Source organism: Perca fluviatilis, chromosome 1, assembly GCF_010015445.1.
Source record: "Perca fluviatilis chromosome 1, GENO_Pfluv_1.0, whole genome shotgun sequence".
In the NCBI taxonomy this organism is placed as follows: domain Eukaryota; kingdom Metazoa; phylum Chordata; class Actinopteri; order Perciformes; family Percidae; genus Perca; species Perca fluviatilis.
The window spans coordinates 15,795,540-15,939,718 of record NC_053112.1 but is presented as its reverse complement, the minus strand read 5'-3'; the positions used below and the strand labels follow the sequence as shown (position 1 = coordinate 15,939,718).

At 41.8% G+C, this 144,179-nt stretch overlaps 1 protein-coding gene across 1 annotated transcript; it reads left to right on the top strand.

Annotated features, from left to right (window-relative positions):
- Positions 1–40,317: 40,317 nt before the first annotated feature.
- LOC120561525 (xylosyltransferase 1-like) lies at positions 40,318–123,381 on the top strand. The gene is made up of 11 exons (XM_039804658.1): positions 40,318–40,711; positions 82,297–82,888; positions 93,171–93,343; positions 93,532–93,734; positions 98,101–98,181; positions 100,094–100,310; positions 100,755–100,931; positions 105,090–105,355; positions 110,178–110,376; positions 116,971–117,304; positions 121,739–123,381. Exons 1-11 carry the CDS (start codon positions 40,430–40,432, stop codon positions 122,059–122,061), a joined length of 2,847 nt encoding a protein of 948 aa, XP_039660592.1. The 5' UTR covers positions 40,318–40,429; the 3' UTR covers positions 122,062–123,381.
- Positions 123,382–144,179: the final 20,798 nt, after the last annotated feature.

The window sequence follows — 144,179 nt, the reverse complement described above, 5'->3', positions numbered from 1 at the left end:
TGGTTCCAGTAATCCTACTGCTAATAAGTGACAAAATAACGCCAACATGTTCCTATTTACATGTTGTGATTTGTAGAGTCACAGCGTGTACAAAAAACAACGTAACATGAGAAGCCATCTTCTAACCGTAAACAAACCGGGAACTATATTCTTAGGGGGAAGAATATAGTACTTGGGCGGAGTGATATGCTTGCAGCAAGCTTGTCTGAGAATATAGTTCCCGGTTTGTTTACGGTCACAACATGTAAATAGGAACATGTTGGCGTTATTTTGTCACTTTTGTCACAATTCGGAGCAGTAGGCTAGTTGGAACCAGTTACCTGCAGGATCTGTGATGGGCTAAGCTAATGCTGGAGCTGTCAGACAGCGTTACAGCACGCACGGAGATGAGAAGGGTATGTATCGACTTGTCTTACTCTGGGGGTTACGGTGAATAAGCTAAATTCCCAATAAGTCGGCGTGTTCCTTTAAGGCCAAAACATTGGCAACCAGCACCTGTAAAGCTCACTTATTTACCTGGCTATCTTGTTCTGCTTCAGCATCTTGATGCTATGCTATGCTAAGCTAAGCTAAGCGTAAAGTGTGGTAAGTTAGCTACTGTGTGTGTTAAAAGTATTCCATCTGAGCAAAAAAAATGCAGTTAACTCTAAATTGGAGAGAAAATGAAACAAGTTCCTGTAAGTTTTGATCAGAGTTTTACCACAAACACACCCACATGCACTCTCTGCGCATGCACATCAATGCGTACTTTGCTAGCTAGCTGAGACTGACTGAAAAAATACTCAGCAGTCAAACTGAGCTAACGCAAGAAGGCATTCAATCAATCAGTGATATCAAACTAACATTTAAATATTAATTTGATACAGTAACTCATGAATTAAATTAAATTTAGATACATTTTTATGTAGTATTTCACACTTTGACTTAGCATCGCGTTTCTCTATCTTAGTGCAATGATTTTGACAGATATCCTATAATTTTGATTTAATATTAAAAAAAAGTGAAACACTTAAGCGTTTGAGGAACATTTTATTGGATTTCTGAAGCAATTTAGTGGCCTTTTCATTGTAATGGAAACCACTGAAATGTGTGTGTAAAGATGTGTTTATTGTAATATGTGTAAAGACATTCACAAGCCTAAGGATATGTTAAATTCTAATTATTGAATGAAGAAAACCAACAATTGAATGGGTCTTGGGATGACAGACTACAATATATTTCTAATGTAAATCCAGGGCTAAAAAAAAAAAAAGAGACATTAGATCACACTCCATTTTTATGTCCATGGTGTCTCCTCAGTTTCCATTGAAGTGAGCAGCATTAGTTCAGGTGATACCGTCATAGAGACATGGCGCTGTATGCCCTGACACATTGATGAACAGCTGTACAGGTCTGAACTTCGCTCATCGCTCTGTGCTCACTCCAACTAAATCGATGAGGTAACCAGTCAATGCTTGCCCACACTCAAGCTATTGCCAAGCCCTTATCTGGCCCCGGCAGTTTAACACTGACCCCCGCACAGGTAGCAGGAGACACACTAATCCATCTCTCCTAGCCCAGACAGACTCATCTCATCCCAGCTATCCCCCCCTATCTCTCCCAGGCTCACCCATTCACTTACTCAAACACCTTTCTCTCTTTCAGTTTTTCCCTTTATGTCTTGAACAGTTCCATTTCCCCTGTATCTATGTGCTCATCCATTTCCAGCTGCTGCATTTTTCTCTGTATCCTTCCACTCCCCCTCCTGCCTTCCACACCTTGTCCAAAACTCTATCCCCGTCCTCCCCACTCTTACTGTGGGTGCCTCCCGGTCTGGCCACGGGAGATGGAGATCTGCTCAAATTGACACACACATCATTACCTATCAATATCTACTCACAATAAAGGCTGAAATGATTGGGAATCTGAGCTGTTTTGATTCGCCTCCCCCTCCTTCTGCCTCGGGCCCCAGCGTTTGATTACAAAGGGCTTCAGATGAGCTGCACAAGAATGTCTGAAAATATCTTAGTATCCATAATAGCCATATGGAAGGGAAGTCATTTGATGCAACACACCTCTCAGATTATTGCAGAGGAACAAGTGTTGCTAGCAGATTGCAGACATCATTTTTTATCACAGTGAATGTTGGAAACAGCTATTACCTATGCAGTTTCTCTTGTGGAAACAATAAACCGATGTTGTAAAAGCAACAGACTTAAACAGCATGTTTATATGGTGAATCTGTGAAAAATACAGCCCAGTGATGCTTTATGCAGTTAAAGTTGCCGTAGGTAGGATTGCGAAGATCCAGGACTTAGCCAAAAAATTTGAACATCAACAACTTCTCAGTCCCTCCCCCCTTTCCCGCTGAAGCCCAAAATGGTCTCCTAAGCCCCTCCCCCCACAAGGGAGAATGAATGTGTGTGCATGAGCAGTGATTGACACGCAGTTAGACCCCCTTTTTTAAATTACCTGCTTCATGTAGTTCTACTGGAACATAGGGTCAGTTTCAGCAAATATGACAGAAAGTTAGTTTTATAAGTCTTACCTACTGCATCTTTAATGTGAATACAAACTCCTCCAGTGGAGACAAATCTTGATCAGCTCTGTGAGGGACAGTGTGAAAACCTTTAGGGTGGGGAAGATGGCGGAATTGTATATTTTAATATATACAAAAGCGAGACCCTATGCATCCTTATTTATTGAGTTAATTGCTATATATATATATATATATATATATATATATATATATATCTAAGCAATAGTTACTACCATTGGTAAATTAAAATCCAGTGCTGATGTGCGGAAGAGAAAGAAAGTGCAGCAAGCTCTTTTACGCACAGCTGAGTTGGCTTTTACGCACAGTGACAGTTGTTACCACAAAGCTGAATAGGCAAAATAGGCACAGACAGACTCCATTCAGGATTCCAAATAAAAAAAATAAAAAAATAAAATAAATATGAATTACATCAGATTGTATTGTATCCTGTATGAGATATATCTGAATGTCATAAACCAATTACATGATGCCTGAATTGCAGAAGCAGTCGCGTTGTGGACAATGTTGGAGAAAATGAAATAGGGCGCAGTTATATCAAGAGGAAATTTAAATGTGATTTCATTTCCCCTTTGTCATAACACACACATTGTCAGTGTCTATTAGTCCTATTGGCAGTCAGGCGCTAATTCAAAGCAGCAACAAGTTGGCAACCGACCTAAAAAAAAAAACGGCACACTATTCAAGGAGTCCATCGCAAAGCTTCCTTGAAGAACACTGATGTTTAAAACGACTATTCTTGAAAGCCATCAAGACTGCATCTCTTCCCAGGATAGTGCTGTCAGACATCTCCTGCACCTCGGACAGTGATCATGATGCACATTGTGCAGAATGGTATGAAAGATCCACCTGTAAAGCAGCAGACTGCTAGGCTGAACTTTGTTTGACATCAGAGTTTTCAGTTCATCTGCTAGCTTCGTGATCCAGAAAAGAGTTATAAGTGTATTCAGAGTTTTTTTTTAGTTTGCTGTTATACAGGATGTCTGGCGATAGGGTCATGATACGCTGAATTGAACATGAATTAAAGGGAGAGAGACAGAAATTGGGAGCAGGGAGAAGCGGGGCGAAGATGTGAACAAGAGCAAACAAAGAAATGGACAGGCAGGAAGGAAGAGTGAAGGAGTGAAGGCCGTATCACCAGTAGGCATTGGCATTTAAGATTCATTATAGGCAACCTTGCCTGTTTCAACAGGGAGAAACTCAGCCGTCACCCTGATATATGATAGCAGTGTTTCCCCCTAAATTTCTGACGGCCCATGGTAATTTGGTATTTAGTAAGTTATGTTTATCTGTCCTCCTTCTTGTGCTCCCTTCCACTCTCTGTAAGAGCTGCACAATGACATTCTGCTTTAAGGAGCTACTGTGAATAAGCAAAATTAAGTCTCTGTGGATGTATTTGTATTTGAGAGAGATTGCTTGCCACAGCCTCTCTCTTGTTTGGTCTGAAACACATCAGGTCCTGACGTCAAGAGCGTTAGACAATGGCTTCCAGGGATTCAAGAAAACATCTACGACAGAATGGACAATCGTTCTGTGGCATGATCATCTATGTAGCTGGAGCTACTCCGGTGTGTAGAATGTCTCACAGAGGGAAGTTTCTAGTTCAGACAGATCTGTGAGCTTTGAGGACCAATTGTAGCTGTCAGTGTAAGACTCAAATGTTTTCTATATGCCTCCATTTAGACTATTGGATGGATTTTTGTGAAAATTTGTACAGACATTCGTGTTCCATAGAGGATAAATCCTAATGACTTTTATAATTCCCTGACATTTCATCTTGTGCCATAAGAAGGGCCAACATTTTTGTTTTAGTTGAAATGTCACAAGTATTGGATATACATTTGCTACAGACATTCATAGTGCCCAGATAATACATTGCAATAACTTTGGTGATTCCCCAACCTTTTTAATTGATTGTCATCACCAGTGACATCACCTGTCCAATACGGACTTCCACCCGGATGCAGCAACGGTGCCCTTGCAAAATAGATAGCAGGGATAGCGGAAGGGAAGGGACATTTGGCGCGTCTGTCAGGCTTTATCCCAGCACTGTACATCCGGTGAGGCAGACTACATTGATAGTGAACCCAAGAGCGAGATAAGTGATGGCCGCAACTGTTCTTTCAAAACAACAATGGCGGACGTGATGGTTCACCCAATCACCTGCCAGGTAATTTTTGGAAGTGCCTGCCCTTTCCCAAACAGTTTCCAATGACGGCTTCTCAGGTGGTTCTGTGTTAACAAACCATCTGGCACGTCAGGTTATGACAATCATGCATCTTGAGGTATTTGCCTTTGTAACCTTTTCTCATACTCTGAATGCCTGCCATGCTCGCAGGGGCCTTTTTATAGCCTAGCTGGCACACCACAACCTGTGCCTGTTCTTGGCCTGCCAGTGTTTGTTTTGTGATAATGTTAGCATGAATAAATCTTACAATTGTGCACATGTGCATGTGTGCCTGTGCAGCTGAGGTTTTAATACATATATTCACTTGCATGCATGTGCGTAACACAAAGAGTCTCTGTTTGTGCCTGCAAAGCCATATTAGCTATTTCAGCCGTGTGTCTTGAGCATACATTAGATTCATCTGGGGAGACATTTTCCCAAAAGATCTTTGTACCAGTGAAGCAAAAAGGCCTCAAATCAGACCAGCTGCATCCTTTGCTTTGGGCTATGTGGCATAGATATGAAGGCAACTGCAGTCTGCCGCCATGCAGGATGTTTTCATTCACCCCCAAGCAGAGCCACGTACAGCCCAGCATGGAAAATCTCTGCTGGTTGCCTCGCGCTTTCTCATCATCATTCCTCACCTGGGGAGCTGGATCCAGCCGTGGATGCATATGTGACGAGAGACTAAGAGAGATAGAGAGGACAAGACAGAAAGAGGGAGATGAAACTTTCATGAGGCGCAGGGTTGGTGTGGGCAACCACAATGAAAATGCAAAGATTGAACTTTTCTCCAGCACTGAGGGTGGAGTGATGAGAGTAAAGACAGCCTGGAGGTGATTGGGTGAGGAGAGGGGAGGCAGGTGAGGGGCTGGGGGAGTCAGGGAGTGAAGATAGCCCCTGGATGTGAGTAGGGAAGAAGAAGAAAGGGTTTATGGCTGGAATTCTAATCCCACTGTTCCTCTCCTATTCCCACCCTGCTGCATTGTTTACCCCTTTAATCTCCGCCTGTCTTCATTCCCCATGGGCTTCATTTTTCATGCATTTCTTCCACTATCTCATTTGAACCTCCCACTGTATTATTTTCCATTTCCACCAATGCTGCACCATCCCTCCCGGATGTGGTGTGAGCAGGAACGAGAACTCTGACCACAGGCTGGAAGAAGCATCAGGAGACCGGGATGGGAGGTGGCAGATGTCTGGGTGGTACCTCGGAGGATGTCTATGTCTCCAGAATGTCTTCCAGCCCTCTTTTGTATCTGCACACACACACACACACACACACACACACACACACACACACACACACACAAACAAACGCACAAGTGCACCGGCTCCACCGTTCTCCCTCGCCGCATCATCTTGTCTCCCTCTTCCAGGAAATGTGCGGTGCCGTGTTATGATCGATGGGTTGGGTTCAGAGACGGAGCAGCCCCCACTGTTTGTTTGTCTCTGCTACACATGGCTGCAGAATGACAGCTGGGACCAGTGCATGGTTTTGAGTCTGTCTGGCAAAGAAAGTTGGGCTCCTTTGGTATAACTCGTCTTTTGTTTCAAAGACGAAAGTAAAAGAGAGTTTCAAACGACTCAGATATGAATGCCCTTTTTTAAACCATATTCACTCTGGGCACTTGAGAAATTTGTGACCTGCTGCTGCTAGAATTTATGTTGCCCAAACTTGATTATGCAGCATAGCAATTTTAGCTTTGCAAAGTGTGTGTTATTTAGGATGTTTGTCATAAGATGAAGCATGTTTGAGGAAGGAAAATAAAGAAGGGCATGGATGTATGTTTGGCTTGTGTGTAAGGAAATGAACAAATTAATATATTATTGCTCATCGTTGTGTTTTATCATGTCCTGTGTAAATAGTACATACTTTTCCATGCTGTGTGTGTGTGTGTGTGTGTGTGTGTGTGTGTGTGTGTGTGTGTGTGTGTGTGTGTGTGTGTGTGTGTGTGTGTGTGTGCGTGTGTGCGTGCATGCGTGTGTGTGTGTGTGCTGCTATAGCATAAAAAATGAGTATTCAGCAAAACATAAGGAGATGTTTTTTCGATCTGGAAGTCAAAGTCAGGAAATGAGAGGAGTTCATCTGATAATAAATTCCACTTTTATGGCCCAAAAATGAAATTCAAGCATTTCCTGATCATGACTGATGATGATTCACTGATTCACTAATTACCATTATTTTGGCATGGTGCATTGGAAGTGATCCAAAACTACTCTGATAAAATGCACACACTGTACTACAACTAATCTTATAATAACATTTCCTGTGCAATCTAGTTCCAGAGGCAGTTGTGTCTGCCCAATTTGTGAGGCAGTGATCCAAACAGACCTTTATATCTGCTTTGATAGTTATCGATAAACAAGAAAATAGAATAGCAAGGGATGATAAGCTCTAGATTTTCAAGTTGCTGTTTTGAGGTGTGCTACTTAAAACAGATTTCTATGCTTTTTTGTCACCGCAACATCCTTTGAAAAGGATGATACCAATTAGACCAATTCTTATCACAGGGTTTAGTTTATTTATTTTTTGCTTTGATAAACTTCTCCAAACTTAGTTTAAGTGGTACAATCTCTTGATGAAAGGATCAAATCTGTTACTTTGCATGTCAGCTGAATTCTTCCGATATCACGCAAGAATCGCAGGATCGTATAACATGAAAATCCATCTTGTCAGGCTTCAAGTAATGCATTTGTAACAAACCATGTGGCGCGTCAGGTTAGCAAATCTGACCTACTAGAATCTACCTTAAAGCTGCATTATTGATTGTGGCCACTAGGGGCAGAAGAACTTTGGCAAACACTACCCCAATATACAATTTTTAATACGCAGTTACATAGTTCATACTGATTTCACCTGGGTTTAATGTCCCCTTACACAAACGTTTTAGTGTGTTCTGCTTTAAGATGACTTTGCTACCGCAATTTTCTATAGAAGACGTCATTTTGCAGCTTTAACAACTTTATATGCTGCTGGGAAATGAAATGCAGAATCTGAATTTTGAGTGAAGTAGGTTACAAGAAATTTGCCTTGGTGTTTGCAAGTAATAAACATATTAAGAGGAAATGAAAATAAAAGCAGAGTAACAGTCAAGAACATAATAGAAAAATTACAATAAAAATATAAAAAAGATTTAAAAACACTATAACAAATTTGAACAATATAGCTGTTTTAGAATGAGAAAGCTGTACAGTTCACATTTAGGGAACCTCATTATGCTAACGTTAAGGTGTGGTGATATTATGAGCCTTTTTAGTGGTATTAAATAACGATTTAATTTGAGTGTCACCATGCCCCAAATACTAGCATTGTAAGCTAACCAGCGGTCCGCGGTAGCCTCCTCAAAGCTCCAAACTCATTCGATTAGCATGAAAACATGTTCCAGAGAGCGACAGAGTAGGTACTTATCAGTTTTGCGCCGGAATTGTCCTTTAAGTCAGATCATACCATATTTTTAAACCACGAAACCAACACTGATAATATTAAACCCCTAAACAGCAATGGTGCTCCCACAGGTGTTTCCACTTTTGGCTAATGAATCCTGTGTGTGAGGGAAACTAATTGATAGCCCCTTCACTGTCCTGTTTCTTAAACCTGTTAAAAGGCCAGCTGTAGATGGGAAGAAGCTGAATGCAAATCAGCTGCCAATTACTCATAGGAATCCCACTTTAACCCTATTTTCAAATTGAATTTTGAAAATAGAGACCTAGGGCCCTATTTTAACGATCTGAAACGTAAGTATGAAACGCCAAACGCAAGTAGCTTTGTGGGCGGATCTCTGGCGCTGTTGCTATTATAACGGCGGGATAAATGACTCTTGCGCCCGACGCAAATCTTAAATGGGTTGGTCTGAAGTAGCTAGGTGTGGTTTGGGCTTAACGTGAAAATAACCAATCAAAGCGTCATTTCTCATTCCCTTTAAGAGCAGGCGCGCTTGTTCCATGGCGGATTGCTATTATGCGCCCGGTATTTGCCTGGCCGCACGGCCGGAGCTGTCCGGGAACGCAAAGTAACAAATGCCCGTCTTAGCCGGGTGGCGATGTTGCTGCGGCCTGTATCTCCTCAAGTCTGGAGAGGATTCTGCAGCCATGGAGCGTGGGCCTCCAAACGCACCACCTGCTCCTGCCCGCTCCTCCTCCCCCCACTCCGCATTACTCGCGCATTACTCCCGGACCAGATTCCGCCGGAGTGTCCAATCCCACCGTAGTTCAACCTCTCCTTAAGTCCTTTAATATTTCCTCATTTATGTCATCAACACATCCATGATTCATGGAAATGTTGTGTAAAACACAACAAGCCACAAATAATGCTGCGACTTTTTGAGGACTGTACTGTAAAGTCCCTCCTGATCTATCCAAACACATGAAGCGCATTTTTATGGGATTAGTTTGTTGACTTTAATTCCAAGCAAAACTTCTGAAGTATCAAAGAAAAAACACCAACTCAAGCAAAAAAATTGTCACCTTAAAGGTAAAACTTAAAACTTGCAAACAAAACATTTGTGTAGTTGTAAACTATTGGTCTTTTATTTGTTTGATATTATGTCATTTTGTTTACAGTTCCCTCTGCTTCTTTCTCAATGATCGTCTTTTGCTCTCTCCATCACGTTTTCAGTCATGCTCCCAGCTTTCTCCTTTGAGCTCCCTGAGTTTTTGCTTGCAATTCTGACACAAAATCTTGCATGGGCGGGTCTTACAGTGGTGCGTCCCCATTGGCTAATGAGTGTTAAGGGAAAGTTTGAGTGACAGCTCAGCCTCAGTGCAGGTAAACTAACGTTATAGACTCAGAGTCTGGTCTGGAGGACACACAAGCCACTCCACAGCGGATTACTACAAGATTAATAAAGTGTAAGTATTGATCATATATATATTATCTGTGATCTACGTTGCAAGTATGGTTACTAGACATTTGTTGTTTCATTGTGTTAAGTTACTAGCTAGCTAGTAAAGCTGTTTAAGTTAGCATTTAACGTTAGCTATACTGCTAACGTTATCTAAAACTTGTAGCCACCGGCTACCTTACTGAGCTAATTTACCATGGGAATCATGTATTCTTCGTGAGGCCTTACTCAATGGAGCTTCTCTCTGTAGAGACCAGGACCCGAGCAGAGCTATGATGCTTAGTAACGTAGCTATATTATGGTCTATTAGGAAAGATTATTATCCAGCTAACTACTAATTGTTGTGGTTGCTATTGGCCTGATAATACACAATGCTAGGGTATTGGTTAAGTTGTACAATGTAGAAGCTGTGAATATAATGTATTATATCTAGAGGTCGACACATACTGTACAGTAAAAATGCAGTGTTAGCACTGCTTAACTGGTTCATCTTTATAGTTTTGTGCAGTGTTCGAACTATACCGTGGCCTTCGGGGGAGCCCACTTTTTTTCCACGCGGGAGGGGGGTGGGGGTGGGGGTCGAGCGCTTGCAACTTACAATGACTTACAAAGATACATAACAGCTACAAGTGTATGCACTACAGAATTTACCCTATCATACTTTATCGACAGGAATAGATAGGGCAAACAGCCACCCACAAATATATAAACAATAAGAAGAATACCAGAATTCCTCCGTTCAATTAGACCATAGCGACGCACCCCAAGCTCCCATCCTTAACAAACAGCCATGTATATGGGCTCTTCCAGTCTCTCCACTGCTGGCTGTTCCAATTTAACGGGAGAGAGGAGCGAGAGGGGTTAGGATCATCTTCAGCCAGAGAGGACATTATTTCTTCAGCTTCTTCTTGCGTTGTCACCCCGGTGGGAGGTGTGCTAACAGGGCTTGCAGCAGGTGAATTAGTCGTGCTATTAACGTCATCGCTACACAGTTTCTTAGTAAAACCAAAATTAATTAAAAAGCCTTGCCTTGTTACTTTTTTTTTGCCATGGCTATATGATGCTTACTGCAGAATGGATTTCAAGGACTTTGCGCACCGATTAATGGCCTCCAATGTTTATATTTTTTCTACGAATCTTTGAGTTAACATGTAGCCTACTAAACATGAGTTGAATTTGCACCGCAGCGCCGCCACGCCTTGATGCTCATAACAAGAACAGCATGTATAGTTATCTTTATTGAAGTGAATTAGGTTTAAATCACCATCACTATTTTTAGAGACCCCCCAAAATTTCACAAATCACGTTTTCAGGGGAGCCCATGTCTTATTAAGGGGAGCCGAGCTCCCCCTAGCTCCCCCGTAGTTCGCACCCTGGTTTTGTGCTCATCTGTACTTTCCTAGTTATTACAAAGACTGCTATCCTAACTCTAATTACATGTCTTCTGTTGCATTTGCAAGCAGGTCAGCAGAAGGAAAGTGTTCATTGTGTTTTTAAAGCCTACACATTTGCTAATGGCTACTTAAAAGCAAGTTATTTTAATTGTAAATCACACAACCTTGGAAGCCTCAGTTATCAGTAAGAACTTTGTTACCATTTGATTTGTGTAAGAAACTTTGTTATAATTTTCTATCACAGCTCACATCGGGCAGCAGGCAGACCAACCAGGAGGACGTGGAGCAGCAGAGGGAGAGGAGCCTTCAATCTCTCTGTGGAGGAAACACTGTGTGCGAAGGCTTCAAACAGCCAGGGTATAGACCAATAGCGTATGTATTGATCATATTTTGCTCAGATACTCAATTAACACTTACAATAACCTTTTTCTTAAGTTTTCATTGGTGTACTTGTAGTTTCTTAGTCCATTGTATGTCAATATATCCTACTACAGTATACTGTCCTGTAATTTAATTTGTGTTTACATTGTCTTACTGTAATTATATTTTAAAATGCACATAATATATTAAAACATTTTTTTACATTCACTCTTGTCTGTTTGGTTCATTATATAAAACAAGAAATAAGGTTGAGACTATTATAATGCTTTATTTTTAGTCCAATATAAAACTTCACATACATAATGGATATTTGAACATATTTTGCTGGGGCCCCAGTGGTAGAAGAAGCTGGAACTCATTATTTGCAGTACATCACAGGTCAGGGTCAGTTTTTCATCACCAACAATACACAAACATACTGAGTAATTGGGTTATGTATATATTTCACATATTCAGTTTCACCTAAGGCAAGCTGTATTTCTCTGCTGACTTGTGTCTGCAACAACACTTCTGAGGGTGGTGCAGGAATATCACACACAACTCCTGGACGCCTGGGATCATCTGGTCTCCTGAGCTCACTGATGGCCCACTGCTCCAGTCTGGATGACTTTTCTGCAGGACAGTTCTCTGAAGGGCTGGGATGTGGCTGTAGTCCTTCACTTCCTTGACTTCTTATTGTAAAGCTTGAAGTACCTTATTGGATGATAAAAAGTGTTTGAAATTAGCTCAATAATAAATAATTGTAATAAAGCTTGCACTCTAGAAACATTTTTCTAGCTTTTCTGAACACTACTGGAACACTTATTTCTGGAATATTATTGATCACACTTTCTAGATTCCTACCTCCACGTTGACTACATGTGTAAAGTAAGATATGGCCAGCCACCAGGACACATGCACATCACATCAAACCATAAGGATCACTAAGCAAAGTATTTGTCAAAGGCCTGGTGTGTTAGTTAAAGTACATAGTTTGGACAGTAGTAACAATATGCATTAATTCTAAATATTGTTGACATTTACAGCGCTAAAAAATACAAAAAATACGTCCGTTATCTGCCATTTTAAGGTAGTGCAAAGAAAGAAGAAACAGTGTGTACAGATGGAACATTATCTAATGTATGTGTCAAACTCTATATATAATATATTACATTCACAGCTTCTACATTGTACAACTTAACCAATACCCTAGCATTGTGTATTATCAGGCCAATAGCAACCACAACAATTAGTAGTTAGCTGGATAATAATCTTTCCTAATAGACCATAATATAGCTACGTTACTAACCTAAGGTTACCTGGGAGAGCATCGTAGCTCTGCTCGGGTCCTGGTCTCTACAGAGAGAAGACGATAATTAATACAGCTCCAGTGAGTAAGGCCTCACGAAGAATACATGATTCCCATGGTAAATTAGCTCAGTAAGGTAGCCGGTGGCTACAAGTTTTAGATAACGTTAGCAGTATAGCTAACGTTAAATGCTAACTTAAAAAAGCATTTCTGAACACTACTGGAACACTTAACACAACACTTAACACTTAACACAACGAAACAACAAATGTCTAGTAACCATGCTTGCAACGTAGATCACAGATAATATATATATGATCAATACTTACACTTCCATTAATCTTGTAGTAATCCCCTGTGGAGTGGCTTGTGTGTCCTCCAGACCAGACTCTGAGTCTCTAACGTTAGTTTACCTGCACTGAGGCTGAGCTGTCACTCAAACTTTCCCTAACTTTCCCTTAACACTCATTAGCCAATGGGGACGCACCCCTGTAAGACCCGCCTACGCGAGATGTTTGTGTCAGAATTGCAAGCAAAAACTCAGGGAGCGCAAAGGAGAAAGCTGGGAGCATGACTGCAAACGTGATGGAGAGAGCAAATGACTGATCATTGAGAAAGAAGCAGAGGGAACTGTAAACAAAAGGACATAATATCAAACAAATAAAAGACCAATAGTTTACAACTACACAAATGTTTTGTTTGCAAGTTTTAAGTTCTTTTTCTAACTTCGTTCGGTGTTTCACTATGGGAATCGCCTCGGCGTGACCAACTAAGGAAGCTCCAATGACACCACGTCTGTCCATGACAGACAGGTCGAACTGTGCTAGGGCCACGCCCCCTCATATAATCACAGTTGACCGGCTCCTTGCAAATCATTCTCGCTTTCTTCCCGTGAAGAAAACTATAAGCTCCCTCAGCTTCTGGGCTAGCTTGGTTGGTTATCTGCTAACAGTTCACAGACGGACCGTTAAGACTACGTCGCAAACGCAGTTCCGACCCAGTCTGGATTCGCTGAGTAAGTACTTCGCAAGAAGTTTTACCTTGTGGTTAACACTTGAAGCAGTGTCCGTCAAGGCGAACTGCTTCTTCTTTCGCTAGTCGGTATTTGTTTCCCGCTAGCTAGAGGTGTAACTCATTTACCCTCTGGCTAACGCGTTACGGCCGAGCCTCCTGGGTTCTTTGTTAGCATTTGTTTGTTAGCAACCGGTACGGGAGTGAGCTAGCTAACGTTATCGCGAAGAGCTAACTCTACCGTACACCGATAACGTTGGCTCGGGCTAAACCCTGTGCTAATCTTGTCGACCGGCTAGCGTGTTACGGACGCCTGCTAAGGTTGTTTATTTCGCCGATCTTCTTCCTTTCCAGTACCATGTCTTCAGCGGCCCCGCCAAAGGGCCGGAGCCGAAGGCTATTGAGGCTGTATCCGCCTGTGCCCCGCGTCATGCGGGCATCCATCTCGGGCAGGGACCCTCACCCGATGTGCATAGCCTGCATGAGCATTAAACACAGCTCAGGCAGCTGGCTGACCCCAGTCGGCGCCCACTGCGTCAATGACGGAGAAGATACTGGAAAAGGCGGCTGAGAGTGGCCGTGGCCAACAGTCATGACCCATGTCTGTGGGAACCACCCCAAAGCCACAAGCAGTACCCATCAGCGCGCGAGCTACACCTAGCTGGGCGGACATGATGGCGCGAGGGAGTCCTCTGCCATGCCTCCACTTTTCAGGACCTCCTCGGGGAAGTGGAACCGGGCGGCGAGGGCGCGAGAGGGTGATGCCATCTCTGATATCCTCGACATGGATGGGATGGAGGACGAGGAGGAGGACTCCACATTCCCCATTCCACAGTCAAGGCCTCCTAGTGCAACCGACACTGCTCCCCCAGTGGACAGCAGCTTGTACGAGGTCTGTAGCCGGGCCGCCAAATTGGGAATACAATGGCGGCAGCTCAGGACCCCGAGGGGAGGAGAGAGACCTATACTGCGACGAAGAGGCTCCCCACCTGCCCAGCCGCCTCCGAAACAGCTTCTGCGGCGGTGCCTGCCTGCATGAAGGAAATGAGCGGTGCTGGTCCAGCCCATTTAAGAGTAGGCTCCCGACTAAGGGCTGCTCTAAGCTGGAGATTCACGGGATGGAGGCACTGGGGCTGACCGGACCCCCAGTGGTGGAGCCTTCAGTGGCTCATCACCTCCACCCAAACCCCGCTCTCTCAGCTTCCCACAGCATTCCTCTGCCTAACAAAATGGAGCCTCACCGCCTCCATGTTTCAGAGGATGTACAGGTATGCAGCGCAGTCTGTGTGCTCTCTAAACGCCAATGACTCTGCTGGCTGCGTACCAGGCTGAAATCCTTGAGGAGATGGGCCGTCAGCTGGACTCAGGGGCTCCTAACCCGGTCCTCTGGGGCCGAAATCTGTGTGGTTAACGACCTGGTGCTGCGCTCCTCCGCGGGGTGCGGTGCAGGGCCGGGCCGTGTAATGGGGCCCATGATGCCGGGGTGAGAGGGCCTTGTGGCTGAACCTGTCGGCCTGAGTGACACACAGAAAGCAGAGGTTATGGAGCCTTAACCTCTGACCCCACCAAAGGTCTGTTTGGCCCAGCTTTGGAGAAGATGAGAGGCCAGCACCCTCAGGAAACAAGAGGGTGAAGCCTTTGACCTCTGCCTACCCCGAAAACACACACCCCGGCCCCAGCAGGGTCAGAGGGGTGGCTTTGCCGCAGCGGCAGCGAAGGCAAAGCAAGGGGCTGCAAAGCCACATAGACAAGCCGCTGGTCAGCAGACTAGCCAGCAGTCTCGGTCGGACAATCCCAAGCCGTGGGGGAAACACTCCTTCGCGGCTGTGGCGGCAAAGAGCCGCAACTCCCACCCCGGTGAGGGGAAGAAAAAGCGGCCGTCCTAACCCCCCCAGCTTCTCCCTCCACCCCTTCTACAAAGAGGAGGAAGGTTGGAGAGGTAGAGCAGAGAGGGTTGGTTCAGGGCCCCTGGTGTTTCACAGTTCTCCAGGAGGCCCCTCTCAGTTTCTCTCCCTCCTATCCAAGAGGAGAAGAGTCAGGGGCAGAAGGTGTTCCAGTGTCACCAAGCACTTTCACCATGTTCACAGTGTCACCAAGCACCATGTTCAAAGAGGCAAATAAAGCCTGCATTCTCGCATCCAGGCGCAGAGCCAAGGGCGAAATGCTACCCTCAAAACAAAATAAAAATAAAACACAAAACACTGACCTGCCAGGTCCCTGCAGGGGAGCTCACGCGCCCTCCCAGGGCAGACGCTCCCCTCCAGCCCAGGGAGGTGACGTCACTGCAGGGCGGCTCCAGGGCCCCCTCTCTGCTCAAGCGGACCGGTGGCGCGCATGCGCAGTTCACCCGTGGGTTTTATCCACTGTTTGTCAGGGTTACAGGCTACAGTTTGCTATAAACCACCCAGATTCAACGGTGTGTTAGTTTCAGTGACGAGGGATGCAGCACAAGTCCTAGAGGGACGAAATAACATCCCTATTGAACAAACGGGCCATCAGGGCGGTGCCAGCGAGGAATCGCATCAGGGTTTTACTCCCGCTACTTCCTCATTCAAAAACATCACTCGCCCGATTTTAGATCTCCGGTGTTAAACAGACACCTCTAAAATACACGTTCAGGATGTTAACACACAAAGTGCTCTGTCGTTCAATCCGCCCAGGGGATTGGTTTGTGACGATAGATCTTTCAGATGCATATTTCCACATACATATATCCATACACAGAAAATTTCGAGGGTTTTGCGTGCTCGGGGCAGAGCCTACGAATACCAAGCCATCCCATTGGGCTGTCGTTAGCACCGGGTGTTCACCAGGTGTGTGGAGGCAGCTGTCACCGTTAAGGAACAGCGGTATCAGAATATTTCGTACATAGACGACTATCTGATCTGCTCCTCCCGAGCGGCAGTCAAGATTCCTCTACGGTGATAACTCATCTCACGGATTTGGGGTTCAACATAAACTGGGCAAAGAGCGAGTGGAACCCACGATACGGAGTATTTGGGTCTGAAAATAAACTCCCTCTCACCGCCACGCTCGGGGAGACCTATGGGGAGTGTTCTCTCGCGAGCAAACGCGACTGTGCTACCCTGCGTGATGGCAGTGTGTTATGAACGAAATAAAGTGAAAGCTGCCTGTTCGAAACGTAAAAGAACGGTGGTGTTAAGGAAGGGAGTATGAACCACCAAAAACTGGACGGACAACACAATCTCTTACCGGGGACATCCACCCCCATTTCTACCACAATCTCACCCTAACAACCCCCAGAACTAGTTGGGCCACCCACAACCTATGCAGTGGGAAAGTCTCTTAAACTTTGCTCTTCTTTAACCACTGCAAACGTAAGTGACTTGAACCTCAATCAATCCTTTTAGTAACATCCACCAAAAACTGAGAAAAATCTCCCACAAGCACTACGATTGTAATGTAGTGTAGAAATGACTACCACAGAAGGTGGTGATAAGAAAGAGCTACACCCACATTTGTACTTTCCCTGCCAGTGTGCTGGGGGGGCGGGGTGTCTTGGAATCCAAATCCGGGGTGTTATATCCCCATAGTGAAACACAACGGTTAGAAAAACTTTAGGTTGAACGTAACCCGTTCTGATAACAGAGTGGGTGTTTACCAACATCTTGCATAACACGAAAAAACCTATCTGGAATGATTTGCAACGGCAACTGTGATATATGAGGTGGCTAGACAGTAACCTGCTGCATGGACAACGGGGATTATCAGTGGTCCCGCTCCCATAGTGAAACACCTCACTCTGTTATCAAAGAACCGGGGTTACGTTAAGTAACCTAAAGTTTTACCTTTAAGGTGACAATTGTTTTGCTTGAGTTAGTGTTTTTTGTTTGATACTTGAGATGTTTTGCTTGGAATTAAAGTCACAAAACTAATCCCATACCATTTTCAGTAATATTTTTCTTTGTAATTATGTATGGTTTGCAAAAATGGGAACTGCTGTAGATGAGAGAAGTGTATGCACGTTGTGCACACGCTACATTATGGCCAAGCATTTGTCCCTAAAATAGCTTCTGAATAACGCGCTACTGACTTTAGACTAGCGCCACTGACTTTAGACCAGGTTTTTCCTGGTCAGTGGCGGAATTGTTTTCTGAAACTTCAAAATAGCACCACGTAACGTTTGTGCCGGAACACGCCTCCTCTTTTCGCTGAACCGCCCCCTGGAGCGCAAATACATTCCCTAATTTACCGACGTGCGTCTGTGGAGGGAAAAGTCCGCTGTGCGTCGGGTGCAAAATAGGAATGATACATGCGTCGGTGTACAAAGGCAATTGCGCTGAGTGCAAGATAGGGCCCTTAATGTTAATTAGCCTAAAGTGGAAACACCTGTGTGGGTGTATCATTGCTGTGTAGAGGTTTAATGTTATCTGAGTTGGTGTTGGTTATTTAAAATGGTGAGTGAAAAAAGAAAATAACAATACAAAACAACACAAACAGCCAGTGTTTGAACCATTTACAGGGTAGCTGTACAGGGGTCTGGCAAAGCAACACTAGAGAAGTCTTAACCCTTGAATGTATGGGTGTTTTTCAAACATTCCTACACACAGTACCTCTGGTCTTTAGCGACCCGGCACTTAATGCAGATTAAGCCACATATTAAAATCATATTGCTTGTAAACTAACTGAAATGTATTATCAACAATTACAAACACACAAAAAACATCCACAATAATATATAGATGCCAGATAAATGTTATTTTTAGAATGTCAATGCTGTTTGTGGTGAATAAAGAATGCAAAATCACTCTAGCGGTCAAGTTAACACAATCTGAGCACCTTCAGCTTTATGATGTTTTTGGTAGGATTATCCTTATGTGCACTACCTCAGTGAATAAACCTGTGTCATTGAATTATTTACAAGATGTTGGAGGAAGAATATGATTTTGAAAGGGTTTTACACCTTAAAATTATCTAAAGAATGCAACAGTGAAAAGAGACAATGAAAAAATATATCATGCCAACTCAGAACAACTGAGTATACAGCAACCCTGTGCCTTCTCACCGCCACCCGTACCTGTAGAGACATCAAAGGATTGCTCACCACAGCGAGGAAAGTTTTGAAGCTGGTTCAATTTATACAGCTGAACACAGTTGTTGTATCATCATATCATCATCCTCATGAAACATACACAGAGCAATGTCGGATGGCAAGCAGGCTTCACACTGCTTTCATGGATCCTTGTGACAGATAGTGTACAGTGTGAATGGTTCAGCGCTCCAGCTCAACATCCCGTAATATTAAACATCCTCATAATGGAGGGTTCAATGCTGTATACTTGTACATCTGCATGACAGATACTATCGTGAGTTATACACCATTATGCAAACAATATATGTACATATATTTCATATTCACCTTATTAGATACATGTACATACTGTACACATAAAACATGCATTAATGCATTTGCATAAGCATGTATAAAAGCATACATCCTAGTTACTGATAAATGAGCACAGATGAACGAATCACAAATACAATATTTACAATATACTGCACAAATAGCTACGGCTATAAATAGAAATGACGGTTGGTTATTATCACCTGGCACTCAAGCTTGATGATAAACAACATATATTCACATTCAGTTAACATACTAGCACATGACTGTAATATGAACACAAACACACTGTAAAATTACACCCACAAAACGGACATGGATGCACACATATGAATATACAGTATGTGAATAAAAATATGCGCCTTTTTCTCTGATGCACACACCTGTACATATGCAAATGAACGTCCTCCCTTGAGACTCTCACACATAAATACTTACACAGATAGTGGAGTTGCCTGGGGTTTTTCGTGCACCTTTCGTCTTAACCTTGATGTTCTCTCCAATTCCCACACATATGCTTAACACGTGTAGCCCTGAGCATTCATTTCTGCCTGACAAGAGAAAGAGGAGAGATGAGAGGAGAGGGAGAGAAGGATTGGGGGAATCAGGTGTCTCCAGAGACTCTGATTGACATTCAGAAGCACAGCCGGTTTCGTGCCCGGCATCCTTAGCGGTCCAACAGGCCTTCGCAAAGGGGTCGAGTAACAGACAAGAAGTCCTTAGATGATTCTTACAGGCAGGGGTGATTCTAGGATCAGACCTTTAGGGGGGCTCAGCCCCTAATGAGAATGTGACATGGATACAGCGCCTTGCAAAAGTGTAAAAACCCTCTGATCAGATAAAGACTCAACCAAAGGCGGGAGTCTGGCACAACCTCTGTCACTAACAGACAAGTTCACAAACTCTCACTTGAAGCAATACAATTAATTAAAAAAAAAAAAAAATGTTTAAAAGTTTGGCTTGTACCCCCTAAAAAGGATCTAAAATCACCCGTGGTTACAGGTACCTTCTCTTTCTTTCTGACAGGACTTAAATGGTTTTCAGTAAGTAGCAGGGGGAAATTCTTTGGTTTGTTGGTGATTGGTTTGGTTTTGTGTTGCATCAAGTTCACTTGAGAGTTAAGTTATGTTACAGATAGGGGGGGGGGGTAAATAAGTTAATTTACAAGTTTGTATATCCTTTAATTCACTCATCTACTTACACTTTGAGATATCACCATCTTATGATCCTTGACGCATTCTAGGTCTTTAGTATATGCTTACTTTATTTATTGTCTTGGTCGACACAATCACTCATTCCTTCTCCCTCACTACCTCAACCTCCGTTGAAATGACAGAAAGCAGAATAGTCAGCTGACTAAATGTCCACTTGAACACACCTTCACTCACACTCACACACACAAATCCCTTGCACCCCCCACCTCACTAGGTAATTTACCAAAGGTAGTCCTCACATACTCATACATAGCCTATTGTGTCTGTTGCAAGACTTGACATGACAAAACCGTTTCCCAGGTTCCAGCTGTAATCTCTATTGAGCAAGGAGATATGTACTTTCGGGCCACTATCTTTGTTTGGATTAGAGAAAAGAGAAGGTTATTAAGAAGGTTAGAAGAGTCTTTCAGAACACCGGTAAAACAACCTTCTGAGATTTTTTAACAATGCTGGTTATTTTTCTGTCATATTTGATGAACTTCTACAACAGTGTCCATGTCACATACTGAAACCTTAGTGTCTTGAATATAATTTCTTTCGATTGCTGAACGACAGTGGGCACAAATGGAGCTACATGTGCAAAATTCTAACCGCAGCAGTTCATGTGAACCAAACTCTAGTTCGTTTTTCATTTTTTCATTGCTCGTTTTTCATATATCTTCACATATATAGAAAGCTCCGAAATACTTTTTTTGGAAATAAAGAAACACCAAATAAGAATGAATCAGTTAGACACTATACTGTTCGAGAGAAACAGTGAACAGGTAAAAAACCAAAGATACCAACATGTCCAGGTAAGATGTCTGAGCTTACATACACAGCTATAAAAAACGTGAAAAACACTACCTTTACTATAGTAAAACTGCAACTTACTGTTTTTCAGAAAGTAATGGAGGTGGAAGCAATGGAAACACAACATTCATTTGTATTTAGAGATGATGCAGGTGCATGGCAAGCCAGGACATCCAATGTTCTTTGTTATTACGTACCTTTAGTTTTTAACTTTTTTTCCAGTCATTACATAAACTACTACAGGCAAAATACGGTAAAATGATATATCTATTGAAGCAAACTGCTGATTTTCATACAATTTTTGTTTCCTAAAAAAACTGGTATGTTATAAAATAGAAATGTGAAAGAATGTCACTCTTTTCTTTAAAGAAACTGATTAGTGTGAAATCCCTTGAATTATTCAAACTGTAAAGATTAAAAGTTTGTATTTTCTGTATTGGTGTTTGACGCTATTGCTTTTAATCTCAGTGTGTTCTGAGTGTGTGTGTGTGTGTTATCTAGATGAGGATCGTTCATCGGGTTTGGCTGCACTGAGCACCGAGCCTGTTTTGAGACGTGTGAAGGGTGTGTTGCTTTGAATGAGTTTTGCAGCTGATGTGAACTGTTTAGCTCAGGTGGCTGTTGGTAGTGCAGACTGTAGTTAGAATTTTGCACATGGGGCTCCAGTTGTGCCCACTGTCGTTTAGAAATCGAAAACAAACTGTAAACGGTGCTTAGAGAGATATGTATTTCATCCCTGGAAGACATAACAGATGTAAGAAGCAAACAAGAAGGGCAGTCATTTATTTTTTCACAGACAGAGGGAAGAACCAGATGAAAATATCTTGGTTACCCTTAATGTTTCTGCCACTGTAAGTGTGTGTCTGTGTCTGTGTGTGTGTGTGTGTGTGTGTGTGTGTGTGTGTGTGTGTGTGTGTGTGTGTGTGTGTGTGTGTGTGTGTGTGTGTGTGTGTGTGTGTGTGTGTTGAAGGTGGGTGTTATTGCTGAGGGCAGAAAATCAAAGGGAAGGGAAAACAATACAGGCTATTCTCTCCATACTCACCCTTGGTGGTTCTGGGAGAGCGGCTTCTCTGCAGAGATGTGCCGCCTTCTCTTAATATTTTCTCCCTTATTAGTTTTTTAGCCTCTATATTTCCTTCTGATTTTCTCTGCGTTGCGTGTACCATGTTTCCACAGTTTTCTCCTCTCTCGCTGTCTCTGTAAGTCTTTCGTCCCTCAGAGGAAAACAACTGAAGCTGTCTCCGCACACTCAGCGGTTTGCAGCATGTAAGAGAATGCTGCTTGTGCCGGTAAAACGGTGCCCAATGTGAAATAAATGAAAAGTGACATGCCCCCAACACACGCAGATGGGCTAAACACACACGCACACAATCTTCTACAGCTCATTTAGAGCATCCACATTCAAGTCATGACCCCTTTGTAACAACACATCCTGGGATAGATGTTCCTACTCTTACCCCCAACTCCCAGCTCAGATAAAATTGTCATGTTACAAAATGTCCTCAATTCCTCTCTGTTTCCTGTCTGACTTTGACTGAGTCCTTACTCCATGAGCATGATGTGACTTTTAAAAGAACTAGAGGAGGGGGGATCCTCCTGGACAGACTGGTTCCCGTCCGACCCATTTGTGGCTTGCATTATCCCGGCAGCCTCACTGGTTTCACACTACATTTCCCTTCATTCACTTTACCACTCCATTGGGTCTCAAAAAGAAAGGGGTGGGGTGTAATTGCATTTTGAGTGATGTTTGTGTCATTACCTTGCTTCAAAGTCAGCGACAACAACAACAACAACAATTTAGCAACATATGCTCAGTCTGCCTTAAAAGTCGCAGATGGTAAATTGGAGCATTGATGGTCTCAACCGAAAACATAAAGAGTGTTTCAGGGGTCACTTTAACAGTGTTTAATACAGATCACACTCCAGTAAATTAAGGTTAAATTGAAATTTGAATTCTACTCACTTTTTGTGTAAAACAAAAATATAAACTATAATTACATAGAGCAGATTTTTGGACATATTTATGGAAACTGCATCTAAGATTCAAACCTCATAGGCTACATTTGAGAGCCAGCGTTGCTAGGAAACGCGCTCTCAACTTCCGTGGTGCGCTAATGACTGGAGCATATCAGAGCCATGTATTGGCTTTGATACAGGACTTTTCCCCCCCATTGTTTGCCCACACAGCTTTGATTGTGTTCCGTTATGATTTAAGATATCTGTTCCATGCTGAACATTTGGGAGGACATTTTGTGCTCTTTGTATTCCACTCAGAAAGTGGCGGCTAGCAAGCTAGACGAACTAGCCACCACTTTCCAAGTTTTAGCCTAGCTCGCTAACATTAGCACTGATACACACTCAATGTTACATTTGCTCATGTTATTTCAACACCTGCTGCGTTATTCAGTTATTCAGTATGTTCGCCCCGCATCATAGAAAAGAGGGTCTAGCTAGCGTTAACAGTCTCTCTTTCATGGGTCTGTTGTGTTACTTGTGGGGATGGCAATCGACCAGACCTGTCAAAATGCATCGCAATGGGTAGTGTTAGAATTCACTAAAAGACGCGTTCTTCGATTTCTGAGGACGAAGGAGAGGCTGGGTTCGAATTGAAAGATTAAAGCAAAAAGGTTTAATAAAACAACATGAAAACGACAGTCAAAACATAAATGTTACACTGCAGCTGACAGCTGACTGTTCTCATGCTTCTCCTTGGGGAGTTACAAAAAAAAACAGTCCTGAGATCGTCTCAGGATCCCACATTTATCGTGTCCCTCAGGATAAGGACACACCTCTGAATTTAGGTTTACTCCAGGTCACAGACTAAGGTTGATTATCATGGAAGTGTTGATTCTACAGTAATATGCATTTCCTTTGTTCTAATCATGTCTCAGGAGGGGATGGCTCCCCAAAAAGAGACAAAAGTTACCTTTCCTGTGGGGACAATGAGTCTCCTACAGTATGCTAAATAACAGCCATGACCTAATCAATTCTTTAGAAGCTACAGACGGTGTGAGCCAGACCAATGCTAATCAGTGTAGTTATTTGATTAGATCTAGCAAGTACATTGTTTTCAAAACATAAGCCGGGTTTTAACTTTTTAACTTCAACAGTAGTCCTGTAACCACAGCACTCAGTATGTTACCCCGGGAAATGATGACATGGTATGACATAGGCTACTAACAGATTAACAGGGGACTGCAACAAACCCTCATACCTAAATGACAGAATAGGGCTATTTCCAGTGACTCCCAAAACGATAATTATGAGCATTTTATATAACACCATTTACATAATCATCCTCCTCATGGGGAATTTGGTGCTGTTAAACTTTTTCACCTCACTTCCTTGTTAACTCTCGCAGTAATTACTACGGCCACGAGTTCACAGATTAACAACATTGTTATGAGCTGTTTGCACAATCAACCTATTCTGTTGTTTACTGGGTGAGGAAGGTGTGGGTTAATTGCCTGACTCACAGGCTGTATAGGTTAGACTGTTGGAATTATTTAAAGTATTTTTGTTCCTGCCCACTCAGATATTGCACCAATCAAATTACAGTAATGACATTGCCAGTCAGAGCAAAACATTCACGGCCCCTCACACCAATGTACGGGCGCTATACACACCTACACAAGACAAAACACACAGCAAGAGTTATACTGATTTCACAGCAACTGAGAAAAGATGAAATCATAGAGAAAAGATGAATTGCACAACATGCACAGACATTTAACTGTTGGCATGTCAGTTGTCGAGACAGCAACATTTTAAATTTATGTTTAAACTACAGATTAGTCCACAGTGTTCACAGTGCTGTCAAGTGCACCAAGACTCGTCCGAAAGGAAGTAATTTTTTATTCCTTTACAGGCTGCATTATATGTTGATTATACTTATTATATTGCATGTGACAGCAGAATGCTTTTAATCTATTCTACTTGAATGCTGCACTTGTTTGTCCCTTGTAATTGTTATCATTTGGCTTGTTGTTACAATGGGGATCTGATTTCCTTTTGGCATGATGTGATGCACAACATTTTAATGGCTATGTCTGAGCTAGACTTAATTTATAAGCCAAGCAGACTCCAATAGTTGCATAAACCCAGCTGTTGTTTGTTTATATTTATAAAGGCAACTTGCCACTGCAAATTGTTCCTCAGTTTCAGATTCACAAATGATGTGCTCAATTTCTTCCCCAAAACGCTGCAGACTGAGCGCTGATCAGAAATAGACTGCTGTCTGTCAGATTAATGAAGGAGTCGTTTGCCAAGGCGAGAGATGCTCAGCTGGACCGACTCATCGACTCAAATAACCATATTCCAACCCAAAACACAGCTTTGGTTCAACCTGTCAAAAAGTCAAGGATCATCTTAACCTTTTTATTTCTTCCGTTGCCAAGTTGCAGAGACGGGCATCGTGCAGTGCCCCGGCAACCTAGCACAACCTGGTCCTCGTCACATGTGTGTACCTATACTGTGTTTGTGTCTTCAACGTGCATATGGGTGCACATGTGTGCACATGTGTGCACATGTGTGTATGCTTTTACTGTTTGAGCATGGTTTTGCTGTGCTGTGCTAATCTGATCAGACAACAGGACCAGCCTTGTCCAGAGGCTATGGGCTAAGGACAGGAGGACCTTGACAGTGCTGAATCTGTGAGAGTGTAAGGATGCCTCCACCCACACTGACTGGTCGGCCTCTCTCACGCGTGACTGTCAAGACAATTATGATTGCGCCCGTAGCGTAGAATTAGATAAAGAAGGCTTCGGGGAGACAACTTTCTGAAATGTAGGCAACCTGTGCAGGCTCAGAAACAAGTAGCAGTGAGGTGAGTCAAATGTTTTTACATTTTAAATAAAAAAGACTGAGATAAAATGATAGACAAGGCAAGCTTTAATTGAGTGACAGTACGGAGAAGAATATAGCAGCATGACAGTAGCAGAGAGATAGCAGAGGGGGAGATAAAAAAAAGGAGAGAGAGAGAAATCTAGAGAGATATGGGCAGCCTGCCAGTGGTGGCTCTGGAGGGAGTTGGGATTGCTGGCGGTTGAACAGCACGTCAAGCAGCTGGTCAGTCCGCGCCATTTGCTATATTGGCCTTAAAGCACTGTTGAGATGAAAGCTTCACACAACCCCAACCCTTACACACACACACACACACACACACACACACACACACACACACATCTCCATATGCCATCCTCTGAGCACATGCACCTGCACTCCTGTGGCTAAAAGGCAACTACAATTATCGCATAATAGATCTTTGCCCCGTTGCTGGAACCGAGCCACCTGGATATCAGATGAACTGAACTTCTTTTCTTCTTCTTCGGGTGTATGTAACCCAGATCAAGTGAGGGAGATAGCGCTGGGGGGAAAAAACAAAACACATAGTACATTTGTGGGGTCAGTGCAAAATTAGCAGTCCACATGGAGCAGAAATCACATGCATCAACTATAATAGCTCTCATTCATCACAATTCTCACTCAGGAAGACCAACCTTGTGCATACAGCGCTCCCTGTCAAAGACTTATTGCTCATTTTCAGTGCAAGGGGCACTTCATAGATTAGATTCATCACTGACCTCATCAAATGCCCAAAGAAAACAAATTGGCTGAAAATTTACAATGTTTGTCATTAGATGACATGTGGCCTATTTTCCACCTCCTCTTGTCACTCCCTAATTTCAAGCATCGACGCCACAGGCCGCCACACAATACAAAGAAATGTAACAGCGCTGCTCCGCCGAGAGCGCGCACTGAGACAAAGAAATCGATAAGCAGTCCACTCTGTTCTATTATCGGGAGGAAAAGTTAACCACCAGCACCAATAGCGGGAGCACAAAAGCAGCGGAGAGTTGTGAGGGGGAGGAGAAGGGACTAAATAATATGAGTTCCCAGTTCATTCGAAAGCAAACACTTACACTGGCATCTTATTGATTGAGGACAACTTGGGTGGAAACTATTAGTGTTTTAATGCTGAATTCAGCAGGGCTTTCTCTGCATTGCCACCACCGCCTCTGCCAAAAATATCAGACATGGCATTAAAGTTTGACCTTAGGTCTATCTGAGGGTCGCTCCAAATTTCAGATGAAACTTTGAAAACGGATGTGATATTTCTCTCCTGTGTACAAAAGCATGTCGTCTCCAAGGTTGTACTGACTGTAAATATCAACAGGGAAGATTTGTCTTTCAGGCCATCTGTTGAATGTTTTATTGTTGTTTTTTGTTTGATTTCATATAATCACCCATAAATGCAACATTTCAAGAGATTTTAAGGCATCTTTTCCCTACAGAAAGGTCCAAGAAGTAGCCTGGTCCTACCAGACTCTTGTACATTTCATTTGTACAGAGAGTCTAGCCACTCTCCATTGACAAGCGTTAACTTCCTTGAAGGCAGGTACTCTGTTGAAGTTTAAAACTATTGGATCTGCCCAGAGCCACTCTGGATCTGCCATAATCAATCGCCAACGTTTGGTCGTGACGTATGTCATGCGCATGTGCAACAAGAGGGGAGGCCGACAACTATCGGCTTATATTTAGCATTAGCATTAGCATCGCTAGCGTTAGTCTTAGCCAAGTCCTTCACCACTAACGGAGTGTGCTGGAAAATCAAACTTTTCCCGAACCCTGTGGGGAGGAGGGCCACAACATCATGGCCACCAACACAACTCAGCAAATATTGTTCTTGCTCGGGCTTTAACTTCTGGATATTTGAATCCATTCGAATGGCTTCGCTCGCATCTTTCTAGTGCACGTCCTCAACGTCATCGTTCTCAGCCACTCTCTCTGTTCACTGATTGGACCGCCAAATATTTGGCCGGAGAAAATACCGCAAACCCAGACGGAGTACTGAACGGAAATGAAAATTCAGCGGAAGTACGTAGGAGGGCGGAGCCAGGCTATCCAATAAGTACTTCTTGTAAAGAAAAGTAAGTAATAAAGCCTGCTTATAATATTCAAATTACAAAGCTTCACAGTTGTGTACTATGATCTAAGAGGTAAAGGCTACCATTTGCAATGTCGCAGCCTCTGTAGCAGAGGTCATTGCTAATCAGCCAAACCAGCAAGGGCATATAATCTCTCTCACCTATGCGGCTAAAAGTTGGGTCACTCTGAGGGCTTCTGTAGGTGGCAAATACAATTTCCAACCTCTCTCTACTTCATTACCTGCCTCCTTTCCCTCCATCTCTTTTTCTCTCTCTGCCTTTTTTTTTTATAAACACAGTCTTGCTTCTCTCAAATCATCGCTGGTGTTTCTATTTTTACCAATCTAACAAGGTTGCTTGGTCACAGAGGACTGTGGGGAGCGGGGAAGGAAAGAAATGTTCACTGAGAATCGAAGATGCAGACACACTTCCTCTGTTACGCCATCCCCCAAGAGCAAAGGGCCCTGGGGCTGAAAGTGGTGCCCCGAGATGGAGAAAAAGAAGACAGAGCGATGGTTAGACAAACTCTTAACCCTTGAAGACAGATGAAAAGAATCAGCCGGGAGCTGAGTGAATATGAAGAAAATCAGGGTTCAAATCTGGGTTGTGTGATGATGTTTGGGGAAGAAAAGTTGAACCTTTGAAAAGTCAAAAAGTTAAAAAAAGACTTTGATGTTCTGAATAAAGTAGAACTACTGAGCAACTATTTGAACTGATGATTGTTTCGGATTTGTGTCATCCTTCTAGGAATTATCTTTTACCTTCGAATAGAGCCAGGATAGCTGTTTCTCGGCTTCCAGTCTTTACGCTAAGCAAACTCTGTCCTGCCTCCAGCTTCATATTTAACAACAGATATGAGAGCGCTATCGATCTCCTTATCTTACTCTCGGCAAAAAAATTTAAATATGTGTATTTCCCAAAATGTTGATGTACTGTTATGCAGTTGAGTATACATACAGAAGCTTTCGACAAAATACGTACATGCGGGTACCCGGTTTGCTCAGTTGGTAGAGCAGTCGCCCATATATAGAGGTCTGCTCCTCAACGCAGTGGCCGCAGGATCGACTCCGCCCTGTGGCCCTTTGCTGCATGTCATTCCCCCTCTCCCTCCCCTTTCATGTTTTCAGCTGTCCTATCAAAATAAAGGCCTAAAATGCCCCAAAAATAAAAAAAAAAAATACATACATACAAAAACTTAATAGTGTTTTAGTTTTTTGTTGAGACGTCAGACATGGCTGTGAGGGTGGCAGGGAAAAGTTGCTTTTGGAGACAGGGGGTAACATCTAGCCTGGCTCTTTCCAAAGGTTACAAAATCCACCTATAAAGCACCTATAAAGCTTCTGAATTAACATGTTATATCTCATTTAATTTGTAAAATAATAAGTAGCAATATAGTATATATATGTATATATGCAAACACACTGCCTTAGCAATATATTGTCTGTGTACAAGATGACTTTCACAGAGATAAGACTGTGATAGAAAAATACCAAAACCTTATTTAAGTTCAGAGTATCCACACCATTTGTGGTGATGATTTCCATTTTCATAGAAAAACTGTGCACAGCCAGGCTCTGAAGGGGGACAGGTCATATGAAATACAATATCTTTCTATTTACATAGCGGCCACACACAGTCCATTTGATACAGTCCACTGGCTTCCGTGTCATATTAATAACTCATGCTCAGAGGAGAGGAGCAGACGTCAATGCACAAAAAGTCATTTTCTGTCTGTCAGACACGGAGACCCATTCAAACCTATTTAACTGTTTAGTCAGCAAAAAAAAATCAGGCGGGGCTGGCTCTGGGAAGGATAAATTATTCAGTGCTTTAATGAAGGTGCATGGGGGTAAATATGCTCTGTAAAATGGTGCGCGTCCCCGGGAGAGGAAGTTCACTGAATGACTCGGGACAAACAGAATAGCTGTAGGTCATAGAATATCAATATTAATAGATGTAAAGCTACAGAGAGCTGTAGCTACTATTCCCCAATGGTTAATGCTACTGACAGGTTACATGACACGACTTCCATACAGTCTGGCTCGGAGAGGGGAAGGTTAGATTCAAAGGTGCTCTCTTTCTGCGGTGTTAATTCCATCATGGTGACAACCAGGACCACGACCAATTACATGCTAAATAGACAACATGAGTGCTGACAGACAAAAGCTGCTAGATGTTTAAATGTCATTCAAATCATTTACCAGATATCCCAGATTTCCATAGGCTTTCCAAAACATTTGCAACCAAAATGTTTACAGCCATGCTAGTGACATGGCACCAGTGATGGCAATGTCGGACAGTCTACCACTTTGGTTCAGGCTCAATGGATGAAATTCTGTACAGAGTCTACCCATTCATGATCCCCAGAGGATGAATCCCAATGACTTTGGTGATCCCCTGACTTATCCTCTAGCAGCACCAGCAGGTTATTCTGTGTAATATCTTAACATCTACTAGATGGATTGGCACAAACATTTGTACAGACATTCATGGTTCTCAGATGATGAATGCTAATGACTTTGGTGATCCCCTGACTTAAGAAAAAAGTATTTTAAGAATTGTTCACACCAAGGAGAAAGAACAAATCAATATCAATATTAGAACAAAAGACAACTGTGGATGAAATTATAGTCATAATCATCGCAGCCAGTAATCCAGATTGTACATTTTGTTTCACATTTAGATATGCGCTGCTGAAAAAATGACACTACCTATTGACTGCTAGTATTAGGGACAAACGTAAGCTTTTATTTCATAGCGTTTTTGACTAAACCCATCCAAATATGGATATATGTAAAGCGGATCCATATAATGGATATATATATATATATATATATAATTTTAGAATTAAAATGTTCATTTCCTCTCAAGTGAGCATTTACAAAGAATGATACCAGTGTAATTTTACTGGCTTCCTATCACATCACCCTTAACGCATGACAAGACTTAATTCACTGATGTATTTGCAGTCGAGCCTCATTACATTTTTTAAATGAGCACAGATTACATATGATTATGTTCCTCTGCTACAAATTAAATTATACAGGACAGGAACTACAGACTCTTTTCTTTTCAAGGCCATGATCCTAATTATTCCTTATTATTAATTTGTCATCTAAACAACACCTGTGGTACTTTACTGTTTAATAAAGCCATTATTAATTCAGTGAAAATCATTTCAAAATTAGTTTCTTTCTGCAGGGACTGGATTCTGTGATACTTTATGTGCATTTGTTCTCTCACTTTGCATGCAATTTTGTTTTGCCTCTTCACTGCCACCAGAAGCTCTCTAACAGTGTGAAATAAAGTCAAAACGTAAAAAAAGGAAGAATCTCACATTCTCACAGGTGGAGGATGGAGAAAATAGAAAGCCTGCACGCTGTCTACACTGCTCCCATGGTGTATTATTTCTTAACACCGTGCAGGTATTATTCTTTATAAGGCAACTAAAGATGTGTAATTGTGCTAATGCACCTGAGACATTAGTCCTGTGCCCCAGTTTCCAGAAATACTAACAGGTGAAAGAACCTTCAAAACAGCAATACACATATGATTTATTATTGTTGCCGATATATTATGACTTCCCGGTAATATAGACCTAGAGTTAAGACTCTGACTAATGTAAATACACTGGTGGATTGATAGCAAGAATAGGAGAATACTCAAATTAGCCAGTGCTGTTCTGACTATGTATAATTCAATTTATTTATAGTATCAAATCATAACAATAGTTATCTCGAGACACTTTACAGATAGAGTAGGTCTAGACCACACTCTATAATTTCCAAAGCCCCAACAATTATAGTAATACTCAAGAGCAAGCATTAGCAGTGGCTGTTGCGACAGTGGCAAGGAAAAACTCCCTTTTAGGAAGAAACCTCGGCAGACCCAGACTCTTGGTAGGCGGTGTCTGATGGGGCCGGTTGGGGGTGTGATAAACAGTGGCAATAATAGTCACAATAAAGATAATGGAACAGTGACTTCGAAGGTAGTCGTTGTAGTTCATGTCATAGCAGGGCACATCGTGGCATACTGAGTAGTGCAGTCTCCAATACCGGATCCTGACTACTCTGTGCGTATGAACATTGCAGCAGGGCGTTGCGGGATGTAACGTGGTGCTGCAGAGCACGGGTGGATGCAGCGGACGCAGCAGGACACGGCCGGGCATTGCAGGGAAAGAAGACACATAAGGACTCCGGGGAGTAAACTCCCCAGAGCTAGGTTAGTAACAAGCAGTTCTGAGACAGGATGCATACAAAAGGAAACAAGTGAAAACAGAGATGAGAGAGCAGCTCAGTGTCTCATAGGAAGGAAGGAACTTCCCCGGTAGTCTAGAATTATAATAGCATAACTAAAAGAGGCAGGTTAGCTTAGAGAGAGGTGCCGGATCGGGCTTGAACTCTCCCCTGCCGGATTGGGCTGTACTGGCCTGCCTCCCTCTACTCTCGCTACATTATTGATTATATGATAAATAAATCTGATGACTACAAAGAGAAGCAGGTGGGCCGGGTTAGGCGGACGCTGCAACTCCTCACTCCCTAACTATAAGCTTTATCAAAGAGGAGGGTTTTCAGTTTACTCTTAAATGTGGTGATGGTGTCTGCCCCCCGAACCCAGACTGGGAGCTGGTTCCATAGGAAAGGAGCCTGGTAGCTGAAGGCTCTGGGCCCCAGTCTTGACTTTTAGAGACTCTAGGAACTACAAATAATGTAATTCTAGAATGCTGGGAGGGGAAAGGGGGGAGGGGGAAAAAAAGGGGGGGGGGGGAGATGGACTTTAAATAATTAATTTTACAGGTATGGTATAGCATACCAAATATAAATATTGTTATTATTGTTAAAATTCAATCACTGAAAAAGAAGTGTGAGTGTTTGCTAGCGTACACAACATGCTGTTTTTGTTGCTTAGTAACTAAATTGTAGATCTGTAACAGTAATGTCCTGACCTTCTATTAACTTGACAGTTACAGTGACATTGGGAGAAGAAATGGTTGCTATGGTCATTATATTACTTCTGCTCAGGCGCATAAAACCCCCTTAATACTACAAATATGGAAAACAAACACATTTCGAAAAAACACATAAAAAACACCACTCTGATGTGCAAATGTGTGTTTACATCTTTTGATGGTCTTCCGCTTTACAAAATATATGGTGATAATGCATGTCTTGTTAAAATGTTCTTTCAGCTGGCTTCATTTTTATTCATCCATTTGCCCTTTTGAAGCTGCTGCTTCACATTGTACTGGATGGTCTGTTTTCCCTGGTGGTTATTTCAGCTTTGTACATGATAAGAAGTGCTGTGTTCCTCCAGGATAAGCTGTCTGATGTGAGAAAAGCCTGGTGTCCAGGAATACATCCATTTCCTCAGGAAACACGCTCACATTCACGCATATGTGCACATGTGCCAGTGGAAACTGACACACAGCCTCTCGCCATATGGGATAAGGTAACTGCCTTCAGATCACTGGGCTCAGCTACCAAATGAGCCAATCACAACAGCAAGCTGTCACCAGTGTGCTGATGGCACTGTCACATCAAGGATGTGTCACACACCAGGGGAATATTTTGATTCAACACCCTGACCTTTTAATAACTTTGCTGTGACTTTTGTGACCCCTGACTGTGGTGGCTGGTGCTCAGGGACACAGAACAGTGACAAGTATAGGCCTACTAATCCTTTCCATTGTAGTATGGCACATAGGCAGTTTACAATAATAACGGTGGCAGATTAACCATCGAAATCACCAAATCATTTTTGAAACAGTGGGTCTTTCGAAATAATAATTTCGGACCCACCTTTGTCAGCTGAAATTACGACTGTTGCTTGCAGATTTTATCAGCTGTAGCTGGCTAATGTATGCTAATGCTAACGCTGAAACTCAATAAGTCAGTAGGCTGACTTTTTAATGTTTCCAGATAGAGATGGTCCGATACCATTCTTTGCTTCCCGATATTGATTCTGATACCTGAATTTGCATATCGGCCGATACCGAGTACCGATCTGATACCAGTGTGTCATATATTTTATTATGTTTTAACAACTGTATACTACTATCCCTGTATGGATGTGATATTTTGTCTTTATTGTCAGTCTGGCTCAGGTTAAACTCTTTGTGATACATGAACAATTAATTAATTAAACAATTAATGCCACAGAACTTTCTTTTATTATGAAATTTGACAGTCAGTTATAATGGAAAAAGGACATGAATAAACTACTTTAACGTAGATTTTCTTTAGGGCTTTATTACGTGGTATCGGATCGGTGCATAAACTCCAGTACTTCCCAATATCAATACCAGCGTTTTAGGCAGTATCTTAACCCTTGTGTTGTCTTCCTTCGACCATGCAACTTAGTTTTTCTAGGTCTTTTTCTTTTTGTGGATGTTTTTGTCACTTCTTTTCAACGTTTTTGTTGACTTCTTCTGTGCCTTTTTAAAGTTTTTATGTTTTTTTTCCCCCAAGTTCTTGGAGCTTTTTCCGAAACATTTTTGTCACTTTTTTTTCAACATTTTTGTCACTTTTTTAACGTTTTTTTTTTCAAATGCTGTAAAATTGAATAAAACACCCAAATTCAATGAAAGTATTGAACTGATCATTTATTTTTCTTGTGAAGAGCATTGTAGGGAACCATCCACGTTACTTCTTTTTGAAAATTTGGTTGAAAGAAACCCCAAATTCTGATAGGCCTATAGAAACTTTTTTGAAAATAGGTCAAATTTGACCCGAGGACAATAGGAGAGTTAAAGAAAGAATGAAGCTCCCCAATGGCATGGCGAGTAGTGGTAGTGTCCAATTTGGCTGCTTCCCCTATAAAGCAGCTCTTTGTTCAACCACCAACTTCTTGCCCAGCAGACTGCATGGCAACATTTCAGAGCTCAACAGAAATAAGCTCTTAGAAAGAAACAGACAAGACAAAAGTAACTAAATGTGCTCGCTACAAAAGATACTTTGGTCAACAAAATAAATAAAATATATGTATGTGAAAAAAAAACCATGTGTCTTGTAAATTATTTGTAATTAGTAAATGTTTGAAACAAAAGCATGTATGAATGTGTCCAAAGAAAAAATGCCAAAGAAAATAAAAGTGTGAGTGCACGAGGTTATAACTTTTTAAGATGGCTATAAGGACATCTTGGTTCCCACACAGTGGATGTTGTGACTGTTTTTTGTTTTTCTTGACTGTAAATCCCACTACATGTTTGCCTGAAAATAACTTACTTCTGGGTAGTAAGCTAGCTAGCTAGGCATTCTAACATTTGCAGCTTAGGTTAAAGCGGATGGAACAAACAAATGACAATACCGTGCACACGGTTCCGCCGATGTGGAGAAATCCAAAGCTTGACTGTCCTGCCTGCTGTGTCTAGTTACAGTTCCTAAGCCATGATTGGACAATTGTTGTTCGGGCCGCGTTTAGCGTACGGTCAATTAAAACAGCTTTACCAGAACCAACAGGCCTTTAACACAAGAGCAATTACATTTCTGGGCCATCTTATATTATATCAGCTTGAACTTTTAGTAGCTTTTAATGCAGTTATGTAAAAAAAAAAACTGTACAGTAGCATCAGCCATGTACGATCCACGTCTTCTGCTTGAGTCTCTTGTTGTATCACTGTGGAAGGAAAAAGGCTCTCTCTGGTCCCCTGGGGCATCGCTGTCAAGGACACCTGTCTGCTGCTGTGTTTCGCTGTTCTACTGCACTCCAGTCTGCATGCTGGCTGATTACATAAAACACTGAATGTATTAAAGTGTCCTACAGCAGGACGCCTAAGGCTTCAACAGTCATGTTGTGCAGTGCCCACCCAAGTTCCCCTCTCTCCTGTCCCAGACTCACTCCACCAGCTGCCTGCTCATCTGTCTCGCTCTCTACCTGTCTGTCTCGCTGTTATTTGTAGCTCCGAAGACTCGGCCCAGGGTGTTAGTGAGGACAGGTGCATACTTGCTTAAATCTCCAAGCGAGCTACTCTGGTCAGTATGTGTGTGTCCGTCTCTCCGAGTGAAAGAGGTTGGCTCTAATTAAAATCAGCACTTGTGCCGCAGGGAATGGTAACCATTGTCAGGGCGACAGTCGGCCCACTCGGTCCCCTAAGCAACAGAGCTAGCTACAGCTAATGAGAGGAAAAGACACGGGTCTGCTACCAGAGGAGCATGCGCTGCTCTCAGTTGTCTTTAATCTCTTTACGTTGAGTTCATAAACTCTTTTGTTTATCTGCCCTCTTCCTCTGACTTTGTCCTCAATTATCTCTTTTGCTCTTTACTAATTTAGTAGACCAATAGGCGTGATTGCCACGCTTTGTTTTCTATTCTCTCTCTCATTTTCTGACTTAAACCCCTACTTTCCAATTACATTTAGTTTTGTCTTTTAACCATTCTTCATCTTCCTCTTTCATTCTGCTCTCATTTATGGCAGTGACTGCATCTCCTCCCTCATTCCTCTCTTCCTCTCATTTTTGTTGTAATTAGCAACTTCACAGTTCTCTCTCTCCTCCTGTCCCTCGCTCTCCCTGGTGAAGTAAGAATTAACATTTATAAGATGCTCAAATATCTGGAGTGTCAAGCATATAGACATTTTGAAATTCAACGCAACATTTATCCTGTGGTCTGCAGCCTTATCTCTGTAGCGTTGGCTCTGTTTGCCTGCAGAAATACCACCAAGTTAATAAATTGTGCTGCAATTCAAATGCTAAAACACTTTATGAATGCAGTGTGATGAGAATACAAATTAAACACTTGGACATGGATGGCAGAATACTTCAGCAACTCTTCTTTGTGACAAGCACTGCAATCCAGCATTATATGCCAGTGATGTGATGGCCTGAAAAAATGGGGTGACATGAACAAATTGCTCTCCCTCATTTTGCCTGAAGTTTGGATAGACGTGCTCAATTGCTTCTTTTTCCAACTCTTTAATAGGGGAGAAGAGTACAGGGATAAGCTTAACACACAGTTAAGCTGAAAATGAACTGCTATTGTAAAAAGGCAGGAATGTCTAATTGCCTTGTCGATTTAAGAACCACAAGGTCAGAGCACTCTGAAACATCTGCCATTGTCTCCTATAGAGCTGTTGTTTTGGGCTTTGCATACTATGCTTTGTCTGCGTGTCAGTCGCGGCATTTCTGGAGATAAAAGACCACAGTGCGGTGCTCAAAATTATAACTTCTTTTTCTGGGTTTCAGCAGCCACAACAGTATATAACTCACTTCCCAATCCAAGGGTTGAGAAATGCTAAACTTTTGTCTGGTGTCAAAATTAGCATCCAGTAATTTTCACGTTTTCTGACCCCCAATTTACGGTGGCCGATAGGGGGCAAACGCCCTGCAACTTAAGAAAACACATGCAAATAGACAAAACACAAGCAAATTAAGAAAACAACTTCATTTATTTGACAACACGTGCAGCATTCAGCAAACGCGCTGCAAATACACACAACACAACCAAATACACAAACGCGCTGCAAATATAAAACGATGCAAAAAGAAAAGCACACAAACCCAGAAAACAAATGCAACAAAAAAACGCTGCATCCAGATTACACAACGGAAGTTTGCCAGGCTCCTAGAGGGAGCAGCTAAGTGGAACAGCTTGATTTTCGACCCCACGGGAGGGTGAGGGGGAGAGGGAGAGGGAGAGGTAGAGAGAGAGAGAGAGAGAGAGAGAGCCGGACACGTTCAATCTCACAACGGTGTGATCATAGACTGTAAATATTAAGTTGTCAAATTAATTTGCATGTGTTTTCTTAAGTTGCAGGGCATTTGCCCCTGTCGGCCACCGTACCAATTAGCTTATTTTGGCATTCAACATGCAACCAGCTATCAATGTGTCAGAAAGCTATCTGCTGTCTGTGTCAGGACTACAATCTTATTTATTCAACTCAATGAAAAAAACCTTTGACCGTGAATAGCTTCCACGAGTGTCGGTGTGTTCCTTTAGCATTATTAAATTAAGTATTGAGTGTATTGTCTTTCTTTAGTCTAAAATAATACTGTGTCCCAAAGCTTTCTGAGCTTTGGTTCGCAAATTCGTAGGGAGCCGAGTTAGCCAAGGTCTACCTTTTTTAAACGTGTAAAAAACGCAATAGAGAGTACATTGATTGTTTGTCTTCTGCAGTCAGTTCAAACCTCATTAAATATGGCTTTTTTTGTTGGCTAATAGTCATTTATCCCATCTGCAGACTTAAGTAGCCTAGAGCTCAATCACTTATTCAACACCACAGAGTAAACGATAAATGCTTGGTGTAGGCAGTCTCTTCTTTCATATACCAACACAGAGTCTGATGTAACCATCCCTTGTGTGTCAGATCTTGGTAAATGGAAAACACTCCTCCAACAGTACAGCAGCCTTCATTAAAAGCTTCAGTTCTTGTTTGAATATAAGGCAGATGAAACTGTAACCTTAACATCACACAGATGTCTGTTGTGAGTGATTAGGCGAACCAATGTTAGTTGGTAGAACTTTGCCATTAGCAGGCTCAAAGCCTTTAGATCGATATCACAGTGTCACAGTTGTCACTCAGTGTAGTGAGGACTATAGTTTTCTCATGGGGTGAGATTGGTCTAGTGTGTTCAGGCTTTAAAGATGCACTAATGTTTTATATTAACAATGGCTCAAATGTCAACATTTAATGTGAAAGGTGTCGCTCTTAGTGACGAACCCACAGATAATTATCCCTGACCTTCAATATGTTGAAGGATATGTAACACTGGAGATAATGCATGATGAGTGGGCTTTCAGAGGTGTGCACTGAACCATGGCGAATGATGTGATGCAGCCCTGACACAAAACCTTTGGCGGTCTGTGATTGGCTGATTCAGTGCTTGGGAGAGCTTTTTTTTTTTTTTAAGACTATTTTTGGGGCTTTTTGGCCAGGGGGTAGAGAGAAGAGGGATGACATACAACAAAGGGCTGCGGGTCGGACTTGAACCCGGGCCGCTGCGGTAAGGCGCACGCTCTACCAGGTGAGCTACCAGGGTGCCCCGAAGGACAACATTTTTGATAGACATCACTTTAGTCCTTATTTAGTCTGGAAGTTTTTCCTCGCAACTGTTCTTGCTCTTGGGGGAATTGTTGGGTCTTTGTAAATTATAGAGTGTGATCTAGACCTACTATGTCTGTAAAGTGTCTGGAGATAACTCTTGTTATGATTTGATACTATAAATAAATTGAACGTTCCACTTCCGGGATTGCTTTCATTCTGCTGGGATATTCCACAGATGTCACTCTTGTAGTTTTTCTTAATGTGCAGTCAAGAGACAAACAGACTGATCTACATATGTATGTATACTTTGATGAAGGATTTTTTTTCTTTGGTCATTTATAAGAAGTATGAAATGTAAAAGTGCTTTGGCTCTTCAAGGCGTCCTATTTGCTACAAAAAATATTTTATGTGATCTATTCAGTTACAAATCCAAGGAGACCACCTGTTTGAGTAGCATCTTTTTAATCATGTTAAGTGGCAGAGGAATGATTGAACATGTGCTTCGTTGAAGCACTAAGGTGTAATAAACTCAATAACAGTTGTGAAGGAGCCAAATAATCGCCGTATTTCTTTATTACATGTCGAATGTGCTGTGAAAAAGTCCTCTTGCAGGAGATTTAATGACTTTAAAATTGTCATTACTCTACCTAAAATTGAAGTATGTGGCACTGTTGTGATGTTGGGGTGGGGGATAAGGAACCCATATGCAAAAGGGAGTTTTACCAAGTGAAGTTGTAGCATTTATAGTAGCTCGTAGCATTGGGAGTGACAGCGCCGCCTAACAGTTATCTGCAAAGGAGCAGAACAAATGACCAGGCACACCCAACCAGGGGGGGGCGTCACAGGGGGCAAATCTCTGAATTCATACTAGCTCCACCACACAGCTGTAACTTACATCATAGGAGGCAGGGAAGAACAAGTTCATTTTCCTATTGGATTCCAGTTGGGACCCAGCCAGTGGGGTGTAAAATGGAAATAATCTTTCCAAAGTTAGAGAAGCCCTACAAAAATGTCATTAGGATGTTTGAGTTAGTGTCAATATTCAGGCAATATTGCATCAGGGCAGGGGAACCCAGAATTCCTGGCTACGCCCATGTTGGGATCAGTGCGTCTTTCCGAAAAATAGTGCTGCTCTCTGGCTTGCAATCATGATATAGCCTACGCATTGTAAATTTCACATTTGCAGGTAGGGTAGCCTATTTGGTCATTATCAGAATCCCCTCTTGGAAATGAAAATGTAGGTTCTAATTCCTCCTCACACATGCACTCACAGAGAGAACAGACAGTGAGTGGTAGGCTTACAGTAGCCTGGAGCATCATAACATCCTCTCGCCGACTTTCACCACACGGGGGCCCTGTGCCTCTCCTTCTCGATGCTCCTCCTCGCCTCCGCCACCGTAAAGCTCAGCCTCGCTCCCTCCTCCTCCTCCTTCTCCTCCTCCTCCTTCTTGTCCTCCCTCTACTTCCACTGCTTCCTCCCGTCGCGCTGCGCAGAGCAGACGGTCCTCCAGCTCCGTTCAGCCCCGGTGCGAAGATGGTTGGCGGCTTGTGTGCACGCAGGTTGGCCCGCCGGTCGCGGTCCGCCTTGATAGCAGCCCTCACGGTGCTGCTCGTGCAGACGCTAATTGTGTGGAACTTCAGCAGCCTCGACTCCGGCGAAGACAGGGAAAACGGAGGCTCCAATGTGCGGGAGAAGAGGGACCGGTTCGCAGGCAACAAAGCCGCTGGCAGCGACTATTTCCAGCACGGGGTCCCGCGGCAGCGGCAGCATCTTCCTCCGCCTGGGAAGGGGACTTCTCGCCACATACAGCAGCCGGTAAGACAGATGCGCTACCGACGCATTCGTATCATATCCCCGTTAGAAAATAGACTGTCTTTCCGGGGATGAAGCGCGGAGGGGTTGGCAGGCAGTTCAAAACATCTTCAGTTTGCGTTTTAGGGAGACAAGCACGGCCGGGCCTCAAAATGAGTGAATGTTTGACTGTTGTCACTTGAACGGAGGCTGCCTCGTAGGGAAATGATAGCACGTCTGCAACAAGACAGATGCAAGCGAGCCCTTTTCACTCCGAGCATCCTCAGCTGAATGCTTGCTGAGAACAGGAGCCACATTGCGCCGTTGAAATGAACGCACTCCAGCCCAGGTTAAAATGCCAAAGCTGAGTATGAAATCTGAACTCAGCACGTTAGTTCACTCCAGGGCAGAATGATAGCACAACAGGGCAAATCCTTCCATAAGATAGTAGCCTAGCTGAGGAGTCACTGGGTTGTAGCCCATACCTGTCACGGTCTATTTGGTATTTATAGGCAAATACAGTAGCTGCATGGCTCAGCAGCACTGTCTGAGCGAGGCCAAATTGAAACATAACCTAATTTTCAGAGTTGTTTTTGATGAGTGTACAAAGATTAGTCACCTGTCTGTGAAAACACAACCCGTTGTATTGGTAGTGGCAGCCTGAGACACACAGGTCACGATAGATGTGATTGTGGAGCCACAGCAAACATACAGACCCACATAACGAATAAATTGAGTGTAAGTGGAAGCCTGTGGAACTGTCTCCATTTAGAAGTAGAGGAGCTGATACCATGCATTGCTCATTGAACATTTCAGAATTTGCTCCCAAAAATCCAAAATGTTTATTTGTAGACTCCACTGACTGCTTCCACCTGTCCCTGGAGGCTACACACAGAGCGGGTCATGTAATTTGTACAGTGCTTCTGCGCAGCATGTGATTAATTTTCACAACCTGATCTCTGCAATTAAATTCTCCAAAATTATACTTCTTACTTGCGTGGTCTCTCAAGCAATAGGCTGCCCTAAAGAAATTGGACGCAGTTGTTTCCTGGCAAGCATGCAACACTTTCTCTTCGCAAAGCTGCCAGCCATTCAAGTATAGCCTACTCCTTAGCCACCATGCAACCAGTAGATAACCGGCTTTGATGTAGTGTAATACACTGTGGCCTCTGCGCTCAGTCAGTCACTCGGAGCTGTGCACTGTATCATCTGTCTCCTTTGCAGACTTTACAGTGACTCACTCGCTTCATCTGGTAGGACTGTTTGTCCCACCTGCCGGCATCTCCACAGCACAAAGTCATGCTAAAGGACGGGATATATTTGAGTCTGTTTCCCGACAGTTAAAGAATCCTCTGAAGAAATATCACTGGTAATATCCCTGTAATAGTCCTGCAGGGACTCATTAGTGATATAACACTTTAGGGTATTGTTATTATTTGCTATACAGAATTACTGCAATATTTCTGCTCCGTACATGAATTAGTAATGCAGTGACTTAACAGGAGCTGGGGATCAGTTGTGTCAGAACCTATTCACACTGCGTCAACACCGGTTGGTACACATGTGTTTCACTGTTAAAACACACAGTGGCTCTGCACCCATGACCTTTTCAAAGAAAAGCTTTCATCCCTCCATTGCCTTGAGGAATTTCACACAGCCTGTATGCCAGTCAGTACACCAGCCAGTCAGCTCGCCTGCTGCCTGCCTGTCAGGTTGTCAACCAGCTCTCTGCAGATCTGTGGCCCCCAGACTCTTAACATTCAACTGGTTGCCCTGGGCCCCGTGCATTCCCTCTACTGGTTAATCACTGCATTTTAATTCTTTCTTCCCGTGTGTGTGTGTGTGTGTGTGTGTCTATCTGTCTGTCTGTCTGTCTTGGCAAGACAGAGATGTCCAGCCTAAGGGTGACGCATAGGCGCCAACTGATGCTATATGAGGCACTACGCCTGAGAGAAGGGATAGCAGCACATTGATCCAGAATAGAATGAGCCAGAAGCTACAGTATGACAATAGCAGAATTTCTGTGTAATAACTTGTGTTGGATGGAAATATTATGCATAGCTTTGGATGTGTTATTGTGATCCCAGCAGGCAGGGGCTACAGTTGTCATTAGTGGTCTCCTGTTGTGTCTCTTGAGGGAAATGCTGCCAGAGAGCGAAGATGTTTTCTTCTCTAGTCCAACAGACACCACAGCTTATTGTTCACATCACCACTGCCTTATGTATCTGGAAATAATCACATCAATGACATTATGTTAGCTGTGAGTGTTAAGTCTTGGCTGTGGTGGCTAACTGTTGCAAATTCCCCATCAAAAATTCCTATACTTATTAATTAGTCTGTCTTGTTTTGCCTGGCATCAGTTTATTACAGGAGATAGCATCACAATTATTATTACTAGGTGCTTATTAAGGCGGTCCTAGTGACTGTGTGAAAAACGGTCAATGCGCCAGAATTAAACCAACCTACTTTCAGCGGGAGAACGAGTAAAGGTTTGAAAAAGCGTCTGGTCCACATCTGGTTGTCAGCAGTTTCTTTCCATCTGCCGGCGGTAGTCGTATACTGTCATGATCCCCATGTGCCCCCCAGCGGGTGTCCAGCTCACACATGTTGTAAAGAGTTTCCCTGTTAGTCATGGTATTACATGTAACATTACCTCTGATGTACACTTTTTCCAATGCACTGAGTTTTCCTAATGGTTTCCTACGGCAAAGATTACAATCCATCTGAGAATGCACATTCTCCACAGTAGATTTTCCACAGTATGGTGATAATACATACATGACATGCTTACATTATATTTTATTTTAAAGTTGTTCCCCACAACTGTTTTATTACAGTGGCTCACTTGCTGCAGATGAAAAAAAAAAAAAGAGTGCCAGGTACTTGAATAGTTTGAGACTGACAGAACATGTTGTACACTGAAACACTAAATTTAGAGAAGCATAAAATGGAAGAAGTCAGCTTTGTGGGGTTTCCCATATGTGACTGTAAATAGCCAGATATTAATGTTCCCATGTAACTTCAGATAACACGTATTCTTAAATAGTGGTGGCAACTTATACTGGCTACAATAGAAGTCTTTGAGGCTGTTTTTCGTGATTTAATGAGAATAAATGAGATCTTAGATGTGTGTCAAAGTCCATCAGAATTAACATTAAAGGGAACTTTGGAAACGCTTCAGTCATGCTGGGATTGTCGTTGGAATTTTAATCTTGTACAGTACAATTAACAATGCACTGTACATATGTTTTGCATTTGGGAGCTTTGCTGAAATCCGTTGTTGCTACCATTCTATTCTCCAACCACCACCACAACCACAATGTGATTCATCCCACTGTGTCCATGATCACAGTGCTGCTGACTCACACAAACACCCAAAATGATGTCCATACGTGGATGCAGGGAAGCAGCTCCACACAAACGCACACCCACATACACATTTATAGTTACACAGTTCAATTTCCTTTTCCCCAGTTTGAACGTGGGAATAAATAAAGTACTCGGTTTGTAATGAACTGTTCGAATTCCAAATTCACTTTTGAAAATGGGCTTCCGTGCTAAAAATGTACAGTATATAAGCAGGTTGTGCCTCGTACTTAAGGCTAGGTATGGGTACACAATATTTTTAAGGTGTCGCCAAAATAACCCAGTACCAAGTAGGCCTGCAACTAACGATTATTTTTATTGTTGACTAATCTGTAGATTATTTTCTCAATTAATCGATTAGTTGTTTGGTCGTTAAAATGTCCAAAATGATGTACTGTCAAAGAGGAGTGATAAACTAGAAAATGTATACAATTAAGAAGCTGGAATCAGATCATTTTTTACTTAAAAATAAATAAATGACTCAAACGATTAATCGCTTATCAAAATAGTTGCCGATTAATTTAATAGTTGACAACTAATCGATCAATCTTTAGCTCTAGTACCAAGTTGTTTCGAAACTTCTTCAGTCAAATGATACCTGTATTCAATCCTTTTTGTACCCAGATCAAAAAAAGAAATGACTATACGGTTTCGCTTGCAGCCGATTACCACAAACCATCTTCGATTTAATGTGACCTGTGATTGTGATGTGATGTGGAGTCCAGCCCGGTGTATTTGACAGAGTTGAGTGTTTTTAAAGAATACCCAGACCTACTTGTACTCCATTTTTTGAAGTCCAGCCTTCTCATTTTTTCATTTCCTCAAAGTCTTTTCACTCATCTTGTAACAAAGCTACTTTTCTCATCTTTCCCACATGTTTTAGATCCTTACACTGTGTTCCAGACAATGCAGTTTTTTCCAGTGGCATTGTATGTGCCAGTCACTGTCTGTGCTGGTGTTTGTATCATAGCAAAGCCACTTTAACATTGGTAATTGGCAGTTAAATTGGCACTCCCCGAAAGTAAATCGTCTCGGGGTGTGAGCCATTCTGCTTTAAACAGACCTTTGAAAATACGTAATTACAGTCAGGAGACACCCAGAAGATGCACTGTGTGATTTGAAATTTCAAACATCCCAATCATTACATCAATAAAGTGTTACTCTGTAAAACCTGCAATGAGGGAAACGTAAAGTACAGCCTGCCCATCAGTCTGTCCATCTGTCGTGATTTCGCAAACAGAGAGCTTCTTTTTCAAGTGCTGTTAGTCTCGAAGAGAGGTGGGAACGTATTCAGATCTGAGGGAGGAAGTATGCACCTCAGACTTGAAAGAGACACAACGAAAACCCAGACACACTTTGATGTTGAAGTGTAATTTGTATACATGACACAATCCTTCAAAAACCTGCAACGGGAAAACATTTTATTATCATAATGCAGTATACCATTAGAACCCTGTCATGTTATTTTACTGAGCTGATCCTCCTCATATGCAAAATATCAGGTGAACCCTTAAAAAGACCATGTATTGTTTGTAGACCGAGGTTCAGGTAGCCATAGCAGCTCAAACATCACAACACAGACACTTCTAGCACAGGTGCTGAAAGTACTGCAGGCCTCTTCGGTGTGGTATCCATGTAATCGGTGGACAGCACAGGCAGCAGCCTCTCTCTCTCGGTCTCTCTCACTGTCCTCCACTGTCTCTCTGAGTGTAAACGGGTCGGGATGTTAGAAATACTACAAATACAGCAGAAAACACGCTGGCGTGACTCACAGACATGCCAAGTAGGTTGACTCTTGCTGAGCAGATGAGAGGAGAGCAAGTTCCATTACAGTATTATATTTAATAGGGCAAATGGATAACTGCATCGTCAAGTTAATAGCAAACAGTGTTTTGATGGTTTATCACCAGCACACAATACACAGTATTCTACATAAAAAATGGCTCCTAGTATTCAGTATTTTAGAACTTTTCATGTGCGATTAGAGAATGAGAAGACAAGCGCTCTGACTAAGCAGTCAGTATCAACTTTCAGTACTTGGCAGTTTTGCAACAGAGGCAAAATTGTTTTCTTTAATTTATGTCATCTGAATGACATAAATATATTTTTAGTTTGAATACACAGGATTGCATTAAGATGGGAATCATATGAAAATAAAATGTGTATTTTTTTATTACAAAGTTAGAGGATTCTATTCTATTTTCTATGTCCCTTTTATTAACTCATCATCCAGTCTGTTGCCAAGTATTTGATCAACAGAAAATTGAATCCGTTATAATTGGTTCCAGTTTCTCAAATCTGAGGACCTATCTCTGCTTTATAAAATTGTAAATTAAATATTGTGGGTTTTGCACTGTTGGTCAGACAAACAAAACAATTTGAAGATATCACTTTGGGAAATTCTGACACGCATTTTGTCACTATTTTCTGATGTCTTATTAACTAAAAGATCGATCACTTAACGCAGTGTTGTAGCTCCATTCGCAATGGTCCTGCCATGTTTGAACAGAGTCAGCATGGAGCTTTTCTGTTACAGAAACCTAGAGATAGGTGACAATGAAGCGAAAAATCAACAAAGTGTTGTAAGGTGTTGATTCTCCATGTCTCTGGCACTGTACTGATATTTAAACCTACCAACCTATACATACCGTATTCCCTCATTTGGTGTTTTGATAATGGTGGTGAGTCATCTCTCAAATCTCCCAAATCCCATTACTTTAACAGATATATGAACATGGAAATGTTACAGATGTCATGTCTGAAAGGGGCAGGAAAGGATAAGAAAATGAACTCAGGATCTTTTGTGACAGTACATTTTCAGACTAATATGCATGTCTGAGAAGGCTTACAGTAACACAGCTGCAATTTACTATCCTTTCTCCTCATTTAGACTGTGTATATGCCTGCATGTCTGTGTGTGCTTTGTGCTCAGCTTGATGCCTTGTGTTCCACATCTGGAAAACTGCAAAATCAAAGATCATGAGTACCTTTTATCTGTCAGGTCTATTCAAACAAACCTCAACATTTCTACCAATGGTAGTAATTGTCCCCCCCCCCCCACACACACACACACACACACACACACAAAACACCATCACCACCACTCCTGTCCAGCCGTCTCTCCTGCCTCTGTGAGACAGCCTGCCTCTTACCCATCCCCCCCTCCATCTTACCCTCATCCTCCCATCATCCCTTGCTGCCGTTACAGATGGTTTCATTCCCCAACACATTAATAACGCATCATCCAGATGAATGAAGCTATATAATACCTAGCGTTGCCAATAATCCCATAGGTAAGAGGCTTAGCAGACAGCCCTGAGAGAGAGAGAGGAAGACGAGGCTGATGGGGAGCTGAATTAGTTTTATCTGAAGTCGGGTATCCATGTTGATATTTAGCGCAGGGATAAAAGGCTGTACACACACACACACACACACAGTTTTGGACTAGACTATCACCATATGGAGGGGTTATTAGGCCAATGGCTCAACTCCCTTGCTGTTTACTAGTTGCAGGGTTATCCTTTTAAATAGATCTCCTGTATTTTATAAATCGAGATCAGTAACAACTGCTGTACTTGAATTACAGAATTTTGAATCATCATCATCATCATCACATTGAACTGTTCATTAAAAAAATGTAACTCAATCGACACTATTGTAAATTAATTGCCGTGGTTTGAACTTTAATCAGATTATTGTTGACTTAAACTATGATCTATCTTAGTACAGATTTAAAGGTTCAGTCTCTGAATGTGGGAGAACACACTAGTTTCCGTTAGCCACTGGGCTTTCAGATTGGATGGGATATTTAGGTACAATTTTCAATACAAAAAAATTAAATAGCTTGTGAAAACTAAGACTCAGAGTACCGTATGATCGGCACACAGCATGAGTCTCAGAGCCTAATCTGAACTGAGAAAAAGACTGAATTTGAAGCCCCTGAAATCTTATTTTCTCCATCAGCTTCTTATTATGAGCAACAGTTTTCTAAATAAACGCAAAGTAATCTGACAAAGTTGGAACAGATGTGGATATTTCCGTGTCTGTGCTTTTGTCTTAAAACTGGTTTGAAGTGGACGTGGCTTAGTTGGGGAAAAGTGGTGTCATGTATTTTTGTGCACCAAGTGCTCGTTAGCATCAAAATGGCGCCATAGGAGGTTCGAGTTCTGAAGCGAAGCTTACCCCCTTGGTTTTAAATCAAAGTGTGATGACATTTGTTGGATTGTTTGCAAGCACTGTCAAATCACACCCACACTATCATGTGGAAGTAAATAATTTCTTTATAGATTTTAAATAGTCATGAATATTAAATGTTATCGAGAAATACTGGACAGTTCACTCCTACTGTTAAAACTGTTGTATAATGTCTCCTTCTGTAGCTCTGCAGCAGCTTTGCCAAGCCTGAAAAATAGCCTTGATGATGTCATCGTGGTGTCATTAGGGTTATCTCAGTTTGGGCTTGGAGAGTGGAAATTAATAAAGTCTGTGGAGTTTGAAAGAAGCGACTGTTTACCAATAAGGGAGGTTCTCACAAAAGACTCCAGTTGCATAACAGGAAATGTAGGCTCCACCATTTTTGGATCTTGACCCATACTATGGACTAAAAATCAGGATCTTGACCTCTGCTTCACAGATTTGGATTTATTTCTTTAATCTGTCTCATAAATCCCCATGGAACAGCAATGATAAAATGCTGGAGTATCTCTTTAAGATATGAAGTTTTTAGTGGCTTTAAAGTGCTCATATTATGCTTATTCTTAGGTTCATAATTGTATTTAGAGGTTGTACCAGAATAGGTTTATGTGGTTTAATTTTCGGAAAACACCATATATTTGTTTTACTGCAAATAGGCCTACATTGCTGGAAGTAAAGGCTGGACTACAACAGAGCTGTTTGGAGCAGTTTGTGAACAGTGTTTCCTCTGGAAGATGGTAAGTCCCTTTGGGGTGGAATTTGGGCTTTTTCACTTTGTGAACAAAAAGGATATATAACCCAATACAGGAAATGGAAAAAGCCAAAAAGCATAATATGAGCACTTTAAGATTATAAGTAAAGGTACATTTGTTTACATTTCAAACTGTTAAGTTTAATTTCTAATTATAATAATTTTTTTTTTTTTACCAGTTCCTCATTAGCATAAAACATGACAATTACTGTAGCTAAAATATAACCTCGGCTAACACTGAATCATTATTTATAGCCAGCAAGAGGGCATCAGTTGTTAAAAATGTAGTGTTTTATTGATTGTGTTTTGATACAAAAATTCTGTGGATCATGTTTTTTCTATAATTGAACACAAGTGAATTTTCTTCTTATGGTGTAAGCTGCCAAGCTGGGAGGTGGGACATGATGAGAAGCTGCATTCCCATCAGGTCGAATTGACTGTAGTGGCATATATCCTTTTTGTTGCATATTTTCAGCCTTTATCACAGAGTGTACTGTATCTAAACCATCTATATTGTAGCCCTGACAGCATTCACAATGAATATGCTTCTATAGGGGATCATTAGACACTAGAGGATGTGTTTGTCTCTCAACCGTAATGGTCACATCACAGTGAAAAACACTTGACAGCCATGTCGTTCCGGAAGCATACGGGAGATTGCCCACTTCTCCGAAAAATTGATGCAGGGCCGCAACATTGACATGCAACACGCTGATCCACATGTAACACCCAAATGCACATGAACATGTAATCACACCCACACAGACTAATGACACTGAGCATGCCTTGCTATCTCTTCCTCAACACACCATGCACTAATCCCCATGTATTGTGTTATTCTAATAAGACAGGGGAGTTTGTGACAGAAACAGAAAAGAGTACGTGGCAGTATGGTGAGGACACACGGTAATGACACATCGGCTGGGTAGGGGCGATCCGGCCTGTCGGAGAAAGCTTTTGTCCTTCCAGTCCCGTGGAGCAAGAGGAGAGGATCTGACAGCAGCGCTTTTCTTCTTCCTCCTCCTCCTCTTTTCTTCTTCTCGCTACCGGAGCTGAATGCCAGCAGCCCAGAAGACTTGTCTCTCTATCTGTGATTAAGAAGAGAAGAGAAAGTGAGAGGAGAAAGAGAGATGGAGACAGGCAGAGAAAGAGAGACAGATACGCAAGACAGAAGAAAGCCAAAGGAAGAAATGTTGGGGGGGAAAAGAAAAGATAAACGTCTCATCCCTTCTACAAATCCGACGTTGACTCAAATCCCGGCATAATCCTCAGGGGAACCCGGTTTGGTTTGAAGGCTTGTTAGTGTAGCTTGGGCCCGGCTGGCAAAGACTGTGTAGTTAGAGACCGTCTCTTGGAAACTTCCAAACGGCCAAATGGCCTCCAAGCATGCAAGGATCAGGTCTGTAATTTTCCCCTCGGTTGGTGAAGTTTAGGATTTAGAGGTAAGCTGATGCCAAGACACTGATCAAGCCGTTTTTTTCAAGCATCTCTAAATCAGAGCTCTGATTCAGGATTACTCTGAAGAGGATGGTTGAGGCAATCTGCCCAATAATCCCAGTTCTGCACTGCCATTTAAAACGAGTTGTGTTTCCACAGGTTTAAATATTCACCCCGATGGACACTTGCCTCTGTTGGATATTTCATTGTATTATCCACATCTGAATAACATTTCAGAGTCCAATGCTTTAAAATGAGGGGAACTTGGGCACAGAAGTCCAATGATAATAATCATCATCATAAATGCAGAGAAATGTCTATACAATTATGTGAAAGGCTTTTACAATTTTCCATAATGGTCGGTTTTGAACCTCAACACTTTTTTTTGTTACTGAAATGTGCGAGTAGCACCGAGTATCGAAAACTGTCAAGTAATGTAACTTGGCATCTCTGGTCGTCTTTTTTTTTTTTATCTTATTGAATCTGATCATACAGTTCATGTTCCTGTATGTCTACCTGTGTTTGAACAACATTAAATATTTCAGAACTTTTGGCTTCTTCTTTGTAGAAAAGCATATTGATATTTACCCAATTAAATATTTATAGGATTGTCAACTCATTACACTTTGTTTCCATCTTGAGTCTGACATTGCTTACACACTAACCGATATCCGTGGGTGAGGGGGGGGGTTTCAATTTTCCATAACCAATAGCGACAGACCAACTGTTCCGCCTAAATCTAACTTAATTTTAAGTTAACACTGATGCGTTGCCATGCCAACATACTGAATGTAGCGGAGCGAAGTAAAAACAAACTACTGTACGATGTTGGGCCATATTGAGACAGCTTGACAAACGGCGTTAGTCCCACCCGTGGAGCTGATTGACTAATCGTTAGTCCCCCTGCTGCGCTCATAGGATCATGTCATAATGCCAGACGAATCAGTGAACTCGGTGGAGTGGGCAGAGTCAAAAGTCTGGACCCAGGCAAATTCGCACCAACACTACAACTGAAATTTCACATAAAAAAGTAAAAAAGAAAAAATGTTTCACTCACAATGTGGAGTAAGCAGATAAGGAATATATACATTGTCTTAAGAAATATGGAAAAATGTTTAATACAACTTTAAACCTGCATTATTTGTTGTTTTTGGAACCTTTGAGCAGTTTGACATACTGTAAAGACAACACTGATATATGATCACCTTATAACATTATAACAAGTTGTTAGCAGACAGTACCTTATTCACACATACAGCAGTTACAGAGCGACGTTGTCATTCATTTGTAGTTGTGATTCTGAATATTCTGAGTGAATAATCTGTGTTTGCCACTACAAGATACACCTTTCATTTAATCTATTTTTAATATAAAAATACTGATTAAAAGGCTGGTTAAAGGAAACATTGGTAACATTAGTATTCAGTCTCCTGTAAGAATACCTTAAAGTGCTCATATTATGCTTTTTTGCTTTTTCACTTTCCTTTATTGTTTTATATATCTTTTTTGTGCACGTTATAGGTTTACAAAGTGAAAAAGCCCAAAGTCCACCCCAAAGGGACTTACCATCTCCAACAGAAAACACTGTTCACAAACTGCTCCAAACAGCTCTGTTGTAGTCCAGCCTTTACTTCCGTGACATGCGTCACTTTGTAACACACGTTATAATGCTCGCCTAGCTGCTAGCGTGGCACGCCCTCATACTCTGCTTCTGACTGGCTAGTAGTCCTTACCTAGGTACTGCGCATGGGCGACTCCCAACAAAGATGGAACAGAAGTGAGATGTCTCACTCTGTAGGTAAAACAGAGCGCTCAAACACAGGGTGAAAAGAGGAGCTGCAGCAATGTGCAGTACAACAAAAAGATGGTGTTTTTTGAAAATTAAACCATGTAAACCTATTCTGGTACAACCTCTAAATACAATTATGAACCTGAAAATGAGCATAATATGAGCACTTTAATTGAAGTAGTAGAAGGGTGGTGTTTGACCTAGAAGTTACTAGCTACAGAATTACCTCATTTTTCAGCCATTGGTACATACACATGACACAGTTCCTGGTAGATTGAGAGAATAATCGAGGTTTGGGTTTATGGTCAAGGTTGTGTTAAATAATCCCTCGCCGAGAGGTCAGTGCAGCAGATGCCTTTGCCTCAGGGCAACCTCTGTACGGGATGTTTGGAAGGTACACTGGAGACAGCCAGGACATACTAGTTAGATGTACACACCTGCAAACATCCACACCGATGCATACAAGTGCATACACACTCCCACACACTCTTCAGCGTCCCCTCGGTGCTAAAGGTGCACACCTACAGAATGCATAAAATAAAAGAAATACACAATAATGCACTCACCCACACAATCTCCCTCTCACAAACACACATGCTTGCAGGTACACAAAGGCCTCTATCTCCATGCTCCTTCCCTCTTGGCTTATGCACAACACACACACACACACACACACACACACACACACACACACACACACACTTTGAGAGTAAATACAATTATAAAACACTCTGTGAACCACATGAATAGCTGCTCTTCAGTATTCATGTTAAACCACCAGCAGAAGCCGGAGAACTCGTACTCATTACTGAACAGGTGTTTTCTCTCTCAGCAGTGCATTTAGATCCTGTCCGTCCTTCCTGCCTGTCTCCTCTCCGCCGAACACCTCGAGGGCAGAGCTGCTCGCGAGTTCTTAACGCAGACACACGCCTTAACGCCGTTTCATTTGCATCCTTCTCCTTGACTGCTTCCTCACCCTCTTCTTCCCCGCTTGCTCCCACTCCTCCACTCCCCGGGCGTCCTCTCCTGCCTCCTCTTCTTCTCCCGTCTCGAGTGGGGACATCTCACCGCGCCGCTGAGTCGTTCACTGGTCCTCCAGACGCCGCAGGCCTCCCAAATCAGCTTCAACGAGGAGCCCTGCAGAGGCTGTCGCTGCGGGGAGAAATTGCGCTGTAATTGAGCTCCGTGATAATAAAACGTTCTCCTCTCTGATTTCCTACCAGCGGTGAATCATCAACACCATCATCATCGTGCCATCACATCAGCAACGCTCGGCAGACGCTTCAACCCGGCCGCCGCCGGAGTCGACCCGCTTTATTTCTCTCTCTCTCTCTTTCTTTTTTTTTTTTTCTCTCTCTCTCTCTCTCTCTCTCGTCAATTGCACTCGTTCCACTTGTTTTACTCCCATTTCCTCTCTCTTTCACTTTTCTCTCGCTCCGTCCTCGCCACTACTCGCTCCTCTCATCTGTCTCCAACCATCCTTCCCGTTTCTTTTCCATTTGATTGGACGGCATGCCTCAGAGGTATACAGAAATTACAATGTACGAAAAGAAAAGAGTGAGTGCGTAGATGGAGGCGGGGGAGGAAGAGAAGATAATTAGGATGGGTGATTATGTGAGCACAATGTCAAATGCTTTTTTTCAACGTACTTAAGGCATTCATGCTTCTATGGCAGGAAGCGGGAAGCTTGATCATTTTCAACAGTTTGAGTTTCTCTTTTTGGAAAATTGTCGGAATTTCATACACTTAGAACGTTGAACCCACAAGCGCTCTCTTTTTCCTAACTCTCGATTCTGTTGCACAATATTCTCTTGTTTATGCATTCCAACACACACATAAAATGTCCATAGGGCATAAAGGCCTGTGTTTCCCTCGATGGCATTTGCAGCCAGTGTGTTAAAGGTGAGGGAATGTGAGTGTGTGTGCGTTTGCATGTTCATGTTAATGTGAGAAAGGATGAGAATTAATAAAATTGTAGCTGAGCAATATTGGAAAGTTGGTAAAACTAAGAGGAAAGTATAAAAAAAGGCTTTGTGGTGTAAAGGGGAAAAGAAACTAAGACAGAGGGTTAATCAACTCCAAGACACACAGACCCAGACCTGTGTGTGTGTGTGTGTGTGTGTGTGTGTGTGTGTGTGTGTGTGTGTGTGTGTGTGTGTGTGTGTGTATGTGTGTGTGTGTGTACGTGTGTATGTGTACAAAGAACAATACTGCTCTTTTTTTCTCACTCTCCCCCCTGAAAGTCTAGCTCTAAGGGGTGAGACTTCTCTCTCTGTCCCCAAGTTTCTTAACTGCTGTGAGTGAAATCCCTTTACTCCGGCAAATAGGCCTACAACAATCTTTTTATGTAACTCACTTTAACCACAGGATAAATGAAAACCTCTTTATTTATTTTTTTCACCGAGGGCCAAGTAGGTCTCACTGCACTCCTCTGGTCTCATACAAGGCTCGACTGCTTATGTGGAGCTGAAATGTGAGTACACCAACCACATACCATACATGTACATGCAAAATAGTAGCATATAGTGGGTGTACGGATGTGTGACCGAGTTACTGTGTTTATTAATATTTGCCTCCTGCACATATGCACGTTTTCCAGAGGTATATAGAGTATGCAGACATAATTGTCTTAACGGCTGAGAAAGAGATTTGGTCAACGCAATTATAATTCAGCCAGGGCACATCTGCTTGCTTAGCACTTAGTCTATTTGCCTAAGAGACACAAATGACTGCAATTTAACAGCAATAGAGGAGGACTGTAATGAGTTGGTAACTATTTGCCTGATGTGAGCGTGTTGCTCTAAGGTGGAAAGAATAATCAAAAGAAATAGGACTATATTTTCACTGGCATTATGTCCAGTGGCAGCAGTGGAGATTAATGAGTGAGGTTTATTAGCTCCTCAAAACTATTCTGCTTTTTCACTCTCACTTTTCTTTCTCTGTTCCTTAATAGACTCGGAATGTAGCTTATAATTTACTTCTGCTGAAATTACTATTACTATTGTATGAAGCACTTTGTGCTACATTTGCATGTATAAAAAGTGCTATATAAATAAAGTCTGATTGATTGATATACAGTATATCATGTACAGAAATCCAGAACAGTGTTGTGCTACTTTTTTTTTGTGTATTAAAGGCTATGAGTTTATGATGCCCCGTGGCTCTACACACTCTTTATGTGTGTATAGAAGTGGGGTGTGGGTGAGGAGATGTGTGCATGCTGCATTGAACATCAAAGGTCAGGAAAGGTGATTGTTCTCCCGTGTGTGTGTTTGTGTGTGTGTGTGCGTGTGTGTGCGTGCATGCGTGCGTGCGTGCGTGCGTGCGTGCGTGCGCTCCACATGGCGTCCCAGCCTGCAGCGAGCCCGATGATTCAGAGGACACAGGCTGCATGACATGCACTGTCTTTGACCCTTCTCTACAGCAGCTGTTAATATAACGCTGCAGCTGTGTGTGTGTTTTTGCCGTTGTGTTGCGCTGATGAGGGGAGAGGGCTGTGTAAGTGGGAGTATATATGTACGTTTCTCATAAACTTGTCACTGTTAGTATGCATGCACTCGTTGAAGGATATGTACATCTTTGTGTGCTTTTCATATCAGCGTACAGCTGTGTGTATTTAGCACCTGCTGGGTCACCGTAGGCCCTCTGTGCTCTTGCCAGTGCCCTGTTTTGGTTCCCAGGGGCCCCAGAGGATTTTTTGCTTGGGTATGCTGACAAATTGATGCTGCCAGATCGGCTAACTGCTCCTTCTGTGGCTGGCACCAACCGAAAACGTACTCTGAATACCAAGCGATGGCCGTGAGCACTTTTCCTGCTCTTTGTTTCCCACAAACACACACATACAAACAATATGACATCATCGAGCAAACACAGAATTTCAGATTGGCCCAGCTTGAGGAGCAATCCCCAAATCCAGCCTAAAATCTGGATCAAAAAAACATAATCCTCAACTCTGGGGGATCCGATCTGAGTCGCTGCGGGGTCTGGCTATTGGCAATTGCTCCATTCCTCAATACCCTCTCTTTCTCCATTTCTCCCCCTTTTCTCTCTCTCTCTAGCCCGCTCTCTCAAATTTTGGACAGCTGTTTCACACTGTGAAAAGGGGGGGGGGGAGTAGCTTTAATTTTGCCAATAATGCCTCAGTCTGTGCATCTGCTATGTCAAAGTGATTAGCGCAGCAGAAGCTGTCTTTACTATGGTGACAGGCCCATATGGTTTCCGTATGTACAAGTAAGCATTGGGCTTGATCTGTCACTTTTTATTAGAATTAGTTTTACATGGTGATATAATCATTAAGTCTTTCCCACAACACAGTGGGAACAGAGAAGGTTTGTTTTGTTGTTTGCTTGTTAATAATTTGTCCAGGATGACTTTTTAACCAAGAGTCTGCGAGGTTTTGGAGGTTAAAAATGGTTTATAAAAGATGTCAGACGTCAATGAAGAGGGCTCTGAGTTAATCCAAATGTGAGTGTATATAAGTGTGTCTGGGTTGACATTGGCTAGTGATTTGGTAAATTTGTGACAGATTAGACACATACACACAAAGCATTCTTTACATTCACAGTGTGACTGAACCTAGTGAACCTCAGCTATCACCACACTCCTCAGCAAAGGTACTTGCTGAAACACACACACGCACATACACACACACACACACACACACAGAGGGGGCTCTGTATGGCTCTTTAACAGTTTCCTCTCAGACAGAGGGAGTTTAGCCCCAGCCTGGTTTCAGTTTGCCACACAGTGCACCACTGTAGCCGACTAGCCGTGCCTTCAGCTTCCGGGTCTTTAGCTGTACCAATAATCAGCTAGCCTCCACTACTTGCCAAGGTTAACCACATAATTACTGCATTCATCTGGACGAATCTCTTCTCAACACAGCGCAGAAGCATGATCCTGCAGTTGCAGCGAGCCGCTTTAGCCAACCCCTCGAGCACACAAGACTTCAAGGCTAGAGCTCGTTCCTCATGACCCTCACTACAGTGTGGTGAAGATAGAGCCGACTTTCTCAGCTTATCTTTCTAAGAAGGTCATGGATTAGCAATCCTTGGGCCTTGTAGTTCTGAGTCATTCTCATGGTCGAGCCCAGTCAACAGACCAGTATCGCAGTATGAACTGCTCAGAGTTGTGGTAGGAAAGTGTGATTGGTGGTGGTCGGACTGTGGTGGAACAGGATATTACTGGCATTCCTCTAGAGGACTGGAGAGTCACTCTGCTAGACCAGCATAGAGAGGGGGCCAGACAGAAGAAGCTAATTAATGAGTTTTTTTTGGGTGCGTGGGAATGGCAGGTATATATGCATTTGCCTGTGTTCCTGAGTGCCTGTGCCTTTTCATATCATATATATATATATATATATATATATATATATATATATATATATATATATATATATATATATATATATATGAGCGAGTGGTCATGGATGACATGAATTTCCCCTGGCTACATTCTGTCCCCATAACAGGAAAAGAAGTAGACATAACCCAGCCAGGAAATAGTTATATTGAACGTCTCTCTGTGCAGTCATTCATGAAACATTGGGACTTCCTCAGCCTTATGGTTTTTCCTGCATTATACTTCAGAGTAACAGCGGAACTGTAAAGAATGTAAGATCTAAAGGAACTGGATTAGTGTGTCCACTAAATAAATACATTTTTTTTTTCTTCTAATTTTAATCTTCTTTTTTCATCTCAATCCCTCTGCTTGATCTCAGTATCACCATTAGCTTACTCCAGAAAGACAAACCCCACACATCTCACAATGTTGCCAGTGGTTAAAGGGTGAACTGGCACCTCTCCAGCTAGCAGTCCACACTCCATACCGACTTTACCCTCCGGTTAGCAAGCCTACTGCTGCCCTGAGAAATGGATCAACATTTGCTGCTGAAGCCTGGATTGAACCAGGGGCCTTTAGATCTTCGGTCTAACACTCTCCCAACTGAACTGTTTTAGCACTTTTATATGGAAGCAAATGTTCACATTTGTGAAGCTCAAGGCAGCAAATATTTGCCATTTTTGCTGGCATTTTTTGGGGTGGAAGATATGACCAAAATCTTCTATCACAGTATATGTAATTTTATTTCACGGTAACAAAGTATATCACGAAACAGTAATTGTTCTGTACATTTAATTAAGAAGTGGTTTAATATAACCATACCGTTTTTTTATTTGGAACTTCCATCCACACAAAAACTGCCTCACTTGAGTTAAAAACAAAAGACTCAAAACAGTTAAAACTAAAATTCTTTTAAAATGGAAGAATTGATGCTGAGAACAATTATTTCAATTGTTACAGATTTTAAGGTTTACAGGTGCAAATAAATACCAACCTGTCTTCAGTCAGTGCAATGTAAAATATTACACAAATTTGTATTTGAGAGTGGACCAAAAAGTAGAAGAAAAAACTGACTGCAGGATTTGCTCATCTTTCATTTAAAAAAAAAAGAAAGAAAACTGTCAAAACAAATGTCTGGTAGTCATGTAACTCCAGCTTCAAAACAAATGAGAACAATACTTTTGTTGAAAAGGTTGCTCTGTATTCAGGTGGGCCGCTGTCATTGGCGGCGAGCATAGACTGTCTGCTTCATTCACAACACCTCTCTGCCCATTTTTTTTAATAAGCTGATGTCAGGCACTGCCAAGATGGCGACGGCCGGAGCAACCGGGAGCGGCTCTCTTTGAGCTTCATTATAGCTCTTCAGAAACACTTGAGTGACGTCGCGGTGACTACGTCTATATTTCATACAGCCTATGCCATACGCTCAACCCCCGTACTCCAGTGTTAACATTGCAGGAATTATTGTTAATGAACAGCTCTGGTCGGGTCGGTGTAATTCTATGTAACAGTAGACCATGTTCTTAATCCACAAAAAACATCATCATCATGAATAATAAAGTCAGACTAGAGCCAATGGTTCCGTACACACCACCAGAACTACAAGTGATGGTTGGTCAAAGACCTTCAACGACCACTAACAGTCAGCTTGACGTGTTGGGCGCTTACACCTACTGGCTCTGATCGTAAAAGAGAATTGCAACCAGAAATGTTGTACCTCAGTTGTGTGTAAGACCGCCTCAGCAAAGCACTTAATTCATAGTAAACGTCCTGCTGAGCCAATGGAAGACGTGTAAAAGATTTTGCCTTGTCAGACGCTTTGTAGAAAAGTCATTTCCTCTTGTTTCTATGGAGGCTGGAGATAAGCCAGGACTCCTGGCACACTAAGAAACAATTTACAGATTATATACACTTTCTGTTAAAGAAGAGAACAAACGTACTAACAACGCACACACATACACACGCACAAGCGTGCATATTATAAGCAGTAGGAACCATTCGGTCTCAAGAACACACTTGTGCAACATACATGGGCACATATACAGACACTTCAGGCACAACATATACATATATACATGCATATCATTTATATATACATGTAAAATTTGACAGGAGCGCTTCACAGTTCCTTTATTTATTTATAGTTTTTTACAAATCTCGTAATTTTCTTCCACAGAGACACCGAAAAGGGAGTTCTTTCTTTAAACCTGTCCATTTATTTAATTTCGCGATTCAATTACATATTTACCTCTGCAACACTTACCTGTGGCAGCACCAGGACTTGGTTGGAAAAAGCACCGTACATCATTAGTAAGCTTACCCGCTGAGCGAAACTGACAAGTGCGGGAAAAAAAGAAAGGAAGAAAGAGAATGGGAGACGAAGGAGGCAAATGACAAACATGATGAAATAAAAGTTTTTCGGAATAACGCTGCGTGGGATGAGATTTGGAGTGACCTAATTAAAATGTTGGAATCCTGAGAGGAATAAATTAAGAAAATGTCAGTTAGGCTGAGCCGGAGGAGGGGAGATTAGGAGGCGCAAGCTCGAATGCTGTCTTATTTCTGCTCTCTTTTATCACTGCTGCATGGAACATTGGTCTTTTACAACAACATAGTGAGTTGGTGTTGCCCTAATATTACCGTTTGAGTACATGGAGAGAGATTGCAATGACATACAAGAAAATAAAAGGAATGGTGTTTTAAATTGAGAAAGTTTTGAGCTTTAGGTGTCAAGTAAAAAAAAAAAAACAGTGACATGGCTGATGTTCTATTCTTCAGATTTCCTGGGGAAACTTTGAAATGAAAAGGGAAATCTGAGAATAGAAAAAAGAGAGTGAAACAGGAAACTACTGAGCTTAATCAAAATAGTCCCACCTTGGGGTTTAAGCAGCTTAAGGTTTCCACATCATTACTGTACGGTAGCAGTATGAAAGCCACCGGTCTATTAGCATCATGTAGCTAGCGTCCTCGCCGACTTCCACCAGCCGTCCCAGATACATTCCCCTGTGGGGAGGCTCCATATGGGGCCAATATGTTTCTGCTGTGCTGGGCAGGACGGGACCATACGGATGCTGTCGGACTGCATGTAGCGTGTATTAGAGCATATGACGGCAATGGCGATGTGTCGATTGTCAACATGGAAGAGGGAAGAGATGGGATGAACAATGAGAGGGAAGAGGGAGGGAGAAAAAGGAAGAAAGGACAGCTGGTACCAAGATTGGTGTTAGTTAAGGATGACTAAGTGACATGTTGACAAGAGACAGATAAGAGGTCTCCATAGAACAAAGATGAAAAAGGCAAGTATCAGTGAGCCTCTGATGCCAGTGTGCTTTAGTATAGCACAAGATCTTTGATTCCACTTCCCTTTGAAGTGATCCATGGAAATAACACCATGTGGCATGCATGAATTTCAGCATTGGATGAAAAAAAAAAGTCTGATGCAGCATCCCTAATACTGAGCCTTCACAGCCTACATTGACTTGCACATCCACAGCGTTTTCTGCATGCTTTGACAACATTACACCAGTGTGCACCTTCGTTTGTGCAATACGCTCTCATTTTACTTTAAATTGCAATCAATTCAAAAAGTTGGATGTCATTAAAGTTTGAAAAAATGAAAAACTTCTGCACTGAATAGGATATTATATCTTTACTATTGGACAACAGTCACTTGCAAATGAACAGCAATTTGAGTTTATATTTTCAAGTGAGCTGAAATGAAAGTGAATTGCCCCCCCAACGTTTGCGTGCCACACTCCAGCACCCAGACCCACACTGTGCAATCCAGGCGTGTAGTGTTTGTTCAAAAGGCATCCATTTCAGCGCTGCACTCCACAACAACAACAACAGCAGGTCGTTTGTTTCAATCTAACAAGAGAAGGTTGCAACAAAGGACGATGATTCTTTTCTTCTTATCTCAATTCCTCCCAAAACCTTACGTCAGCCAGGGGAGGCTTTACATAATTTCTGTCATCATTCCTTATCCCAACTTTAAATCTCCTGTGGACTCTTACAGTAGGTGTGTGGTGCACTGATCTCCTGTGCAGTGCCATGCAGCAGTGTGGTGTTGGTGGGTATTAGTATTAGTGTAACAATGGCTGTGGGGCTACTGTGTGTGTGTGTGTGTGTGTGTGTGTGTGTGTGTGTGTGTGTGTGTGTATGTGTGTATGTACTTTGTAAATTTGCCCATTAAAAACATCTGCAGATGATTGTTTTGCCATAGCTTGGCATGGCTTCTGTTTATTGCCTATTAGCTAATGTCAGCATGCTAACGCAATAAGCTAAGATGGTGAACATGATAAACACTGTGCTAAACGTTTAGTTTAGATTTTTAAATATATTTATATCGGGGATAATGTACAAAAATACATTAATCTTAAAAAGAGAAAAAAGATCCTTCGTACCTGATTTAACTACTAGGGCAGGTGAAAACATGTTAGCATTGTCAATATGAGCATGCTAGTATGCTGATGTTAGCATTTATTTCAAAGTACAATCTCAGACAGTATGTAGAATGGACCAACAGATCCCGTTGCTCTGGACGGAGACCAGTGAAGGATATTAGAAGCACTTTTCCGGTGATGGCTGAGCGTTACTGCGCAGCCTCCAACTGAGAGAGACGACGTAAATGTGACGTGAGCAACCTGTCTGAAAGTTGTAAGTCTTCTGGTAGCTGTGCCAAGAGAAATCTCAATCATTCCGACTCTTGCAGAGACGGAGAGCGTAGGTATATGTAAGGAGATAACATATGCACAGGCTAATTATTGCTAACTAACATGCTAGTTAACATTAGTAATTAAACTTAAACAGCTAATGTAAGTCGAAACTGCCTGCGAGCTTCTCCTGTACTATACGGTAATTCCTCTACTATGCGACCGAAAGTCGCTGGGTTATGACACAATCGTTAGCCTATTTTTACAAAAACGCCTGCTACGGAGCCATAACATGAGATACAAGGTAATGGAGCCTTTTATACATTGTTGTGTTTCTTTAGAAATAAACAATGGACAAATAGAGTCTTTAAACACTTCAGATGTTAAGTTATTCGCTGTCAAAGTGACATCAAAATGAATGGCAGTCAATGGAAGGCCTGGGGGGGGGGGTGAGTGCTTGTTAGCATCAAAATGGCGCCATAAGAGCTACGCTTGCCAGACGCTCGCTTACCCCCTTGAGTCTCACAGAGCTGCTAGCATGGGTGTAGACTCCTAAGCCATTTTCACACATGAACTCTGGACAATGTCCCACAAATCAGATGTCCGAAGACAAAGACCCGAAGTGTACCTTTTACACATGTAGACACAACAAGAGATTTCCCGTCTCAGACGCTTTCTCACTTACTGGAAATACTCTGGTTTAGATAAGGGGTGGCTCCTGGTTAGAGGGTAGGGCGTGCAGGAGGCAGGACATGACTGGGATTACGCCGTGTTGTATCCAGGCAACAAACCTACATACAGAAAATATCCCTCCACCGCAGCTCAGCAAGAACACACTGTATGTGGAAACACAAAGAGAGAATTTTTTTTTTTTTTTTTTTTTCACAATGTAACCTAATGGGCCAATTGTGGAGCCTTGATTTTTGTCCAATTAAAGTGATGTTTTTGGTACTGCCAGGCTCAGATTGTTACTAAAAGTGTCTGACAACATTATCGATCTCAGGATCGACCTCATCCACACTGTTGAAATCATTTAAATATTTTAGATGACAGGAGCCTATAATTTCTGTAACCTAATCCAAAACAACAGACTACCTGAACGCCTTTTTCTCGTCTCGCGCTCCACTCTTCACACCGCTGTCTTAAAAAAAAAAATCACGTCCTGAGATTGATAATGTTGTTAGACACTTTTAGTAACAATCTGAGCCTATCAGTAGCAAAAACGTCACCTTAATTGGACAGAAAGCAAGACTCACACACAATTGCCCCATTAGGTTACATTGTAGCTCGGTTCGCGTGGCCCGTCATTGCGATCTCGCTCAATACTGGACCAAATTCAAAGATTTTTGGTCACATCAGTCTATTAGACATAAATGCATGGGGGAATGGGGTTGAAAAAAACAGTAGTTACCTTTTAATACACTGAATGAGGGGTTTCTGTAGGCCTTTCTTTGTCTCCTCTTTCCTCAATCTGTAGACAAATTACAGACATTTTTGGCTGCAAAAGAGACTTCCTGTCTACCTCCATGTTTTTCTCTTTCACTCTGAGCCGGGGCCCTGGCATGTCCCTGTGCACCCCTGCTGCGGAGAAGGAAATGAAAGCCAAAATGTTGCTGATGTGTCTCCCTGCTTAGCTCTGGGTTTCTGAGCTTTGATGCCAGCGAGGTGGTGAATGGGGGTATACGGTGCCCCTTTACTTTAAGGGTAGAAATGGGGGACGTGAACATTGTAATTTGACCAGATTGTGTTGTGACTTGTTTTGGGTGTGGCTGGGTCCGGCAGCCCCGCTGACAACAAATGTCTTGTGATGTCGGGGTTAAAAGGTTTGGTGGGATTTTAGAGAGACTTAATGCTGCTCTGAGGTGAGATTAGTGTTGGAAAGTCAACAATGAGAAGAAAAACACATGGTGCTTATTGTTTTCTAGCACCTCAGCAGTTCAGCTGATTAGCTATAAATGCTGGGGAATTTGATGTTTGCTTGTGAATGATTATTTTTATATTCACAAAGTTTGGTAGAAGAAGGTTTTTGGTGATGACAAGCAAGATCACATGCTATGGTGAAAAGGCAGCATGACTACATTACGTTAGTCTTTGCTGCCCTGTGCATTTTTAATTTTTATTTTAAGCCTCTTTCAGACCAAGTAGTTACAGGAATGTAGTTATAGGAACAGTCCACTTCTAATCAGTTCTACTAACTACTCTCCCCCAAAACCGGTTACCATTTGCATTCACACTGGCCAAGTGGCCATAGGAATGGACCTTTCGTTATTATAATCACAGCCATCTAACCACCACTATGCGGAAAAGGGAAAAGGGAAAAGACCCTGCCCTGAAGTAGGAGCTGAAAATGTTACAGGAACTGTGGCCAGAGGAACTGAGGGGCCATCCACGCGGAAACGGTTTTTTTTGCAAACGCACATGTTTTGCATCGTTTGGGCCGACTGTCCAGACGAATCCTGTAAACGCACTGCCTGAAAACGCACCTTTTTTAAACCTGGTCTCAGGGTGAAAAAATCCAAAAACGGCTCTCATTTGGCTTCGTTTGGACGGTGAATACGAATCCGTATCGATGATGTCATCGCCACACCCCTCTTTTGCACCCTCTTAACCGCTTTTATATATGTCAATGTTACCCGCGGCCGCTGACACACGACTGCGGTGAAGCTAAGCAAGCATATGCCATCTCTATGGTCAAACCAGCTCACTTCATCTAAATACTTTTTTTCTGCTCCCTGACCCTTCCCTCTGGATTCTACAGATATATTGCTAACGTTATGTAGCTAACGTTAAACATCGCTAAAGTAGCTGACCGCTAAAGTAGCTGACCGCTCCAGCAGCGAAGTAACGTTAACGTTAGCTGCTATGGCTATCTGTTTATAAAGTGGAAGTAGACAACTTATCAACTAGCTAGCTAATCTGTCTGCTTATCAACTCCTTGAACGGATTATAGTAACTTTTACCAAGGCTTATTGTAGAAAGGCTACTGCAAGAAAAACATATAGATTATCAAAAAGACATCATTCATGGATCATTGATGTTTGTTTGACTGCCGATGTTAGAGCTAGCTAACGTTGGCGCGCTAACGTTGGCGCGCTAGCGTTAGCGCGCTAACGTTAGCGCGCTGCAATCATGCAAAATAAAAAGCAATCCAACAGCACATTATACATTGTAAACAAAGACAAGTTTTCTTGCAGCAGCCTTTATAAAATGAGCAGTGGTGAAAGGTATTATAGTCCACGGATGTATTAAGAGAACGTTATAATCTAGTCATGTTATGATGGGAAGTGGAAGTGACTATGCTCTTCTTCTCCGTTTTTTGGTGAATTTCTGTAGCAGAAACAGCGCCGTCTATAGGCCTGGAATATGAAGTAGCGTTTTGAGTGATTTACAAATGGATTCGTTTGGACGCAACTATTCTTGAAACGAATCCAGGGAAGATGGGTAAAAAAAAGATTGTTTTGGTACGTGTGGACGTGGCCTTAATAATCCCCAAGTTGTCGGAACAGGAACAGGAGAAAAAAAGGGTTCTAGGAACGTCATGTTCTAGGAACTGCAAAAATCCCTCCGGTCGGAAAGCGGCTTTAGAAAACAGCACATTTCCATTGTCAATAACCCCCACCTTTCATGATCTCTACCCCTGCAAATTCTCCCCCGAGCTGGTATTGTAGATAACCCTCAGGGCTTGTTACGGCTCGTAGTCCTGGTCAAGAAAGAGTTAAGAATTAACATTTGAGCCACAGGTTAATGAAGACAATCCACTTTGTCCAGTCAGGGTTTGACATTTGAAAGAAGCCACTAGTCGGCTGCCAGGAGATTAAGAGTCATGATAGAATGAGAGATGAGAAGCAGCTCTGATGTGACTTTGTGTCTGAATAGTGAGTTAACAGCAGGGTGGAGGCAGCAAGGATGTGTCGTTCTGTGGCTTCTCCGGTTCCCAAGCCAAGTCTACAGACTGAGCTACTGCCGCTTGCCAAATGTTAACATGCTAAACTAAGATGGTGAACGTGGTAAACAATGTAATGGCAAATGTTATTATTTTAATGATTGTTTAATAATTCCACAAGATTTTGTTTCTTCATGTGTAGACTTGATGGCACCAGAGTAAGGCAGCTGGCATCTAAACTTTGAGCCAGTTAGAGTTATTTTCTTTAAAAAGCTGCAGCACCTCAACATTGTTTATTTTTAACAGATAAAGTGAAGAAGGGCAATGACGACTATCTGAACTGTGTCTGTTTCTGTCTCCTGCTGAAAACAGGTGTTTAGGCTAAGGTTAGGAACAGAAGCAGAAGGGTGGCTGTAAACTCATTTTGTCTGTTATGGTATTTACTCAATGGCTGGCAGGCTAAAGATAAAATGAGGAGGTTGGCTTTAACAGAGTTTTTACAGTATATAATGTGCCGATGTTTAGTCTAGTTTTAGGAAGACTTTTTCAGACATGCTGAATGTACCTGTGAAATTGTGTTTCTCTATATTTGCAAATATAATAAATACTCAAAGACCAAATTTTGGTTTTATTCTCAAGACGTCTTTATTCGTTTCATCTTGTGTTCATTGATACAAAAACCCTGCTGCTACAAGGAAAACTTCCACCACAACAATATACCTGCTAAACATTATCATGTTAGCATTGTCATTGTAAGCATGTTAGCGTTCTGACTTTAATTAAATTAGTGCTGTGCCTAAAGCCTCACAGTAGTCTATCTGAAATCATTAATGATCTCATAGTGACTTTAATATTAATTTGCCACAGATAGCTAGTGTTTCAGACATCTGTGTTTGAATAAAAGCTTTACATATTTTAAACAGTTCCACTTCTTCATCTCTTTTTCTCTTTGTCGATGATATCCAGTTGGTTTGCACTTTTGAATTATCACTCACCTGCATTATTTTCAATATAAATGAAGAAAAGCATTACATTTAATAGCCACTAAAATCGAGGAAATCATTATTGGCCTGTCTTTTCTTTCAGACAAAAGATTAAGTAAAGCAGTCATTGGGAATCTAGTCATACATTGTCATTGTGAGCATGGCAGTGTCAAAATGGTCTTCACATAACTTGATCCACAGAAATCTATTGCTTTGATTAGGACAACAGATAGCATAGCAAAAAAAAAAAAAAAGCTGTAGGTAACTGGTGCCAAAATTAATACTGGGATCAAGCAGGGAAAGTTCTGGCAGTGTCATTCCAAACGGGATTAGAATGAATCAATAGCTCTTTTGATAAACACAGTTGCTGTACTTCTTGCAATAGAGAAACTCATTCTGTCACACGGAGACTAAAGACTTGTTTTGTTGCAAAAGACTATTGCATTTTCTTCCAGTAAATAGACTGTTGATTCTTCTTTGGACCTATTTGTCCTTAAAACTATGAAAACAGCTTAAAGTCTAAAATCTCCTTTCCGTCTCAGGATGTGCTGTGCTGGACAGGGAGCCTTCAATCATTTAGCTGCTTTAATGATCTGGGTGTCAGACCAAAAGATCGTATCAGCCGTCTCTCCACTCGTTATTGCTAGCTTAGGTGCTTAACTCCTCACCTTCACTTTTTTCACTCTCCCCCTGCTTTCCCTGTTTTCCTCTGATCTTTATCTCCCTGTCATTCCATCACATAGATAAGATCTGTAGACTTTTATGACTTTAGAAAGTTATCAACTACGTTTTTCTGAAACCATAGCTTGTTATAGGAGTTTACTTTTTTTTCATTTTATGGTGGCCAAGCATGACTGGCAGTCTGTCGCACAGTATAACCTCACTGGAGTATCAAAGCTGTTTGGAGAAAAGCCATTAGTTGCTTGCATTTGTTGTTTAAATGCAAATCTGACCACATGATGTGACATTCAAATTAACTGATAATAATAATTTGGAAAATTATATTCAAGACAAATGTTTAACTGCTCAGCATGCAGAACGCATTGACATTTTTAGTGTATTTCTGCTTCAGTAAACATTTGCCTTGCACCCTAACAGATTTGTACCCCCAACCAACAACTGTCTCCACAGGCTACTGCTGATTCCTGCAACACAGCCTGAACAGTTTTTGTCTGATAGAAGAAATGTTCATAAGACTGTGACCAAATTCAAAATCTCCCCTCTGGAAATAATTGGAGTCCTATGGGGTCCTCAGTTACACTGTAATGCATCATGCATAATGCTCGCTTGACACCTCTGTACTGTATATGACTGGCACTGGTGCTTTTACTTTAGCCTGAGAATACTACCAGGCTGTCACTCTTATTTAAATGATGGCTAAACACTATACAGTTCCATTGAGCTGAATGCTAAAATTGTCTTGGGGACTGTTTGTTTTTTATTTAAGGGGCTACCAGAGGAGTTTGGGGATCTTTAGTCAAAATAGACTTGACCCTCCCTTTGCCGGCAATACATTTTTCTATGACCCTCCAAAATGATTGGGAAAAGAGGCATGACCCTCCCCAACAATGTATTGATGCCTTCTGTACTGGTTGGCGCTTGGCAAAGATGTACAGATAGCCACTGTTTTTTTACAACCATGACAGACATGACTTAACCTCTGCATTCTCATCTTACACATCACACTCCACCAAGATGGTGGCCATTTCAGTAGATTTACTCACTATAAGTAAAAAATGAACTGCAGTTTTATTTAACAGTCAGTGTGTTCAATGAGTTTACAACACCTCAGCGGTTCTACAGAGCTCATTGAAAACTGTAAAAACTGTACTGTACTGTACTAATTATCTTGTGTTTTAAAGTCTGGATATTTTCGGTCTATAAAATGTTATTTTCTTCACTCAGGAAGACTGCAGAGTCTCAAAAAGACAAATGTGTTTTGCTTGGCGGGTGCGCACCTGTGCTGTGCGTCAGCGCGCAGACAGCAGAGCCTCCTTCAGTCACAAACTCATATGTTCTCCTTAGCTTTTCATAAAAGGCTAAGGCTGGATCAGCACCAATTATACGTTTATGTTTCCTCACCCGACAGGGTCTGGAGTGAAACTCTTAAGGTACTGACACACCAAGGAGATTATCGTCCGTTGGACAGTCTGGCGAGGTCAGTAACTCGAGTCTGTTCGGTGTGTCCCGTGGCGTCGTCAGTCTGGGCGGGCTGTCGGCGTTCATTTTGGCCGACCTGACATGTTCAGTCGGCGGCAGGGCAGTCGGGACTCACCCGGAAATGGCAAGCGGAATGAGGTGACTAGAGTCTTTCAAAATCTGACGAAAATCTTTTAAACTGACCTTTGTTGAGCTGAAATGAAGACAGATTCAGCAACTGCACGGCCTATTTCTCGCTTAAAATGTTTTCAGAAACACGTTTCAGTGAACTATTTTAGTACAATATGAGATCGTATTCTGAACGGCCGCCATGACAGTCAGGCTTTGAATTTCCGGAGAAAACAAACCCATGTGACGCGTTTGTCCAATCAGCTGCCAGTTTTCATTTCTTGGGCAACAATACAGAGTAGCGCCGCCTGCTGCTATGGAGACGTATTACGTTTCTCAAGTCGGTGTCACCTCAGTGTGTTCCGAGGCAGTTTTTTGGACCTCGGGGACGCGACTGATCATTTCCACTGGCCGAGGGTCGGCCGTCTGGTTGGTGTGTAAGCAGCTTTAGGTTTTTGTGCTTCCAGTTAGCGGTCCGAAACACCGAACGGTCCCTTATTCATATGTTGTGTGTTTTTGGCCGGCCTGCTAATGTTGGACACAATTACGCCGCAATTCAGAAAAGGAGGGTGTGTGAACCAAGCAGCTGAGTTCAGGACTTCTGGAGAAGCTAAGCTAGCTGCTTGATGGTCAGTAAACGCATCCAAAAGTGTAGGGCTGCTCATCAAACAACAATGTCTCTTTTTCTATTTCTACATTGGACGTGTGGGTGAGGAGCATTCGTTTAGATGCACCTTTGATAGAGCTGAGCTGATTAAAGAGTAGTCTAGCATTGCCAGACCTTCCTTTACAGCGCTGCGGAGGAGGGTCTGGCGAGTCCACACAGCATGGGAAAGGATGGGAAAAAAAAACATGCTCTGGTTTATTGGCATTCTTTTAAACCAATCACTTCTTGAGCGCCGCACGGAGCAATGGTGCCTCTGCAAAATAGCCTCGGGAAGCAACTTGCTTGGGTGGAACATATATGTTCAAAGGTTGTTTTAGTCGTACAACAGAAAACCTCAGATTCCACAGATAGTCCAGCTAGCTGTCTGGATTTACTCTGCAATGATCTGAGGAGCAGTTGACCATAGTCCTCATAAATCGACCGGAGTTTAAAATGCCAATACAAAGAAAGTGGAAGGTACCAGACATCTGGTCAAAATGAAAGACATCCGGCGGAATTTCCTGTGGCACCTGAACAATCCCGAAAGTGGAACGTCGTGGATATAGACTAAGTAAAGAGTAGAAAATGTGTAATGAGTAAATCATTGCAGTAACATGCCCAACACTGTTGGTGAGATATGTGGCCAGCAACGGTAAAAAAAAGAAAAAAAAACAGAACAGACCTCTGTTTCACTGTTTACTTCATTGAGCACGGCTTACCTTTTATCTTAAGTGCTTTCAAGTACATCAGGAACAGAACTTGAACTCTTTCTAGTCTGTAGCTCTCTAAGTAACCTGCAGTTCTTCTGTGCAGTTGGGTTCATATGAAAAGCTCAAGTCTACACACTCAATGTCTCAGCTGATAAACATTGTGCCTTTTCACCATCTTTTTCATCTTGTTTTTCGCCCGAACATCAGTCTATCAGCGCACAGAAATTAATTTCCTCTGCAGGTATAATCAGAGCAGATAGGGTCCTAACCTCGGTGCATAAATGCGTGTGTTCTTTGTACTGTTAGAGTGACACAGGTCACTGACAATTTATGTAATTGGCAAAAACTGTGTTCCTAGAAAAATGCCTCTTGTTATTGCCTAGGCCTGATGCATTCAGGTGTTCTTTTCCAGAGCTGAATTCTGTTTGACTCTGCATACGGATGAGAGAAAGAAAGTTGATGTGTGACAAGCAGAGCTGTATAGTAACGAAGTAGAACTACTACTCTACTTAAGTACTAAAAGGCTGTAACTGTACTCTACTGTAGTATTATTTTTTTCTCCTACTTCCACTTTTACTTGAATACATATTTTCGATGAATGTAATACTTTTACTCCGATACATTTTGTATGTGCTGCATCGTTACTCGTTACTGTTGTGAATTCCTCACGCTACTGAGACTGTGTAGGTTACAGTGTGTCTACGTTAGATACATACGCTAATTACGTAATTTACGTAGGAAATCCCAGAGATTGCGTTGTGTTTCTTTTCATTACGGTTGCCCGTTCAGAAGTCAGAGATGATGTACGTTTGTACTCTTTCTATTAAGCTGTTGTTGCAGCAGATTAATCTATTCCTGAGTTGTTTCAGTCTGCAGTGAGTCCTGAATGTTAACCATTTGACCCTGTGATGTGAAGCTGCTAGTTTATTTTGCTAGCTTGCTAACTTTCCACTACATCACACATGTTATTAGCTAGTATGTGATACGTTTTTTGGGGGCTTTAATCGTGACTGTGCTGGAGAGGATGTTCATTTTACTTGCAAAGTGTGATAATTGTACATTTTATTTCAGTATTTGTTAACATTTGTTATTTTTAATATATTTAATATTTGTTAAGTCCTAAACATTTGACATGATATAAACAATATGATATTCAAACTTTTAAATGCTTTCTTTAATAACTAAATAACACAATACTTTACTTTACATTACTTTTAGTACTTGAGTAGTACATTTTAAAATAAACTACTTGCAATACTTAAGTACAAAAAATTAAGTACAAACTTAAGTGTTGTGCTTAAAGAGCACTTCATCTTCTACTTAAGTCACTTTTTTGATAGAGCACTTTTACTCAAGTATGGGTCTCTAGTACTTTATACACCTCTGGTGACAAGACATGAGCCTCAGGTGTATGTTGTGTAGCTGAGTCACCAGACCAACCAAGAAACCAAAACATAATTAATAAAGGTAATTAACAGGTGCCTTCCATTCATTCCCATGACAGCAGAGACGTAATAGATAATACTTAAAAACAAATTAAAGCAATCCCCTGGACCTTACTTACCGATAAGGAGGTAATGTTTCAACTGTTTTTTGTCAGTAAGCAGAATATGTCATAACAGTCAGTAGGATTCATCCTCTGGGGACCATGAATGTCTGCACAAAATTACATACTGAGGGTGAATACAGTAATATTCAGACAGACCGTATGGGAAAAATGTTTGTTGAACATTAAAGCGTGTAAACATGTTTTAGTAGAAACCCCAAATACAATTATGAACCTGTAAATGAGCATAATATGGGACCTATAATAACAATAATAGATGAAACTACTTAGATAATAGGAAAAATAGTTGCGTGAAATAGTTATCAGTCGAGCTGGTCATCGGGAAATAATCTTTTCACTTCTCCATATTTTTTGTGTTACACCATAATGTGCTTCTGGAGGCTTGTCCTGCCGGGAGAATTTGTGGTTGCATTGTGGAAGTGATACCAAAAGCTCACGCTGCTGTGATATATTTGCACATCATTAGCATGCTTTACTCAAACCCAGGCACATGACAGAAACACACACACACACACACACACACAGTCTCCTCATCCTGTACAAGAATGACACAGAGAATGAATGGATTTTGCATAAATCCAGAGCTTGTCATTTCTGTCCTGCCATGACATAAAGAAGCTGACTCACTCTGACCTCTGCATCAGGGTCACCCTGGGGTCACGCCATGTCACACAGATGCCTGGAATCTCAGCTATGTTCCCTGACACACTCGCTACAGACCTTACATCACACGTATTCATGTCGTTCCCACAATCCCATTCATGCAAAAGAAACGGGAATCGGGGCCTTTCAGGGGTCTCTTACCCCATCTCTCTCTCTCTTGGTCTTGTTTCTCCTCTTATCCACTTTTCTACTTTTTTCTCAGGCTTTATCTTACTTCTGTCTCCTCCACCCTCCTCCACTTATAATTTCTCTCTCAAAACCCCTTTTTCTTCTCTTTCTCTGTTATTCTTGACCCATGGTCTTTTGGGGGCCTCTATAAAATGTCTGTGAGAAGGGCTGTTTGTCTGTGGCACACACACACACACACACACACACACACACACACACACACAGACACCTCCGTTGCACCCCTATAGATCAGCTGTAGGATCCCACTATGCTGCCTGACCACGTGGCTTCAATGCACAGAAGGACCCTCTGTTGCAGTGCCATTGAGCAGGGGCCCATGATGTCACAGGGAAATCACCTTCATCTCTCAAACACACACACACAATGCACAGTGCACAGCCCCTCCTCCACTCTTTTCTTCTCATCGCCGTGGTGAATGGAATTGCATGGCTGTGCAGTTCAATCACTGTCAAGTGCAAATAAAAGGGGTCTCTTGTGCAAAATTTCATGATTCACAATTGATTAAATAGGGGTGTCATTTCATGGCTGAACAGGGAGGTGTGCAGAGAGGAGACGTGGGGGGCGGGGGGGAGTCAGGCTTTTTCATGCCCTTGTGAGATATGGCTCAGAAATCGCTTGATGGGCCCCATTCAAAGCTGGAGATGTAAAGTTCTGGGGTTTATTCACAGAGGAAAATAAGAGGCCGGTATCGGGAGGGGAAAGGGTTAAAGGGACACAGTAGGAGAATTGCCAGTATCTTCTTATGGCTTGTTAACAGTCCTTCATGCCCTTGGGAGATATAGACCTAATATACTGTATGTAAGCCGTATGATTTAGATTCCTGTTGTCATGTGGAAACTCCCAGGGTTCACCCAGCAGGGAGGCAGAGGAGGGCAGAAGGCAGGAAGTGGTTTTGAGAATAAAAGACCAGGAAAGAGGATGGTTTTGCAGGAGTGAGTGGGCATATAACATTCCACTGTATACTCCACAAAAGGACATTGACTACAGTAGTAATAAAGTTAGAGAGAAGTATTTCATCACTGTATTGTGGGAAGTGTATTGAGTTGCAAATCTTAAACTGTAACCAGTGACGTTTCTGGATTGAAATCTTTTTATTTTAAAGTCAGAACTATGTCTGACCCTGATCATCTGATGTTCAGGTGACCTGCACTCGTCAATATAGACCCCAGCCAGACACAATGGGCCTCATTCACCAAACGTTCTTAGGAACAAATGTGTTCTTAAATCCCACTTTGTTTTCACAAAGATTCTGGCATTCACCAATGTTTTCTTATTTAGGATTTTTTCGTAGGTAAGAACAGAATCTACGCACACTCAAGAGCACTCTTACAAACAATTTAGAGCTGACATGTTTGCGCAAAACAAGTAGCCATACTGTTTTCATCCGTTCTAATTTAAAATTTTACATTTCTCTCCATTTTGTAACTAATTATTTTCATTATTTTACACATTTTACGTTTGTTTTAATAAATACACACTACTGCTCATTTGTAAAGCACTTTGAATTGCCATTGTGTATGAATTGTGCTAGGCCTATATAAATAAACTTCCCTTGCTTTGCCTTCAATTCACATCAGTTATCTTAATGGGAAACCCTGTCAAGTGATTGATCATGCTGTTTATACGCCAAGAGTATCTTCTATGTTTTGTAATAAAAAAATTTGCCTCCGATTTCAGATCAAACCATTTCTTTTCTACTTCATCGGTTCTGCGCCCCTCTCCGGGTACAGCGTTCACTGCATGAGTAACTGCATTCCATGCATCGGTTTTATTTGCAGCTTAGTATACACTGCTGACGCTACTAAATATGATGGCTCGTTTTTCATTAACTTCTTGCAGTAGTACCTCCACTTCAGAATTAGTTTTTCTTTCTTTTGGAGTCGAGGCCTCCACCGTCTTTGCCCCGTCTTTTGGACATTTCTCTAAGTGTGCATACGACACGGCCCAGGGCCCTTTTATGGGAATTAGCGGGGCGTTTACCTATGCAAAATAGGAGCAACGGGCACGAGCTTTCAATTTACGAAGACATTGGGATTCATCATTCTAAGAACACACCTGCGAACAATTCTGCTGTTTAAAAACACGTCATGAATCAGACGTAGACTTTTCTTAGGGACTTTCTTAAGAACACATTTAAGAGAAAACTTAGGAAGATATTGGTGAATGAGGCCCAATGTCCACCCACTCTATCCCACTACTGTTGATGAAGACAACCTAACAAACAACTACATTTAGGAGACTATAACTGCCTACTTACCTAAATCTATCATAAATGTTGTGATGTGAACCCTGCCAATTATGCACTTCCTACGGGTCAAACTAAACATTTGAACTGGTAACATTTTTTAACAAAGTGTTTTGAGAGAAGTGTGTTTCATTTTCAATGTAATATCATTACATGGCATCTAAGGAACAAATCTGTCCTGTTTTCTTAATGATAAGACAAAGATTTCAGTTTACATTTCTTTGTAGAACAAAATAGAATATTCTAGAGGAGGAGTTGGAGTATAATTTGCTAAATGTTAGCATGAATAGCTGCTAGTTTATTTAAGACAATACACTGTGTAACATTTTAGAAATTGTCCACTGGTTGGTCGGACAATTTCCACTGTTGCAGGTTAGAGAAACTTGTTTGTAACTCGATAAAAAGAAAACACTACACCAGCTGTTAGTTTTGTAGTTATCGTCACATTATCATTGATAGCGCTCATTACCTTGCTTAGCTCACATAGGATTATGTCAGCTTTGGCTAGCTGGGTAATGCTAGCTGTTGATAGTTCAGGAAGCACTGGCTCCGTTCTATTCAGGTGACCCAGTAAAGTGTGACAGAGATCCAGCACTTTATTATTTACACCTGTGTTTTTTATACTATGACTTTATAAAAATGTCTCCCGTGAAAAAGCCACGTTAGCGCTACAGCAGGCTGAAACATCTCCACTTTAGTGTTTACTATTAGCCCAACATTAAATATAAATACATAATCCAGGGTAATGTTAATTTGGATTTCAATTTAGCTCCAGGTTAACATGTTATAGTGTAAAATCTACTTGGATATTAGCATGTGAATATGATGTTGTGAGGTTGTGGCTATGGAGGTAGAGCGGGTTGTCCATTAAGCAGGGCTCTGGGGGGGAAAAAAAACTATCGCAAGAGTTCCCAAAAGTATTGCAATTGCATGCAAACGTATTGTGAGGGAAGTATTTTTTAATTCCACTGTGGTCTTGTAGGAACTCCTCAGAGAATCCCCCACGGTTGATACATTTCTTCATATTGTGTGGAGTTTTTCATGCAGAGCTCTGCTGTGTTTAAAAAGGTTATTTGTTTGAGGAAGAGGAACTCCATCTATCTCCCTAGTGTCTGTGGTTATGAGTGCAGAGGTCTGGGTTTTTTTGTGTCCTTGCCCAGTTGAAATCTATGCACGCAAATATAGTCAGCGAAGCCATATAATTACAATACAAGAATATCCGAAAGAAGTGGAAATTCAACAGCAGCTCGTGGAGTCACCTCTGCCCTTTGGAATACCCACGAGTCTCAACCCCGGGATCGCTGTCTCTGGAAGACTTGGATCTTTGTTGAGTGGTTTCAACCATAAGAAGCCGATTGCAATAATTTGTCTTTGTTTAAAAAGATTCTTAGAGGAGAGGCAGGTTCTCGATGTCTGTCTTCTCTAGGTATTTGTAGCACATTCACACACACACACACACACACACACACACACACACACACACATCCTTTTCACCACTTTTGCTCCGGGGCTTGTCGCAGGGCAAATGGTTTCTGTGCATACCAAACCCAAACGGTTCATTCAGAGCTGCCGCTAATCATGCCTTTGCGTGCACACACGCTTACACACTTAACATTTCATGTGACCAGCATTCCTCCAGTTTTAGCTGTTGGGGGAGAAGGGGATTGAAGGGATTGACAAAAGGAAGGGGGGGGGCAAAAGAGAGCAGTAGCAGCAACTCTACCCTAGAAAGTGAACCCAAGTACAACATCTCTTACATAATCAAAAAAAATACATCTCCGTAACTAATTTCTGTATTTCTTCACCCTGTTTCCAACTTGATTGTTTTTGTCAGGTAAAGTTTAGCCCTTTTGAAACCCTTTACTGTACGCCATTTGTTATTGAACTGAATTGAAGCTCAGTCTTCTCTGTCTTGTTATTTTGTAAATCTTTCTGCATAGTGTTTGATACCTAAATTGTGCATCTAAAAAAGCAGAAAAGAGCAGCTGCTCTCGCCCCCCAGACTCCACAGCTGATAAGCTATGGTAAGTAAGACTTCTGAGAAGTCACTAAGCATTTAGGTCGTCCCCGCTCTACCCTGGCTCATATCTCCGTGAGGTGTCCTAAGGTGCTAGAGCAGCTGTGAACTAGGTCTGTCAGTGTATCCGTCTCCCGTGTCATGCCAGACGCCACATCTCGCTTAGAGTATCAGGGATTCAGTCCAGGTAATTAATCTGAGCTCGTTAGCCACATGGCAGGCAGGTCGTAGAAGAAGCTGGCCTGCACGCTGCTGATGACTCAACACCCACCTTCTTCATACTGTATTTCTTAATAAACTTACGTGTGTTTATGTTGCATGGCTGTCCGTACACCAGCTTGTGTTGACGGAGTGCGCACTGCTGGCACACGCAGTAGCTTATCTCAGCTCGGCCCCGTAGGAATGATGTCGTTTAAAGGGAGCGGGCTGGGAGGCTTGGGTGAGACTGATATGCGCTGCTACCTTGCTCTCCCTCAAATCTACCATGAGACTGCAACAGCAAATGATGGCATTAGGGAGGAGGGGAGGGGGCGGAGCAGATGAACTGCTTTCCTTGCTAGAGCGAGGGAAGATTCGTGGGCCAGGGGAGGAGGGGAGGGGTAAAGCTGGACAGGTGCTAAGAGAGAGATATGTGTTTTTTTCTCTCTCTCGCTCTCTCTCTCTCTCTCTCTCTCTCTCTCTCTCTGCACAGGAGGCTGTGGGGAATGAAGAGAAAGGGAGAGAGGGAAAGAGAGAAAAAAAAGGACAGGTGAAATATTTCCCCCTGTGGCAGAGGAAATGGGGGGAAAGTGGAAAGGGCCAGCTCTGTATTGAGAAAAAGACTAAACCATTACCGGAGGGGCTGCTGAAAGTCTCAGCCCCACAGACCTCTCTCTAAATGTACCTACCGGTGATGGATGATATTAACGTTTACCCCCTCTGCTTTTTCCTCACTCCTCAGCAGAGCTCATGGGAGGGAGGGAGGTGTGTGTGTGTGTGTGTGTGTGTGTGTGTGTGTGTGTGTGTGTGTGTGTGTGTGTGTGTGTGTGTGTGTGTGTGTGTGTGTGTGTGTGTGTGTGTGTGTGTTTGTGCACACGCACAACCAGCAAACCACATGCCAGGCTATCCTGGCATGGCCTCCTCGACACTCCCAGGGAGTAGAAAACGTATCCCCCGTAACAATCGATAGCTACCCCCAGTTCCCAGCTCCATCCGCAGTCCACCGCAGCTCCTATCTTCAATGGTCGCCACTACTATTAATTCTGTGCCTCACCGCTTCCTGCTTAGAGCCCGGTCCCTGAGATTAAAGAGCAACACAGCTACTGGAGTCCTTTTCTCACAGGAGGAGGGGGAGAATGAGGGAGGAGGGAGCACAGTGTGAAGATTGTTTATCCAGAGGAATCTCCTTAGTGCCAGTTTACAAATACGACTCATTTCCACTTCAGGGCCACATGGGGGCTAACCTCAACTCTTATCTCAATTAATTTGGAACAAATCAACATTTGTGTGATGCTCTTTACTTTTTTCCTCCCTCCCAACAGAATATATCCAGCTGGGAAGCATTCAGAGAAGTAGTTTAAAACACAGCATACTATTGCTAAAATTCAGTCAGTCAGTTGCTCAAATTCTAGATTCATTTTAGTTTTTGAGTAGTTGTTGATGACTCATTTATTAAGCAAAAATACCAAACATTTGCTGGTTCCAGCTTATCAAATGTGACGATTTGCTGCTTTTGTCTGTCTTACGTGATTGTGAATTAAATATCTTTGGGTTTTGGAGGGTTGGTAGGACAACAGATCACCTGATTGTGAATAATTGGGCTGTTTGTTGCAAAAACTCAAAAGGTTTTCATTGCAATGTGCTGCTCTGATTAGTTACTGCATATGACGAGCAATTAATCAGTGCCACCTGCTGAGCTGAATCAGATGTATCTTGTCACGTTATCAGTTTAGTTTAAGGATTAAAACAATCATCTTACCTAATACATACATGGCCTTTGGTGTGTGATGTAGAGCCACTGCTGGCTTGTTTTCCCTGTAGCTTGAAGGAATAGTTAGACATTTTGGGAAATGCCTCTTGCCAAGAGTTGGATGACAAGATTAATACTATGTGATTGATTCGCGATTGGTCAGGCGGGTGTATGGGCGGGACTTCGATACCGCGGCTCTACTTCCCAATCACTACTGCGCAGAGTCAAAAATAACAAGATGGCAGCGCCCGTATCCGGGATATTTCGGCTTCACTTTTGTACAGTGGGAGAAAGTGAAAACACATCGTCCAACTTTATATACAGTCTATGGTTTAAACAAACAGATTTTGTTACCTTTGGACAGCAGCACCAAGCTAGCGGTTTTCCTGTTTCCAGTCTGTTAAGCTAAGCTAACCATCCCCTTGCTCCACATGCACAGACATAAGATTGATATCTATCTTCTTGTCTAACTCCCGGCATGAAAGTGAAGAATTGCATTGACCATAATGTCAAACTATTCCTTCTAATATTCCTAATATTACGTTTTCTAAAAAAATAATAGGTGAGGTGGGACACCTCCACTTAAAAAATACAGCAGTAAATGCGGCTGTGTGAAATTGTGATGGATGTTTTCTGATCTTATTTAGACTAAATGATTATTAAAAACAATAGATTAATTGATCCTTAAATAATAATTTCATGCAGCCCTGTATCAACCCTTTCTTTGCTATATACAGTAAGAAATGTGGGTAAACTTGGGCTTAGCATACCTTTGTAAAGATTTTGTATATTTTGATGATTTTTATGAATTAAGTGATAAGAGAATATAGACACTGCTTCATCGGCTAACATTTAGTATACATGTGCTGTAAGCAAAGTAGATTTGTTTCATCAAGATGGGTTGAGGACTATTCGGCTGTTGTTTTAAACATTTGCTCGCTTGGGAATTTTTCCAATTTAACTGTGTCCCTCATCTTCTCATGTCTCTCGCAGTGGGACTCAAAGCAAGAGTAGGCTATCCGTTTCTCTAGGGCAAACACATGCTGCCTCTACTTTACTTGTTCTCTCCCTCCCTTAAACACACACACACACACACATGAACACTTTGGGGAAAAAAGCCACATCGAGCATTCACTGTACACACATAATCGTGAAAGCACTCAGACTCATTTTACCTCTACAAACATCCAGTGACTTGCACTGCATGGATTAGCCCCCTTACACATTCCCTTTGAAACTCGGCAAGTAGGGATTTCTTTTTAGGTGATCACTGGCCTAAGCATCTGTTACATGCAGGATTAGCCTGTTCTGCTAATCAGACAACATGGTTTGTTTAAACTAGGCAGAGTGGAGAAAGGAAGGGAAGGGAGAGGTTTTGACAGGCAGGAGGTAATAAGAATAAAGGCGAGAGAAAGCGAGGGGAGGGAGAAAAGGAGGTGCGAGAGACATGAAATAGGCAGCAGATGATGAGGGAAGGGGAGCGAGATGTGGAGCAGAAGGGATGAGAGGTGAGCAGTGCAGAATTGGGATGTGTGAAGAGAAGAAGAGAGGGTGTGAAAGAATCGAGGAATAGAGGAGAGGAGAGGAGAGGAGAGCCATAAGCATAAAGGTATCAGACCTCTGCCAAGGAAGCAGCTTAAAAAGAGCTGACAATGACAATATTGTTTTGTGTCTTCTGTTTTTCATCCTGTTTTTTCATCCTTGTTTCACTTCTAAAATATCATCCCCCTCCTGTCTCTTTGAGTGTGAAAGTGTGTCATCCAGCCACCTATGCAATTGTGCTGGTACAAGGTGTTGGCAGAGAGGGAAGGTTGATGGGCTGATAACAGGCCTGGCTTTAGGGGTGGAGAAACATTTCTATGCTGAGCGTCTGGCTCACAATAGCATCTCACTTGCTTCCCATGTGTCTGTCACCTCTCCTGCTTCCATTCTGTCTCACATACCTCACATTGCACTTAGCTCTCCCTCGCCCTTTTTCCTTCCTCTTTTCTGTGTCTTGTAAATGGAGGAACACATCAGGGATCCCTGTTGTTATGAGCTCTATCTTTCCTAGGCTGCTGTTTGTAGTTCCGTTCCCCCTCACTTTTCCCCCTCCGCCTCTTCCTTTTGTGTGTCAAGCAAGGTGTACAACAGTGGTGTGGCAGCCAGGCAGATTTCTTAGTTTTCCATTTGATGCATCGTGGCACATTTCACTGGAACAAGCCAGCGCTTACTGGGAGCAGAACTCATGCCTCGTGTCAGCGCTCCACCGCCTTGCATTCCCCACTTTTACTCATTACCCTTTTCCCTCTTTCTGCTCTCCCCTGTGCCCCTTCTTTGCTTTCAGCCTATTCTGCTGGAAAGATAGGGAAATTGTACATTCAGACGTTCACACACACACACACACACACACACACACACACACTATCTCGCATATGCAGATGCACAGCGCTGACAAGTGAAGCCTTTCCAGTCACATGCCACACCACTACAATTTCTTCACATTCTCATGTGGCTCCACTGAAAAAGGAATTGTACACATGCATGCACATGCGCCCATAAACACAAAACACCCACACAAACTCACAGTTATATTCTGGCCCTTTATCCCTTCTTGGTAATCTGTTTACGGAGTGCTGGGCCCATTTGAGGGAGAATTTAATTGAAACCGGGGCTAATCTGATGATTGCACGGAACAGCAGAGCCCTCGGCCCTGCATCACCTCCAGTTAGGTTGCACCTTGTAGTCCTCGCACTCAATACCTTGCTACTTCATTTCATGCCTCGCGGTTCAATGCAGCGCTGCCCACTCATACATGCCACGTTGATTGTTAATCCGACATTTGATATGCACCGCGCTCACTCAGTTCTGATCTTGTTTTTCTTGTGTGTGTCCTCCCTCCTCCTCTTTTTCTCACTCCCCACCACTTACCCAACGCTTCCCTTGTCTTCCTCCTCCTGTTCCCTCTTTTTTTTCATACAGGATGGATATTACTCGCACCGGCCAAAGGAGAAAAATAGAGTGGACAGCAACAACGAGAACTCTGTGCCAAAAGACTTTGAGAACATAGACAACAGTAACTTTGGTGCACGCTCACAGCCACACCGGCAGTCTGTAGGGGCCACCAGCAGCAAGCAGCAGCAGCGGGAGAATCTGCAGGACAAGGCCCACGCCCAGCAGCAGGCCTGGCGGGACAACTCCCCGAGTCTGGGCCGCAGCTCAAACGAAGTGCTGCCTGTAGGCCACCAGCCGCTGGCAGTCAGCAACAATGCCTCCTACCCAGGTGATCAGGGCGTCGCGGGAATATCGCGTCAACACTACCGTGCCTCACAGGCCCAGCAGGCCCAGTCACAGCACAGACATCAGCACCCGCACAAGAGGCAGGCAACTGCAGCGCCACTGGAGGTGACCTACGACCAGCCACCCAAGTGTGAGATCAGTGGGAAGGAAGCTATTTCAGCTCTTTCCAGAGCCAAGAGCAAGGAGTGCCGGCAACAGATCGCTGAGGTGTACTGCAGACACAAGGAAGGGCAGTTAATGCCTGAGAAGGTCACTCGCTACTGCCCCCTCGAGGGTAAGTCCATCATTGTGATTCCTTTGATCGATTATTTGATTTTTGTTAATGCAAATGGTTACGTCTGTGCGATTAGTGCAGTCACTTTGTATTCTGCACACAAATTGTCTCACATAATGGGTCGATATCTATTAAGCTTTCCATCAAGGGGCACCTGATTTTTGAGTTTCAAATGGTTGTGTTATGTGAAACAAGTAGGAGTGGGGGAAAAAATCGATACAGCATAGTATCGCAATATTTTTCGTGGCAATACTGTATCGATACACAGACGCCAAGTATCGATCTTTTATGTTATATGTTTTGGTCAGTTTGTCTGCTTGACAATCCCATTTTGCAGCAATAAAATTGAAGTGAGATGAACAGACAGAGAAATTTATCTTTTTAGATAAAACAGATGTTGACAAAATTTTCCTTTGGGGACATCATTTGAAGTTGGGAAGAATTTGAAGTTGGAAAAAAGGTAATACATTGCAATATATTGCAGAATATTGCAATATGTTTAAAATCGCAATAACATCGTATCGTGACATAAGTATCGTGATGATATCGTATCGTGAGGCCTCTGGTGATTCCCACCCCTAGAAACAAGGGCTGTCCCAAACGATTATTTTTTAAACGATTAATCTAGCGATAATTTTTTCGATTAGTCGACTAATCTAACGATTAATTTTTCAATTAGCGATTACTTTTTCAATTACCAATTACTTTACCATTGCTCAATTATTAACAATTTACACAAAACAAATTTCAATAAGGCTCAAATCTCTATTTATTCAAATTGTTTTAACACTGCACTGTTCAAGTAAAATTTATTTTTAGTGCAACCTGAAGCCAGATGTAGGCTATCAATCCAACCACAAAATAAAGTCACTTTCAGGAGGAATACAAAAATAAAAACTTTAAGTAAACAGACCAAGTGCAAAAAGAGTAGCCTGTATTTGCTTTTTTTTTAACAGTATGTAAAATAATGAATAAGCTCTTGTTTAACATCCAAGCTCTTCTCCCTTTAATTTAACTTTGATTATTTGTATCTAAAGGCTGGTTAAGCACTGTAGGGAGGAGAAGTTGGACAGTTTTTTTTGTCTCGTTCCAGTGATTGGCACATCTGGGTGATGGCGTCGGATATATGGTAGCATGTTAGATGTATTTCCACTCACATACCCAACAACTGCTGAACAACGCCGACACACAGTCCTCGTCTTATCCACCATTCTCTCGCCTGTAGCCTACTACTGGAACTGACCCGAAGACCGACGTTTTCAAGGCGGGGACAGCACCAGGCGGGAGGGCATGACACGGGACCTGACAAAAAACTGCATGTAGGCGGAGAGCTCGGCTAGCTTCAGAGCTAAGGCGGGGCTACAGATTAGGTGTCCCTAGAACCCGCGTATCTAACAGTAGTTCCGCATTACACTAATTAATTTGCACGCAAGTTTTATTTATTAATGTTATTTAGTGACGCGTCGACGCAAATTATTTGTGTCGACGCATTTACGTAATGACTACGTCGACGAATCGTCCCAGCCCTATGTGAAACCATGTTTTGTACAACATCTGACAAAGTATTTCTCTATAAAATAACATTTTCATGACTACAATTGAAGTTAATGTGTGGAATAAAAACATCCAATGTTACTATTTATTGAGGGCGTAACTCAAAAAGTAAAGAGTCTGGATTTGATAAGTGCTGGCAACATTAGGAAATAACCCCACAACTGTCATCACATTTTTATTCAAATGTTGCTCTGCTTTCATTTGTGCACGGAAATTCGTGACCGTCAATCACCTTTTCCCTACTGAGTTTACTTTACTTGTGTTTTCCACTTTATGCGTCGATATCCGACAAAGAGGGCCATGACAAAATGTTGGTATTTCATGAGTTAGGGAACAGTCTGTGAGAGCTGTGTGGAGGCGATCCTAGCCCAATTTTCTTTAGTATTTTGAGTACAGCCCCTTTAAGAACTCCTTACTGCAGGGCTCAAATCACTTCACAAATAGATTCAGTAGCAGGAGATCAATAATCTAATAGTTTTTAGCGAGAGGTTGTCAATGTCCTTTTCTCATATAGTTTGACATTTCATTGTTTTCACATTATTTCCTCCTTCTCTCTGTTATTCAAGGTTTTTTTATAGCAAAAAAAAAACATAATATCTGCAAAGCTAAGTATAAGAGTGTCGTCTGACCAGTCAGGCTTTAGTACATGGTCAAATATTTCCTCTTCTCGTAATTACAATTATTGTCAAAGGCAAGAAATGTCTTTGTTGCCGATATATAGGCCTACAGGTAATTGGTGAAGTAAATTGTTGGAGAAAATGGGGATGCTCCTTGTATTCTCTCCAAATTGGTTTCCAATTTTCATTTGTCATGTCAATCTGGCCACAGAACACAGGTTCTCTTTTCTTTTTGTCAAACAGACGCACACAAACACACACACATTGGGCTTTTCTTTTTTTCTTCTTTTTATGGACATCTGCAGTCTGGTTGTGGATTCTATAATAATCTGTTTTGGCTGCCGCCATCAGTGGGCAGCACGCATCAGCAACCATGTTGAAGTTAACAGCACATGCACGCACATGTATTTACACACATGGGAGTGGACTGAATGCAGTGTGGACAGCAGGGGAGGAGGAGAAAGCTTTTATACATCCTGCCTCTTCTACTCAGATACCTTCTCGGCCCTCGCTCGTGTTATTAGAACTCGAGGAGGCACTGTGACTTAGCAACTTTTTTACATTCTCCTTCCCAAGAGCATGAGTATCGTTTGTCTAGGCCTAAGCTCCTGTCATCTCACACAGCAACTCACTATCCCACTCAAACTGACAGTTTGATCAAAGGAGACAAAGAAATTGAAAAGGGCTTTCCCCTGATGGCTGGGCTGTAACAACACGACAGCTAAATTAAATCACTTTTTTCTTGCTCTCCGTCTGCCTGCCTGCTGCCTGCCAATGTGTTATCTCTCTTTCTCTTCCCTCCTCTGTTCCCCCATCCCAATTCACATCCTAACCTTGTTAGCAGAAAATTGTCCAATTTGATTTGATCGGTATGCTGTCCTTGAGGCCTTGGCTAGATTAGCAATTGTGATAGCTCTGGTATTAGCGTCATTGAATACAGGAGGACCATGTTCAATCTCTTTGCCATTCATATGCTAACTTGGATAATAATGATATAATTGGGCTGCGTTGCTCTAGCAGGGGTAGCTGGCAGTGACCTTGTACCTATAGCTTCAACCTAATGGCCTTGTACTGAAAAGGATTTGTACATTCCTATCATCATCATCATATCGTCATACGTAAAGCTGCAATGATCTATAATCTAATAACAATGCAGCAAATAATTATGTGTAATGTGAACGCAGTTGCTCGTAGCTACAAACCCGAAGAGTATTAGCGACCGACTCTGAAGATCCCCTCAGCTCTATGAGCTCTATAGCTTCTTTTAGCTCTTGGTTTCCTGGCCCATAACTTCACTGTTTGGGTTCACTCTCACCGCTTTCACAGCATAATTTTTGGCTGCAGCATCTCTGATATGATATTTGCCCAGCACCAAACGGCAGACAGAGTTAGCGATTGCTGGTGAACCTATAGAGCAGCATTTAGCAGATTAAGAGCCAAAAACTGCGCTCAACAGGTTATTGTCAACTAGCATCTTGTTAGCTGATGTTGTTAGCTGGTGATATGATTGTTGCTTGCTAAGGTAGCTGAGGATGATTGCTTGGTTGTTACTTGGTGGGTTGATCAGCATGATAGCAACATGCTAGTTTGCATAACATGTTGTTAGCGGATTAGCTAGCTCCAAATGAATGCTACTGTTGCCCCGCGTCTGCTGGATGTGTAAATAGGCTGCTAACAAGTTCACCATTTCAACCCAATATATGATAATATGTCAGCGTTGTGTTCAGTGTTGTATTTGCTCTGCCCCCAAGTGGCCAAATATCTGCCATTACAGATTTAAAGGAAAGGAAATGAAATGTGTCACTGCATAAAAATCAAACCCACCAATATGATTCATATGTCTGCTGCCTCTGTGGATGGTTTGAAGGAGTAGACGCTATCCCCGAGACATTTTCAAATGCAATTTGGTACAAGCCCTTTGGGATAAAGCTCAGCCCTTGTTCTAACTTCTCATATGAGTGCGTTAAGATGGAGGGTGGGTAAGGGCCTGAAGTTACACAAGATGATGGGAGGAAGAGAGTAGGGTGATAGCAGATGAGGTAAAGGCAGTTTAAAAGATTGATGGCAATGGGAAGGATGATGAAGAGTGATGAGTTCAAGAGGAGGGCTTCTATTTTTTTCTTTCGGAAGAAGGCCTGCGGTGTCTTCAGGTGCAAAGTATGTTAAAAAAAATACTACAGATGAAGCTCAGATAAACACATGCTCGGCAAAACTGACAGTAAAATTTAGATTCTCTCTCTCTCTCACACACACACACACAAACTCACAGCAGTGCTCATTAGTTCAGCTAGCTAGCATAGCACACAATCTCAAAGTGCTTTGTGAAGCGACTGGCCAATTATCCATGGAAAGCAAACCAGTGAACCTTCTTAGCTGGCCACCAATTACCATTCAATCTGATACGGCCCACAGCAGATTTCCCCCCTGAGCTGTCATACACACATCCACACAGAGAGAGAGAGAGAGAGAGAGAGAGAGAGAGAGAGAGAGAGAGAGAGAGAGAGAGAGAGAGAGAGAAAAATAAATAAGTATGAGTGACTGACAGGAGCCACAGCAAATTTGGGCCAATGTGGGCCAATTGGAGCCAAGGGAGCATGTCATTAACCCCAACCTTGTGGTCAACCTTTAAACAAAGCCATGTTGGACACCTGCCCTTAAATTTGAATGAATGAGATTAGTTGAACGGGAGGAGCCAGGCCTTCTTAGCCCGTCCCTGTCGACTCATAAAAAGAAGACGTGTTGGACACTTGCCTTTCAGTTTTGAGTAATTACAGGACCCTTAGGGCCAGACTAGGAAAGGAGCCGGGTGGGGCATTTTTGAGGAACCGTCACCTCAGGGAAATAAACAGCCCCCACCTCAGTATTCCCTCATCTTCCTCTAGTTCTTCAGCACAGACAAGCTCTTGGGAACTGGAGTCCCAAATTATAGCCATTAATCTCCTTAAGGCATGTTCTGTGAACAAACATGTCTCATAAGCTGCATGTGCACATGTGCTGTAATAACTGAAGATTAAAAAACAAACAACGTTGTGGGATTTGATAGTGCAGAACTGCTTTGAGAAAGTTTTTTTTTCAGGTCTGAAATGCAAGTGTCTGTTTTTGAGTGGTTAAGGGTGGTACAAAACCACACAATGAAGCAATGTGAGTTCACCAATGGCTCACCAGAGATTGTTGGAATTGTTTAATTAGATAGTGGCTTGGCAGGCCGCGACTGGGGCGGTGTTTGCCTGCATGCTTATTGTTGTCATTTGTGTGAAATTCAAGGCATCTTCTGGGAGTTTTGCCTGAGAGGAATGATGGCACATTGTCAAACCATGCTCTACCCTGAAAGCCCAAGAGGATTTTGCTTATAGGATTCCTGTCTGAATGAGGATAGTAGTTACAGTGTGTGTAGTGTCTGGTTGAAATTGTCATAGTTCCAATTCAATCACATAAGAAAATGGATGAAGGAGTCATGGTTTTGTGGTTATGCTTTTCTGTTCCACAGCAGGGCTGAGGTAGCTGTTTGACTTTTTGTTCTTATTTATTCATTTATGTATTGATATCTTAGTTGTCGCATGGCTTTCTTCTTAGATGACACAGTGAAGAGCAAAGGGAAGTATTAAATTATTATACAACCACCTGTCTTTCACACCACTTTTCAAGGAATAGTGGCTGTATTATAGTGTTGTATATCTTAAACAGAGCTATGTCAGGGCTTGACATTAACTTTTTGAGGCACTTGTCCTTCGGACAAGTACATTTACATTTCACTTGTCCATGCACAAAAGTCACTTGTCCGGGTAAAGAGTCATCATTTTATAAAAAAAAATTGTTTTGCTAATGCAGAATTCGAACAAACCGTTGAAAGCATCCAAACACTATCAGCATTAATACAATTCAGTTGAAACAGTAGAAACAAACGTGCCCCAACAATAGATTTCCCATTCAACAAGAAAAAAGGATCTCCAGACTCCAGAATACAAAGTAATATCTTGCACGCCGGTGTGCAGAAGTCAATATATTGAGATTCTAAGTCAGTATTTTAAAGTTTGTCATTACTTTCAGATTCCCAGTCAATATTCTAAGTTACTAAGTCAATATATTGAGATACTAAGTCAATATTTTAAATGTTCTCATTGGTTTGAGATTCTTAGTCAATATTCTGAGTTACTAAATCTGTATATAGAGATACTAAGTCAATATTTTGGGATAAGTCAATATATTGAGATACTAAGTCAATATTTTAAGATAAGTCAATATATTGAGATTCTAAAGCAATATTTTACATTTTCTCATTACTTTGAGATTCTTAGTTTATATTCTGAGATACTAAGTCAATATTTTTACCAGACGTAGTGGTGACTTAAACTTGAACTTATACTATATCTAAAATAATTTTGTAGACATAACAATGGATTTTGCCACTTAATGTTGGTGTTAACTATTTTTTTTTTTATACAATTTCACTAATTTCTACCCAGCAGAGGCTGATTTAGAGATCCTTTAAAAGCTGTAGCTACTTTACAGTTGATTATTACCTGATATTTAATCAGCATGTTATTTATTTATTTGTTTCAAAAAGGAGCACAAAAAAACGACATTATAGAACGGCAAAAACGACCACTGGATTGGAAAAGGGTATTTTACAACAGCTTTGAATGCAGCACGAGTATGGTGAGGCCAATTTCAAGTGAACGCAACATCTGTGTTTTTCCGACAACAGCAGCTACAACGTCATACGTTCCTCTCCAGTGAAATACAGACAGACACACTTTTACACCGTTTAGCTGTCAGCATTTTAACCGTGTTTACTCCAATGGTTTACTCTAGCTGCTAGTTATCCGTAGGTTAACGTTACTTGCTGCCAAGTGTAATGTTAACTAGCGTGACATGCGGCGATGTTTAGGTTCCCTCGTCTGTTGGAGCATCAGAGAGAAGCTGGCATTTCAGTGGCAACCGAAATTTGCGCGTTGCAATTCGGTCCGGTAGATAACGGTCATTAAGGCACCGTGCCGCATTAGCATCGGGTCTCGTTTTCTGTCAACGATGTGTATGGCGAGGTAACGTTATAGCGAGCAGTTAGCCGCTAACATTAGCTAACTAACACCGGCAGGTTCGCCGCGCTTTCATGCTGCATCGCTTACAGAGAACGAGCTGAACAGCGGGCTGGGTCTAACGTTAGCGGCCCGCTGACCACTACCGCCAGCCCCGCTGCCCGGATTGCGGGGGGAAAAATGTATCGTTTCAAATCGGTAACATAGACGTAATGAGTGGCACATAACGTGAACTTACATGGCATTTTATTTTGTTTGAGTTTTAACTTGTCCAGTGGGACAAGTAAATTTCTCTTCCACTTGCCCTACAAAAAATCCACTTGTCCCGGACAAGCGGACAAGCCTTAATGTCGAGCCCTGTATGTCAATTGGTAGTTTATAAAACAAATACTCCCTTGGTTCAGTTCAGACTGTGGTAGTCTCGCATTGCTAGACCTTCCTACACATTGCTGCAGAGGAGGGTCTGGCTAGTCCACACAGCATTCCGGGATGGGAGATAAACGTGCTCTGGGTTACTGGCATTTCTTTAAGCCAATCACAATCGTCATGGGCAGCGCTAAGCTCCGCAAGGAGCCACAGTGCTGCTGCAAAATAGCCTCGGGAAGGAACTTGTTTTGGTGGAACGTGTGTACGTTCAAAAGTTGTTTTAGTAGTGCGAGAGAAAACTCAGATTGGACAGATAGTCTAGCTAGCTGTCTCAATTTACCCTGCAAAGATCTGAGAAGCAGTTTACCATAGTCCTCATAAATCCCCCGGTGTTCCAACACAAAGAAAAAAGAAAGCAGAAGGAAAGGGACATCAGGCGAAAAGACACGCATCCGGCGGAATTTCAGGCGGCACCGGAGCAATCCGTGAAGTAGAGCGTCGTGGATATAGACTAAGACCAAACTTAGGGGCAAACTTAGAGACAATGTAAAATACCTACTACATGTTCACTTGTGACATAACAGTTAATTATTATGAATATGCTAATCATACAGTACCACTCCAACTACTTACCATGTTGCCTAGCAGCCTTGTTGTTTAGCTATTTCCGTTTATTGTTTAATGAAAGAATAACATTTAACAGTCATCAATAACTATAGATTATCAAATAAATAACAGATATGATTTGTAGGGCTGAAACGATTCCTCGAATAATTCGATTACAAAAAATCCTGCATGCAAAATCACTTGCCTCGAAGCTTCGTTAAATCAATGTTACCAACGTTGTATCGCTGACGGACGGTGTTTCCGCACGGAGCATTATTACGGTACAGATCCACTTTTGCGACACGACTGTCGGGTGGTGTCGCGACGTCATATAGCCATGGTTGATGCTCCACGCCCCTAACCAGCAGCTGATTGAACGAACGCGTGACGTGGGTGTGTCTACTCGAGAATTTCAACAGAGTGTCATCGCGGCTCGTTGAGAATACGATCTCGTATTTTACAAAAATAGTTCACCGAAATGTGTTTCTGAAAACATTTTAAGCGAGAAATAGGCCATGTAGTTGCTGAATATGTCTTCATTTCAGATCAACAAAGGTCAGTTTGAAAGATTTTCGTCTACTTCTACTGGATAGTCGCGTCGCGTTCAACGCGATTCATTTGCATAAAGCTGGGCATCGGCGAGCTTTTTGACGCACAGCATTTTTTCAAATGTAGCGCCGCCTTCCCGGAATGCTTTGCAGGAGCGTTGAAGTCGCTTGACGTCACCCATAGGAATAGAGCGGGGCGCGACACGACAGAAGCGTCGCACGGCCAGGTGGATCTGCGCAGATCCACTTGTCCGTGCGACGCTTCTGTCGAGATCGTATTCTCAACGAGCCGCCATGACACTCTGTTGAAATTCTCGAGTAGACACACCCACGTCACGCGTTCGTTCAATCAGCTGCTGGTTAGGGGCGTGGAGCATCAACCATGGCTATATGACGTCGCGACACCACCCGACAGTCGTGTCGCAAAAGTGGATCTGCACTGTCGCACACCAGACGCAGCTCTGCTGCTGGCGACACATGCCAGAGCGTAAATAGCGAGGGCCTAGAGACAGGCTGGAGAAAACGACAGAAAGTGTCCAAAGTTTGGAATCAGTTCAAACGTAATTAAAACTAAAACTCTGTACAGTGTGTCTACTGCAAAATCAAACTAGCTTACCACGATAATAGCATGACGTCAGTGCTTTAGCATCTCAACAGAAAACATGGAGTCTAACTTAATCATCCATTCCACGAAGCGGACCGACTAAAGTAAATCACAGAGTATATGGACGATGAAACTACACCAAACACAACAACTACCAAAATCAAATCAAAAGACAAGAAAATACGTAGTGGTGACCACGATCTGATCTAAAGAGCTGACACGTTGACTATCCCTTCGGAAAAACAGCTGATTGTTGCGCACCTCTCTCTCTCTCTCTCTCTCCCCCCCTCTCTCTCTCTCTCTCTCTCTCTCTCTCCGGAGAAACAGCTGATTAACGATCTAATAACATAAGTGTAACAGAGCTGTGTGACATTATAATGAAATATATAAATAGGTTGAGTATAACTGATATTTACATATAGGCCTACTGTATATACAGATCAGTGTCAGGTTGAAACTTGTAGTTCTGAAAGTTAAGTTGCACAACTTAATGTTTATGTATGTTTAATGTATGCCTTAGTTTGAGGTTGATATAATTTGAAAAAAAATGCTTTAAAAACAATGTAATATGGCAGTTAAATGCACTTAATATGTTTAGTTTTTTGAGAGATGATATTGTAAGCAATGTAGGCAATACAAATTTAGCTTTTTTTCTGAAAATGTTGCTTTTTTCCTTAGTTTTGGTTGTTTAAAACCCCCCAAAAAAGTATCCGTTTAATCGATCGATAAAGTGCTAGATTAATCGATTACAAAAAGAATCGATAGCTGCAGCCCTAATGATTTGGCAATCATCAAACATGAAAACCCCTGGTTATATTACTGATGAAGAATCCACGCAATGTTGTGTAAATTAGATGTAGTTAACACAATATATATATATATATATATATATATATATATTCTCTGGTACCATCACATTAATTTAGATATTGTTGTTTTTGGGCTTCACAGGTAAAGCCAACGCTAATGTCCAGTGGGATGAGGACTCTGTGGAGAGCTTTCCATCAAAACCAGTCAGAATAGCGTTTGTCCTGGTGGTCCATGGACGAGCCTCTCGCCAGTTTCAACGCCTCTTTAAAGCCATCTACCACACCTCGCACTACTACTACATACATGTCGATCAGGTGAGCCAATGTTTGATGCACCTTTTAATGTTAAAGCAGTCAAGGCCTTTTGAATCCACCATTTTATCAAAGGAAGATTGGTTAGAATATTTCAATTTTCTTTGTTTTTCAATTACATTAACTTGTAAAATGTAATCTCTTGGCATCAGACGACACAATATTAATCCGTGTCATTTGCTTTTTTTCAGCGCTCTAACTACCTGCACAGGCAGGTGCACACCATGGCTGCCCAGTATCCAAATGTGAGGGTGACACCCTGGCGCATGGCCACCATCTGGGGTGGTGCCAGTCTGCTGACCATGTATCTTCGCAGTATGGCTGACCTCCTTGCCATGAGGGACTGGAGCTGGGATTTCTTCATCAACCTCAGTGCTGCCGACTACCCCATCAGGTAACACAGATTGATCTCACAGAAAGGGAAGTTCAGTATAGGGTAGAAGGGGAGACCTGAGGGGAAGGCAGTCAGGTAATGTCCCTGTAAGAAAATGAAGAGAGGTATAGGGGAAAGCCTCTACAGTAGTATAGGTGACAAAGGCAGTCACCAGGCGTGCACAACAATAGTAGACCGCTCTCAGCCAATATGGAAGAAATTCAATACACACTGGTCTGGGTTCCTGCGGTTGATTGTGAGCTTTGAATAAAGAGTCACTCCAAACCAAACAGATCAATGAAGTAGAACCTCTGCTTTTGTCAAACACTATTCGTTCACACCTTCTCTTCCAAGTCCCTGCTTTCTTGTTGCGCTCAATTGAATGGGTTACATGGTGAACTGATTACAATTTAATTGCCCAGAGTCAATACCTATTGACTTTTCAGGCCTGTTGTGTACTGTACGGTCCGAAGTTCATCTCTCCAGTCCAAAACGTCCCTTCTAAGAGGCTGTAAAAGGTAATTAAAGCCACAAAGTCTACGTGAACTGGACATGAAGTCATGGAAATAGCCTGTTGGAGGATATATTTTGTGACTTGTCCTTTTTTTATGTGAGTTTATAGTCCTTCTGGAAGTTCAGGGTCTGCTGGGTTTTTGATGTAGCTCTGCAGCAGCCAATTACAATCCTCCTATTAAGGAGAGAGTTATCTCTTTTGCGCAGCCAGATGTCCACCAGTTGAATTTAGACAAGCTGTAATGGCCACTGGGTAAAATGAAGCTGGATCTGATGTCTCCACAGCTGGAGCTAAGATGCGGCAAATGTGGATTTTGTTCACAGACAGGCTCAGTCTTGTTGTTTTTTTTCACCATATCAATGAACGCTGCTGTTTGTCTGTGTGTCTGTTTCTGCTGCAGTGTGTGCATACCTGAGTTTATGTCTTGCAGTCTAGTGTGTCTCTGCACCTATCTGTGTGCATATTTATCCTGTCTGTACGCCTGTCTGTCAGTCTGTCAGTGCATGATTAAAGGTATTTGCGAGTGCATGCACCGAGACACTGTTTCCTTCCCGTCTTTTGGCTTCTCATTTGCACATGAGGGTGATGTTGTTGAGAAAAAGGCTGACAGTGGAGGTTTTAAGCCCCATCTGTTGGGAAACGAAACGATTGATGGAGCGAAAGAGGGAGCCGAGAGGCAGAAATGACAGGGAGTGACGAGGGAGCGAGAATAAGCAGTTAGGGTACAGGAAAAAGAGTGAACTGCATGTTTTGGATCCATGCAATATGGAAATATGTAAATGGGACCCTTGTATCTGTGCTTAGTAAAGTACATTGTAACCACAGCTTGGATTTGACCACGTCTGTGCACTGTATATTTACTGAGTTGAACACAAATGTGGTCCTTTTAAGTGGCAGACCTGGGTTCAAGCCCCTGCAAAAGGAAGCATTCGTGCTACTCGAGTGTCCTCAAGCAAGAAACTGAAACCCATTCAGCTGTTTTGTCGCTGATAATCCTTTCTGATTTTTTTGGGAATGGGATCAGTATGAAAGAAGCATTCTTCCTCAGAAATAAACAGCTCAGCATTACATTATCATTATGGACTTACAATAGCACACTACAGCACAGAAAACGATGTTGGAATAAGCAGATGCCTCACTACTGCCAGACTGCAAATATGTTAAGCTGCCAGTGTGCTTCATCAGAATCGTGCGTCGGATTGTCCAGTAGCTTCGGAAACTCACTGCCCCCACACCTTTCCCATGATGGAAATCAGACATTCACACCTACCTCACTCCGTGGTTCATATGTATTATGAATCTGCACCAATATTTCCTTAAAGTAGCTTTACGTTAGAGTATTTTTGGTCACAGACTTTCCAAATGACGTTTTTTCATTCCGACCATAATGCACATGTACTGGGGGGAGGGAGGGGGGGCTTCCCTGCCCTGCGCTGCCCTGACTACTGCTGTTGTTATCAGTGGGACTGGAGACAAGCATTATTTCCCCTCTAATTCCCTGATAATGTCTGTCCTGCCGCATGGATGGCTCTCAAAGGCAAACCCAGAGCCCCTCACACCAGCAGAGGGGCTGTGTGTCCAGGGGGAGATAAACTGTGTGTGTGTGTGTGTGTGTGTGTGTGTGTGTGTGTGTGTGTGCAAGGCAGCCAGAGGATGAGTTACACGCTTGCTTTGTCAGAGTGCAACCCTCTTTCCCAGCTTTTATCTACAGTCGCCTTGCTTTTACCTAGCTTTCATAGACTTTACAGCAGCTTTTAAGAAGTCAGAGCTTTTTGAGACATTAACTGGCTGCAGGCGTCATATCTTCTAATCTCTTTCACTTTGTCAGCTTTCCATCTCAGGAAAAAAGCTGTCTTAAGTGAAAGGTGTCATTTCCTGATGTTATAAAAAAGAACTTTTTAACCCATCAGAACTAAGCCAACTATCTTGAAAATTTAATTTAAAACATGTCTGAAATTAAAAAACCTTGTTGAAAAGATAACAGGAGTTTTTTTTTTTAAATTAAGTTGCTGGACAAAATGGATGTATAGTCCATCTCTCATCTGTTTGAGTGTTGTTAGAGTGTGCGTTGTACCTGTAATCCATTGGATTTCCCCTCTGGAATAGTATATTTAAAGTCTGTGTTATAAAAAGGCACATTTTATAAAAATACACTTTATTAATTTAACAGAAAGACAGTAAGATGGAAGTGAAACTGTGGCATAGTGATGTTTAAATGGCTATGATATTGAAAATGTGCACATTTTGTAGGTACCAGGTAGTGTGTGTGTGTGTGTGTGTGTGTGTGTGTGTGTGTGTTACAGTAATGTGTGTTTGTGTGTGTGTGTGTGTGTGTGTGTGTGTGTGTGTGTGTGTGTGTGTGTGTGTGTGTGTGTGTGTGTGTGTGTGTGTGTGTGTGTGTGAATACCACTGTGAGACAGAGCAGCCACAGGGCTGACAGTAAGCAAACTAGACCCAGTGGACGGGGTGACCACTCAGGTGGCAAATCTGGAGCTTGACATGAATTCCCCTCGCTCTGTGTGTGTGCGTGGCTGCGTGCCTACAAGCATTTGTGTATCTCTGTGCATGTATATTGCATTGTCGGTGTGCATACTAGCAGATACACAGCGCGCGTGTGTGTGTGTGTGTGTGTGTGTGTGTGTGTGTGTGTGTGTGTGTGTGTGTGTGTGGGAAGTAGAGACAGAGAAGACCGCATGTGTCTGTGCAGCACATCATCAGTTAGGCTTTATGGCTCAGGACCTCCTAAGATAAGCCCCCCAGGCTGTGAAATTGCTCCTTGAAGAGAAAATGACATTAATATGCGCTTGTCCCTCCCCCCAATGATCCTCGAGCTTTTTACCAGGGCTTCGCTGCTCTTTTAGAAAGGCAAGCCAAGCCATCATGAAAAGCTCCACCACAGATGAAATGTTGGAGCCAATGACTGTGGCATAGCCCGCAGAGCAAAGCTTTTAGCTTGTCTGGCCTGTGTATGAGGGAGTAGACTGCTCTATAATGTAAGAGCAGCATGAAGTCATTCATCAAAATCATGAATAGCACAATCTTTTGTATAATCCTAAATAGTTTTAACGACGTGAAGGGACCGTGGGGCTAACACTAAGAGCAGCCGAGGTCTTTAATTGTGACTTAAACCATTAAATCTGAAGTTTTTCTCTGTAACATTAGACCCCCCCCACACACACACACTCAAAAATGTGTTCTGCTTATTGTTACTTCACTTAGATGTTCACTGAGCAGACTGATGTATGTGCTGAGTTTGTTTTCACATTCAGGAGGAAGGTTTCTCTGCGCTCTCCTTAACTCTGAGTTTAACACACATTATGTACCAGCATCATTTGTGACATCACTACTAGTTTAGAGCCAATCCCGGTCCAGTATGCAACTGTATGCAAAGTGTGATGTGCAAAATATACATATACACTGAGAATAGACATTTTAGTGAAGCAGGAATGTTATGTCTGGTAGTTAACTTTTGAAGCATTAAATATTTGCATATTCATAGATTTTGGATTGTCCAATAAGGAAGATGGAGTTTGGTTACATGTGACTGACAGTGGCCTTTAAATGGTCTTTAAATGATGGGCCAGATTAGCTAGTCACTCCAAATCCCATTTGATTGGATGCAGCATATAACAAGATAATTGAACCATTAAGACAGGGGCACAGGATTAGAACTAGAAAAAAATATTTTTTTATTTCACTGCATTTTTAAGTAACTTTTTTATAACCACCAGTAACAGATGGATTCATTTGCATAATCTTCCTCCAGAACTCGCATTGTACCTATAACACGTACTGTACTGCAAAATCAGTGTTCCAGCTAGGCCTCACCATATGTTTCCCAGTCAAGAGTAAGTCATTTTTTTTCCATTTCAGGACCAACAACCAGCTGGTGGCCTTCCTGTCCAAATACAGAGACATGAACTTCATCAAGTCCCATGGCAGGGACAACGCCAGGTGAGATGCAAATTTTTCAGACTTCATTTTAATCTCGCCCACAACACTCCAACCTTTCTCTTACTCTCTGGCTAGCTCTCTGTCTCTCATACTCACACACAGCAGCACCTAAAGCACACACACAGCGCGCGCCGTGGTTACTGAATCAAAATACAATTAGCTCCCATCTGTGGCTTCATTAATTAACCTTCTTGGTGGGGTGAGCTTGCGCGGTAGCTGCCAGAACCCCTTTTTCTGTTGCCGCCACCCGGCCGCCCTCTACTTTCTGCATCATCACACCATGTTACAAACCAGTCATCGTCCGACACTGTGGGCAAAAATACCCCTGAAACACATGAAAAATAAAATCAGCCAGCTTGGATGCATGAGTCAGCATGACTCAGCGTGACTCAGCAGTACCTTTTTCTATTTGCTGTCACAGTATTTTATTCAGTGCCGTTTGATGAGAGTGAAGCTGTTTTGTTCCTGATTTAATTCAGTTTTAACAACAATTAGGATATTGGTAAACCATGTGTGGATGACTGAAGCTAATTGAAATGTAATCTGTGTGTGTGTGTGTGTGTGTGTGTGTGTGTGTGTGTGTGTGTGTGTGTGTGTGTGTGTGTGTGTGCCACAAAGTACATCAACAGTATTCAGGTAACGGAGGGAACAATCTGATCTGGTTGACCTGAATTTGACTCCATCTATCCAACACTCGATACGTTCACAGCAGTAACACCATCCATTACGTATGCAGGGTGTCACTCTTCTTGTTGCTGATAAAAGTGTGGAGTGACAAGTGCCAACAGCACATAGTCTCAAGTCATTTAAGGCTAAAGATAGAAGACAAGAAGATAGAAAGGAAAGTGATGTTTGGATATACAGTAACTATTGTATTATTATTATTATTATTATTATTATTATTATTATTATTATTATTATTATTATTTAGGGCTGAACAATTTGGGAAAAAAATCTTAATTGTGATTTTTCTGCCGGATATTGCAATTCGATTTGCGATTATTATTTTTTAGGTTTAGCTAAAGTTCATTATTCACTGTGTAACAGATCAAACATGTCATGGAGCATTATAGCCCGAGACGCCATCAAAACTGCTCTATATTCGTATGCAAGGATGAGAACATAGATATGAATTGCCAGCAATAAGTATTTTTTTTTCTTTTAATAAGCATGGAACGTTGAATGTGTGATATGTAACATTATTCCAGCATTTATCTTATGAAATAACACTAAATGTAATAATAAAAAGAGGAATAAAAAATGTTATACCAAATGTTACACAAAACATTCAACTAAATATTGCACATTTGATTAATCATGGTCTAATCGCATTCTTTCAAATTGCGATTTTGATTTGAAAACGCTGAATCGTTCAGCCATAGTATTCTTATTACACTATTCTAGTGAAACTGGTCACAATAATTGATTAAAATTATGAATCTGTAAGTCAGCTGTTGTAGCAGTTGAGTTGTGTCTAGCTGAGCATATTTTTCAGTGTGTACTCTTTTTTTTTTTTAGCTCATCTCTTTCAATTTTCATCCCACATTTCATTTAGAAGGAGCAGATCCAGATTTCCCCCCAGATTTCATTACAAGCACTCAAACATTTTGTTCTCTACTGAAAGAGGACAATGTTCGCTGAAGTCAACAAGGGCCTCTTGTGACACAGCACAGCTCAAAATCTTTGGAGAAAATACAAATGAGCTGCTGATTATACACAAGTCTCCCTCTAAATATAAACAAGAACAACAGAGTGCTTGCTTTTAATGGTGTTTTAAAAGTCAAATTTTTTTACCTGCATGTTTGTATTATAGTTTGTTTTTCTGCCATGTAAATTCAAATTCACAGTTTTGTATATTTAATTAAATTCATTAAGTCAGTGGTATAACCGTATCTTCGTATGTGCTTACTAGGTTTATCCGTAAGCAAGGTCTGGACCGTCTGTTCTTTGAGTGCGACACCCACATGTGGAGGCTGGGTGACCGTAAAATCCCAGAAGGCATCTCAGTGGACGGCGGGTCCGACTGGTTCCTTCTCAACCGCATGTTCATCGAATATGTCATCAACTCCAAGGACGACCTGGTCACCAACATGAAGCGCTTCTACGCCTACACTCTGCTGCCAGCCGAGGTAACACACACAGACAGACACACAGACACCGCTTTCACACGTTCAAGTGTTTTTTACCCTTTGACTGACAGTTGAGCGCTGCTTTGTGCTTAGCCTGCATCATGTATAGAAACAGTATTCACAGTTCTCTTTTCATTGCTGTGCTAGACGTGCAGGGGAAAAAAGTAAGTCGGAGGCAGACATAAAATCATAAAGTGAAGGCAAGGTGTAAAGGCCGACTTTCTAACCGTATTCAAGCATTGGATGAGAATTGAATGATCTCTGTTGGGAAATTGGATGTTTATCATGAGCTACTGTGAATCTCCCGTCTCGGCTGCTACTCTATTTCCTCTTTGTGAATTGAATGGTGTAACATAAAAAAGGTATAGGATTCTCTAATTTTGTCTTTCTTTCTCTGCCCCCCCCCTCTCCCTCTGTCTTCCTATCCTGTTTCTCAATACCCAGTCGTTCTTCCATACGGTGCTGGAGAACAGCGCCCACTGTGAGAGCATGGTGGATAACAACCTGCGCATCACCAACTGGAACCGCAAACTGGGCTGTAAGTGCCAGTACAAGCACATTGTCGACTGGTGCGGATGCTCCCCTAATGACTTCAAGCCTGCAGACTTCCACCGCTTCCAGGTAATGATAACACACACATTATTTAGTTAGGCAACCTTCTATGATCAATCAAGTGGCCAAAAGCAGAGCTGGTAGGTCAGGGCCCAGATTTATCAAGAATCACACTTCATTCTGTAAAGCAGAGATCTTCAACAGGGGGTCCGGGACCCCTAGGTTGGTCCTCAGAGTTGCTGCAGGGGGGCCAACAAATTATTGTTTGATAGTTTAAAAAATAAATGTATATATACATTAACATGAATACAAGATATTATTTGTAAAGATAAATCTTTTTTTCAATTCACACAACATTGATGATAGGCTTACTGGCCTATAGGTAAGGTAGCCATTAGGTAGCCATCCACAGATACAGTTACACTTAAGGATTCACTGTGCCACATTTTAACATTAAAACATGATGTATAAATATATGAATATGTCAACATTTATCATTTTAATAGCTTAGTATTGTATGCACCATAAGCAGGTATGTGTAAAGGCTTCCGGCCGCCCTACACCTTACAGTAGGCCCAGTTTAATATGCAACTCAATTTTATACAATATATATATATATATATTAAGAGGTTCCTGCTCTGTCTTTTTTTTCAGCTGAGGGATCCTTGGCCTAAAAAACGTTGAAGACCCCTGCTCTAAAGAACTCTATAATTAAAATTAACTAAAAAATTATTCAGGGGGACAAATGAATGCTTAATGCAGTGCTGACCGTTTTCATATTTTTTGTGCGTCCTCCGTTAATTGCTGTTTAGTTGCATAATACCCTGATAAACCTCTGTTGCAGGTTGAATATCTCTTTCAAATACTAGCAAGAAAGCCATCACACAGAAATAGCTGCAGGCAAACCCTCCAACCAAGGATGATTGGACTGCAATTGCCAGTGAGCCTTTATTTAAAGGACTGAAATACTGGAAAAGTCAACTATATATGTGCCTGTAAGATGTAAGCTGTTGCATATGACACTGAAGGACGCTGTTCCTGTAAGTATTGTGTCGTCCATGTCAACCCATGCGTTTAGCATGAAAATATTAATAAACAATAAAGTTGTAATAGAAGAATTCTTCAAAGAGCCAGCTTAGAAGTAAAAACCTTTGCTTTTTTTTTATAAAGAAAAGGGTCATTTGAATGGCAAGTTCAATTTCAAAGCCCTTCCAGATGGTTCTCTCAACAAGACTAAAGTTATTTGCATTTACTGTCGATGTGAACTGAATTCGCACTGGAGTATGTCGAGTCTCAAATACCACTTGCTCCCATGTTGATAAGAGCATTGAAAACCTGAAAAATATCCCCTTTAAAGTAAATTTAGAACAGATGAAAAATGTGTGATTAATTGGCGATTAATCGCGAATTAACTGTGGACAATCATGCGATTAATCGCAATTAAATATTTTAATCGATTGACAGCCCTAAGTGAAATGCAATGTGGCTGTGCTGACAGACTAGTGTCAAAAATATGATTTAAAAGTAAATATTATGAATAAAATTCAAGATAGATTTAAGAGCATTACGTCAAAATAAATTAGATCACTAGGCTTTATTCTTACACCTGTGAGTAGGAGTAAAAGTGAAGGATTTCTTTTCTTTTATCATTCATTTAAGTCCCAATTTAATTTAAATTTAGTAGTTTGATAAATACAGGCCTTGGGCTTAACTCAGATCAAAGGCCATATCCTCCAGCAGATGCCAGTCAGAGAGATCAGATGAACCTACAAACATACAAAAATGAAAAGAATACATCACTTTAAGCAGATGTTTGCAGCACACACCTCAGTATGTCTGGGAAATCAGCAGCAGTCAGTCACTAAGTTCTCTGGCCTCGATGTCTGTCTTTTCAACCTCAGCATCCAGCCCATTCCCACAGCCTTCACAATCAATATGTGCAAAATTATGTCTTGATTAGTATGACCCTGAGAGGGGGGAGGGGGGAATTAATAGTAATTAGATCCTCTTTGCCTTGCAGTATGAGGGGGAGAGGAGGGTTATTTAGCTTTTCAAAATGAAAGCGAATGAGTGGCAGTTACTCCAGGACCCCAGAGAAAGTCAGTATCGCAGTTTTGTGCTCCTGAAAAAGTAAAAGCTGCGGTACAAAGTGAAAATGTTCTGCCACAGTTAAATATCACTGTGAGTCATATCATTAAAGTGCCGTGACTCACTTTGTCTCTCCTGTCCTTCAAATACCAGTCTAAGCTGACCTCAGTTCTCCCTTCGCCAGACCTGACTGCCGCCTGTCTCGCCTCAGTCTCTGGCAGTTCAGTGCCAAAACATTACCGCAGGTCCTTGGCACTGCTGCTGGGTCTGGTTGGCACCCTGGTATCAGTGAAGTCCAACCTTGGGAACAAAGCAGCCCTTCCAAAAGCCAGCGAGGCCCCTGTATTAATAGGACTTAATATCCCATTGAGCGCACAATCCGAGTTTCCCTTTGAACCTTAGCACTGGGGATGATACAGACAAGCAAAGGAGGCTTCAATTTGGTTTGCAGATGAGAAGAATAATTCAAGGTACAACTGTCGAGTTCCCCCGCATCGTAGTTTTGAAGTGCACTCGCCAGGGGTGGAGTTGTTCTGGAGAGGGAGAGTGGTGATGTGCCTTTTGTCTTAGTGCATCATTGTTTAGTAATGTGTTTCAGAATGAGGTGCATTTGGGAAGTGTGTTGGAAAGACAGGCTGTGACAGGTTGGTACTTTTAGCTGACTGCACCGAGGGCATGTCAGAACGCACAAAATGTGGGGAAAAGGAAAGCCTCCCTTCGTGTTTCATTTGATATCTGTAGCCGATCACAGAGGGTTAAAGCATCATCGGGTACCGTGTGAAGCATCACACAAACATCCCACAGTAGTCCCTATGGCATGAGAAAAAGTGTACTTGATTAGGTGTTCCTTTTTTTTTCCAGCAGGTAGCACAGAGGTGTTCGGTGCTGGGTAACGCTACTGGCAAATAGTTTTGTGTCTGGGACTGAAAAGATGTCTTTGTGTGTAGGCCAAGCTGTGGAGGCGGCAGATTTCATGATGCGCCATCAACCACACAAGCAACAGTGTGGCAGGGACAGAGAGGGTGAGAAAGACATGGGTGGAGTGGAGGAGGCCAGACAGAGCGACAAATACAAGGAACTATTGAGAAAAGAGATGATGAATGGATGGATAAATACAGAAAAGTGAAAAAGGACAGTATTGATGCTTCTGAGGCATCATTTTGTGCCTCCATGTAAGACATGCTTTCCTCTTTTCTTAACCCTTGTGTTGTCTTCCCTTCAATAATGCACTTGTTGTCCTTTAAGAAAAGAAAAAGAAATACAAATTCTATAAAATTAATAACACCCAAAATTTAATAAAAGTGATCATTAATTGTACTTGCAAAGAGCATTGTACAGAATCCATCCTTTTTCTTGGTAATTTGGTTAAAGAGAAACACATATTTCTGATATAGAAATTTTGAAAACGGATCAAATTTGACCCGAGGACAACATGAGGGTTAAAGGTGAACTGCGTCAATCTTAAACATCTGTTTACAGGTGGTAGTAGGGTACAAACATGCATATTATGTGAAAATAAATGTATGAAGCCTTTTGTGGATCCAGAGGTAGCTGTGTGAAGTCTGATAAATTGCCTTAAGTGAAGTTAGCGTACCAGACCTCTGTAGCCGGCTCCTGATCTCTGCCTGTGGCTACCGCTACTAGCATAGCACACGAGAATCTCTGACCGAACTGTTGGCGGTCAAGTTGTGTTGAGGGTAATGTAGGCACCGGGTTTTGACAAGGAGAAAGAATACGTGGAATAAACAAGATAATATCTGTTTGTTTGTTGTCCATAGTGAGTCTGACAATACTAAATCAGTGGACCACTCTTTTAATCACCTGCATGTATGTATGTATCTTGTAGCCCCTTGTGAGAACCACTAGCAAAGAGAACACAAGATGTAATGCATATAGAACATCTATTCTGCAAATGAATGAACATATTGATTTTAATGTTTGTAATAATTCATTCACATAGGAAAGATTTATCTCCTTTTTCTACCATCCCTACTCTACCTTCTCTTTTTATTTCTCTGCCCACACACATCTAAAACATCATATTTGTTCCCCTGCCGTCCTGGCATACCACCATTTCCTAATCTTCTCCTTTTTTCTTTTATTTATTTCTTCCCTCCCTCCTTCCCTCTCCCTCTGCAGCAAACAGTGCGGCCCACATTTTTTGCCAGGAAGTTTGAAGCCAGCGTGAACCAGGAGATAGTGAACCAGCTGGACGCCTACCTGTTTGGACCGTTTCCCCAGGGAACGCAGGCCCTAAACTCATACTGGGAGAACGTGTACGAGGAGCCAGATGGCGTGGCCACTCTGTCGGACACGCAGCTCACGTACTTCCACTCCTTCTCACGGCTGGGCCTGGCCAGAGCTGCCGCCTCGCTGCAGGGAAACCCAAAAGATCACAGCTGCAGGTTGGTCTCATAAACACATTCAGCTATGCAAATGCTTGTTTGCTCATCATAGCATCATGACACACCTGCACCGACATCCACAGGTGCACTTGAGTTTGTTTTTACTCTGAAAAGCCAGCCGCGCCCATGTTGGCATTAGAAACCACAACATCTATAAAAACCTTTTGTGTCGATGCATCGTCTGTCTTGGCATCGTCTGTCTGGCATCACATGTGGTGGAAGTAGGATAACAAGGAACTCTGGGTAATCCTATTCATTTAGTAACATGATATGACAATTTACCCCAGATGATGAGGCTATATGAGTCATAGCATGGAAAGCTGTCCCTTCAGGCCAGTTTATTATTAGCGGAAATGTGTGAATTCCAGTGCTGTTAACATATAGTATGTGGTTAAAGTGATTAAAGTGAAAACCACACTATGTTTTCATACGTAATGGCCAAATGAAACATTTAGGCTTCATGTACTGTACTTCAGTAAGGGTCTTTTAACAGCATATGTTTTCAGTAGCATCTGGTGTAGGAGCATTTAAGGTTAGCTTTCCTTTAGTTTATTTGCACAGTGATGAAACGCAGATGCAAAGTGATTAAAAAAAACAAAAAAAACTGTGACAAATTAAATATGCTGATTGAGAACAGAAAGCAAAGGTGCAAAGTGCTAATTTGTGTATCTGTGACAGAAAGCCCTGTGTATCTCATCAAAAGCATCTAACCTCGAAACAAAAGCTAAAACAACAAAAATGACACCTACAATAGCAAAAACATTAAGATGGCTTTATGTTCATCTTAATGACATCACTAAACAATAAGATGACTTTTCGCCCTCATGAGACAAGAGATCGGAAAAATCTATGGAACACAGCACGAAGGAAAGCAGTCGTTTTAACAATGTCTGGAGACACACTGTGATCAGACCTGCTGTAGTTTATGTTGGCAGTCATCCATACTGCCATTTCATATTGTTCTACTCAGGAAAGTTTCAAAAGTCATCAGGTAAACTTACTAAATCTTTGAGTGCAGCGTCGCTTGCTGTTATAGACTAAATCTAGGAGGCAACGCGAAAGCGATCGCCTCGTGCCAGCTGAGATGGTCCTTTTACTGTGATGGTTTGCAACTCGTAGGCGGGGCGTCCAGGGGCAATGCCAATGCCAATGCCAGCCCCATGCCTCCCTCTCCCTCCGCTGCATTGTGGGTGTTCTATAAAGTCCTGTGGTTAAAGCTTAGTGAGAAAGGAAACATGTTTCCATCTGTCAAACCTCAAAATGATCTATCGGCTTACAGCTGTTTCTCATACATCTGTTAAAAAAAAAGAGAGCGAGAGCAGACCAGGGAAAAGGTGGTTACATACATGCATGTGCATATGTGTGTGTCTTTGCACATGTATAAACACAGAGAAAGGGGGGGCGGGGGTCTCCAAATCTCTGTCATTGCCAGGAAATGAGCCTGTGAGAAAAAGCTTTTCCTTAAGGAAAACAAGCAAATCTAGTCTGTAACATTTACATGTAAAAGCACCTTTACATAGCTGAGAGGCCAAAGGTCAAAAGGCAGGAAATAGAGAGACGTTTTGTATGTGTTTGAATGTGTATGCATAGAACTCAAGAGTGATGCTGTTGATGTGTCTGTGTATACATTTATGTTGCTTATACACACCTTATGTGTGTGTTTGTGCGTGCGTGTGTGTGTGTTTAGGTGTATATGGGCGTCTTTGTGTCATCCCAGGAGTGATCCAGTTAGTGTGTTTGTGTATACATATAAAATAAAACGCATGCAGATGCTTCACCTTATGTTCGAGTTGTATTAAGCCTTTTGGGTTAACTCTCAAGTCCTCATATGCAAACTGGACGTCAGGATGAAGTCTACGAAGTGTCTGTACGCTTTAATGGTGGGTTTTAATGGTGCTTTTACATAGCTGAGTCCACATTCTTTCTTTCAATTTTCTTTGGGATGAAGCTAATTGAACACAGACGAGAAGGCGGGTTCACAATAAAAAGAATGATTTAGGTGGTATGTACAGACTTTCAGGAATGACCAATAGCACAGCAGGACTATATAAATGTTGTTGTTTTTTCCTGCAACCATCTGGAATAAACAAATATTCCGTCTGCTGCACAACAACAAAGCTTTTTAACCCATTCCTGAAATTGCGCATCTGCTTAATTTGTACATGGGAATCAAAATTATTATTATCAGTTATATTGGTAAATATTGATGCTTCTTTCCAATATTTAATGTTTTAATACAAAACAATGCATTTATATTTTGACTGTGTTTTACAAAAAGAGCAAGGATATATGTGGTAAGGAAATACAGCTGTAACAGTCTTTGAGAATTCTGGAAATACCGTCAGAGCAGCAGGAAGGTATTTATTTCTCAGAAAGTCAGAAAGACTTGAACATAGGAGGCACAAACAGCTAAACCCAACATATCGCATATCGTTATATGTTACAAATGCTGTCATATAATATGTTAGTCTACCTTTTCCAAAGCTTGATAGGATGCCATTATTGTATTACCCACACTGTCAGACAGCCGTACCAGACCTGTCTGGTCTATGAGGTGTTCTGTCATAAATGAATCACTGACTGCAGCATTACTGGGTGGAAGCCATGAACAATACACTAATTCTCATGATTATTTGTGTAATATACAGACAAAAAAGGCAAGTGTTGATACTACATTATGAAGTAATAAATCAGGAACTAGCAAATAAATAATGTGACAGCTGCAGTGAGGCATGGTTAGATCAAGGTGGACAAAGAGGCGAAATAAAAGGTAAAATAAGCCTGTGAGTTAGGATTTTCTTTTATTTCAGCCCTACCCTGATTAATAGGCCTAAGAATTAAATACACAGTGTGTGTGGCATGACCGCTCAAGGCCTTTCTGACGTGGCCTTATTTGTGTTTTATTGATCTGGAATTTTACTGTTTAAGTTTAAGGTAATTTAAACAAATCAAGGTTTTGATTTGAAATCTAAACTAAGCAGGTAAGTCTTCGCTTCGGCAACTTACAGTACCAGTCAAAGGTTTGGAAACACTTCCCCAGTCACTTAAATGAGAAAATGTGTCCAAACTTTTGACTGGTACTGTATTTCTTATTTGAGTCCTGGTCTGAGGTCTCAAGTACGGTCACATATAGTGTGTGTGTGTGTGTGTGTGTGTGTGTGTGTGTGTGTGTGTGTGTGTGTGTGTGTGTGTGTGTGTGTGTGTGTGTGTGTGTGTGTGTGTGTGTGTGTGTGTGTGTGTGTGTGTGTGTGTGTCCACATATTTTGCATGCGTGTAGAAGAAGTTTAGATGTGTTACCAACAGATGGATGGGTCAGCCTCAGTGTGAGACTGGAGCAAGGGAAAGGAAAAGGCCACAGAGAGGGATTTGGCTCTTTTAGCAGCCCACTGTGACTCGATTGGAGAGGCTGTGGCGTAAAAGCCTGAATAGAGCTTATGTGCAGGATACGCCCCGACCCCTTCTCACAATGGCAGCCACATCTCTTTTGGGAACGATGAGGCCGGGGGGGTGCGGGGACAAGAGTAAAGGGACGAGGACAGAAAGCAGGATGAAAGAAGGAGAGGAGGGCAGAGGAGAAAAGCAAAGAGGAAAAAGCAGATGGGAAAATAGAGAAGAGGAGAAAGGGAGAAAGGGAGCAGGAGGGGAGGGATTGTGCTCTGCTATCCTTGTGGGTGTAAATATTTGCTGTTCTGCTTGTCAGAGTAGCATTTACCGGGACGGGTTGACTCCTGGTCCTTTAGTGGAATACTGATGAGGCTGTGGGCACTAGGGAGCAGGGAGGCACTGTGTGTGTGTGTGTGTGTGTGTGTGTGTGTGTGTGTGTGTGTGTGTGTGTGTGTGTGTGTGTGTGTGTGTGTGTGTGTGTGTGTGTGTGTGTGCGGGGCGCACACGCGCAAAAGAGGGGGAATAAAGGTGAATTCAAGCAGAAGAGATGAGGGTTGAGAAATCTGGGCGTGAAGGAGTCAGGACGTGTACAGAGAGCAGCTGTAGAGTGTTCTCCAGCAGTGCCCACCCTGGCCCCTTTTTCGTTTTTCCAGAAGTCACTCGGGCTGGCTGCCCCGAGGGCTGGCCCTCTGCCACATATGAAGCAACACACAAACAAATAACAGACTAGTCAGAGGGGTGAGACCTTCATTTGGCTTCAGCTGACTGGATTTGACCCAGTTCAACTTTGTTTCCGAAAACTTGTAATGTGTTCAGTGGGATTGTCTGTGTGTTCAGAACTCTGACTAATCTGAATCTGCTGCCAATACAGCCCATGACTTTTCTGTAATTTTCTGCAGCTAGCAGAACGCTGCGGTCTCGACTGTCACATGTCTTCTTTAACCATCATCTCCACTTCAGAACCAGAGCACATGTTGAAGCAGCCAGCACAGAGTAAAGCAATAATTAACAGAGAAGAAGCTTTAATAAACTGTTCACTAGTCTATTACTTATCTTTGATCTACTGCAATAGTCATGTACAAGCATAAAAATAGTAAATGCGTGGGCATAGTAACCAATAAGCAATGCTTAATGGGTATTATCAGCATGTCAACACGTCTTTGACCAATTGGTTTTCTGTTAAAGGTCATTGAATTAATGTTAACCATGTCACACAATCACAGAGCACATTGACTCCCCACTAATCTTCATTGCGAGCATGCATTAGCATTCAGCCACATTAGCATGTCCAAGGCTGGTTCGTTCCAGACATTATCCAGATTAATCTAGATATTCGCCTTCCCTTACACTGTTGGCGCTGAAAAGTGGCACAGAGGGTAGGTCAGCACGTATCAGGTTTGCTAATGGATTCTCGCTCTCTCTCTCTCTGTTCTGCCAGGTACTTCCCCATGGGCCACCCAGTGTCGGTGCATCTCTACTTCCAGTCGGACCAGTTCCAGGGCTACCTGGTCAAGCACCACGCCACCAATCTGGCAACTAGCAAGCTGGAGACCATGGAGACCTGGGTGGCACCCAAGAAGAACTTTAAGCTAGCCACCCCTCCCAGCAGCACATTCAGCAGGTTGCAGTTCGCAGAGGTGAGTCATTATATTAGCCCGCTAGAGGATGGATACCCGACGGTACCCGACGGGCCGGGTGTGGACAGATATTTAGAAATGATGTTCGGCTTCGTGTCGGGCTCGGTCACATCAGCGCGATAAGGCATTTGTTGTAAAATGGTGCTGCGGCTCCTTTAAGAGAGCTCAGTGTGTGTGTGTGTGTGTGTGTGTGTGTGTGTGTGTGTGTGTGTGTGTGTGTGTGTGTGTGTGTGTGTGTGTGTTGTTTGTGTGTGTGTGTGTGTGTGTGCGTGTGAGTGTGCGTGTGCGTGTGCGTGTGCGTGTGTGTGGAAAGTGGGCAGAAGAGAGAGAAAAGAAGAGAAGAGAGAAAGAGGAAGCAGACGTGTAGATGCGACCGGAGCAGAGTTGGTGGAATAAGTTTAAGTTTTGTACACAGTGTGTGCGGTGTCCAAAATAAACCCTAGACTGAAAAGCCAAGTTCATTCATTTGCTCACCAGAAACGGGATTTTAACACGGACATTATTCATTTTATAACGTCGGCCCTGGAGGTAACGAGTCTCCCCTGGTTTTCTGAAGCAATCAGGAAAGGTTAACCTTAGTAACGTGTGTTTGTTGCCCTGTGTGCGCTGATGCGCTCATCTGTTGCCTTCCTACAGTTGCTTAATAAAAGCGGGCTTTCCACACAAACAAGCGTACATGTGTCATTAGTATGAGAAAAAAACGAGATGTCGGGCTCGGGTCGGGCTCGGACATAAATATCTTAATGCACTGTCGGGCTCGGGTCGGATTTGGTTACTGCTCTGTCGTACGTGAAAAATGCGGCCCGATCCGCACTCTATAGCCCACGTGGTTTAGCATTTATTTTTAATTTACATTGAAGTCATTTGTTTGGCATGAGTCACAAAATTATCAGTCACCCATTGCCAGTGTCAGGAAATGAGTTCCATTGAAAGATTAAATAAGATAAAACTGTATTGTCAGTTTAAACGGACATTTGCCTTGCATCACATGTTCCAACAATCAATCAATCAATTTGTATTTGTCACATGAAATCGTACGAGGTGCACGATTTATCATGAAGCAGAATGTGGCCATCAGATCAGCACATAGAAAAACAGTCACTTGGATGGCACTGGGACTCCAGGATCCAGCCAAGTTTTGGCAAAAGTAAACCACAGCTCCCGACATCCTGCTTTTAAATCGACGGAGGCCAACCAGCTCACTGTCCGATGCCTGCATACTGGCTAGCAGGAAGCCAGCAGAGAAGTTGCATTCGGTGTTCAATTACTCCACGCTTGTCTGGTGCCTCCTCTGATGTAAAGATGAACGGAGAGATGGTCTGTGCTTGTCGACTTAGTTCGGATCGTTGCCATTGGTCGTAGCTGATAGCCACTTTCACCTTTTCCTCTGTGTTTACTCTGATGTTTACATTTGAAAAACTTTGACTGGGATACTGGTGATTGATATCCTGATGAGCGAGGATGCAGAGATGGTCTAGCTAACTTGAGCTCATCTTCTCCAACTTTTCCACGGTGTTTATTCTGATTAGCTGGCTAGCTAGCCCAGGCTAGCAAAGTTAGCAGGAGACTGGCAAGTTGATTTCCCCATCCTGACTCATAGCCACATGCCATCACCATCCAACGTCAACCACATAAAGCACAACTAATGTTAATAAAATAGACATGTCTGCGTACATTTTGCGCAGCTGACGGAGAGGCGACTGGATAAATCCGTGCCTTCTAAATTAGATCTGGAATTGACAGAATGACACAAAAATCAGCATAAAAACATCTGTGAGGTCACCCTACAGCATTCATCACAAACACATGATTGAAACACACAGCTCTTCAGGATATAATTAGAGGTGAGACAGCTCATTGCCATGGTGGCTTTATATTCATTGCAATGGCGACCTTTCCAAGACTCAGAGCAGCATTGTGCATCCCCACACAATTAAACTGGTGCCTGTAATGGCCTTGTAAAATGTAAATTGATTGAATTCATCCAAGTTTATAGGGATGAGCGCTTCATGTGCTGCTTATTTGTTGTTTCCTAATAGAACGTCTTTTCACCTTCACACTGGAACGCTTCCCTTGATTGTCTTGTTATGTTAATCTGTGTTTCTGTTTACCACAACGCCTGTTTAGAATACAGCAGCTCGGCTGTGATGTGACAGCCACAGAGTGTCTTTTTAAAAAGGCCAAAATTAACCGAGTGAATGTAAATTGTCTCTGGTTTATCATGCACAGCTTTGTAGGAAGCAGAAATGGCAACAAACTTGAATGAATTTGTTTGTGCCCGCGGACCACAGTTGTACACCTGGACACGCCTTGACCCTGTTTTACAGCTTCCAGCTGTCTGAATGTGAGTTCAAAAAGATCCAGACAGCCATGCGGGTCCCTGTATGTGTGCGTCTACCCTGTGAAACCGTGAGTGACAGAGACGTGATGTGGGCTGTGGCTTTTATCTGGATGCTCAGCCTGAGAAAGCGTTCAGTGTCTGGCACTGTGCAGTGGCTGTCAGTTAGTCAGTCTGTCCACCTGTCATTCAAAACGCGAGCAGAAGGAGACTGAATAAGACGGCACATCGTAGCAACGCTAACTGCGCTTTTTCTCATTTTAGCAGATATGACCCATTATACTAAAGCTATACGCTGGAGTTTGCCAGATAAACCATACTGTATGGTTGGCTTAACAATGTGTTCCCTGTCCTCCTTTAGATATAAAGGAAGACAGATATGTCTTTCTTTTCACTCCTCTACTGCCGCCTCCCAGCTGCCTTTATAGGCCTTTTTACAGCATGATTTAGTGTTGGACCACTTACTGCCCACACAGTTAAAATTAGTATTTCACCTCAAGTCAGACTTGACATTGAGAGGCATATTACTCTTTTTTGAACAAATCTTTTTCAGTAGATTGAATGACTTTGACTGATGGCTTAGTCCTTGCTCTACCACAGTGTACATACATATTGTGGTAGAGGATATACAGGGGGTGACAAAATAACAATTTTATGTATTCCAGTACAGCAACCTACGGCCTTGAATATTATGAACAAGTGGAATCAACATTTGTCTGACATAGTCTCAAAATACTGTGATTTGAAATGTGGCGGACTTGGAATTTAATGTGACTGCTTCCTGCCTCATCTGTAAGGAGAAACTTGCTGTTCCGGATATAATTTCAAAGGCTATCTGTTTCCAGTCTTTATGCTACACTAAGCTAAACAGCTGCTGGCTTCTTGTCTATTTTACAGAAAGTGGTATCGAATTTCCAATCTAACTCTCGGTAAATAAGCGAATAAGCACATTTCCCAAAATGTTAAACGATTTATTTAAGTCTGTTTTGATGCCTCACAGAAAATGTCCTGGTCTCTGTCTTGCGCTGTCTGTTCGCCAACCTTCCTTTCTAATTCATCGCTCCACAGTGTATCTTTATTAGCAAGCATCCAGCCGTCTTACCCATAGTCCCTCAGTAGTGTAAACGTGTCCCGGGGGAGTCTTCTGGTGCTGCTGGTGAGCACCTGTTTTTGATTACCCTCACAAAAAGTGCCACTAATAAGCCTCTGAATCAGGCCTACAGGGGCATTGATGCCCTTTGGTTTTAAGCGGGGCCAGATGTAGACTAAGGCTGTCCATGCTGCTGCCTGATTAAATTGACCTCCTGTCTTTTTTAATGTCGGTGTGGGCGCCAGCAAGCCGGCAACGTGCAGAAAAGGTCTTCAGGGTTGCCAGGTCAGAAGAAAGAAATGGAATAGAGGTGGATTATGAAATGGGAGCATTTTATGTTTTCTATTACTGGTAAATCAGGTATAGAATTGAGCAGAGGATAAAACATATAATATGACATGTAATAACATGTAATATGGGTAATCAATACGAATGATGAGTTTCTCCTTCTGCTTGTCAGGACAACAGAGGAGGGTTAAATCTGCTGAAATGAACAGTTGTTGACAGTAATTGCTGGTTATGAAGGGAAAATATGAGTAATTGGTTCAAGTGAGTAAACAGTGTGAGTAAACAGGCCAGTAGAGAGATGGGGGGAAAGGGGGATAGAGGTCACAATGAGGTTGCCAGATCAGCATTACTTCTACAAAAAGCATGTCTTTTTAAGTATAGCTATGAGCAAAAGAATGTTATTAGCCCCCAACTTGGTGAGTGGTCATGAGGCTTGATTGGGTATTGGTCTTAAGCCAAAACTTATTGGGGAGAAGGAGCAAGAGACAGGTTGAGTGTGGAGGTCATGGTAAACTGGAGGCTGAGGCTGTAATAGGCCAGAAGTTAATCCCTGTTTGACCCACTCTCAAACTGGAAGAAAGGATTTCTTGCTACTGGTGGCTCCGTCTAGTACCTGCAGATATTCATTTAAGTTAATCACCAAGAGAGTGAAACTTTAGTCACAGAAAAAATAATTACAAAACTTTAAAGCGATAAACTTTGTAAATGTAGTTTCTGCAAACTTTTAGCTGATGTAAATAGTAGTGCAGTGTATTTGAGTGGGCATAAGGACCTCAAGCTCTCTGCATAGAAATACAATAGGTCAATTTACAGTACTATGCCTGTGCGTGCAGTATATTCCATATGTGTGTGTGTGTGTGTGTGTGTGTGTGTGTGTGTGTGTGTGTGTGTGTGTGTGTGTGTGTGTGTGTGTGTGTGTGTGTGTGTGTGTGTGTGTGTGTGTGTTGGTGAAAAAGTGAAAAGCCACTCGTCTGGCCTGAAACTGCTTGAAAAAGTGGAACTTTTTTTTGGCACTGCCGCACCATTTGTACATTATTTATGTTGCACTTTACAGTAGTTGTTGTTTGTTGCCGAATGTCCCCTCCTACAGCACCCACAGCATGTGAACATTGTCAGAATCTCCTGCTGACAACTCTAACTTTAGTCTGCCTTTTGCAGGCTCTCTCCCAATACTCCCTTTACTTCTTTCTGGGGCTCAGAACGAAAGTGCTGCCAATCAATTGGGGATGTAGTCTGTGCCAGTGAGTCAGCCTTGAATAAAGTGATGAGCTACAGAGGTGCCAGACAAGAGAGTTGATTAGTAATTTAAAGAGAAAAGAACCAAGGTCCAAGGGGCAGAAATGGCAGAGGTCAGTCCAATAATTGAGATGAAAGTGAGGTGTCTTTTACGGTTGGCCAAGACAGACACACACTGTCTCATTTATGCAAGTAATGTCTATTTATACTGTATATCGCAATCTCAATTCTCAAAGGATGAAATACAGAGTCAGTTCCAGTCAGCCATTGATCGTCCAGCAGGGTGAGGTTGTGTTAATCAGCTACCATTGTAAGGATGAGCGCTTCCTAAAGCCGCCATCCCTCTCCCATTTCCCAACATCTTTCTCTGTGTGTGTGTGTGTGTGTGTGTGTGTGTGTGTGTGTGTGTGTGTGTGTGTGTGTGTGTGTGTGTGTGTGTGTGTGTGTGTGTGTGCGTGTGTGCCCCATCTCCCCCATCAATCTCGATCGTTCCATGTGTCTCATTTTGCATACCGCACGGTTTTGCAATCTCTGCGATCCAATACACACAGATCACTTCAGTTGCAGTCTTGACCGCAATGAAGGCATTAAAGGCAATTAGCTGTACTTTTTTTCGGGGGGTTCTCGATTTCATTCAAATTCAAATCAAGTCTCATATTGTTAAATCATAAGTTCAAAAGACACGACATCTCAGTTTAATCAAACTAACAAACGTGTATGCTAAATGTTAATTATGTAAGCCTACAGGACGTAATCATCTTAAATTGGCTCATTGTTCCACTGGCAGTCCTCCAGTGTGCGGCAGGCTGGCAGCTAGTTCCATGCTCTGCAGCCAGAGACACTGTATGTCTCATAACTCACCAGATATATATTTGACTTTGGCATTATCTGTTACATTTTTATATTCAGCCTATTTATCTCAAAATGGTCACAGAGAATGCAGCATTCTGGGTCTTTGTTGAAGCACTGAAACCTCATTTTTATGGAAGTTTGCTCCCAAGACTCCCTTTCTTTGCGTCAGAAGGCTGTGTTTGCATACAATGGCTGTATGTACAGTGTCTTCCTCTGTTTGGGTTTCTTTTCTACTGATGTCAGGTTGTAATCTTCTCCACTGTAGTTTATGTTTAGGACAAATAATGGTGTTCATTGCCCTTCCTTCACTCTATCTCTCTGAAATGTGTTCAGAGCGTAAACAGACATGCATTTGATCTTTACCCCTAGGGCATATGGTCCTCAGCCTGCCTCTCATGTTCCTTGTCAAAGATATACTCTGGCATACAGTACCAGCGACTGTGGACAAATAGACTGTAACGTGCAGGATGAAACAATCGGGCTTGTCAGCTTCTGCATATTATAACATTATATAACGGCTGTGCGGAGGGTTGGGCTGGAGTGTGCTGCTGTTTAGTGAAAAAGTAGATGCTGAAGATTATTTCCCTTGATAATTCAGTGCAGATATTGGTTGGTCGTAAGAGTATGGTCAAATGGTAATGCATGCACAGCGTATGTTACTTATTTCTGTTCACTGTGCACATGCAGCATCCTCTCCTTGTCTTTCTTATCACCTCATTCTGTCACTCACTCCTGTCTTCCTGTTTTATTTCCCTCTGATTTCCTTATTCTCTATTTTTTCCACTCTCAGATCGGTACTGAGTGGGATGCCAAAGAACGTATGTTCAGAAACTTTGGCGGCCTAATGGGCCCCATGGACGAGACAGTGGGCATGCAGAAGTGGAACAAGGGTCCTAACATCACCGTCACAGTTGTGTGGATCGACCCCACCAATGTCATCGCGGCCACCTATGACATTCTGATCGACGCCAGCGCAGAGTTCACACACTACCGCCCGCCGCTCAACCAGCCTCTGCGGCCCGGTGTGTGGAGCATCCGCATCCTGCACCACTGGAGCCCTGTGGCTGAGATGCACTTCCTCATTGCCCCGTTGGCCTATAACAAGCACCAGCCAATACGACAAGGTGAGAGAGAGATTCAAACAGCCATTTATTGTAGCTTCATCATAACACAAAATGACTTATTATTATTTGTACAAATAGCCTTGCCAGACTTAATGCACTGCTGTGCTGTTCCTTAACAAATAATCATTCATCAAAAAAGTACTTACAGTGTTACTCTGAATGCTAAACTCTCTGCTCTTCATGTCAGAGGGTAATGTTGTTTTCACTCTCACTACATTTATCTTACAGTTATAGTTACTAGTTACCAGTATATTAAGATTTTATATAATCCACACACTTGTCCTAAGATCTAAAAGTTATATTTTACAACGTGAACAAAAAGTGAAAACACAGAAACAGTCACTGCATTGGGAAAACTTTGACCTGTTTTAGTACAACTGGTTTCATTAATTTTCTAAAACAATTCCATTATTTACTTGATTTTAGGGCATTGGGCTCCTTTTATTTTGTCTTCCATCCAAATTCTCCCATTTATTTATAGAACATTCTAAAGGGGATTTCTAAAAGATTATTATAAATTATCTAACCACACTGGCATTGACGCATTATTTTAAGAAGAAAAAAAAGACTCAGTAACTAATTGATAATAACTTAATGAGATGGGGTTTTCTTTTTGTTGCAGTGTAAAACATATGATCATAACATGATTTAAAGTAGTTTAAGTTAAAGTAATATTAACTCCACCTTACATTGAAATGCTGAAGGTGAATGCACATGTAATAATAATAATCCAATAACATAAAATATCAAAACACTATGAAAGGGGCCACTCTGGAGAATGAGTACTTTTACTTTTCATACTTTTACTTAAATAAAAAAATTGAATGCAGGACCTTTACTTGTAATGGAGTATTTGTACAGTGCAGTATTGTTACTTACATACTTCTTCCACCACGGAGTGTATCTAATTTTGGGGGTGGGGTTTGAGCTAGTTAAGCACTTTGGTCAACTATTGTTGTTTTTAAATGAGCTATATAAATAAACTTGAACTGAACTAATATTTTGTTGTGCACCATAACTCGTTAACAGTTCAATCCACAACAGTCTGACAGTCTGAGCACAAACTCAGCACTATAAGCATTACAAAGAAAGTTATTGCAGAGTGGAGTTGAGTACATAGTTACTTGTACTTGTAATAAATGCATGATGGACAAGCTCATTTTAGCGTTGAATCTTTACTGCAGATCAGTAGTTCATATACAGGATGTTAGAAAATGAAATTACAGAGCTTGAATACACATAGTGGTTATGCTTGACAGACCAACATAGTGTCACAGAGTGTCTTTGCATTCACTGTGAAGTAACGATAGCTAGTTTAGGTGCTCTAAAATGTCTGCAGACCCACACAGCCTCGTATTTGCATTGATGCCCTTTCTAATCAAGCCTCTGGGCCTCTGCAGAGCCTGGTAGTTTGTCATCAAGTCACCCTTAATAACCCAGCGAGCTGCTCATACACACCAAACAGAGTGTTAAACAACAGCGCACTTAGCCCTCCAAAAACAATGACACAATTAAATCAATCAGCCAGCATGGACAAGGGGTAAGACTGCATTGTTGCAGCCTGTAAGCAGCCAGTTTGCTCTGAAATCACATGAGAGTTGAGACGCTAGCTTCGGCATAATCGTGTCTTTCTCCTTTTAATAATCTCACTGAGCCGTTTTAATGATGGAGACAAACAACAAATAAAGTTACAGCTTTGTCTTCGACCTGAGTCTCAGCGGGGCTGTTCGGGGTCTGTTGTGCGTTAAATATTCATCTCTGGGTTTTCAGCTGTTTAAGTTAATTATGCTCTGGCTTCCAGGCCCCTGGGTAGCTCACCTGGTAGAGCAGGCACCCATATGCAGAGGCTCAATCCTCAACGCAGCAGCTCAGGGTTTGAGTCCGACCTGCGGCCGTTTGCTGCATGTCTTCCCCCTCTCTCTCTCTCTCCCCCATTTTCTGTCTACAGCAGTCCTGTCTATTAAAGGCTAAAATGCCCAAACAATTATCTTAAAAAAAAAAAGTATTGATGTGTGGAGAAATGTGCCAGGTACTAATTTTACCGTAACACATTTATTTCCATAGTGTTGTAGCTCAGCTGTAAGATTAGTAGCATCAGATAGGGTCAGTTGCCAGTTGTTGGATTCACTGGTGATTTGTTTGTGATTCATTGATTCAAATGGTACAGTATGGACTAAAAAATAGAAACACTCCTACCATGAAGTAACACAATTCAGCCTCTAACCCAAAATACTCTGAATCAACACCTCCTTAAGTCAGTTTTGACACTTTTGAAGTAAAAGTACATAAGTCTTACCAGCTACGTAAATTCACTCGGAAGTATCAAAAGGGAAAGTACTCATTATGCGGACTGCCCATTGCAGAATGAGATTATTATACTACTATATGTGATGTTGTGGGATTACTGTGTAGCAGCATTTTACCGTTGTCAGAGTGTCACTTAATATGCCGTGTTTAACATGGTTTGGTTTTTAAAAACTTAATCTCAAAAGTAACTACAAACTCTGATCATCATTAATGTACTGGAGTAAATATGGGCCTGTCTTACTACTGTGATTGCATGCTTACAGCAAGACTATGTAACTTTTGAATTTAGAAATAACCCAGTCTACCTCACAAATGAAAAGTTGCATTCATAAGCAATAAAATGCACCTTTATTCAATTCAGTAGACCTAAGAATATTCCTGCTACAGCCTCACTTGGTCTGGTATGACAAGTAGCATATAGTGGCTAATGTTAGCAGACGGTAGATAGATATTGCTGACATTATTGAGTCAGTTCACTGACTCTATGACTCTTCTAATCCCTATGTGCTACTGTTACACTAGGTTTTAGCATTTAACAGATAAACACTTTTATCGCAAAAATAAAACATAGCAATCCTCACCAGAAATAAGTGGAATTTCAATGTTCCTATGTGCTGTTGTTGCCACTTGTGGCCACAGTGGCTGCTGTTCAGCAAAAGTGTTATTCACACTTTGTATCGGAACATGTGATGGTTTAGATGCTTTCTAGCCTTGTGTTAGACTGTGTATTAAAATACCAATGGATTAGGGAGTGGTAGTGGGCTCCAGTCATATATATGGGTGTTTGGGCTACCCTTGGTTTACATTTGGGCCTTTAATTCAATTTCAATTCAATTTTATTTATAGTATCAAATCATAACAATAGTTATCTCAAGACACTTTACAGATAGAGTAGGTCTAGACCACATTCTTTAATTAACACAATAAGAAATGGCTTATATTAAAGGTGCTGTAGGTAGGATTGTGAAGATCCAGGACTTAGCTAAAAAAATTGAACATCGACAACTTCTCAGTCCCTCCCCCACCTTTCTGCTAAAGCCCAAAAAGGTAATCTAAGCCCCTCCCCCCACAAGGGAGAATGAATGACCTGCTTCATGTAGTTCTACTGGAACATATGGTCAGTTTCAGCAAATATGACAGAAAGTTAGTTTTATATATACTGCACCTTTAAGTAGGGTTAAATCATAAACTTATATTTTATAATTTAAGGATACATAATTATTAGATCATTAGATAGAGTTATCTACTTTTTAAGTGGAGTTTATAGTCATCATGTAATAATCTCGTGAATGCCTGTCTTACTGTGGGCTGTAATGTGTGCTTTAGTCTTAACCGTTCCATCCACCCGACTTTAATTTACTGCCATGTCTGGCACCAGGTTTCACTCCTACTGTACATGCAGTGCCAGTAAAACTTTATGACAAGGCCTTCCACCCGCATTGGTAGCAGCAGACTCATGCGCACGCACACACACACACACACACACACACACACACACATAGAGACAGAACTCGACACCGATGCACGACTTCATACTGTAACACTATCTGCTACCACAAAGCCAGCTGGCATGGTATGGACATCACCTTGCCTGGTGGAGCGCCTTATGTCTGAATGCGTCTTTTCTGTCACCAGTGCATGAAAAGCACTGATGTGTGCTCAGCCATGCTTAGAAAGGATGGCTAGCGCCCCAGTTAGAGTACCAGTGAGGAATTTACAGCTCCAGTGGAGCTCAGGGTGGAGGCTGTGTTTCAAGGGGAAGTTGTGTCTATGTTTTCTGTCTTCCTGCCCGGTTTGACCTTCATGGGAAGAAAGAATGAGGGCGCGTCTGACCGTTTCCTTAAAGTCAGCATTGCAGTGGCGTGACATACCACATCAAAGAATGGAATTTAGGGTGTCAAGTCGTAAAAATCAATCCAAGTTAATTAGCAACCAAGCTTTTAAAATAATAATAAAGCAAATCACATCCTCTGCTTTGATATTTTACCATTCATGTCTCCCTTTTTGTCCTTCTCTCCCCTTCCTTTCCATACAATTCCCTCCCTTGACCACTTATTATAAATTTTTCACACATCATCTATCTCCTTCTCCGTTTTCTCTTTCTTCCTTCCCACGTATGATCTCCAGAGGATACTCTGAAGCTTCACAACGGGCCAGCGAAGAACAGCTACATGGAGCAGAGCTTCCATGGCCTCAACCCGGTGCTCAACATCCCCGTCAGCCTGGGTTACGTGGAGCAGGCCAAGAGGAACGCGGCCCTGACCGGCCCAGAGCTCGAGCGTTGGTTAGACAGCCTGGTGGGCGAGTTGTGGGAGGCTGCCGACATCTGCGCCGTGGGCCCTACAGCCTGCCCTGTCATGCAGGCCTGCCCTAAGAACCCTTGGAGCTCCCTGAGCCCAGACCCCAAATCCCAGCTGGGAAGCCCGCGCGCAGACGGGCGCATCAGGTAGCAGCGAGGCCTCCAGCTGGACAGGAGGCCACGGCACAGGAGATTCACTGTTGATTTTTATTTATTTAAGGGGTTTGCTGCAGGTGGAGAAAGGAAAAGGGTTATTCCTCTGTCTCGGGAGAAGAGGGAAACAAAAGAAAAAGTGGATTTCCTTGGGAGGTTGATGAGGGTGTCTGGACAGAAAACGGGGAGAATGATTTTCAGATCCTCCCACGGGGTTCCTCCTTTTAGGGGATTATGCTGGCTTTGCTATTTCAGTTTCTCAGTGTATTTATTTTTCTTCTCATGGCTGAGTTTTACTGTGATCAAACGTTGCAATTTTCAAGCATTTATTTTGCTGCTGAATGAATTATGAAGTCAGCTTCTAAAGCCCTGCGCGGGGCACAGCGGTCATGCGACACTGGTAGCAGAGGAGGTTCTGCTGCGAAAAGGCCTTAGCTGTAAGACCAGAGGAGGTAGCCTGATACTGAATTAAATGTTCCACATAAACAAAATGTGATGAGATCTGAGTGTTCAGATACACCCAAACAGTCGAAAAGATTGTTTTGATACAACACAAATGCAGCACTATTAAAAGCAAATTTCCTGTTTATGGAGAACAAATATTTTAGCATTATTAAAGCTAATTACTGCGAAACTCTTTGAGTTTCTGATAGTTCAGTGGCTCAGTTTGTAAATCAGTAGAATATATCAGTAACAGCAGCCCAACTTCTTCTAGTTCAGTGCCTGATCAGGATGTGGAACTGTTGTAACCATCTGCTGCAGTCTCATTTCGTAAATATGGAAATAGAGAAATGCAAATACAGAGGCCTTCTCAGAATAATTAAACCTATTTGGATTATGATAGAAATTTAATGTAGACATTTTAGTGTTCTAAATTCATAAATGCTTCATTTGTGGTTGTTGTACAATAGTATTTTAAGACTTCACATAGTGTAGGTTTGTTTTTAATAAAAACCCAGATGTTTTTTTTACAGTAAAAGGCAGAGGGCGTCTTAGTTTTCTTACAAACCTGCCTCAAACTTGAAACACAATTATCTCAAACTGACCTTAAAATACTCATCCTCATTTTCAGCGTCATCTCTTTTACTTTCTTACAGTCATTTCGATGACACTTTATGTAGAACATTATTATACAAGAAGTCTCAAAAGTTGTGTGAATGAGGAGGGGGGAGGGAAGGGGGGTGGGGGGTGAGTCCATGAGTCGCTATTTATTTATAAGTTTATATTAATACTGATATTTTTAGTCAGTGACTAAATAACTGCGACGCTGCCTTGGCAGCATGATAAATATTTTTTTGTATAGAAAGCCGCCTTTATTTAAAAAAATTAATTTTTTTTTTTTTTTTTTTTTGTGTTAGTCAGTGTTGTCCTGTCTGAATAGATCTTCTTGTCTTGGTTTCTTACATGGCTGTTTGCCAAGTGCATCACAAGAGAAAGCCACCCTGACCTGTGAGGTCAGAGTTCAGCCACCGCTAACAACCTCACCAAACAGCGAAGGTGAACAAAAACACTTTTCACAACCCGAACACATTGGACACCGTCTGGATCGAAGGAGAAACTGTGCTTTTTTTTTGTTGGTGTTTGATGGTTCCTGTCAGTTTCAGAATGATAGTGAGTGGTAGTGATCTTCATGCTGTGACAATATTGTACAATTTCAAGTGACTATTATATCGTGTCTTGATTGCAAAATGCATAATTTATTAGATCAACTCTATCCAAGTACTTTTTCTGCCATCAAGACAATCCCTGGACATTTGAGACAAGTTAATCACTCTGAGGGTAGCTCTGTACCACAGCCCATCCACAACAAGAGGTACGCTCAGATATTAGTTTTACTTTGAAATAAGTTTCATCTGAAGCCAATTAGGAGCTCAATCTGTGTTTCTGCACCGGCTAATTAAGAGACATTACTGTTCATAAATGTCAAGTTCACCTTGCCTCTATGTGGGATGTGTCAATTGCTATCAGTCCTTCCCTCTCAAATCTACACGGTTTCGGAGGTTGGGTTGTAGAGAACAATTTTATTTTTTTTTCTGCTGCCACCTTTCAACTTATTGTGCCACCGTGCTCAGAACAACTACTTCACACAATACATAATATTATGTAAGCTCAATGACAGTTTTGGAAAAAGGTGAATTAAGTAAATGTAACTCAATGTGGAAGTCCTATTTTGCAACAAAATTATTAACAAATGACGAAGATGTACATAGGTATTTTGTATTGAAATATTGTTTCAAAGGTATTGTACGTGTAAATACAGATGTGGTAAAATGACATTGAATTATTAAGATTTTTTTTTTGACGTGTCAATAACTGGACACAAAGAGTGAATTGATGGTGTTTATTGATCCAAGTACATAACCTCTTTCAGTGTTTTTGGACAACAACCGTGTCCTATTTGCCTCTCAGAGAAAATCACATGCCAGATTGTTGTTGTTCTTGCTGGAATGTATTGTTGAGCAAATGTTGCACAAACTTCTCTGAACTGACGTTTCCCCCGTTATTTTGTTCCGGGGAGGCTCTGTGTGCCTTAGCTGACTTTTAGAACCTTCTCTGTCCATCAAAAGAAAAACCTTTATTTTATTTGTTTTTGACCTTATGTGAAGAATACCATGAGTTTGTTGAGTGATTCACTGGTACTGCAACACCAAAAAAAAAAAGATGTCTGCTGTTGTATATATCATTAGGCCTTCTGTCTTCATCAACTTTTCTTTTTTTTTCTTCCCTTTGAGGGATTTGTTTTGTTGTACTTGACTGGCTTGTCTTACTTTTCTCTGACTGCTTTTTGAAAATAAAAGTCTATGGAAAAACAGCTCAAACATTTAGCCTGCTGAGGCATCTTTCCACTATTACTCTGCTATTGCTTATTAAATACAAGTTGCTTTGCAAATATAGTCCAAGTCCATTTAACTGGGTAATATAATGCATTTAAGACCGCGTATTTTGTATTTACTCACACAGATCATTAAACTTGAATCTTATTTTATCATTTTAATTTGTTTCAACTCGTTGTACTGTATGTCTCAAAATACCAGTGCTTACAAACAAGGCAGGCTTAGCAAAATATGATTTTACTTACATTAAAGCTGCACTGATTAAAATATTTATATTAACAATGGATCCAATTATGTGTAATGCCAAATGGGTTGTTAGTAGTAATGCTCATAGGGACAATCCCACAGAGAAATATCATCCAACTCTGCTGTTCCCCTCATCTTTAAAGAGCGCTTTAGCGTCTTTCAGCTCATTGTTTTGGTTTTTACAGCCCACAACTTTGCTGTTTGGGTTCAGTTCTATGGCTCTCATTGTTTCCAGTTGTAGCAGGCAGCTGTTTTCCACAACAACAAAACCTAATAAACTCACTCTACACCCCCTGCGCAGCAGTAGACAACGGACAGTCTAAGCAACTAGCTGGTGAACATAGTGAACATTTAGCAGCTAAAAGGAAGATATTTTTTCACTTTTCACTTTCTATACTATAAACTCAATACTTTAGAGATGTTCCCTGAAGTCCAATCTCTATACGCCTCACAGTTGGAAATCATTTTGTGCTTTACCCATCACTTCATGCCTGAAGTATTTCCCTCAGTCAAACTGAGGTAGTTGAATTGTTAACTGTGGGTACAGCTAGTTGCTCCCATATGTTTTCCACCAAATTAGCTTTAACAATTGTCCTCTCGCAGAGATTCTCACCCGACGCCCACTTCATAACACATGCTCCCTAATATGTGGCCACAGGGAATTTCAAATGAATGATGACTTCCTATAAACGGGGCAACCAAAGTCATTCTAATTACCCATAAATACAGCTATGAAGAGCAGTTACACTTGTTTTTATTACAGTTTCTGAGATCAATTGCATAGACGTGTCAATAGAGAAAGAAATCTTTGTGTGTGTGTGTGTGTGTGTGTGTGTGTGTGTCCCAGAGGCTCTGTATCACAACACATTGTCTGACAGCTCTTGATCAAAGGAACACTGATGACAGTGGCAACAGATCTCATTTACTGTCCCTTAAGACTTGGGACAGGCGGTCTAATTAGTCCTGACTTGCTCTGCTGTGTGTGTGTGTGTGTGTGTGTGTGTGTGTGTGTGTGTGTGTGTGTGTGTGTGTGTGTGTGTGTGTGTGTGTGTGTGTGTGTGTGTGTGTGTGTGTGTGCGTGCGTGTGTGTGTGTGCGCGCATGCACCTGCGTGTGTGTGTCCGTGTGTTTCCTGAGTAAGCAAGTAAGTGACAAAAGCAAAAATACATTGCGTGCAGAGTCACATGAATGTGTGGGCGCGCCAGTTAAGGCAGATGTAAAAGAAAATTGTGCGGTCTTGTTCACCTGTGGCAAGAGGAGAGGTATTATGTTTGTTCGACTGCAATGTGAAACACTAAAAGCTATCCTGCTGATGTTTGGAGGAAATGACACGGATTAATGTCAGATAAACACCCTGATGATCATTTTCAGCTTTTAACTCAGCTTCATAACACATGCTGCCTGTTTAATTAGCACCCCTGAATCGGAGAGAGATTGTAATAACAGTGATAGTAGGCATCTCTCTGCTGTGGCCATCTGCACTCGAGAGCAGGCGAAGCCACGTTTGTCACAACTGAATATATTTACAATGAAAAATTACTTTCTGATAACACCTTTTTTCATTTTACACCTGTATTACACCATTGTTAACTGATAATACAGATCATGTGTAAGATGTATGGTTTTACTTAACTGCACTATTACCCTATTGCATTTCAATGTTCAAATTTGATTTGTTGTGAATATAAAAAAATTATTTCTAAAGAAAAAAAATCTGATTCTCTCCAAATTAGTAAAATGATAGGTCTAATATTTTTCTTATGTCAACAAATACCATAAAAAGTAATCTATTTTGTTTGATATAATTGTCACTGTGTTTCATTATGCAAGGAGATTTGGGTTTTATCTATAAAGGCACTGAAGTACCATACTGGCAGGGCAGCAGATATTGTCAACAGAAAAAAAAAAAATGAAATGAAAATGTGGACGTCACAATTTTGACATGACAATACTTAAATTCTGTCATGTAGATCGAAATTAAGCATCATGCAAACCAGTTCAAACTGCATTCTGCTCTGGACTTTAGGTAAACTCTGGTGTGCTGCCTCGCTTATGCAAAATGTCTTCCAAAATATTTTGTTTGTCCGTGCTCTCTAGAATGACAATGGAAAGATCATGGCTTATAGGTTAAAATAAGTACTTTGTTAAGGTTGGGGAAACATCGTGCTTTAGGTTAAAATGAGTTTACTTGATTGACTACTTGATTTCAACAACACAACGCAATTAAGCAAACTAATCCTGCTTTTCAGGGCTAGACCTTTAAACTTTCTACAGTTAAACCCAGATCAATCAGAAGCTACTATCATAGGTCCAGACGTCGCATTCTTCTTGGGAGGAGAATCTGGTTTTATGTGATGCTGTCTCCTCACTCCTCTTTTTTAGACATTCTTCTGTTACCTCGGATTTTTTCTTTCCTTCCCTCATCTTTCTGCTTCTCTCCATCATACTGTATAATTGCCTTATATGAAGGATTATAAATGTGATATACAATATCATACATAAGGGCACATCAATCCTCTTCTCTCCATTAATGTTTACTTAAATTCAATGTAAAAAGCTTATATTTGAAGTCACTAGCCCCACATCTAATCGTGAGATATTTGATTGATTTCACCTTTCATCCCTCATCCTCTTTCTATGTAGCCTGCAGTTCTGAGATACTGAACATCAAGATGTTTTACATTCCAGCTGGTAAAACTGTTCTGCATGCACTTATCTTCAAACCAAGCCAGCATCCTCATGGTACACTGAATGCAAAATATCAAAGATTTATGACATTAAGAAATTGTAGTTTCAATATTCAAACAAAGACTATGTGTCTAATGTTTATTTTAAACAACTGTAAAGGAGCCTCCTGCTTCTGTGGAAAACTAGATGACGGTCATTCAAACGAGACGATGTCTGAAACCGAAAATGATTGTTTTATGTGGAGAACATTTCTTTAATATTGTTGTTTAGTTTGCCAAATGAAATCGAGCTGATTGTTATAACTTCATCAGAATCAGAATTAGAAAAGATTTATTGCCAGGTAAGTAGCACTTACTAGGAATTTACTTTAGTTTGGTGCATACAAATAAACATATCTAAACATTAATATGAAATAAAAAAACAATGAATACAGAAACAAATAATACATACATATAACTAAATAACATAACATAAAAAGAGGCTGCATGGATTAGTGCAGGATGTGCAAATATTTGAGGTATGTGCAAAGTTCAGGATATATATTATAGTATAAGCAACAGAGAAGAGAAAACAGAAGTTTATATTTATTTTTATATATATATATATATATATATATATATATATATATATATATATATATATATATACAGGGCTCCAGACTAACTTTTTTCACTAGGAGCACAGTGGCCCCCTACTGAAAATTTTAGGGGCGCAACCAGAAAATTTAGGGGCACACACCGTAAATCAATATGCTAACCAAATATTCACATTTCTACTAATTCCCACTGTGTTACTAATAAATACTTTGATAATAGATGCAGAAATTACAATGTGCTGTTTCAAATTCAGTGTCACTTTTGAAGATTCAACATAGAAGGCACCATCGCTGTCATGACAGTAAACAAAATATTAAAAAAATATACCAACTCTGGTCTACAACTACAATGAATTCACCTTAAAATTAAACATGCATTGTTTAGGCTACTACCCTTAGGGTTGGGTACCTTTCGCATCTGAACCAATAGTGGTACAGATACCTGAAATGATAACGGTACATTTTTTCGGTACTTTCCCTCTGTAATTACAAAACAATTATTTCAGTTGTAAAAATAATTCCAAACCTATTTATCCTATGTAGTTAGAACATTATGTTATTTTATTAGAATATGTTACACTCTAAAGAAATTAAACAAAAATAAAAATAAAACCCCTCCCTCTCTCCTCCCAAACCCATCCCTAAAACCTATTAAATTGAATAATTATTCGTTTCTTACTCATTGTAACTTGTTTAGCCTGTTGTATTTTCATCATGACCGTTTTTAATTGCTCTTTAATGTTTCATGTAAAGCACTTTGAGTTGCCTTGTTGCTGAAAGGTGCTGTAGAAATAAAGCAGCCTCAGCCTGTCAGTCAGTCCCCAGGGCACAGTTGCACACTGTTGAGCCTGCTGCTTGTCTCAGAGGAAGTGTAACGTCAACAGCACCGTGTTTTTAATATCATATCGCAGCAAACCCTGTCTGCGTGAAGTTTTTAAAAACTAAGCATACCTGAAACCACTTTATCGGCATCACTCGCTGTGACATCAACAAAACAGCCGACGTAGTTTGCGCCGATCGCACCTCTGCGCGTGTGTGCGAGTGTGTGTGTTTGTGTCGGAGCATCGCTCTATTAATTATCAGAGAGGACAGATAAGTTTCAGGTACGTTTCGACATTTAAAAAAGGGGGCAAATTTACTGGTCGCTATGTGCGACTGGATGTAAAATTCAGTCGCACACTCTGAAATTTTGGTCGCAAAATGCGACCATTTGGTCGCAGTCTGGAGCCCTGAATATATCTATATATATATATATATATATATATATATATATATATATATATATATATATATATATATATATATATATATATATATATGTATGTATAATATTATTGTAACTCTAACACATACATTGTGCTTTGCTTGATGTCCAGACTTCGAAAAGCCACTTTGCATTTGTGAAACAATGAAGACTTTATCAGTAAAACTTGCGGCCGTCTGACTGTGAAGCTGGCAGCCAAGTCAGGTGTCAATCCCATCCATCTGGCCACTGATGCCAGTCGGCCTGCCAACTCACAGATGGCTGATTTTTCATGCTTTTCCATGTTTTAAGAGTCAATCCACTGTTAACCACCACATGCACATATGACCTAATATTAAAACTTGTCTTTTGCTTATGTAATGCTTTGTAATAACATTCAACGGGGTGCTGCTACTCAGAATTTTAAGATTTGAGTTCATCTACAGGCTCTGGTTCTTCGCTGGACCAACGCAGACGTTATGTTACAGAAGTTATCCCTCCCAGATACCTTGTGGACTATGTTCTAAAGGGAGACTGTTGCTTTGTTCTCTCTAGTAGCAGTTACTTGTGTTGTGTACTTTAGTGAAATGAGGACATTTCTTTTTGTGAGTGGGGGAGAAAATGTAAGATTTACAAATTATTCATATATTTGAGTTAATCTACAAAAATGTATTTACAATGTTTATACAGTTTACTATATACATATTTGTGTTTAAACAGTCAGTACTTGCATATTTACATGTTTAATTATTTACATCAGCAGTTAAAGATGCAGTAGGTAAGTCTTATAAAAGTAACTTTCTGTCATATTTGCTGAAACTGACCCTATGATCCAGTAGTACTACATGAATTATGTAATATAAAAAAATCCAGCTCCTCTGGCACCACCTACAGCCTGTAGTGCGATTGGCAAAATTCCACCGCTCCCGGTTGATTTTCTCCAATCAGGGCCACAGGGGGGGGGTCTATCTGCCTGTCAATCACTGCTCAGTCACGCACACGCATATAAGAGCGTTCTCCCCTCCCCCCTCCTTGCGCACGAGCTGCAGAAAAGTTTCCCAAAACTCGGGTGAATATTGGAGTGGCTTTTCAGAGGTGGCGTGAGCTCCGGGATTTTAAAGATCTGAAGAACGATGCAGATGTAGCCACATTTCTTCTCGACAGGTAACATAATTACCATAAAGGATTTATCTTTCACTTGGTTATTAGTAGTCAAAAGTCCACAAAGCTATGTTGGTGAGGATGATAGTAACGTTTGCACAGTGGTCGGTCTGATATGATGCCCTGCTAGTTAGCATCGTTTTACGGTTGGTGAGTAAACATTGTGTTAGTGTTTAGTTATTGAAAATGTTGTCTGACATGCCGGCCGGCAGTTCTGTCAAACTCCATTGTGTGGGAGGGGCTTAGGAGACGGTTTGGGCTGCAGCAGTAAGGGGGGAGGGACTGAGAAGTTGTCGATGTTCAAATTTGTTGGCAAAGTCCTGGATCTTCACAATCTTACCTACAGCAGCTTTAAAGGTGCTCTAAGTGATGTGACGTGTTTTTTAGGCCACAACATTTTTCGTCACATACAGCAAATATCTCCTCACTATCCGCTAGCTGCCTGTCCCCTGAACACACTGTAAAAAAAACGCGGTCTCTGTAGACAGCCCAGGCTCCACAAACAGCAACAACAACAAACTGTGCCAACCTGCACCACGAACCATAACAAACAGTGTTCCAGCCAATAACCGACAAGAAGGATTTGGTTGAGCCATCACTGCAGCAGCGTTAACACATAGGCTACTCCCACAATGTTCCATCCAATATTCATGACTCAACCAGCTCCTTCTTATCGGTTATTGGCTGGAACACTGTTTGTTATGGTTCGTGGGGCAGGTTGGACCAGTTTGTTTTTGTTGCTGTTTGTGGAGCCTGGACTGTCTACAGAGACCGCGTCTTTTCACAGTGTGTTCTGGGGACCGGCAGCTAGCGGATAGTGAGGAGATGTTTGCTGTATGTGACAAAAAATGTTGTAGCCTAAAAAACGTGTCACATCACTTAGAGCACCTTTAAGAATCTAGTGCTGTGGATATCCTCACATTTACCTGAGTCTAAGTTCTGCTAGCGTCTGATTGGTTGGTTCGGCTACATGTGATTGAGTAAAACGAGGAAGTGTTGTTGTTGTGGAGCTGCTGAAGTGGGAAGAACAGTAAAGTGCTGTTTAACAAAGTTATCCGTCTCCATCCAGCTGTTTCTTCTTATTTAGAGTGACACAACCACCACATGTCGAACCCTCATGTTACAGAATTAACAAAGCACAGTTACAAGAAGCCCTGTAACTATATTATACTACGCAATCACGGAAGTATTTAACATTAATAAAATGTACAATGTCTATATTTTCTTGTAGTTTAATATAAAAATGCCACTGTATTTACTTCCTGAAAATGTTCACATTACAGTCTCGAAAGAAAAAAAAACCTTCTTCAGAATCAACAAAGTCAATCAAAGTCAGACACATGCACTGAAGTTATATAGGCCACACCCTAGTCACGTCACTGTCTTTAACAACCTCCCTCAATCACAAACACCCTAAAGCTTTTTAAAGTGACACTGCATTTTTCCTAGCCTGACCAGACCCTTTTCCTGTGGGCCAGACCCACATCAAGATGTTGGGTCTGGGAACTCACCATTGGCAGGGCTCAATCCGAGGGGCGGGATAAACGGTTGTCTTTCAAATTCCCTCTGCACACAACAGGATAGCGCTACAACCAGGCAGAGCAACGCTAGTTGATAAATTGAACTTTTGCCGTATCCGGTCGGCAAAACTCCAAACACATCTTCCTTTTTAAAGAATGATTTCTGTGCCGTTCTTTGTTCTTTTCTCAAAGAAAAGCTGAACTCCAAAGCCGATTCGAAAGACCGCTGTTCGTCAGCAGCAGCAGCAGCCATCCTCTTTGTTTTCAAGTAGCAGGGAATTCATGCGGAACCGTCGCAACTCTGCTGTCATTATGTTAAGCCCGCCCACCGACTCTATACACGATGTGATTGGCCTGACTAGAGTTTGGTTTTTCCAGCTCACAAGCCAACGGAGAGTTGCTAGACTGACCCTGGCAGCCGAATTACATTTCCTGCCGCTAGGGTGCGTCTAGATTTCTTGGCTACATTTTTCCCTGAATGCCCCCAAACTTGGGTTCCTTTACCTAGGACACTATTGATGCATCCAAGAGGATGAAATCTATTCAGTTTAAAGAATTTGTGAGAGCTTAAGGCTATTTATTCTTTCATCAGCTACACTGAATATGCGATCAGCTTCACTGATTTTCTTCCTGCGTGTATGTTGTGGTCCAACCCCACTATTATGCTCTTTTGAACAATTCCTCCTTGCAACATTCATCAGCACCACTGAAAATGTTGTTTCCTTGCGACTTTTAAAAAATCTACGCTGTGGCCAGTGAAACACTCAAGCTGAGATGAGAATCGATCTGAAACTGTGGGTTGGGGAAAACTACCATTTGAAACCACTATCACCAGCCACTAAAAGATTTAAACGAGATGGAAATGGTTTTGATCACCAGCTGTCTGGTAATGACGCTTATCTCTCCTATCTCTTCTCTAGTGGACAGAATAATGACATAATTTTCTAGGGCCAACACGCCCCTGCTGCTCCGTGGAGCGCAGAACGCTCTTAGCTGCACATCTGCTAGAAAACACTACAAAAAGATCCTTAACAGTCACATTCGATTTGAATTTGCTGCACAGCTCCAACTTATACTGCTGGGTCAATATATTTCCAGCCAGGCAGAAGAAAGGTAGTATACGCTTGTGAGCTGGAGTGGGTGCTAAATATTAAATATTTTATCAACAGCTCACTGACAACGACAAAGAGAGCGAGCAAGCAGGAAATGCAGCAGGGCTTGGTGCTAGACGCTGTGGGAGCAGCAGTGAGGGGTGACAGGTTTGTGCCAGTGTCACTTGAGGAAGTGTTTGAAAACCTCAGCAATCTGACGGAGAGCAACACCAGAAGTACGTGAGCCAAGGGCGCATTATCAGAGAGGCTGGGGGAAGGCATTCGTCGAGTCTCCACTTATACACCTGCTGGTACAAGGTGTGTGTGTGTGTGTGTGTGAGTGAGTGGTAGAGACAAGCTTTTACTCTCACGGAAAATACATGACCACAGGTGAGGAAATCCAGCTGAGATTAATGTGAGTTCTCACACAGGTCTATAAATGTATGCATGGAGGAGAAGAATGGAAAGCGTCCGCAGAGATCTGCTGTGCATCAAGCAGACAGGAAATTTAAAGAAATAAAATAAAAACAACAGTGGAGAAGGTTTATAGATGTTGGACAAAGAGACATATTTCTTTTGAAGAAATACAAGAACCTGTTATTCTGGTTCAGTGCTAGTCATACTGTACATTTCAAAGTCTGGACCCAAATCATGAAACAGTAGGAGAATCCAGCATAAAAACACAAATTTGGCAGTTTAATCCCCCCTGTTTACTCATCCTTCAACCAGAATATGCCCCAAGTGTCCTAGGAAATTCAACTGGGCTGAAAATTTGACCCGTACACACACTTGTATAGACCACACATTGTCTCTGTATATCTTTACAGTAACCCAAAGAGACCAGCTTGTACCACATTAAATCTCAGGGAAAAAAAGGAACAGTATTTTTCTTTCACATTGATCTCCTATCTTATGTTTTCCAACCCATAGATTGTTGGTGATGATAAGTCTCATGGTACAGATACTACTTTACACACCAGTGATGGCAAGCTGTAGCATGATGCAGATGTGCATGCTATACGACAGGAATAAGTCTGTCTCTGAACAGTGCTGACAGACAGATATATAATGCAGGATATTATGTAATATCATGCTGTCCTTAACATTTATGAACTGTTACATTTGGGTTATTTCCAGGCTGGGAAAAAATGACATCATGCTGGGGAATATTTCCATATAAAACTGAAACTCCATTAACACGTAAGTAATGACTTCACAGTTTCAAATAAGTGAAACTTGTTATGGTTTCGGTATTTTGTGTTGTACACTTTTCTGTCTTTGTATTAGTTTTTCCCGTTTGTGTATGTTTACCATGTTGACTGTGTACCACTCCTTGTTCTGTGTGTTTTTCTGGTTTCCTGTTTTATTTTGATAGTCTGGTTCTCTGTCTTGTCTTGTCCAATTTACTTCCTGTGTTTTCCCGCCTTTGTTGATTGTCCTGCCCCGCCCTGATGTCTTTCACCTGCTGTATCACCTGTCCCTCATTTGTTCGTTACCTCATGTATTTAGCCTCTGTGTTCCCTTTGTCTTGTGTCAGATCATTTTTGTATCCGTGCCCTTGTGTTGCTTCCTCTGTGTGTTAGTTTGCTTCTGCCTGTGTTTTGCCTGTCAGTGTGGTGTTTTGTGAGTTTCCAGTCTTTGTACTGCCGTTTTTTTGTTACAATAAATCCCTGAGTCCAACCATCTCCTGCCTGCCTGCCTGCCTCTCTCTGCGTTTGGGTCCACATTCCCTGCTTCCTCATCACAGAAACTATTGGAGTTTATTAGCCAAGTTTGCTAGCTTAGTGGCTAGTCACATGCTTAGTGGCTAGTCACATGCCAGCTAGTTTATATACTTGGGTAACGTAACACTGTCTCCATCCTACTTCTTGGGACACATTTGTGCTTCAAATATGATGATTAACATGTTTTTGATTATTTAATTAGTCATTCATAAACTAAATGGTTCAGTCAAAGCTACTTCTAATGTTTGGTGGGATGATACTTTGCTTGAGCTACACAAATGAAAAGTAATTTAATCAATTGAGAATTTGTTGGTTTTGTGAGTAATGTTTTTTCTTCTTAAAAATGAAAAGTTAATAATAAATAAAAATTCAATTCAATTTTGTATTCTTTTCAGTCGGATGACCGCTACGTTCCGCTTTCTTTGTGTTGTAATTTTAAACTCTGGTCGATTTATGAGGACTATGGTTAACTGCTAACTAATCTGAGTTTTCTGACTAAAACAACCTTTGAACCTACACACGTTCCACCAAAACAAGTTCCTTCCTGAGGCTATTTTGCAGCGGCACTGTGGCTCGGTCTGGCAATTATGATGATTGTGATTGTGATTGGTTTAAAGAAATGCCATGGTACCTGAATGCTTCATGGAATAGCCAGACCCTCCTCTGCAGCGCTGTGGAGGAAGGTGTGGCAATAAGGAGGCACTGACAAACTGCCTGCAGATACAACCTGTTGTGTTGTTTAGTTTGGAGGACTTTTTCTTCATTGAAACAGTATCTAGTGGTCTGTTCTCATGTAACTTATCATGTTCAACTACATACTGTAGTCCTGGATTATTCAGGAACTACTTGTTGGATAATTTGTATTTATTGTATTTGATTTGATCTGATTTTGTCCTACATCTGTAACTACTCAAGACTTCATGTACATTATTGTAAAGGGTGACCACCTCTGTCCAATGCTCAATTGGATATATGACTATATTCAAACTAGTCAAACTGAGAAAAGGAGGTTGTGTCTAAGCTTACTGTAGATAACGCTAAACAAGAGGAAGTTGTTTTTAACGGCCTTTATTCTAAAACAAATCAGACATTTTTCCCAAGCCCACTCTGTTGAATTAACACATTAGGATTATTCAGTCCAAGTCTAACTCAGCCATCGATTCACTCAGAGCAAAGAGCCTGGGGTCGATTTTAAAATGCTGATCATCTTTGTGTTCGAGTTAAGATGTACAGTGGAAATAAGTCAGGAAAGAAGCAGAGAGACGGAGATAGAGAGAGACAGGGAAGGTGTGTGTGTGTGTGTGTGTGTGTGTGTGTGTGTGTGTGTGTGTGTGTGTGTGTGTGTGTGTGTGTGTGTGTGTGTGTGTGTGAAAGAGACAGAGACAAGGAGACAGCTCCCAGCAGAACTCTAAAACAACAGCGTGTCTTGCTGACGGATGATACTCAGAGGCCGGCTGGCCAGCCATGCGAACAACCCATTCCCTCCTGAACAACTCGTCACAGAACAGGATCCACATCAGCAGTGCACAAGAGGAGAGGAGAGGAAAGAGAGATGGGAGAGGGGAAAGGAGGGGAGGGGAGGGGAAGGTCAGAGGAGGAGAGAGAAAAGGGTACAAGAGAAGTAGGTGAGAAGGGAGGAGATGGAACGATAAGGGAAAGACGTAGATCATGAGGGGAGAAAGACGAGAGGGAGGGAGGCAAAGTGAATCAAAGAGGAGGCCAGGGAGATTTCAAAAGGGCAGTTAAGCCGACTTTCTCAATTATTCATTTGGAAATCAATACAACCCCCATGCAGCAGCAGCGAGATAGGTTAAAGAAAGAACGATGATGATAGAATTTCAGCTGATTTCATTTTTAATTTGTGATCAATTATTTAGCTCTGGATGCTTGCTGATTTCCAAACAGCCTTAACTGTACTTTCTGGCCCAGAGTTGTTTAAAGAAACATTTTGAGAAAAAGGGCGTGCATGTGTTGTGCCCCTTAAACAGGAGAATAGTAAGGGAAAGAGATGAATAAACACACATCTCACTTCGCTCGTCTCTGAATTGAGTCAGATTTTTAACAAAGCAAACAAAACCCATATATTTCCCACATAACACACTATGTTTCAGAATCACAGTTATCATGACTAAATTATCTTTTTAACGTTCTTTAAATTATTTAAATACTACTAGAGCATTAAGTCTTACTTATGAAATACATTTCAACGTGTATAGCTCACTCTACATAGGAACAGATACAGTGATACATTAAACACTTGCATACAGTATATGAATTTAACAGTGACTAGCCTAAATGTGTAGTCTCGCTTTGCCAGGCCTTCTTCCACAGCACTGCGGAGGAAGGTCTGGCTATTCCAAAAAGCATTACGATATGGGAGAAAATCGTGCTCTGGTGTATTGGCATTTATTTTAAACCTACATTGTGAAATTTTTTGAGTTGATTCTTAGCAAAAACCCCTTTGTTCTTTCACAAATATGTACTCATCCATGTGTAATTACTTCCACCAACTAATCAAAGTATTCTCCTATAACGTCGTATAGACTACACAGAGTCTAAACAGTCGGACTCTAAGGCGGGAACACAAGGACTCCTGCAGCTAGCTTAAATACCAACAGTTAGGCAACAACATTTACAATTTTTAATTTGTCTGACTGGCTGCATAGTCAAAACAGTGATCACTACTAATGCACATTTACATCAAAAATTAAATGGCATGTCCAGAGAATACATTAATAACTGAGATAAGACAGACATTAGCTTTTCTCCAAATTTATTATTTTTGCCTGAAAATGAATATGTACATGTTGTGGCCTAGAAGATCAGACTGTCCTCATTGCTGTTTTATTGAAGAGGTAAAGCTAGGCTGAGAATTAACAGACATGTGTTGTGTGAGGAATGTGTTCTTAAATGACCTGCCTGGATTAAGGAGAGGGTTGTAAAAAAGAAAATGGTTGTAAAAAATAACAATAAAAATACGTCATGTACTTACCTTGCAGAGTGCACTCTTCCTCTCATTTTGAATGTGTAGCTGTTAAATTGTAAGGCTAGGAAAGCTGCTGACTGGTATAACAAGAAAGATTACACATGACGCGAGGGCAATAGCCTTTTGTTTGTGATCAGATCAACCCATTAAACCCCCTGACTCATCAGGTCCTCGCAGCTTCCTCTCCAAACTCTTCCATTATGTGTTGTGGCCAGAGGGATCGAGGGATAGATCTCTTAAATGTCATGAAGACTGATGGTGGGTGCGTTAAAGTGTGGTGACATTACTGCCTCTACTCTCCCTCTTTTTAAGTCAGGCTTGTCTGCCTTCCGCACTGACATTTCGCCGGCCGTGTTTACGTGGGACTTGCTGGCCAAAATGCCACTCCAAGATTTATAGCTTTGAACACTGGCTGGTGGAGCGGAGACAAGGTGTGTGCAACCAGGTAGACAGAGGCAGCGAACAAATGAATTTGAGCATTCATTGGTTCTCCAGCTTCTCGCTTTCCTCTTTCTAACTTTCATCTTCTCCTCCCTCCCACTTTCATCTCCTCTGTACTGTAAAATTCTCCTCCCCTCCAGTCTAGCTTCTTTGTTTTTGTCCAAAACAACCGATTCTCTTCTCTTCTCCTCTTTTATGTACATGTTTTAATGTTTTGTCTTAATGAGAGAAAATTTGCATTTTATGTTTTTTTTTCCCCATAAATTGTTGTTTAAATGTTGATGTGACCAGGTTTTCTTTTTAATTATTGTTCAATAAAGTTGTTTTTAAAAGATTTTTTTTTCTGCTATGCCAGTGTTCCTTTTTTATGATTAAAAAAATAACCACATATAACACTGCACAGCAGTAACTACATAGGCCAACATTAAAAACACAATCAAATCCAAAGGCTTATTTTCCATTGTGGTCTCACTTGTATTCTATTGTCTGCTTTTTCTTTTGAACTGACTATTTTCTTACTTTTCAGATTCTCCTCTCTTCTCCATCTTTTCAAGAGCTATTCTCTCCATGACCAAATGACCAAAATTGTCCTTGCCGTAATGCTGTAGCTTTAGTAATAGTCTCATTGTAAGGGATGAAAGTTGTGATGTTAGCCCTGTTTCATTCCCTGAAGAGAAACACAAACCATATGACAGGAAAATCTAAAGCCGACACTTGCAGTGCAACTTCACTTCTGCTTTACGCACCATTTTCCCCCTCGTTAAAAGCCCCTTGTAACATTCCTGGTTGGCAAAATGAGATTCAATGAAAAGAGAACATTCAGAGGGGAAACAGGTTTCTGAATGCAGGGTAGAAAAGTAAGAAACATGCACAAAAGAGCTCAACTTTTTTAATGGTTCAATGTCATGGACGTGTACCACATAACTCTGCATGGTGATCTCCTCTGCGACAAGCAGTCACATCTCAAGGGCATTGTTTTTCCTTCCTTTATGGGTTGCATGAAAAACGTCCTTTCTCCCCCGCTGCGCCCCAGTACACCGTGTGTGACCCACATAAAACAGTCAAAAGGCCGCCCAGCCTATGTGCTTACTGTTTGTACACACATCATATGTCACACCGCACTGAGTGTCATTATCGCATGGTGGGGACATTAACTTCCTCCGTGGGAGCAGCTCGGCTGTATAGTGTGTGGGATGCATCATCCCTCAGCCGCAGCACCAAACTCCAACCACCACCATCTCTCAGTGTGAAGGAGTGATCCGTCATGCTGGCAAGGTGGCACGCTGAGTCCCACTAAAACATCCACTGTGAACGGTTTCTCTTTATGTAATGAACTACAGCTCGCTGATGTCATTTGTGACTGTTTGCTCTGAATATATTCATCATGTAACATCATTGTATCTCCACATCCCTTTTTCCAAGATCCACCTTTTTAGGACTCTGCCTTGGTGTTACTTGGATGAAAATGCATTTCTGACACATATAAATGAGACTTGGAAAGATTTTATGAGCGCAGTGGGTCGCATAGACTACACGCAATCCTGCAATGTCTAAAAACCTGGAAACAATTACAGAAACTGGAAACACAAGGTTTTCAAGAGACAGCGACATCATTGTATTGTACCGTGAACAGATATTCTTCCCCACAACTGCAACCACGCTGTGCACCACTGCTGCCTGAATGCACACACTAATCACATGCTAAATGAGAGTATTGCCTACAATTGATTCTCTCTAGATGTATATGTTGTAGAATATTACTTTCTATCTTTATCTCTGAGTTGCACCTGTTAACACATCCCACAGTGATCACAATGTCCTGACCACACGTACACTTCTACATCTCTGCAGCAAGGTTACAAGATAAACGGGAAGGGGACCAGACGCATCTGCAAGAGCAAATAAAACATGAGCTTGCAGATTTGTCTGGTTCCCAGGCTAAAATGATACACTAATAAAATATGATGCAGTATTAAGTATTCAACTACCTAAATGTACAAAAAACAGGCAATACTGGCTGCACATCAATCAGCTATAAAATGCTATTTGTATGTATTAACAATGGTTTAATGTTATGTATGAACATTTTTAAAAAAAATATCACAGGGGGCATTTCTTTGAAGTATGCGTACTTTTTCTACTTTATGTAGGCTACATTTTCTTGATAACACTTTCACGTAAAGGGAAACATCACCTAAATAAGAATTCCAATATTTTTTTTTTTCCATGGCCTAGGAAAGGTCAATCAATATTTTTGAACATAAGCTTCTTTTAAAGCCAGAAACTAAAAAAGTAACCCTTCAAACTTGTAATGTCATCAGGTATAAAGTTTGGAGCTGCTTCAGAGACAATGAATGGGAGACAGATTTAATTAGTTTTCTTTTTTATACCCCAATTAGCTTGATTCTATTGTTGTGTTCTCAGTTCGGAAACGGAAAATGTACCCATATACTCAGAACATTCCCCTAGATGCTCTCAGTGTCATCTATAATATGTATGGCAAACTTGTAATGGATTATTTTTCACATTGTCACACTGGTACTTTTTTGTTGATGTACTTCTTCCACTACTGCTGTTTACAGTCAGTATATGTGGAATAGAATTCCGACATATTTTAAGTTTCAGAAGGTTATGATGAGACTTCATTTTAATGCTGTAATACCTGAATCATCCAATTCACAGTAGTTCCCATGCATATCTTCCTCTCATTTTTCGTATATGCTCCATTACCAGGTCATCTCTTGTCCTTGCTCCAACTCAGCAGAGCCCACTGCAGAAGGCTTGTAAGTAAGACAGACCAACATCATATCCTCTTCCATCCCTGTGTGGTTTCTTCTCCCTCTTGTCTCCCCTCCCTCTCTCTCTCTCTCTCTCTCTCTCTCTCTCTGCTTGCCAGGCTCGACCAGCCTTTCAGTTCTGCCTGGTCTCGAGACTCCGAGGCCCGGCCAGTCATGATGAATGTGGAACAGGGCCCAGCCCAGGCTCCTGCCATTACCCCGTGACAATTTATTACCCTTTATCTGTAGGCACAATTAACCCAGGCCCTGGAAATAGGGACTTATCAGTCCTTCATTAACAGGACCTGGCCATGTCCCCATCCCTCTCTGTCACCTGACACACACACACGCGCACACATGCACACACACACAGACACACACACACACACCCCTCAGTCTGTGTGGGCATTCAGTTTCTCTTTTTGTATATGGCTTGCAGTTTCTATCACCATCTCTATTACGACCATTGACTCTCTCTCACACACATATATATATATACACACACGCACGCACACGCACACACACACACAAACACACGCACACACACACACACACACACAATCTCTCTCTTTATTTCTGTCCTTTCCACATGTCCTTCTGTTTTCAATCACACACACTTGACTTTCTTTTTTAGTATTTTTGTACATGATGAACACCCAGAGTGACATTACAGTGCTCTGATCGGTCTTTCTATGATCCATTATTTACACACAATTGGCCTAAAATAGAAAAGTTTTCGCTGTGGACTGTGTTTTCTTTGGAACTGCTTTCTACTGAAGGAATGATTCTCATGGAATTCGTTGATAGTGTGTTCTGGGGATTATCCAGAGTTAGAGACACTGTTTCTGAAAACAGTGTCTCAAGGATTTATTTTTTTGAGTGCTGTGAGCATAAGAGACTAAATCCATCTGAATTGTATTGGGCATTTTGGTAGAAGCAGAAATCTCAAAGCATGGGCAAATTAAACCTACTAGAGGTAAGTGGGCAAATCTAGTATATGTTTATTTTTAATTTTGTATTGGGGGGGGGGTGGTGAAAGGTTATTAACTTAAATATAAATTTACAGAGAATTATCACATGAATCAAAGGTGATGATATGTGAGTGTTGTGTTAACTTGTTTTGACTGTCCCCAAGAGACCAAACAAATCAGTTGCAGTTTTAAGTATTTCTCTTTGAACTTAAATATGAATGACTAAATAAGCAACAATCAGAGTTACGTTGTGGGGAAAACAACATCTGTAGGTGTTATTTATTATGAATAGGCAACTAATTTCATCAGGACTGTGTGGTTTGGATTCAACCAAATTTGATTGACAGTGGCCTGCCAACATGAGCAAACAAGCCGACCAGTGTCATCCATGGATTTTTTACTGTAAGCGAGGTACATTCTCCCCGTAAACCACCAATTTTCAAACATTTGTCAGTGCATTGCGAAAGGCACATGGAGGTTTTATATTTGCAAAATTTTCTCAGGGCCTAAAAAATCCCTATGTAATGTCTATGGAGTGGGTGGGAACGTGTGGACTGAGCCAGCGGGAGAAACACCAATACGCATGTGCAACGCAGTAAAAATACCAATGTTTAAAATAACAATTTGGCCGATACCGATGTGGTAAAAGCCATTACAAAAGCATTAAAATATTAATATATTATTCTTGAAGTGTCACACTGCTTTGATCAAGTTAAAAATCTTTGTCAACCCACTGTGCTGTGAGGCTGAGCATACTCACACAAGCCAGTAGCATATGAATGTGTGTGGCTACAATGTTGTAGATTTCGGGGAGACAGACGGCAGCAAAATGACGACAACTGGGCTGTGTGAAGATTTCAAAACGACTGGTCATCTATTGCGATGAAATCCATCACCTTGTTAGTAATCCCTTTATCTTAGTTCTCACCAGTTCTCCGACATGGTGTAATAGTCCCACACGGCTGACATTTTCTTTTACTGTAAACAAACCACACTTGCGCACAGCACCCTTACCTCTTACGTCATATGTCATGCTAGTGTCGTGTTCAGTCACTGGCTTTTTCTCCATTAGGCAGTTGCAGTAGCAGCATATGCTAGTAAACTATTGTCTGAGTACGATAACAAAAAACAACACATAAATATCGGCCATCAGTAAATGCCATCTTATTTTCCGATAGGGGAATGGGCGTCACAGAGGCGAATATCGGCCAATGTTCTACCGATGTTCCGCCGATAAATCAGTGCAACCCTAACCATAATACATCCATGCTGTGATCACATTTTCATTTAAATATGGCTGAGACCTGGTTGATGAAGGGAAGTATGTGACATCCTCTTTTCCCAACTGAGCCCTGCCCACTCCAAACCAGTGAGAAGAGCACAAAGAAAAACACGAATGCAGAAAACTCTCATATAGAACAACCAAAAACTGCGGCAGAAACATTTGTGTTTATGTAGAGCTCCGTCGCTCACAGTAAGAAGCTGATTGAGAAAATAGTTGTGCAGGGCCTTTAGGATGAGAAAATGATATGAGAAAATGTCATTTAAGTAACATCACAATACTATAATAGCTAGAATCACAGATGATATATAGCCTCACGCCACAGAACAGAAAATATATCAGTATATTGCCCTCAGTTTCACAGGTATATTGCAGTAACATAATCTGTAGGAGTCCCTTTGTATGAATGATAGGACTAATCTGTCCACATTGTCCATTCATGTCGAGGGGATATCCTCCTAGTGTGCATCCAGGCATCAGACAATAGCCTACTATGTACACCACAGACCAGAATGCCATTCAGGCTTATTCAAAGCTAATCAGTGCCAGCCTATGAGC

What these genes read in the sequence shown, in the direction of transcription:
- LOC120561525 (XM_039804658.1), top strand. Translation starts at nt 40,430, where the DNA reads ATGGTTGGCGGCTTGTGTGCACGCAGGTTGGCCCGCCGGTCGCGGTCC. An exon ending in TCGCTACTGCCCCCTCGAGG is followed by an intron (nt 82,889 to 93,170) that starts GTAAGTCCATCA and finishes TGGGCTTCACAG; the next exon opens with GTAAAGCCAACGCTAATGTC. An exon ending in GCACCAGCCAATACGACAAG is followed by an intron (nt 117,305 to 121,738) that starts GTGAGAGAGAGA and finishes TATGATCTCCAG; the next exon opens with AGGATACTCTGAAGCTTCAC.